We start from the raw sequence: 135,910 nt of genomic DNA on the forward strand, positions 1-135,910 counted from the left end.
CAATTCCTTCAATAGCTGTTGCTTAAGGGTTTTCACACTATGATCCTGATAGGTGACTTAACTCTGTATAAAATGTGTCTAACTCTGTTCATTTGGACTGCTCACATTGAGGGGAAGGAAGAGGTATATCCTTCTTTCAAGATTCAAATAATATTCATTGAGATTACAGGAAATTACCTGTGGCCTCGGAGAAGAAGGAAAAAATCCAGATTTTAGATTGCTTTTATAGTTCACTGTGCTTCCTCTAGGTGTGCAATGATGTAGCTCTGTCAATTTTCACACAGAAGGAATCCAGCTGAGAGCATGTTTTATTATAACTCCAGATGATGTTCAAGGGGATGAAAAACTCATTTTTCTCAGGTGGTCAGAGAACAATTCCCAGTAAACTGACATTCTTTCCTCTCTAGTCTGAATTCTGCAGAGGAATTCAAGTTGTTTATAAGCCATTTGAAATATGTTTTTAAAAAAAGATAGTCCTGGACTTTTTTATATTTTCAATTACTTTTCAATCTCTTAAGAACAGTCATTTAGGTCGGAGTAGTTAAACTGCTATAAAACAGCTGCTAAAGCAGTCTTCTATTGTAAATTAAATGCCAATTTTACCAAACATTCAGATTGTACGACTACATTGGAATAAACAAAAATCTGGATTTTAAAACACACTAAGGAGGGGAGGGGCTAGGCCTAAAGTAGTGATTCATGACCTTGTGATAGTTTGAGTCCATGGCAAAAATTTTAACAGACTTTGTTACTAGTAGGTCATGTCTGATACTCAAAAAGTACAGAAATAAGAGGAGGTGGTCCAAACTGGAGCTCCACACATCAGAGGGAAAGCCAAGTTTCTGCTCTTGCTGTCGGTCAGGGTGATACATCACAGGCATAGCTAGAGCTTCTGAAATGGCAGCTTCTTAAAACATTGTCATCAAAACAGTTCATTTTCTTCAGTTTAACCAAGGGAATTATTGCAGCAAAATGAGTTATGGTCAGCCCCACAATGATGGCACTGATGAACAGTAACAGCACGTAGCACTCATAGCAGTTTTCAACTTCAAAGCATTGTGAACATCACCCGTGGGAGATCCTGAGAAGGTGGAAGTCCTCACTGTGCCAGAGCCAGCAAGGTATGGTTGGTGCACTGATGTCAGATGGACATGGGATGGAGGCAGGGAGAGGAATCTGTAACCTCTCAACTCTGTAGGCATATGCTCAGGGGTGTAGATATACTCTGTCCAAGGTAGGGTGGGGTCTTGACCATGCAATTAAGGATAGACCAATTTCAGTTCCACCCATTAGCTGTGACAGCATACAAGCAGCACTGCCACAAGGCCCACTCTCCTTGAACCCTCTTCAGCCTTCCACTGCCAAATTTCTGTCTCGTGAGCTCCAAGACCTTGTAGCCTTCATAAATAAGCTGGTATAGGATTTGCTCTTGAGTGACTGAAAGCAAGAAAGTTTTGTATTGTTAATCTGCTTATAAATTACTTAAATTATCCTCCTTTCCATTTCCATAAAATAAAAATATCTGTAGGAATCACAATCTAATGCTTGGCTGGCATGAGCAGCACTGCCATGGTGTCACTGATGCAATCACCCGTCCCCAGAGCAGGAGGCAGAGCCCCGTGACCAAACTCCGGGACAGCTACAGCGAGGAGGTGTTACCCATGACAGGAGACGAGAAACTTGAGCTTCCTTAACATCCATTTCCCAAAGCAGGTAAGAGCTGCAACACCAGCATGTTACTGATTCTTCAAACCTCCCTTTCTATCTCATGCAGGTTATGTTTCCAACACATGAGCCATTCCCCAATTCTAGAAAGATTTTACTACCATTCCCTTGTTTGAAGCACTGTTGGAGAAGAAAGGAGGGAAGTAATTTTCTTGCTTCTGCTTTGCTTCCAGTAAAAAAGCAAAGCTGTTTGGAGCACAGGTGATGCAGATGCCCATTTCTCACTGCAATGGAAATCAGATGTTTGCTGCTGGCCTTGATGGAAATTAGTACCATAAAGGTGGCATTAGAGAGCAGAGGAGCTGCCCACAACCTGCTCTCCACCAGCCCCTACACATGCTTTACAGAGACAAGTCTTGTGAAAGCAGTCAGATATAATTTTGATTACATTTGGGTTGACTATGCTTGTAAGTGTGTATGCATGTGTACACAGGGAGGAGTTACATAAAGGCCAGAGCAGACTACAAATGGGAGCTGCTCTTTCCAAATTTTACACATTACTTGAGTAACAAAATATTAACTGCACCCAACTCAGTGAACTCCCTTCCCTCTTTGTTCATATTCACTCTAGTATATCCATCATTTTTGTTTCTCTGCTGATTTCCATTGTTGGGGCTTATTTTCTGTGACTTGAGAACCTGAAATTTCACTGTATATCTTTGTAATTCATTGAACTAACCTGCATTTATTTTAATTTAGTAAGGAAACATTTGGCTGGGTGTGATCAAATAAATACCGTGTCTAAACCAACACAAATATAGTTTGCACAAGGCTATAAACCTGTCTCAGAGCTCTAATGATACTGCAAGTCAATGAAGCTTCAGTGTTCTCATTAACGTGATTCCATCAGACCTCTATGTTGCATATTATTAATTTTTAACAATAGATTGAAATATAATTTATAGCACTGTGGGGCAACAAAGGCTGGGTCCTGATAGTAATCCAACCTTTTATGTTGATAATGGCTTTAACACTGACCTAATATTGAAAGGTGAACGTGTTCAGAGGGCATCAGACCTAATTATAAATAGGACAACAGGGAGAAAACACATCACCAATCTGCATCAGTTAAGACAAAACTTTCCTTGAGAGCAAAGGCCACAGATCTTGTCGGATGATTATAAAGAGTTTTGCTGCTAAATTTGACACAAAAAAGTAATCAAAAGCTTTGTTTTAAAGAAATACATTAACACACTTTTGTCACCTCTGGAAGTTTAATTTTTGTTACAAAAGGCCTAAAATACAGAATGGCTGATGTTAATTTGGGTACCTATAATTTAACTCAAATTGGAAATCAGAACAAGCATCTATTTATGAAGAAAAAGCAAGCCTTCAAAATCTCAGTGGAAATATGCTAAACAGATGACATTAGTAGCCTTGCATTGTTCCTCTCCATGGCTTGCTGATGCATGAGAGTGAACACAACCAGTTTGTGCTACGGGCAGCAGCTCCCAGTCCCTCGGCACCTCATGATCAGAGCTCCAGGCTGGAGGGACACAGCCATGAAACATGTCTAACCCAAGCAGGAGTCACTTCTCCTGAAAGGCAGCACAAAACTATCTCCTGGTTTAAAAGGAATTCTCATCATCAAAATATGCATTAGCATTGCTTATACAATTTCTATTTTCTAACTCAGTCTTTTGTGCCATATCTAGAAATACAGTACAGCCGTAATAACGTAATTAGTATTTTCACTAGCTAAATTACAGAGCTGGCTGCAGAATAAAGCACAGTAGCATCAATATTATCAGTTAACTATTATACAAAAATAACATAAATAATTTTAGTATCGTCACAAGATATATTAATTTCCTCTTTTTCTCTGATGCCTTTAAATTGTGTCAGATGAGGAAACACAAAATCCACTGACTCTTAGTTCAACTCCAATTCTAAAATCAGCATCTCCAAGACTTCCTAGGTAAATCTTTGTAGGTTCTTGAACAATATTTCTTTCTGAATATGGTATTAGTTATAAAGAACTTAAGTTCTGCTGCATCAATCTCTCATATGAATTTAATTTTCCCAGCACTTCTGTAAGTTAACAAAGAAGTAGAACAGATAGTTCACAGATGAAAATGATGAATCATAGGGATTTGTAATAATTATCCAAGACCATAAAAGCAGTCCTATGTCAGTGTGAGAAGTGGAACCACTGGCTTTGCAATCCAGTCCTACTCCACATTTCCTTCCCCACCCCCCCTCCTCCCCCACCCCCGGTCACAAAGAGAGATCTAAAATTCCAACAACCAAGATACTGGAAACCAAGCAGACATTAAGGAAGAAATTGAGGCAAGCATGCTTTCACAGATTTTTCACGTGGTGAGACAATTGTCTGCAACCCCTACATACCCAGAAATCAGAGGACTCCGATTTGTAACAAAGTTGAAAGCATCCCATGGCATTTTTCCATGCTTAAAACTCCCCTTCAGCCAGGCTAATTCACAACCCCTTAGACCAAATCAAGAACACTTGAAGATCTACTCACACTCCATCCACTTCCTAATTACAGTAACTTTAAGCTTTACTTCACAAAATGAGATTCATTTCCTCCACCAGTTCCATTCAACTCCTTCAACATTTTGTTCATTTGTTTGTTAAGATGCAGATCTCCAGCAGCTTGATCACTTCAGATGAGACAAAGCAATCCCTTGGTAAATCCCTCTGGACATGCAGAACATATTATATGCACAAGAGTTGAACTCCTTGAATTTCCCCTTTTCAGATCCTCTAGGTTTCCAGTCATTCAGACAAAGAAAGGAGCTTTTGTAGGCCAGTTAATCCATCCGCTGAATGAAATATGGTAAAAGTTCTGCACATCTACATGTTCTGTCAAGGCCCTGGTTTACATCTGTAGATGTAATAATAACTGTAGTAATGCAGACAAAAAAATCATGGCTCAGGCCCCCAGAGAAGATCTTTAGAGACTTCAGTTGAAAAGTCCCAATGCTGCAGTCAAAGGAACAGGCAAAATTATTTAAGGGCTTACATTTATTTCTGCCAAAGCACTGGCTTAATTTTCTTTGTGTGTCTTAATAAGCCATCTCTGTGAGAGGGACTCTTACTTGAAATGCCTGTATGTCCTAAGCTCCAAAGTAGGCACCACTGAGTGGTAAGCTGAGACAAACTTCTAAAGGCAGTGTAAGGGCCAAGCTGCAAAATGAGCCTGTTGTTCATCTTCTCCAGCACCACAGTCACCCACTCACACGAAAACAGCATTTGAATGAATTAAAATGCAAATCTACATTTTATTATATGAAATTGAGACAAATGATACACACTTGAAGCCTGCCAGAGTAGCTGGCATTAGCTAACACTAATATAGTTTTAGATGACAACTTAAACCAAATGAGAGGATGGAATAGAAACACTGAAGAAACACCTTGTAAAACACTACAGGAAAAAAGCAACTCTTGCCACAGTTACATTAGTAAAATACAAATTAGCAATAATTCTTCTGTAAAGGGCTAGATCTGTCTTGTGTAGACATATACCTCCAGGGAAGCCTCCAGCCACAAGGTGCAAGGCAGAGAAGCAGCCTTACAGCAAAGAACAACTGTGGGGGTCTCAAACTATGTGGGAGAGGACTTTGCACTGCCACAGCCTAATGGGATGTGGCATCATCCAGGAATCCTGCAACAAGAGGCCAAACAGCCACTGGCCCAGGCCAGAGCTGCCCAGAGGATGTAAAGATGTATTTATGCTAGGTCTGATTTAGATTGTGCTCTACACAATCAGATCGCTTTGAAGGTTTGCCTTGTGCAATCATTTCCTTTGTCAGGAATCAGAAAAAGACTGTGAAAAGACTGTGAACAAATTGTTTAGGCATTGAAATTTAACCCTGTGGAATCCTTACAGTGTAGCACAGTGTGACACAGCAGGAGCACATTTGTCAGGGGACTGAAGCCTCTTTGCTCTCTCTGCACAAAACATATACATTAGCATTGTGTGGGGTGGGGGTGCTCCCGAGCACACGAGGCAGCTATGGGGACACACAGCTCCATGCCTCTGCTGCCTCCCATCTGCACACAGCCCTGGCACCACTTCTGCTCTGTCGGGGAAAACAGAGGCTTCAGATCCTTCAAGACTGTCTTGAAGCCCTTCCATTGCATTTTGTTTCTGAGATTGTACAAGACTTGATTTTTAAATACCCATAATACACATGAGAAAATTACCAAGCATTACTCTTAACAGCAATCTTGTTAAGAGTCTCAGTTTTTCCACTAGCATTAATAGTGCCAGAATATCCTAGCATTAATGTCAGAATATAAACACTAAAACCAAAAAGGCATTTGGTAGAAGCTAGTCAGTTCCAAGGCTTTTCACTTGGCTGTGGGCTAAGGAAAGAACCCATCTGGTGTGGATTCTACACCAACATTCATGACACCAACAGTTTCTGTCTCACTCTCCATACAGTAAGGTACTGTGCATCCCCTGCTCCTCCTGAAAAGCAGAGTCTGAGAGCACCAAGTACCTCACAGCAGGAGGACAGCCCTCTGTAGAAATAAATTTTAACACAGGATAGCCCACCAATGTTCCTGTGAACTGTTGAAAAATACGCTGACAAGAATAAAAAATAACAATTTGGAATTTCACAAAGAAAAGCCACTCTAAATAATTTCCAACTGCAATCACTCTTTACTCCTGCTTTACGAGTTATAGATGAAACTGTCCTTCTTTTATAAACCCATTCAGTTATATGCTTAAGAAAGTAGGTAAGTTTCTCTCCAGTGGAGGTTTTCAAATATTGTCTTTCCTTGTGGCTGCCAGTATTTCGATATCCCATTCCAGAACCTCTGTTTAGTAGTCTTTGGGAAAGAAAAACAAAACAAAACAAAACAAAACAACCACCAAAAAAACCCCCCAACCAAACAAAGAAAACCCACCACCACCACAACACAAAACAAAAAAAAACAACCAACCCACCACCACCAAAAAACCACACCCCCCCAAACTGCTGCAAATGAGAAAAAAAAATGGTTAGAACAGAAAATGGTAAATGATAGTTATTTACTAGGGAAGACCAGAGGGTTGTTTGCTGTGTGATACACCAGAGGAGTAAGCAGAATATAAAAGTCTTTTCACTCTCCAAAGGAAGGTAAAAATTGTTTCAGGATGTTCTACAGATGGGAACGAGCTCATACCTCTACATCGATGTAATCTGCAGCTCCAAGACTTAAGTTCCAAATGTGTTTTAACTCAACTCTTCAGCTATTTCAGCTCTTGAAGGATAAATCCTGAACCACCTTAGTCCCATCAGTCCAATCAGTGCGACCTAAGTGTCCTCAGATTTCCTCTGAATGTGCTCAGAACTTTGCAAACAGTGTTCCTGCAGCCAAGCAAGTCTCCTCTCTTCTGAGCCACACAAATGTGCTGCTGACCCCTGCAGAACCAAAGCTCCCAGGGTCCTTCCCTTTGCATCCATGGAAGTTCTGAGTTCACTCTGTCCTTCTCAAGAAGAACAACAATGCACAGGTCAAACAACAGAGTGCTCCTTTCCTGCACAGCAAATCCTGCCTTAATTAGGAGGACTTTTGCACAAGATGCATTATCTGCCAGGCCAGGATCACCACACTATCACATCATGCAGAATTCAGCCCTTGTATCATCTTCAGATCTCATTATTTCTTTGTTTAGCTGCTACTAACATGTTTGGACATGCAAAATCACAACACTTTACTTCCTCAAAGGTAGCAGTAGGAGATGTCTCAGTGCAGAAAGAATTCCATTATTAGAAAAAGCACAGGGGCCAGCTTTTTTTCCCCTCATCAGGCTTGGGAAGCTTTAAACAATATGCAAAGGCAAAAGGGGACAATGGTAATAGTACTGAGAAGGCTAAAATTTGAATGAGATAACAAACCTTTCTTGTGGAAGGAAAAGGAAATGACTGATTCTAAAAAAGCTTCTGTGATAAATCATCACCCCTGCATGAGATTCCATTCATATATGTGGCAATGTCTGGTAGTAATGTTAAAGAAAAACAAAAAGGAACAAAAACTTAGCCACAAACAAGTTTATAAAGAACAAAATATAGCTTGCTAGAATTGCTTAGCTTTTTCAGTAATTCAAACAGAAGAAGGAGATTTGAGATCCAAGCAAGGCTTTCAACAGCTGTATTTGTATTAGAGTCATAAAGGCATAAATGTGAAATGCAGCTCTAATAAAACACTGCCGTTTATAAAACTGGTTGGTAATTTTCCACCCTTTCCAGAAGTATCTCAGAATATCCAGGGGTATAATACCTGAAAGAGAAACATTTTGTTTGTCTGTTAGACTACAAGGCATGTTCTGTGCAAAGCAATGAAACACTACGCATATTTCTACTGATCAAGAAAAAATTTTAGCATTAAACACTGGTCAAGGAATTCTACAGTTACTCCCAACAATGTTTTAACAACCTGCTTTTCAACTTACATTATCATTTATACTTGTAAGTCAGGTTTTTAAAAATATATTTAGCTACTTTTAGAGCAAGTAGGTAAGTGGATACATTTTAGATAAGTTCAGCTTCAGCTGCCATAAGCATTGTCTTTACTAAGAAATGTAGGTGTTGGCTTCTTTTGAAATTGTGGCCTTTAGTTAAAAAGCATGAGTTTACACAGAACTGTCAGCTGCAAATAGTCTGCTGCTGTTTGTCAGACATAGGCACACACCCTGAAACTCACATGAAGTCTACATTCATGAGAGGGACACTGGTTCTGGAACAAAAAAAAATATTGCAGTGACCTCTGTCTAAGGCTGCTCAAGGATGGACATTATCCAGTGGGTTTTCTTTAGAGTAAGATTCTATGGTGCCATTATTGTCCTGCTGTCATTCAACTGGTTTTCCTCAATGGACCAGCTACATGGATCCAATATGCAAGCATCAAAGCTGCATTTAGTTCTTGTTTTCCAGGTTGAGACCATCTGAAATTTAATACTGTATTATTCTAAAAACATACATCTCAGTATATTTCTAGTTTTGCAGACATGTGAATTGCCATCTCTGAGCACTGGAAGCTTTAACTATAAAGAGAGAGGAACACACCTCCATGTAATGTAGGCCTAAAATATACTCAAAAAAATCTCATTTTCCTTCCAGGAAAATCTATTTACCTTGTTAATTTTCATTTTCTGGATAATTTCTGCATAATTTAATTATTTTTAAACCTCGTATTACTTCTGTGATTGTAAAGCAAACTTTCCAATACATTACTGTATTCAGTCTGCAAACACCCTAAAATAACAGGTCTCCAGGACAAACCCAGAGCTGGATTCTATCACAGCTGCTGTGCCTCAGGCAGCACAACCAACATCAGGCAGTAGCACAGACAGGCAAGCAGGAGATGCTTGAAGGGGCCTTTTTCTTTATTACATCCCAGGCTAGATGGGTAACCTTTTTTCATTTACAGGGAGAACAAACAGCTATAACAAAGAAACATTATTAATACCCAGAAGAGCATAAACAAATTCCTCTTTCCCTCTCAAGTACTAGCTGCAAAATAAAATTTCTGAATGACTTTTCTTTTACTCATTTGACAGCCACTGGCTTTTCTTTGTGGGGACAAACAGGGCTTCATTTTGTGAGACTTAGTTTCCAGCTACTATTAGCTGAAGAACTCTGCTGCCATAATTAAAATTGATGATGCAGATTTTCAGAGCCTGTAGAGGGAGTACATGAGTACAACATCCTTCTGATGTTGTGTTGATGGAGTGAAGGACTGGTAAATGGATATCTAGAATCTAGGAGGGCATTTCTCTCATTATTACAATTTAGGATGGTGACATTTTGACTGTAAGCTATTTAATAGTGTTTCTGTATTCATTAAGGGCAAAGTTCAACTTGGTGCAGACAGCTGGTGTATGGTCCTTTTATATAACACTTAAGCCTCATGATGAGGCTCAGGGAGGAAGAGCAGCTGTGGGCAGACCAACTGTGCAGGAGAGCCTCCGGACCCTCTGTACATCAGAGGAAGTTTCAAAGGAACCTCTGAATACACCAGTTCAGACACACTATTATGAAAGTCAAGGATGCAACCAAAGATTCAGCAATAGCTGTATTTTGGAGCCTAAGTAAACCACAAATAAGTTACCAAAATAAATTTCCCACAGATATGCGTAAATATGAGTAGTTGTACTGAAGACTCAGAGTCCATCTGGGCAGTGCAGACTGACTTTTCGTCACACTTTCCTGCAAGAGCCTGATTATTTGGGCTTTGTTGACAAAGAAATTTGATTCCAGAGACAAAAAGAGAAGCGTTCTAATGTATGTGTCCAGAGGTTGTGTTATGCTGGGGCAATTAACCAAATGTTAAGCTTTGGTTTTATTAAAACCAAAATTCACATAGGAGTTAAATTACTATTTAAAATCCTTCCTTTGTCTTGTTCCTGTGAAAAACATCTAACAATGTTACGAGTAAGAATTCTTTAAATTTCATTTTCCCTACCTGACTATTTCCTCTGGATAGCAATTGTTAATAGTGTTGATATATTCCTGAAGAAGTGACCCAGGTTCTGCACTTATTTCTTGAACCTTTTTAAGCCCACCAGTTGTTACAAAGAGACGACGTGCTTTACTGTCATGTGGTAACACCTACGCACAGAATAGTACATAAAAAATTATTTTGAATTAATCTGTATGCCACTAGGCTCAAATATTGCTTATTTGTTTTTAATTCAGAGGACAGATAAAATGGAAAATCAAAGAAACATCTGCAATGACTACTGTATTACAGCACCCAGTTATATAGGGAAAAAACCCCCATAAGCCTTTTATGATTACAACATCATTAATCATGTACTTTAATACATAACATATATAAAATAATGAACTTAATATTTATCCTTACATAAATAATATTTCTTGAATTATTCCTACAAAGACAATAAGATTGTAGGGAATAAATAGATAATAAAAACAGAACACTAACATGGAATAACAACAGCATCTGTTCCACTTAAACCAAGTTATTCAGGTCTTTTATGTCAATTCCCACAGTTTAATTGTAGAGCTGAATTTTATATCATTATAATGATCTAGTATAGATTAGTGCATGAAAACAATACTGAGAATTGTTGCAAGTGAACAATACAGCCTTGAAGCATTACATGCTACTATTAAATTCCTAGATATTAAAATCCTTTAACACACTGTGTAGCCATGGAAGCCTTTTACAAACACACACACAAAGCAAAAACGTGAAGTTTCTGCAGCCAAAGGGGATGAGAAGCAGAAATGATCAGACAATAACATTCTGTGCTCCCTGAGTGATGCCAATACACAGCTCTGTCCAGAGGACGGCAGGGAGGGAGGAATGAAGAGAGGTGGGGGCTGGGCCAGGCGAGGGAGAATGACAGCATGTAGTCCATAGGCCCAAAGGGCTGCAATATTATTAAAAAAAAAAAAGAGAGAGAAAAAGACAGAAAGATAATGCAAGATGTCAGCTGCATCTACGGCAAAACCAGATGCGTTTAAAACCAACTCTGAGAGTTACAGATTATGAGGGCAAAAGCATTTTCCACACTGGTCAGACATTAAGCCATAAATTTGACTGTATTTCAGTGTAAAACAAGAGCCTCAAATGAGGAAGGGAATGCCTAAAAGGATGAAGAAAAAGAACAAGATTTCTTCCGTGCATACAGGCAAACAACCTTCATTTCTGTGGTTCCTCTAGGCTGTACAAAATCAACAGACAGGTAAAGAAAAAGCAGGAGAGCACAGAGACTCCTCTCTATTATATGCTCCACAGAAGTGTCAGGAACAACTGTGATTTTTTCGTTGTGGGAACTGAACAGACGTCTGTTTTCACATATCTCCCACAACAAGAACTGCCACGGAGGAACTAGCAAGGAGACAGGATATGGCCCTTTCCCTGCCTTCCTCCTCCACACTGTGACTTCCAGGCTGGATAAGACAGCCGAAAACTCTCTTGGATGGAATCCTAAAGAGAGAGAGCACCTCTGAGACACAGTCCCTTTCCCCCAGTCCAACCTGAGACAGCACAGAATTGCACAAACCCTGAAAATGCTAATGTTAAAATGCACAGTCCAGCACGAAAAACAAATAGCACCCCATTTTGAAGCACAGCTTGGAAATAACGCTTTTACTGTGCCATAAATAACAGAAGTAACAGACCACAGCTCTAAGAATAGGAAATTCCCAAGCTATGGCACAGGAGAGAAAAATGCTTTACTACAGAGAACCTAATTTTAAGAGTATACCTCAGAAGAGCAAATGCCAGACAAGAATAGTTTAATAACATACAGGCAAAAGAGAAAATCGAAACAAAAAAAAATATCAGCTGATATGAAGGGCACAAAACCATTTCAATAGCAAACAACATTCAAATATACACTGGATAACCAGTTGCTATGCACTTGATTCATTAATAGCGTCAATCACAACAGAGAAGCAAAAGGGACTGGATTCTGTGCAAATTTCCAGTCTTTGAACAGCCTTAGCAAGAAGACAGGACAAATAAAACTGTGGCAACATAATCAGGAATTTGCACTACCAACAGCAGTGCTTCTAGATCTTTCATAATGAGAACTGAGTATCTAGAGTGTTTTACTTGGCCATTTCCAGAAAGAACCAACAGAGCTTGGTATACCCTGCTAACAGGTTACACTGCAGAGTATTGCACAAAACATAGTCTATCATTGAACAGGATTCCCAGCACGAGCTGAACATGACAGACACTGCAAGTCTCCCAGTTGGTTAGCAATTACTTACAAATGTTAAATATTTTGAATAAATTGTATCACTTTTGCTGCTGCATTCAAATCAACAATGTAATTAACAACTAACTTTCAAAATTTTGAGAGGGATAAGAAAAGATTTGGAATTTTTACACTTATTTGAGACTGAAAATTAATCAGGATAAAAGGAATGAAGCCCTTATATTATGGTAAAATATCTGACTTAAGTCACTCCTGTACAGACAGCTTGTAGTTTATCTAAAACAGATGTGACTGGGATTTACGTGATACATTGGCTCAGCAAAAATATTTGCACGTGAGTTAATATTCCACTTAATCTCAAGAGGAAAGGAAGAAAAAAACACCTTGCTTATAAGAAACTGTTTTCCCAGTCTTAGAATGAATTATGGCAGATTCCAAATGAAACAGTATCCAGCTGCATCAGACAAAAAACCAGGATCCAAACTGCTTTTGAAGAGAATGCTTGAGGATCCCGAGAAAACAATGACACGTTTAGAGTGATTTCTTTGGAAAGATAGTTTCCTTGCTAAATGGCAAACAATTAGCAATTAACATATTACTCACGAAGCAAAGCCTTTTCTTACCTTGCTGAACTGCCCAATAATATGCTTCATAATACTGGGAGGAGCCTCATGAAGCAGTGGTTCAAGTGCTGGAAGATACGTGCATTTCTGAAGAATGTTCTTTAAGGCTTTCTTAGTCTATTGAAATGCAAAATAAACTTTCTCTAGTAAGATATAAGTGAGAACAACAAGAATTCATATATATCACTGAAGTCTGATAAAAAAATCAAATTGATCAGAATTTTCAATGAGCAATTTCTGAATACAGACCATGATATCTATCAGATCACTTAATGAAGAATCAATTTTCTACTTAGATTTATTAAACCTCAAAGTCTACAGTGCATCATATTATTATTATGTTATCTATGTTCAAAGTAATGGCAATTTTCCTTTGACTATAATGAAAGCTGGAGTAGACCCTTTAGGTAAATTGAAGTACTCTAATATAATAAGAAAGTTAAATCAAAACACATTTTAAAAGATTGTATTTTAGAGGTGGCTTACTAGGAGAGGCTGCTGGTCTGGGACAGCAAAGTGCAGTACTGTCCAGGCAGAGGAGAAAAGAGAGAATGAAACAATTGTGCATTGGTGCATATTTCTGAAAACAAACTCAGTGTTGACTGATACAAGCAGTAGTGACCTTCTTGAGCAAGACTAGCAAGATACAGCTAATTTGGCTTCAATATTTTTGGGACCACTGGAAATTACCATATCAAAGTTACTTTACAGATCTGGAATGTGGTATTTCAGTGGAATGAACGGAAGCATAGTGCAACATGGGAGATCATATCCTGAACTATTACACTCTTCTGTAGGTTCACTTACTGTTGCTCAGAAATACACTTCACTAAACTGCAACTCTACTAGCTCCCACACAAAGAAAGGCCCTAAACATGGGCAGTTGCATGTTTTAAGGGCAGAGCCTTGATTAGCTGTTACAGTTTTATTATAATAATAAAAATGTAGGCAAAATTATTACAAGGACTGTAATATTTTCTATAAGAGCTTATACTTGCAAAAAAAGAAGTGGATAATTAGAAATGAGTCACAAGAAATTACAGCATTTATGAGTCTATGCAACTCTGATCTAAACTGGGAAAAAAAAGAAGGGATTAGACTATGGTGTCTGTAGCATATGATTTGGTATACACCATATGCACGTGCATTAGGACCAGCCAGTCCCCTAATAAATGACACAGCCTTCAGACACTCTGCGCCCAGGAAAGCTGTGACTCAGTGAGCATCAATAAAAACACACATAATTCAGTAGTTTTTAAGCACTTAAACCTCTTAATTACAATTAAGATACCATACTGCAAATACTACAGGTCTACTTGCTTTCGTCTTAAGATCTTCTGAGCTCTGTGTGTCCACAAAGATATCGAGCAGTGTGGGCAGCACGTTTGCTACTGCAACATGACGTGCATGCTCAGCAGTATGTCTCCCAATCTGTCCCAAGGCCCAAGCAGCTGCTGCCTTAATATGATCTTCATGTTCTTCTATCAAGCAGGCACACAGTGGTGGTATTCCCTGTAGCATTAATCAAAAGCACAACCTTTACAAATGTAGACCAGGGAATGACAATGCGAAACAGACACAGATAGTTAGAAAATGTTTCTCTATTTACACTCTGTTTTTGAAAAAAAGCTATAAGAGAATGCATGCTAGCGGTGTCAATTTTTACGGTATCATGATTAGCAAGAATTCTTAATAAATCTTAATAAATGTAGTTAAAAAGAAACAGATTCAATGTTCTAAGTCAGAAAGCAGTTTGAACAAACAAGCAAATGTAAGGTATAAAAAGAATATGCAACATAATTCAGGCTGTACTGAGTAAAGGTGGCAGTTTTTCTCAGACTGAAAATAAAAGAATTTGAATGGTTATGATTCTGTGAAATCAGAAGGGCTCAATCACTGAGTCTTTCTATTTTACTATCCACAGCACTAAATTTCAACTTATCAACCTCTTCTTGAGTCCAGTAGTTCATCTTTGACTCATGCAATCACTTCTGGAAGGGTTTCAACTCTTGATTTGCAGACATTAAGAGATGAAGATCTCACATCCAGCTGTTACTGAAGTTGTTCTGGTTTGGGGTCTTTATACTTTTTCCACAGCTGCTTAGTAGCTGTTATTTTACGCCAAAACACTTCAACAGGAAACACTTCATGCTACTTTAGATAAGGCAAGGCAACCAAACCTCTATCCCTAAAACCTTTTTCTCCATCCCATGAATCCTTCTTTGCTCGTTTCTGCAGAGTTTTCTGCTTTGTTTCTGCTTTTGGGTTTTTTCCCCCAAGATATTTTTTCAAATACAGACAGTGGAACTCTATATATTACTACAAATATATAAACAAATAGATTAACTTCTCTTTTCCAATAATCCTTCATCTTCTACGCTTTCACACCACAAAGGACTAAATTGTGGGGGGGGGTTGCCACTGCATTACAACAGAAGACCACAATGAAGTGTTTGTCTAGTATGATCCCAAAAATCACTGTTCAGAATTTATCCTTTCCAGATTAGTGTACCATGGAATGGAACTATCACTTTACATCATAACATCATCTGTGTCTAACTGCATATAGTTATGCCACAGTACATTTCTTTCAAATGGTTCCAGTTTACCAAGCCCCATCCTCAGCACTATGTACTACTCCACAAGCTTAATTTCCCCTGAAGTAGGTTTGTTTTTGTTTTGTTCAATGGCTTTTGGGTTTATTTGGGTTTATTATTATTTCTTTTGTGGGTCATTCATTAACATATTTAATTTCATCAAAGTTTGCCCAGATTCCTACAACAGCTCTCACAGCAGTTCCATTCAGTTACGATAGGAATCATTATTATGCTTCAAAAATCTAACTTAGGGGTTTCCTCCAGAACTTAATCCTGGTTTCATCCCACTTAATGTCAAGCACTCAACAGCAGGAATATATTTTCTCTAGGCATCCCTGCAACTGGAGAGACAGACACATCCAGACACATCCAGAGAAGAAGGGCCTCCAGAGATGACAAAAAAGCGCATCTATTTCTTTAGATTTAAAATACAGAAGAGCATTTTTTTGATCACTCCTACTTTTCCTGCACACTAAATTATGTTGCAGCAACTTCCATTTTTCAACTTGCACTTCTACTGGAAGAAATTTCTGTTCCTTTGCTTATATTGTTTTGTTGCTCCACTCATACAAACATTTTAAATGACTGACATAGTGTGAAAATGGATCAAAAATGTTAGCAAAATTGTTTCCTTCCTTCTGTCATTAGCATTATTCACATCAGACTACTAAGCCAGGCCCTAATTTCACCTATTGCAAACATTGCAAATTCTCCCTCTTCTATATCATTGCCCAGCAGAATTTATTTAAACCTGAAAACGTATAACTTTACTCATTTGAAATGTTACTTGCACAACTGAATCAAACCACACTGCATTAGAAACTGAGGTCCTTTCAAGTCTGAAGATTGCTGTTGCAAGATACTCCAGCAATACTAGCAGAGTCATGTTAGTACAATGAAGAACACTCCATTAAAGATGTTGCTTCAAAGAAGCTTTTGATGTAGCCACAAATACACATTTTAAGAGGAAGCAGACTACAGAAATTCAGTGACTTATTTTCTGTACCCATGCAATTGCAACACAGAAAAATCATACACTGTAATACCAACTAATCCAGGATGTTTTGTAAAAGGTTCAACACCATAAAGACACCCTTTAATCGGGTTACCACATAATTTCAGTCACAGAAAGCAGCAATACTAGGAGAAAGTGCATTCATCCAGAGCAAGTACATAATCCTGTCACAAAATAAATTCTCTGCCTATGTTAATTTGTATCTGTACCAAAGAGTACTGCTGAAGAACTACAGGAAGACAACAAAGTGATAGCTAACCTTGGAGACAATCACTGCCATTGACAGGTCCTCTGAATGAGCCGCCACATAACCGAGTGTCATGATGCCAGGCAGTCTGACAGTCCCTCTGCTGCTGCAAATACAATCAACCACGGCAGCAACTCCACCTGAATTTACTATAAGCTGTGAAAGCTGAAAAGATAAACAGAAGAGATTAGATACTGTGAAGTATCAACAGGCATAAAGTACCCCATCAGAGAAGACTTCTAATGTCTTGCTCGTGTTTTACAAAATGAAGCTGGAATAAGAGTGATGTATCATACAGACTCCTGAGAACTAAGTGCAGCATCAAATTTTCAGGAATGAGGCTAATTTGCTACCGTGTTTTTGATTGACTTTACTACAAAGAAGTCAGGGTTCTGAATCCTTGATGCTGTATAGCATGGAATGACATAGTCTCAACTCTATCATCACACACCAGACAAATGTGCAAATGACAGCCTATCACGACTGATCTTGAAGATGCACCTAGTGAGCCAGATACTGTTTCATCCTAGTGCCCCCTCATTCACAAACTAACATCCTATGTTCTGTGCAGTGACAGAGGGAGACACCCATTCCTCCTCTCACCTGCATTCTAAATTACCTCTGTTACATAAAATCCTTTGTGGATCCTCAGGCTGAGGCACGAAGCCAAGCTGCAACTGTTCTGGATGTGCAAAAACGACTTAGGCTGCACCATTCAGCATGCTCTGAGGGAAGTGTCCAGGGAACACACTTGATGGGCAATGGAGTCTGCCTCAAAATGCCAAATTATATAGCCTTGCTTATAAATGATAATCAAGTTATGCAACATGGGTTTCTACCAAAAGCAAACTTCTCACATCACTTGGGAGACAACAGTAGAATATGTATGATTTCAATAATGTATAGAAATTAAAATTATTTATTATTTTCTTTCATGCTTTTAGGTGTATCCCATTCTCCCTACAGATTCCAAAGCGCAAGGAGTATGTTCTTAAAAGTCAAAATTAAATGAACAAAACTAAGTCACATGAACTCCCAATCCAATTGATTTCTATAAATATGAAATCCACCTTTGTCTTAGAGCCTTTAAGAGGGGATTGTTTTCTTCATGAAACAGCCAGATGAAATTTTCAGTTAGTACTTAGGAAAATCTGTTCATGTGATTGTGAATTACAGCCAGCGGCAATCAAGTCTTATGTCTGGACACAGCCACGTGCACCTGGATGTGCAGAGCTCCTGCCGTGTCCCTTAGCCCTACCTCTAAGTCCCTCTGCTGCTAACCTTCACGTGAATTTTACTGCATATGCAGAGAGAGAGCCGAGATTCAAAAGCCATGAGTCTCAAATGACACAGCCAAGTCGTCTAGAAATACCATTTACCAGCCTCTCTCCACTGCAAGATGTGTTGCTTGGATAGAGTTCCCAGAGCTGGACAGTCATCTCTGTCACTCTCAAGTCAGACATGGATTGTGACTTCCCATTGGGAGTCACCAAGATACTTCCTACTGCTTCTGTGGAGAGCTGCTAGCATGGCCAGTTCCTCTTGCATGGAGGATCTGGTGCCAGAAGCTCTTCTGACTTTACCTGCAATCCTGAGTTTGGTCTCTGGCTTCTGACCCTAGGGCTCCCTTTTGCTAATGATAATTTCTTTACCTTTTTGAGGAAATGAAGTTGCGTTGCCCATGAGGTACAGAGAGAAAGCAGGAAATGTGCCAAGACTGTAAACTTTTATCACCAGCCTAAAGACTGGCACACTGAAGAAACTGCACAACATTCATGTCTAAACACTTCCCAGCTGTAAAATTAGTATTATGATTCTGAAATTACTATGCTCAGCATTAGTGTGTTCCACAAATACATGGCTTATATTTCATTCCAAAGTCATATTTAGAGCCTTTTAATTATCTCTGTGGTCTGGCAGATTAACATGGTTATAATTATATGGTTTTCATATTTATTTTGTATTGACTTTGCCAAACATTCTCACCTTCCTATGCACAAAAACACTGTAAATGCTCAAACTCAAATTACAAACTCAAGTTACCATCAGGTTAATAATAAATAAGAGAATTTTTGACCTTTGCTGTCATTGGAAAAATAATTAAAATGTGATCCCAGAACCCCTGAAGATTTTTAAAAAGACACACACCATCTATTATTGTTAAAGGATGATCTTGCAATTTATTAGCTGCTATCATGACTTCTGTGAGGCTTTTCTCATAATATTTTTAATATCTAGGACTGACAGTACTGTCAGCCAAGAACTCCCTCTCTGTGCTGATATCTCATAGAATGAAGTACCTAGGTATACATTTTATGATTCCCAGTTTCCTAACCCAATTCATATTCAATACACATCTCATAATATCAGCAAGCATTTCCATATTTTCCAATGAACATGCCAAACAGCCATTTGCCCTCCCTTTCGAAAAGCAAATGACAGAATAATCCTGTATTTTATTTAAAGTGTAAAATCTAATGATATGACCTTGTATTTGCATTTTCAAGGTTTTACCTCAGGCGTATGCTTTGCTATCTCTCTAATTAAAGTTGCACCATTTTTCTTGACATATTCATCTGAGTCCTTCAGGCATGTGAGCACAACTGGGAAAATTTCTGCTTCAACCACCAACTCTGCAAGATCCACTGAATGCTTTGCTATTTGGCTTAGAGCTGACAGCACCTGACGCTAGTAAGTAAAAATTGTTATAAAATCAATAGTATACAAACATCCCACAACACACACACCCCCTGCACACAAAAATCTATTGCATCAAGGAAAACAAAGCAGGACAGGGAAAACAATTACAGCTATTTTACAATTCACTGAGTCAATTCACGCACAAATATAATGGCACAGAACATTCGCTGGTGCCTGAATAAAAGTTTCTCTTTTGTTTTTATCCCACTCAAGCTTGTATGTATTAAAAAAAGAAAATATATATATATGCACCACTTAAAACTGTAATTAAAAATTTAGCAAAATCTATAGAAGGTATTTTTATTTACATAAATTGGATCTGTCAGATCTTATATTAAGAAATTTTTGTAGAATTTTTATGTTGTCCTCTGTTTGATAGAGTAAGACAGAAAATTTATAATAAGAAACAATTTTTTTGTCAATTAAACTCTAGCGATTAAGCCTCTGACAACAGATAATTAAATTAAACATCTGACAAAAGATCTGATGCTATTCACATCAGATAGTATATTCTAAAATACAATAAGTTCATAATTAACTGGTTTATCACATAATCTTTAGTATGCAAAATCTTTTTTGTAACTGAGACGTGCAAATTTTATCTATTAAAAGTATCTGTTGCATTCTTCATATACTATATCTTTCAAAAAAACCCCCATACTACTCACTTTAAAGGTTAGTTCAGCTGTTCCTCACAGAGCTGCAGTTTATATCCAGTAGCTAAATTTGTAAATATGTGGAGAACTCTTTGTCACTAACTACAGTTACATTTTGTTAACCCACAAACCAAGAGCTTCTAAATGAACATGCACATCCGTGTCTTTGATTCAATCTCAAGTAACAACTGGTATAATGGAGATTTAAAAAAAAATTAAATGTACCTTCAGTTTAGCATCAGGGTTCGGGATCATCTGAGCTAAGTAAGCGATAGCTCCTGCATCCACTACTGTCTGTGCTAACTCTGGAGAATGCTTTGAAATATCACTGAGAGTTGAAGCAGCAATCCTTTTCACAGCAATTTCTGGCTCCTGGATACAGAGCACTAAAAGAGGAACAGCGCCTGCATCCACCACAGCTTGTGACAGTTCTGTAGGTCCAAGGAAAGTAATTAAGTGAGTATGGGTGACTGACCCTTGTGCAAGCCATTTTTCACCCTGACAGATACAGCAAAGGAAAAAGGGGAGGGTGTAGTTCACTGTCTCGACATCTGCATTTCAAATCAGCCCTCCTGGTTTCATAAACCGTGTGGACCAATCCACAACTGAAAAGAATGCAGGTCAATAGATGGACCCCCATTTACATGCACACATTTGAGGTAGATTAGGCTGAAATGGTTTGTTATTCTGTTTTCTTTTTCTTTTTTTAAAGTAAGCAGATGTCAGCTGTTTAAACCCTGGCTATTCTACACTGATCAATAGGAAAGCATTTTATGCATGGCTAACAACAACACAGAAAGCCAAAGTACCAAAATTTTATCAACCAGCTAATTAGAGAGCATTTTACCCTCTTTAAATGATAAGCAGATATTAGCATAGATCAAATGCCAAAAACAAAAATACAAAAAACATATCTAAAAGATTTATCTTACATAAAAGATTGCAAAAATGGAACTTGCTGATCAAAACTAGTCTTTGCCACCATACATGGGATGAGACAGAATTTATACCTTAATAACAAGAAAATGTTATCATACACAATTAGACAAATGAGAAATATCATGAGTGATACTGTGTGTCTGAGATTAGCACAATATCCTTAACTAACTGCACCTTAAAAAAAAAAAAAAATCTGAGCATGTGATTAGCTGACATGGACAAAAATTACACTATTAGAAATTCATTAGCTCTCTCTGTGTATGCAGCATTAATCACAGTCCTAAAATGAGAATTACTGGGTATCAGAAGCAAAATTTATATTATAACCAAGCTGTGCTATTTTAAAATAGTGTTGAAAAAGTGGTAAAAACCACAGGGGATTTAATAATCTATTAGGTTCTTCATTCAGTTTTGCTACACCTTATTATGCATATCCATTATTATCTTTAACATTTATCTTGACTTACAGTACCATGGCAACATATGGCTGTTGTATTTCAAGACTCTAACTTAGCTTTTGATTTATAGTCCATCCATAAAGAGATTTTCATACTAAGAAAAATACAGCATACTTCATTAAATATACATAGACTAATACAGTTTTTCATGAAATCTGTAAGTCATGTCATCATTACGTTAATATCCAAATAATGTTCCAGACCAGATTTGTTTTCAATTAGTGAGTTATAGCCACACACTGCAATACATGTGATAAGTCAAATATTTACTGTATGTTATTTTATGATACAATATTTTTAAAATATAAATATTACATTAAAAATTAAATCATGCAGCAATTTTTAAACTAATGCAATAGTCTGAAATTAGCTTAGTTGGCCAGAGCATAGTGCTAAAAATGGCAAAGTTGTGGGTTCAACCCCTGTACAGGCCATTTACTTAAAAGTTGAACTTGATGATCCTTGTGGGCCCCTTCCAATTCAGAACATTCTGTGAATCTCTAAAATTAACTCTACAAAGTTAGTTTTCCAGAGAAATAGTTGACTGAAAATGTAGTGCATGCATCCTCAAAATACACAAATCATAAGATTTCACAAAACTCAAATGCTGTATCTTCAGTTTAAAAAATCTGAAGTGAAATGCACCTAAAATATATGTCAAAACAAACCTGAAAAGGAGCTAATCAATGAAAGTGGTATAAGCTACACTCAGCTTTTCATGGAAAAAGCCATCCTCAGTTTCTCCAGATCATGTTTTGCTGCTGTACACTGACCAAGTGGATACATGGTGATCTACTGACCAACAGTCCAGATCAACCCCTCAGACTGCGCCTCAGAACTTCAGACCAACCAGCTCCACTGCCCACAGTCTGCTGGGAAATGCTAATATCAAGAATTTGATGTCAAGAGGGACACGGTGCTAGAAGAATGGGTTTCTTTGATGTCTTATGAGCTAGAATCATGAAGTTCAAGCAGGCAGAGAAAGAGCGATAGTTTCAGGTCACAGCTACACTCAGGCATGCAAAAGTAACTGTAAAAGTTATTTCAAAAGAGCAAACTAAATCTGATTCAATTTAGATCAGGTCTTGCTGTTAGAAGTGTGATATCATTTAAATACTGATGGTTACTGTTGGTCATGGGTAATTAAATGGTTTTTCTTCCAGTGGTGTTTATAAGGTTCATGGCTAATAACTTACCACATGGAGGGCTGGACATGTGTCAAGACAGACAAGTCGTAAATGGACTGTCAGAAAAACAGAAAAGCTGAGGCAGGGAAGAAAGGAAATACAGTATTTCCCATCCGGTTTTCCTGTAGATTCAGCCCAAAATTACAATTCTAAGTATTAATGATTCTATCATAAATTGTAATTCTTTTTTTTTTTTTTTCCTCAAGAAAAGGCTCAATTAATCTTCCTACTTGTAAAACATCTTTAATGAGGATTATACACCAAAGGATTCGGGAAACTCTGCCATCCAATTACAAACACAGAGGTGGGAAAAAATTTAGACTGAGAAGGAGTTAGAGGTGAAAACAAACTTGGCAATAAGAAATTTTTAAAACCAAATATTCAGTCAGAAAATATTAAAATAACTGAAACAAATTACAAAAATACTCTTCCAAATACTACACCCAGGCTGTATTATAAGGGCAAAGACGAGACTCATAGCTGCAGAGGAGAAAGACAGCAGAGAAAAGCCAATGTATGAACCTCATTTAGTTTCACAGAAGGTTATGAAAACCACAGGCTTGGAACTCACATTGAGGTACAACCTAAGGAACTTGTCCAAGTACATGATGATAAAGTTGAACTCCCTATGAGAGGTGAAGTAGGAAATTGAACTTCGTATGTTCAAAACAAGAGAACTATGGCTCAAAGTAACCATAATTTAATTGCTTTCACCCAGATCTACATAAGGAAGATTTTAGCAAGTGGAGATACTGCAGACAAGATTCAAATGGATGTGGAAGAAAGACTAATAAAGACAGATTTTGGAGTCTGAGATGCCACCAGTTCTAGTACAACTAGAAGTTGTACTAGAGTTGCACTGGTTTGTCTCAATACTGAAGTACTCATTAGGGATGAAGAAATTAATTCAAAGTAAGTTGAAGGCTCATCATGAGTTTATGTGGTTAGGAAAAGGGGAAAGCCAACAAAGTGGAGTCAAGATCCCATCTACATGCCCACTGAAAACAATGGGAAGTCTTACAGGATTATTCTAAACTAGTTTAAGGTGGTTTAAAAAACTACTGATATTAACACATTGGCAATAAATTTAAAAAAACAGATGAGGATAAAAAAAGATGAAGGTGGGAAAGTGAATGTCCAGGTTGTCCCCAGAGAAAGAAAACCAGCTCAATATTATATTGACAATATACAATATTATATCCCCATAGCAGAGCAGCAGCAAAACCCTTGGTTGGAAGGAAATGCAAGTTTCAGTTCAGACCCGGGGTTCTCAAACAGACCTTGCTGTGGTAGCAGGTGCATCCACAGGAAACAACAAATTTTGACCAAAACAACCACCAATACTGTATTTTTCTGAGGACTCTGTGATCACGTTATGGTCACACAGAAAGACTCTAATTCTCACAAGTGGCCCAAAGGCTGCACTTCAAAATCAGAGGTTTATGCAAGCCACTACAACCACAGTGTTAAAGATTCCACCGGAACCAATGGGAAAACCTTTCACCAGGAGGATGGAGGTTAGACTCAAATCACTGATGAGCTGAAGAACCAGTTCTTGTAGGTAATACTGGTTCAAGCATGAAGCTGGACTAGAGACCTCCCAAGGTCCCTTCTAAGCTGAGCTATGATCCACTGTATGACAGAATATAAGCAAAACTCTGCTCTTAGCAACACGCTTCAGTATAAACAGTGTTGTTTATTTTTGTTTTCCTACCAATTCCCAATATACTGAAGTGGGTATGAGGCAATTAATAAATTACACCTTTAATACAAAGAAAATGGAAAGCCAAATTATTTGCATACTTCAAAGAAAACAATTTTGCACTTTACTGAATATGGTATAAGTAAAATGTTACAAAATATTTTTCATGGACATGATGGTATTTATGGTATTTGAAACACTTTCCATTCTTTTTAAATGCAAATAGCAGAAATAACAAATGGCAAACTCACTGCACATTGATTTGTACACTTTGGAGTAAGATCAGAATCTGAAATTCGGCTCAAAGGGAAATAAAGAGCAGAACTGCAAGAACAGTTTCTAAATTTTGGAATGTGATGGGACAAGATTTCTAGCATCTTGAAACCTCATGAGACATTTATCTTGACCTAAAATCTCACAGGCCTTCTGGAGACATATGTTCACAGAACTGCATTTTAAAAGACTTTTTTATGAAGTTAGTATAGAACTTGTTAAGCAGAGTGTTTTCATCAGGGTGGGAAGCCTCAATTTCTCCAAATGGAAGTCTTTTCATGGGAACATACACTGCAGTCCTTAGTAGCTTTACTAGGTCATGGATGCAATTTCTGATTAAAAGCAGAGACCCTCACCACTGCAAACAGTTATCACCAAATTCTGGGAGTCTTTGACTGCACTCATGAAGACAGAGGTTCACATCCTGCCTAAAACAGATCAGGACTTTAGTCCCAGAGATATGCCCTAATTATTGAACTTTTTTTGCTGGGGCAAACAAATCTCCCTACCCCCCAATCTTTTCAGAAGAGAGAAAAAGTCTTGTCTTAATATTGTCCCAGTTCAGAACTGAAACAATTTTTGAAACTGAAAAACCTTTTGTGGCCAGGAGAAACCATTTCACACCCAGCTCTATTTTTAAACTTAAAGCTGCTTTATGTGTCCACAGAAAGTCAATAACAGAATATCATAACCACCAAGTTTTGCCAACAGGAGCATGCCAGTCTAATCCAGAGTTTCTTGAACAGTAACAGCTATTGATAAGAAAAAGTCTCAGTATCTCATTTTTTTGTCTCTGTATCCCATCTCCAACAATATCGTGTTGCAAAGGCATGCCTGTAGCAGTGTAAGGAACACATGATGCACAGAGTGATATTTTTTCAGTATAACTCCTCTATTTTCAATAACCCTTTTAGAGACATCCTGTGATTGTGTTATAGAGGAAGGTAAATCCCCTAAATTGGTTGTAGCTGGGTAAATTTTCCAGGGATCTTTTGGTGGGCTTTCGTTGGCATTTGGGTTTTCTTTTTTACTGATTACATCTAGTGATCTGCCTATGTCCTGATGCTTGCAGCTTGGTAGCACTCACAATTTCAACTCAATTTCTGAGGATGCTGTTCTTATTGTTGTTGTAAATTGACATAAGGTATGCACCCATTCACCATCAGCGAATACATTATTCATAACCATGGAATAAAAATTTGTACAAGGAATTTGATGTCTTCAATACCCCCACATCACCTCCATCTTTGCAGATAATGCTGTCCGAGTGAACTGGATCACCCTAAAGCTCAGCCAGCATTCATGCAGTGAATAGCATGAAGGGCAATTGAAGTGAGTCAATATTGATTTAGTGACATAACAAAACTGCAGAAATGTTTATGTTAAGAGTAACACGGACACACACACACACTACACACATTTATACAAATGAATGCTTTTGATCTTTGAATAAATATCTTTCAGATGGAAGGAACAATTATTTTCCACCAAGGGTGGAATTCAATCCTGATGACCAAACGATAAAAGATCATTACCAGAGAGGTGTCCCAAGAATTAATTTGTTCCCAGAAAATGCAGTCTGTTAGAAAGGTACTAACAACTTTGGAGACTGTCCCAGTAAGCTAACCCTCTAAGTGGGAATCCTTCTGCAGTCCAACATTCTGTATTGATTAAAAAACAAAGAAAATCACTTCCAAAATCAGTTTATGTACATTTTAGAGCCAAAACCAAACATAAAACCAGGAGTTAATATTATGATCCTAAAATTAGTTTAACTTTGACCAATACGAACACGAACCATTTCTCCCACCCCTTCCAGCTAGTAATTTCTTCTCTCAGTTCTTTCATTCACAGTCTAAACTTCTACTTGAACTATATAAATAGCTGGTAAAAGCACTATCAACCACGTGGATCAGCTTTTAAATAGGAACATGACACCACCAGTGAGTTATACAACTGCCTGTGAGACAGCAGTGAACTGCTCAATATTGGATTCCTAGGATCTATTCCTGACTCTCAGAGAGTAGTGTGGCCCACTGGCTAATGATAACATACTGCAATAAATTTGGCCTGCAAACACAAAGCTGAATGAAACTTGCTTCTCCCTAGGCTTCTCCATTTAACTATGGATATAAAAGAAGAACGAATGCCAAGCAGAAGAAATCTGGTTCTGCAAGAACGCCAACACAATAAATAAAGATTCAGAAATCTCTTCATGAACAGGAATAAAGCACTGTCCTTTTCTGGCCACGGGCCAAACACATCTCTTAAAGCACCTCTCACAACTGGGCACTGCTGGTGTCAGGTATGCCAGCTTCCCACAAAAAGGTACAGCATTGTTGGAATGGTACAGTAACACTGGGGTTCTGTCCCCAGTTTAAAATTTGTAACAGTGGAGAAGAAAAAGCACCTTGTTCTATTTACCAAAATAACACAATTTATTATTATTATCATTATTATTATTATTATTATTACTATCACATGACACTAAGGTAAAAGATAACACAAATCAAACTTGTTACCTGGACTGTGTCGGGCAATATACCCAAATGCCCAAGATGCACCTTCTTTAACTCCAGGGTCAAAATCTTCCAAGCAAATCACCAGCATTTCCAGTCCTCCACACTGGACGATTGCCTGAGCTAGTTGTGGAGAATGCTTAGCAATTGCTCTTAGCACAAATGCAGCTGTTTTCTTGTAGTAACGCTAGATAAATAAGAAACAAACAAACATTCACTAACATTAGAAGTTTAAAGCATAATATAGTACAGACATGCCTAAATTGGACTTTTTTTTTTTTAATAGAAGCAATATCCCATACAGATCCCAATCAGGACCACTACACATCACACAAACAATGAACCTACAGTCCTTTGGGACAGCTCATGACATAAAAACTACAGCAAGTGCATAACAAACAGAAAAAATTAAAGAGAGCTAAGAGGATATGAGAAAAAGATAGCAGTCTAGGTAGGTCTGTTTGTTTAAGGGAATAGTGAACAAAAAGAGCTGCAAAAAGAATAACTCTTAGCATATTTAACCAAATTACACAGGTTATGCAGGGCAAGCTCCTAAAATAATTCTACCCGTCTGTAACACTTGCCAGGTTTTACACTTTCTAAAATAGATATCCTCACAACATCTCTATGAGAAAACACTACTTACATTTGCAAACAGGAAACTGAGACAGAGAGAATTAGATCCAATAAAAGAGTCTAGGATCTGAATCCTGAAATGCCTAAATACTGCCTAAAACCCACAGTGAGGATACTGAAAACCCATCCCATCAACACCCAATACTGAATAATCCTCAATTTTGACCAAGCAGCCTGCAATTTTACTCCAGAAAAAGCTCACTTTGAACAGAACTAAGTACCTTGACCGTTTTGTCATAAGAGCAAGCAAAGTCTAAGCTCTTGTCTCAATTCTGCCCACCTCCCTCAGTGCTGGACCAAATAATGTTTTCATTATGTATATCTAATACATGACACTGCACACAGCACGGGGTTCCCATGTAAACTGCAGCAGTGATCTCTTCTAAAGGCACAGTCTTCCTTCAAAAAGTCACATTTCAGTCTCCTCCTGCAGTTTTATAACTGCCATTAGGATTTAGAAGCTGAAGATGATGAAGTTTCTTCTACTGCCTTACATTTTCAAAATCCAGAGCCCAGTTAAAGTACTCTGGCCAGAGAAAACCACGTTGTGAGAAAGAAAGTTCCTCTCTCTCATGAAGGGCAAGATCCATAAGGACACAACTCACCTGCTGCTATGTCTGTGTGCCTGGAGTATGGCCTCCAGCCCGGGCATTGACAGATGATCCCTATGGACAAGCTCTAGAGGGCTCTCTCTCCGTATACCAGCTGGCTTTGATCTCATCCCAAGATGCCTGATTCTCCCTGCTCTGCACAGGGAGCCCGGACACCATGCAGTGCTAGTCCTACTGTCAAGGTACCCACAATTTAAACAATGCAAAGCCCACATCCCTTCTGGATCAGGTCCAGAAAAACAAAGAACCACGTGAGCGCTTTTGTGCATCCTGTAAGATACCCAAACACCTTCAAAAGCCTGATCTAAAGCACTAAGATATGGCAACAAAACAGTATCTGCAATGGCCCCCCAGGAAATAAAACGTACCCAGGCCCACTCCCTGGCCCTAAAGGAAGGTGACACAGCATTACACATCTGTCTACCTAAACTCCTCTTTCCTCAAAGCACAATGGCCTCACCTATGCTACTGGAAACTGTTCCTGCCTTGTGATATCCCTTAAACAGTGTCCAAGCATTGTTGAGTAGTTTGATAGTTGGTATTACCTAAAACCACATCAAAGAGCATGCTACTGATTAACGAGCACAGTTATCTTTCAGTGCTCCAACACATGCCCTTACTTCCTTAGTTTACCAGTATTGATATAATTACTTTATGTCAAAAATCCAGTTTTCTAAGTTAAGGTCTACAAGCAAGTACATTAAACATAATTTACAAGCAAAGCATTAAACTTCATTTAGGGGGAACAGAAGTGAAGGGAAACAGTACAGACAAATGGTCAAATTCCTAGATAATGTAAGTTACTGAAAGTTTTGCTGAACTCGATGGAGCCATATTTGTTTACATAAGTCTATGTCTGTACAAATATGGGTATGTTGTTTCTGTTAATTAATTATGCTCCTGGCAAAGAAAAACACTTCTTTGTTTTCATTATTCAAAACACATTCTTTACAAACAAACTGTACTCACAGGCATAGCTGTAAAACTGAATTTTACTCAATTTAATTGATAAAACACTGATCTGGGATGCTACCCTGTGACTGTTCCCCATAAATCAGCAGAAATAGTATTCATTGTGTGCTCAAAGAATCTCATCCTTAAACACAGATGTTGATACACTAAAAGTGAGTGGAACGAAAAAGGGGTTTTTGCCTGTGGGAAGTGACAAACTGTCTGCTTGCTAAACTCTGCATGAACAGGATGAGTTTCCTTCACTTGCCCACAGTCACCAAGGCATAGCAAGCTTTCCATGACCTCACACAAGTCTTGCTCTTCTTCCCCTAATTACTCTATCTCAGGGTACTTGTGCTAATTTAGTGAGGGTTTCAACTTGTAGCAGGGGTTAGTTTCCAAACTACAGTGGGTAGAATTTTGTTTTGCATTTTCCCTTAAAAATAGAAATAAAATAACCAAAATGCTTATAACCTTATCTAATTAAAATATTTACGTTCTTTCCATACTATACCAGCATCTTGCCACCAAAATTTTCCTTTTTCTTTTCCAATGTTAATTGTATAGGCAATGATTCTATAGGCAAGAAACATATGCAATGAGTACATTTACATCTTTGTTTTCCTCAAAAGATTGAAAATGAAAATACATGGTTTTCCAAATTATATTTCCATTGAAAACTTACTTTTCTTAAATTAAAGCTGCAACATGAGTATGGTTGTGATATCAGTGCACTTAACCCTTCGGCTGTCAGTTTCCAGCTGTTAGGAACCTTACTTGAAAATATTTCTGTTAATCTAGGTTAGCATCATTCGAAAAATCAAAGTTGAAAGATACTTGAAGAAAAATGTGAGGAAGGGAGTGAAAGAGACCAACAGATTTATTTGCATTGCAATTGTGACTGTAGTTTTTTGGTTTTGAAAAATATGAAGATGAAAACCTTTCTGTATATTTTCCTGTGTCAGAGGTTTGTTACTTCTCATGCTGCAGATTTTCAAAGGCCTTTGTTTGGAGATACAAAGTATTTCAGTACAAAAGTTCAGGGGTTTTATATGTGTTTTATAGGTGTCTGGTATTACAGACAAAGCCTAGTCAATTATCACCACAGCTTCCATATTGTCTCCTTTTTGAAGAGAGACCTTTTACAAAGCATCACTCAACATTTTAAAAATGTTACAGTGCAATGAATGTATTTCCTATAGTGCACTAAAAGGTAATACAATATTTTAAAGTCAAGCTTATTTGAAGTCAGACTTAGGCACACAGTACACAGTGATCTCTCAGGGGTTCAAACATACATGCTGCTCTGACATCAATACCTTTAATGTCTGATTAGAATAACAGCAGATGCTGATACAGAAAGATTTCCCTTTCCCTGTACAATAGTTTAAAAAAATTATTTAAGAGAACAATCATGCCTTACATTCTCCTCAGGCAATGAACATATGAGCTGTGGAAGAATGCCTGCCTTCACAATTGCCTCTGCCAGCTCCACATCATAATCAGCAAGTCTCCCAAGAGCCAAGGCTGTGGTCTGTCGAATACTTGGGACAACATCCAGCAGAAGAGGTCTCAGCAAACACACTACACCTGAGTTGCAGCAAGAAGAAAAAAGCCAATTTGGTAAGCAGAGGTTTTTCTAAACATTTGCCTTTACTCATAAAAACCTATTCAATTACTCTTCCAGGTTATAAGAACATGTAGGAAATCCAGGTGTTCCACTGAAATGAAGTTGGCACTTGAATAGCACTGCTGATGTATAGCAATATTTCTGCCCACTTTTCATAGGTACAAAACAATTCTGAAATATGAAAAAAAAAAGTCACATGGAGAAAGGTGAATTTAAATATCTATAAAATACATATTAAAGTTTACACAAGAAAATTAGTTATATTCAAGCATACATAAAATGCATGTGTTACTGTGTGCATGGGAAACTCCATCTGGAAATCCTCGTGAGAAGATATTGGCGTGTCCCTCATTCATCATGCCAGCAGAACCTCTACCTTGAATTACACCAAATTACATTTCATCTGTTGTAGGTAATGACTGATTTGAAGACCAATATCCACAATACATTACATTCCAGATAGAAGAGTTGTAGATTTTCTTATCATGCTATTATTTATGATGTGTTTTCACTGATGAGTTCACAGTGTATCAGCTAAGCATAAAAAATGTGAAAGCAGCAGCAAGGGAAACTTTAAGAAACCAAAAAGACTGAATGACTGGATAACAAATGGCAAGGGAAATGGTGCTCAAGCAGGGAGCCCAACTCCAACCCCACATATGCAGTGATGGACCCCAAACAGGTTACTACCAATCAGGAGAAAAACCTTGATGATAGAACAGACAACTTGATAGAGATCCCATTTCTTGCTCAGTAGTAGAAAAGAAAATTTACCTGCAGAAGTATACAGAGTGCTCAGGGTTATTTGGAAAGGGGTAGAGGCTAAAGCAGGGGTCATCACTATCCTTCATTTAATACTCTCCACTAGAGCAGAATTGAAAAAGATTCAGTGAAAGGGAACAAGGATGATCAAAGATGACCAATCTGTATGTGGAAGCTCATCCTGTTAAACTAAGACAGTAGTAGGGATAGAAATGAGATCCAAATGGCTATATAAAAAATGTGATTTGTAAGGTCTGGGATGAGAAAATTTCTTATATTGTGATCCTTCAAATATGCTGTCCCTGTAGCAACCAGCTCCATGAATTAACATTTTGAAGCTTTATACCTTAGCCAGAAGCAGAGGTCTGAAAATAGAGAGGTGTTACAAACAACAAACACTGAGATCTGCAAGGATCTTCATATCAGCTCTCTCAGTCCTTTCCATTAATTTTTTTTTTTTTTTTACAAATATAAAGATTTAGTTGAGCAACAGTGAAAGAAAGCAAGACTTGCCTTCTCAAGGGCTCATGTGGTTATTAGCAATGAACAAAAACCTTTTGGTGTGACAGTGCCACAACAAGGGGATTGCTGCCTAATGGCGAGCAACAAACACCCAGGTGTTCAACAGGTACTGCATGACAAGGAAAAACTAAGGACCTCAAAGCAAGGAATAGGCCCAATGGATGGAGGCTATAACAAGTTATACCTGTAGCATACTTCTTGCCCTAAAAAGAAAAAAGAGTAAGCAGACCAGCAGTAAAATTCTCACCTTTATTTTACACCAAAACCAAATTGCTCCCAGCAAAAAGAAAATAGCCAAATCATCTATACATGGCTCTGAAGGGGTTGGGAAGGAGGACACAAAAAACTACCTACGAAGGCCATGCTGTCCACTAACAAATTTCTAGGAAGGTCAATACTCTATACAAAAGCTGCACTGTAATGAGAAGTACAGCCTCCCAGCATGTTCACAAGACAAAAATAACACAGGCTTCAGGGGGACACATATAAAAGCAGAAAAGTAAACTGAACCTATGGAAACAGGTCTGTAATATAGCTGAGGCCTGCTCACCCTCCTGTTAAAGCCACTGGGAACTGAAAGAGGCCTCCTGTGTACCAAATGACAAAAGATAGATCCTCCAGTGTTGTAAGACCAATGTGAATTCATTTAGCACTTTGCCGAAATCACTACTTCAGAATGTGGTCATCACACTGACAGCATCTCATGGACTCTCCATAGTGGGCATAGTGTCATTAGCAAGTTATACTTCATATCAAAAACCACTAAGTACTTTCTATGACAATTTAGAAGTAAAAACAAACATATGAGTTGGGGCCAATGCCATGTATCATCTGTTATCTTCTAGCCAGTCATCTGTACCCTCTGTGGGAGGGTATTTTCTTGTCCTTCCCTCTAACATCAGTTGCATTGTCAAACAGCTGCTGAAATTCCTAAGGGGACCTCACACTGTTCTTATGATCTACATTGAAGATGTTTCAGTGAAGCAGGAACAGTTAAAAGCAGTTCGCTTTTATTCATGGTACAGATATTACTTGACTTGAGATAGTATGAAAACAAGATGATTTAATAAATAGAAAAGCAAAAAAAGAAAGGGGGGGAAATAGTTTTGCTGATGTAAAAGAGTCTGTCAAAAGTGGTCGGAGGAGAGGGAAGGGAACACTTCAGCACACAGTGCCCTGACCCTAAGAAAGCCAAGAGCCTGATGGTTGGGACATTAAACCAGAATGTGTCAGACAGTTCAATTCTGATGATCTCAAATCCAGTGAGATTTAGAGAGACTAGAATCACTTTACCCAGGAGCTAGGTCCAGACCGCATGACACATTTCTGACCTTTATGACATACCTAGGCACCGCAAAAATGTAAACCCACATTTAATACTGTGTACATACATATATGCTTTGAGTTGTTCCAAATGTGAGACTTATATATTTTGTATTTTCAAGATTAGCTGATACAGCTTTCACTTTTGGAACAGCCTAAAAAGCCTTCAGTCTGAAAATGCTTCCAAGTAGCGTGCTTCCCCATGACCAATGCCTTTCATTTAATGAAAGTATAAGCCATGTAAAGTTTGGTGGTGACATTCAAGAATCAGCACAAAATGTTCTACTGTGAATTACTTTAGCTGGTACAACTTATAGTGAGGAGAAAGATGAAAAATGAAATGCGAGTTACTGTTTGAAGAAAGGACACAAAATGTTACAAAAGGGTTGGGAATAAAAACCAGGTTTAGAAATAATAGCAATTGTGCTGGTCCTCAAGGAGACTGTATTTTCTTAAAATGCTTGAATTGTAAGAAGAGACGGTGGACAAATAATTATAATGGAATGAGTTGGAGAACCAAGACAAAGCAAAAACAATTCCTGGTGCTATACAAGCTTTATATTCACCTCAAATTAACTGAGAATTGAGAAGTATATTTATGTTCTATGCCTAGACCATGCCTGTGCATAGAACATAATTAAAAGCTTTTACCTCTACTTTCCTTAAAACCACTTATTTGCTCTGTGTGAAGATGCTTTCCATCACCTCCAATTACTCTGCAAGATCAACTGCTTGAGGAGTTTTTACCATTGTCATCATTTTTGTACCTTCATTTTCGTATCTTCAGCAAACCTAGTATTTCTTTCTTTACAGCACTTAAAAAAAAAATTTAATTAATTCTGAGAGTGTGAAAACAGCTACACAGAGATTGTACAGTCTCCACTACAACACCTATAGGAAAGCCAAGATATCTAACTTTTTCTTCTGTGACATTTGAACATAGTGCTGTAAAGGAGAGATGTGCCTGACACAGGATGAGGCTTTCCTGCACTGGGCCAAACCCAGCTCTTTGTTCCAGAGACAGCTGTATTTGGTGACCTCCTCTATTTGATCTCTTCCTTTCATCTATCCTGTTTACAGCAGTCTACTCCTCCAAGGAGGTTCAAGCCAGGATTCCTATCAGCATTTTTAATTAAATTCAAATGCATTTAACATTATTTAGAGTAGTAAAATAGGCAAGAACCTTCCAACAACTTCCTTTTATCTTGACCATTCACTCAAGTGAACAGGGCCAGACAGATCATGGAGTAGCCGTGTCTTGCTGCTGAAAACTTTAGAACCCTTTGGTCTTCTTCTAAATAAGTCTGTTGTGACAGAACTAGGAAATTCATTAACTCTAATTCAAAAGCAACCACACAGAGAGTAAACTACAAAATAAGGCGTTTAGACTATTGGACTAGATTTATTTTGGAAGAGTTCCCACTAGCACTCAGAAACTGAGTAACAGAGAATTACTGCCAAATATTCTCTCTTGCATCACAGAACCTTGACTGACATTGAGCAAGGAATGATTCCCCTTTCTATCCTCAGTTTCCCACTCAAATTTGCTTCAAAGAATGACACACTTTAGAAGCTGAATCACTCTTAACACACTTCTCAAGTGGAGCTGTTACATACAGGCCTGATGCACTCTCTTTTAGCAAGCAAGTGCTGGCTGCTGCCTATCTGGAAAACAAACATAAAAAATCACTCGGAGAAGCAGCAGGTTCCAATTTTTTTTCATTCTGAGTTTCTGTAGCAAAGAAGCAGTTGCTGTTCTGGAGACAGCAATCTTTGCTTGGCCATTTCGATTTTTGGGGGAAAACAACCTGGAATTCATGCGAAGTTTTTTTACCCTCCTCCCATATCCATAAATTCCTTGTCAAACTTGACTAGTCACAAATCAGAGAAACAACACTACACTGGAAATTCTTTCCATTTCTGCATCTGAAGATGACTACTCCTACCTTATCTTCCTTCCTTAAAGGAAAAAGAATTTCTATTTTAAAATGTGAAAGAAAGTAATTTTACACTACTGTTGTCTCTGGACACACTCTTGTCTTGAAGATGTTGTCCTGCTAATTTATGCTTTGGACCAAGATAATGTCTTCTCATTTTTGTGCACTACCTGTTACATTTAGAACATTCAGAGAGCTAACGTTAGGACCCAAACATTCATCTTATCATCTTGATTTTTCAGAGCTCCTCATGTCAAATTCCGCTGACTTAACAACAAAATAAAATGGAAATTTATTTCTGCCTCACCCCAACACCCTATCGTCAACTACCCTTTCCTAGAAGCTGCATTGCAGTAGGTTTTAAATCTCCTCCTTAAAACAAATTTTCCAGAAGAGCAGTGAGAGAGAATTTTCACACTCACTCGTCTTGACACAGGCTCTCCCAGAGACAGCAGAGTATGCAAGTCTCAAGTATACACTCCTCAAGTGTGACTCGTCACGGTGAAGGACTCCTGTGCCCAGCACAACTGCCATCCTTCAGAGATCAAAGGGAACATAAATACAGTTTGGTAACAGAGACTCTGGCTGATCAAGTAATTCATACAGCAACTACCAGATGGTGTGGGATGTAATGCAGATTCAGTTTGACAGTATCACTGAAGATTCCTGAAGGATCGAGGAACAGTAAGTTTCTTCTCCTTCGATGCCAGACTCTGTTTCTGCATTAATGAAGCAGAACTAATCCTGTTACAAGAGGACAAATTTCTGAAAATACGCCTTACAGGGCTGTTAGTGGCCACCAAGCAATTGTGCACAGACGCCCCAAAACCAAGGTCGTCACAAGGAGCTGCTTCTTTTTAATGTCCACTTGTTGAGACTGAAATTCCTAAAAAATTATAGTTTTGATATCTTACTTGCAAATTTCCAGACAGGCCAGGACACTGAGAAGAGAAGGTATGGTGGAACAGTTGAGCTTTCACTTGACTGAGTTACAGAAAAAAGTCAAGCTTCAGCTGCATTTATTTTCTCCTTCTCTGTCATGTCTCTTGTACTTTCCTTAAGCAGCCTCCTTCTTCCTTTCATCAGGCATCACAATGTCATCAAGCCTTTGGAAAAGCCACTCTCCACACCTGATCTATGACAACTGCAAAGAAAACCTTTTTTTTTAATGCCATGTTGCATAATCCTCTCCCACTTCTCCTGCTACTAAAGCTCAGTAAAACTTTAACTCAGAATAAAAATATTTTTTAGAAAACACAAAACCAAACCAACAACAACCACAAAACAACCAACCAAAAAAACCCACTCCAAAGCTGTGTGCATCCTTTATAAAAGGTACATAAATTCCAGTGTTTAAACTGGCTACTTGGATGCACTGGAGTCTGTCCATCCATATCCACTTGCAAGATCCAAATGCTCTCAGGCTTTCTATTAAGCACAGTGCTATCAAATCATATTCTTTAATATTATATAAAATATGGAACCATATCATAAAATCCCTTCCAAGAGTCTGGTTCTGATTACACAGGGCCACGTGTCCAACTGTCACATTCAAAAATAATTCATTTAAAATACATACATCAGAAGGAAAAGTTGAGAAAAGCATGGACAAAAAGATTCAATGTAATTAGAGGAGGGAAATCAATTTGAACAGAGTTTGCCTAAAAATAAAGGCTCCTAAAACCAAACCAGAGATTCAGAAATATAATTTTTAAAACCTGTCACCAATGGAATAGGTCTGGGGCCAGGAAAGAACACTGATGACATCACCCTTTACCTACAGAAAAACCAGTCAATAGGGGAAAGTCAGCCGTGCCACAAGGGCTGCTGGCAGAGCCCTAGTCTGGTTCAGGTAAGCCCTACCCCCAGGCCTTAGCCTCTTGCCAACGTGGGTTGTGTGGAACTAGTGCAGGAGAAAAAGCACAGATGTAAAAGCAGAGGTAAAAGAGGGCTCAGGACTGGAGTATAAGGCTTGAGAAGCAGCTTGATACCAGGTACAATGGAAGGGAGACCTGGGCTCAGGGCTGTGGGCTGATGCAGTGGGAGGACAGTTGGAAGAGATCCACTGGGAGAGGATCTTCTTTTACAGTGACATTTTAGAACTTTCCTGGGACCGTGCAGACTGGCCAGCAAGGCAGAGGAACAGCAGTCGAAGTTATCTGCCCAAGATGATAAAAATACCCCAGCAGCAATGTGAAGGGAAGCCAGATGTGCAGGGCCCCAGCCAGGTGTGCAGCCCCACACAGATCTGTTTTTCCATGTTCCATACTCAGCTTTCCCCATGACTTCCGTAGCCATTATGCTTAAGAATGTGATTAGCCCCAAGAAAGGGGTTAAAAAGTTGATCTTGTAATAACTTTAAAGGCAAAGCAGCAAGACTAAACTGTTTCTCAATCACAATGATAGTCTTAAATAACTCACACACTAAAAGCCACATTCTCATCACCATATGTTCTAATGCAAGATAAATAAATAAAAACTAATCAAATAATCAATCAAAAACAAATAGGCAGAAGTAATTATTCTGATGCATGTAATAATCCTAAATTGTAAATGCCTCCAAAAAAAATCAAAACAAAATGAAATTTCCAAGGGGTTGTTTATTTACAGAGCACTGCACTTCACAAGGCAAAAACCCCAAAGAATTAGAATCTCAGTGACAACCACTATTATAAACACACTAGAAGCTCTTCAGGTTTTCACCTAGCTCTTCTAAAAGACAGACAGCTGCCTAAATCTCAGCACAAGAATGAGTGCGCAAGTTCATCTGCCATCACAACTGAAAATAGCCTGCTTCTGGGATTTAAAATTTTGGAAGGATGAGGGGGTGTGGAGCTGAATAACGCATTCCAGTACCAAACTTCAGGAGCAGTAGCTGCCAAATGAGTAGATTTATTTTTAAAGAGTATATTTAAAGTCGTTACTATCGAAGTAGCTTCTCCCATTAGTCAGCAGCCCTCAAGAAACAAGATTTGATAAAATGTCTGTAACTGTTTCACACGTATATTTACTAAATGGAAAAGGTTTAGGAGTCTTGGAGCAGACTTTTCTCCCCGTGTTTCAACTAATTAAATATTCAAATGACAAATTCTGCAATTATTCATGGTAGTATTTAATCATAAGGAACAACTTTATCGAAGCAAGTCAGAGAGTTGGAAAACACACAGGAATGAGTTCCAACAAAAGAACCTCTCTGATCATTCCTTGTACTTTTTTGCCACCAGAAAGCGGCTAAGTTCCCAGGCAGTAACCCTCTGGGACATTCTTGACCAGGAAAGAACCAGTGCCATGCAAATGTGGCCAGATTCCCTGGTTACAACATCTTTGAGATTTCTGCCCAGTGGGAAAAGCAGCTCCAGAACTTGATGAGATACAGAAGTTTCAGAAGACAGATGCCCTAAGGAAAGGTGGGCTTCCTGTTGGCCCTCTCTGACCTTCCTTTCAGCTTCCCAACAGTTTTCCTTACAGGTCATACATAGGAGTCTCCAAAATAATGGTACCTTAAGGTTTCTCAACAGTCAAGCCAGCATAAGGAATTTCTGCCTCTGATCCTTGCTCCCCTCCAGACTGCAGGCTCCGAATGTGCAACAATACCACTGCTTGTACCTGGTTTAGACCACAGAAGCAGGGCTTAGAGGGTAGCAAAGAATTACTTTTTCAACACTTCCATCTTTCATGCTGCTAGCATGGTGTCCAGAGACACCTCCATAAAGAATGAGGTCTCAAACTAGTATTTATTTTCCTTATAAGATGTTAAGTACTTATCAAAAGGACTTCTGAAATGGGATCAGATGCTTTATTCCTTGAGCACTCATCTTTCATTCTTATTCCAGGAATATAAACTGAGGTCATTAACACAAGAGTACATGACAGTACATTTTAAGGATTTCATTTTGTTCAAATTCAAATCACTGTAATCTTGCCTTCTGCTTTTGCTAGGAAGATACTAAACCCTGACAACTTTTGAGATCCAACCAAAGTACACTGCAATATGCCCCTGACTCCTATAGCTAATGTGAAATGACAGCAAGAAGACTATTCTCATCTTCTTTGAACAGCAATCTCCATAAGGGATGGCCAGAATTCTTATTCACCAGAATAAGAAACAAACCCCAAACCCTTTTAAATACAGATTTATACAGAGATACACATATAGACACACATGTTTCTTACATCATTGCTCCAGCACTCACTAGATTAAGACCATAAAAGGCACACCAGTTATATGCTAGACAGCAATGTCCCAAAATATTTGTTTTAAGAAAAGGACCAATTTTATTTGGTGGGAGGTTTTAAAGAAAAACCCTTACTCACATATAATTTAGGAGGAGGTTTTAAAGCTTGTATCTAGCACATCTAGAAAAGGCCAAAATGAACAGCCATCATTGCAATTATATAACTACAAGGTATTTTTAAAGATGCAGGTGGGAAAGGTGGTAAAATATTTGTGGGCCATACAAATAAATTGTAACAGCAATATTTGAGACATTCCCCTCTAGTCCAGCTAGACTAAAGTTTGTGGAAAAGCGCTCACGACCAGAAACAGCCAAGTAGGATAATCTACACAATGCACATTACCACCCAGAGCCTGCTTGCAAATTTAACTTTCAGACCAACACCAGCTGTGTGCAGATGAAAGTTTCAGGCCTCTGAACCTATTATTTGTTCAGCACAAGCAACAAATCAGTTCTGAAGTAAAGTTACCAACCAGATTACATAAAAATAGTTATTTTAAAAAGAAATACAATGCAATTAAAGTTAGCTTAGCACTTTGATTGCTTTCTTAAAATAGAAACTTCCTGCATTTTTAAAATGCTGAGCTGTGAGAAGCCTGCCTATCTGAGATCTCTCTCTGGGAGCTGCTAAAACCAGGACTGTAAAAGGACACAGAGGGACCTCTTCATACAGATAAGGCATAAATTATTCCTACAGCCAAGATGTCCCTTTGGCAAACAGAGATCACTTGTATAAACTACAGCAGTGCCATTAACTCACCAAAAGACGGAAAACAAAACAAAAAAAATCAAGAGCGGCAGCAAAGTAATACAAAAGGCCTGGTGTCAACATGTCACTCCAATAATGAAAGGAAATGTTTCCTTAGCAAGAATTTAAGTGTTAGATTTATTTGAATAAAACAATTTTAATAAACCCTTGTAAATACAGTAACAGAAAGTTGTAAATATTAACACCATTGGTTTTCTTGTCCATTTGCTTGTTAGACGTCACTGTATTTGAGAAAAGACTGATAGCTTTATTAGATCTGGGAAACAAGTACTAAAAACAAAATCTAGACACACCAAAACATAATCAAGTCATGAATACCACATGGCAAACCAACCACTGATCTATAGCACATTTTCAAACTGTCATTCAGGTAATCAATTACCAGGCACTTCTTTTTCCTCTTTTAAGCTCAGGAACTTTGGCCGAGCGGAGTGGGTCTGCCAGATGCCAGCAGCACAACAGCTGGTAGAAGTGCTCCCGCAGCTCCTCTTTCTAAAAATGTTCAATTTGGTTCACGACATCCCATGACAGCAATATAACAAAAGCAAATCCCTCCTAAACTGAGCCAATCTGCCGGCAGAAAGAAGAATTTAGGAACAACTTGTAAAGCCAGTATAAAAATTTGTTTATTCTGAAAGAAGAATTTCCTCAGCAAATTAGTGCTGAATTCATCGGGGATTCCAATTACTGTACTTTTCATAAAGCTATATCGGAACAGGGAGGAAGTAAGTTTTAAAAAGGATTACACTGAGAAATCTTTCTTGAGATAAGCCGGAGGTCTCAGCGGAGACACCCACCCGCACAGCCCGCAGCCGCCCAGCCGAGCGACTGTCCCGCCGCAACGAGGGGGACTCGGCGAGCAGGGTGGGGGCCAAACCCTACCGGAAAGATCTCCGGAAACTGAGCGGCCAACGGGGGAAAGAGAGAGATGGGAAAAAAAAAAAAAATAGGGAAAGGCCGCGACGGCCCCGCGCTGTCCCCGCCCCGGGGCGCGCAAAACCCCGCGGGCGCGCACAGCCCGGCCCCGCCGGCTCCCGCGTACCTGCGCTTCGGAGAGTGTCGATGCTCTGCGGGCGGGCGGCGAGGTCGGCCACCGCCTGCGCGAACTGCGACCGGGAGCGCTGGTACTGCTCGAACACTGCGGGCGGCAGCGCCGGGGCGCCGGGTCAGCGGGCGGGCGAGCGCCGCGCCAGCCCGGCTCCCCCGGCCCCGGCCCCGCTCCCCCGGCCCCGCTCCCCCGGCCCAGCCTACCTTGCAGGACCTGCCGCTGGCTCATGGCGGCGCCGGGCGGGCTCCGCGCCCGCGGGGGTTTCCGCGCTGTGGACGCGTCTCCCCGGCAACCGGGCGGAAGCCGAGCCGCGGGGGCGGGGCCTCGGCCGTGACGTCATCCCGCCCGCCCGCCGCGCTCGGTCCCGCTCCGCCCCCGGGGCTCCGCGCCCGGGCTGTGCCCGCGGGGACGGGACGGGACGGGACGGGACGGGAGGCGGCCCGGCTGGCGGCGGGTCGCACACGTGTGTCACATGCTCCCTGCCGGTACAGGTGTGGGTATCGGCACCTACAGAGGTTGGCGGGGCCGTGCGGACCGGCAGCTCCGCGGACGAGGGGACCGCCGCTGTGTCACGTCTGTAGCGCACACACAGCACGGCACCCGCGGGGGTGTATCAACACGACGTGACGTGAAAACGTGTACAGCGCCTGTCCGCACTCATCTCTCACCGACAGGCAGCTGCTGCTCTCGGGAGCGCCGGGGAAGGACGGGGACGGGCAGGGAACGCGCAGCGCCCGCGGGACGGTGCCGGGCTCAGCGCAGGGACGTGTCCGGGCCACAGCCGCGGGGCGCCGCCGAGCTCCACGCAGCGGAGGCTGCCGGGGAGATATCGGACGGCCGGGCCGCGGCCTGCCCGCCCCCGCTGGCACTTGGGAGCGGCGCTGCGGCCGCCCCGCCGGTGCTCGTCGGTGGGAAGCGCTGCTCCCCCGGAGGCGGCTCCCTTGTCCCGCTCTGTTGCTGCGCAACTTGCCAAGGGCTCGGTGGGCAGATAGGGAGAGCCTCGGCGCTCTGGCGAAATGCAGCGCATCTCCCGGCAGGTCCTCTGGGGTCCACCTGCCTGGCTCCCGCTTCCCTCCGCACCCAGGGAGCGGAGGGGGGGAAAAAATTAAAAAGAAAAATAGGGCGAGGCCGAAGCTGCTCGCCCCCCGCCGCGCCTTTATTCCTCGGGAAGTGGGTCCTTTGATTTTAGTTTTTTCTTTCCTCTCTCACCACCGACGCAATTCCTCCTCGGGGATCTCCGCTTTTGCCTTACGCCGCCACGACGGCCCACGCAGGGGGATTTTGCGCCTCACGGAGAATAAACTTTTCCCCCTCCCCCCACGGCCACGGAGCGCGACGGTGCGGGCAGCGCGGAGGCGCAGGGGCGAGCCCGTGGGGGCGTTCCGCCGGGAGCCACGGGGAAAGTGCGGCAGAAGAAGCGCCGTGCCCCGCTGGAAGGCAAGGCTTTTCTCTGACGATACTCAGCGCTGTTAATTATCTGCCCAAGCGCACCCATCGGCGCAGATGACGCGCAGCAGCAGCTCCCCGCCCCGCTCGGCCGCAGGTGGCCGCGAGTAGCATCCGCTCTCTCGGTGCAGGGCGGAGGAGCGCGGGAAGGGGCACGGCGGGGAAGGGTGGTCCGGCAGCAGCCCTCTGCCTCTGCCTGGCACAGACACAAATTATTCCTTGTGCCCCGCCATAATGGGGAGGGGGGGTAATTTTTTTTTTTTTTTTTTGTTTTTTTTTTTTTTTTTTTTTTTTTTTTTTTTTTTTTTTTTTTTTTTTTTTTTTTTTTTTTTTTTCCCCCCCCAGCAGCTACCATTCTGGTAGATAAGCTGCGCACTGCCTTCCACTTTTTCTCATCTTGGTGTCCGGCCATTAGGACTAATTACGAATAATTCCCTTCATAACTGGTTGGCAAAGACATGGTTGCATCTAAGAGTAAACACAACCTTGGAAGTCTGTATAAGAACTAATGCGAACGGTGGGACTGGAAAATTAAATCAGTGTTATCAGAGTTTGAAAAGAAATAGATTCTACATTTGCCCCAGTATCTTTTGAAGGCGATTCCCAAGACGCAGGATACTTGCGAATGAAGGTAATAGTTAGCTCTGCTATCGATCAGGCTGCTCCAAGTGAAATTGTCATCCACAACAGAAAACCAGAGTTAATAGTCAATAAAGAATGTCGCTTTCTGTAGCCACGCATTATTGCACAGTGGCTTCAAGTTTTCATAGGCTGGTAATCTGTCCTGCAAAGCTGTAAATGTACAAAATCAGACGAGTGACACTATATAAACATATTATCTGACAGGTAATATAAAGTTTTGTCTCATACCCTGAAGTTGGAAAGCTGAAGATATTTCAGCTGCCTTTTAGAAGTTTAGAAAAGTGTAAGAGAGACGTCTAAATTTTTAAAAACTCTTGTCTGTGTTTGCTCAGCTGAAAAGAGAGGGGCAAACACACACAATATCATTGTCTAAAATGAGCTATATGTTTCCAAGAGTATTTAGTGCAGAAAAAAAATCTCTTTCAGCAAACAAATTAAACAGGCGGTGTGCGATTCTTTAAAAATAAAGGAGACAAATAAAATCATGTTGGTGAGAAGATCGTTTGCCACAGAAAATATTTTGGGAAATTATCACCATGTGTACTTGAAAAGGGAACAGCTGTTAAACACATTTCTTTATACTTATTTCTGTTTTTAAGTTAAATAAAAAATAAACAAATGGTGATTAATTACTTCCAGAGGTTAAAAAAAAAAAGAAGCAGATGTGTCGATTACAGATAAATTGATTTATCTGTCTAATTAAGTCTAATGTTTGGATAAGGAACAACAAAACGCATCCTGAGTACCACCAAGACTTGCTGTTACACTTCGTTGCTTGATACTAAGTCTGTTCACATGGTTAATAATAATAATAATCAGGAATAAACACCATGCAAATGCAGTCTACGGAAATGTCACCAGTTCTCACAAAAGTACTGAAGACGGAAAATCATTTATGGAAATGACGTAGTTGCGAGACTTCATTGCCTACTGCTGGGGTGCTTGTTAGTAGGAAACCTGTGTCCTTAGGCGGGTGGTGTTAGTAATGACTGCGTTACCGGACACGTCAGCTTAAAAAGTAAACCGGAGACCAGGAGAATAGGCAACAGTTATCCAGATGAATAATGTGCCTTCGGTTTCTGGTGGGTGTTCTTTAATCTCGGACTTTGATTCACGCGAAAATACACCCGAAACGGGGCGGGGAAGCATAATTTCCCCCAACACGGGGAAGGGCGAAGTTGCTCCTGGGTTTTTTTGGGGGGTGAGGCGTGCCGAGGGTGTGGGTTTTCCCGGCTCTGTCTCGTCCCCGCGGGAGCGAGGTAACAGGTGACTCAGCTCCGGGAGCCGCCGGCTCCCCTCAGCAAGACCCCGCGACTGGAAGGGCACCGGCTGGCCGGTCCAGGACGGGGCTCTCTGCCCCTCGACGGCTCACGCCCCGCTGCTGGTTAAGCCGTGGATGCCCCACTACGGCTTAAAATTGCACGACGCCTATTAAAAGGTAAGGTCTTCCCGTGCCTCGGCGCGGCGGCTTCCCAGCGGTTCCGGAGGCAGCCGGGGTGAGGGTCACCGGGGCTGCAGCCAGACCGCCCCCGGCCGCCCCCCGCGCCCGTCGGCGGGACGCTGGGTCACCCCAGCTGCCTCTGGAGGGTCTGCTCCTCCTGCCACGCCTGACAAATTGTTCAAGGCGTTGGGGAGATATTCAGAGGGTTACAGAAAGTAGGGCTTTTAATCCCGTATTTGCACGACTCAGCTCATTTGGTGGGAAGAGTAACGCGCAAACTCTCCCACGGATCAGAGTTGGAAGAGCTGGGATTTTGAAAGTCAGGAGTTCGAACGTGGAAAGGTTAGTAGGAGTGAATGGGATGTAGGCAACTGAAGTGCTCTCTCGAAAAGAGTATACTGAGTGAAGAATCTCCAACTCCAAGTATAGCCTCTACTGAAATTAATTTGAAACTTTATTAGTTGTTTTTTTTTTTTTTTTAATAAGTTGGGCTGTGCCATTACCCGATTTTAGCAAAAACTCAGAGAGACCGTAGGAATGGAGAAGTCTCTCATTTTTCTCTTTGAGCTTTGGCTCGGGGCTGCAGGGACTCTCGCCATTCTGGGGTCCCCTCTCCGGATTTTCCGTGGCGAGTTTAGTTTGTAAGATCTTGCAATAGAGTAAATTATTTCTGTGAGGCGAAGACCCAAACGTCGAGGCACTTCAGACGCACTAGAAAGAGGACTTCTCCTTTTTCTTCACCCAAGAGGACGACGCTGGCATTTGAGCAGATATTTGTAACTGTAAACGTGTAAACGGTGCAGATTTGGCTAGTGGAGATTGGTGCATCACCATTACACTAGTAAAGGCTGAATAAAAATTTCAAGGGATAACTAAACCCCAAAAGGGCAAAACATGTCAGGTTGAGTTGCAGGATGAGACCAGGAAATATTAGCTGGTAGGGCTGAGCCCTTTTTACCACGTGCATATGGTTACACCTCTGGTTTCCTGCGGAACCGTCAGCGCCTGTGCAGTGCCATTAAAAAAATATGGTATTTTTTTGGGACGTTCCAAAACTGAAAGCCGGAGCTTAATTTATTCTGGGGACTTGAAAGGAACGAGGTCTTCCTTTGTGTCTGATGCTCCGGGGGAGGGTGTGTGTCGGCTTGGCTCTGAACGCTGCCCGCATCTACATATGTAAACCCAGCAGCGCTTCTCCCCCCCCGCGCCGGTCGGATTGCAGTTCTCAACAATGCTACCACACAATGCGAAATGCGCGGAGCCTGCGCGGCTGCGGCTGAAAGCCACTCTTCAGCTCTTGATGTGGAAGGACCAAATCCGCGCGGTGCCCCGCGGAGCCCGCGGCTCGCCCCGAGGCCGTCCCGTCCTCCCGCACCGTTATTGTCCTTGGCTGCTGCGGTTAGAGGGGTGGGGACAGGCAGCAGCCAGACGACCGTATCCCGGTTTGCAGAAGAAGGTGTAACGAGAGGCGCTGGCAGCAGCAAAGGCTGCAAATCGCTGTCGTGTGGTTGCTATTAGCAACAAATCAGCTGAACAGCCTGCAAACCCCGAGCACCTAGGGCGGAGGTGGCAGGGAGAGCGCCGGGGCTGGGAAGGCTGGGGTTGATGGGCGCTTTCCCGAGGAGACCTCCCGTGCCGCCCCGAGCTGCCTCCCTGCAGGACGGCCGAGGAGGGGCAGAGCAAGGGGAGATGCTGCCACCGCCGCGCACTGCGCTCCAGGAGAGGGGAAAGCCAACCCTCTTAAAAGAGACAAAATGGCAGCTCATGGCTTGTAGGCATCCTTCCCGGCACTGAGTCCCTGTGTCTCCTCCGCCAGTCCCCTCTGCTGCCAGCTCCTCCGTGCCCGGGGGCTCTCCCCGCCTGCCCGGCAGCAGAGCCCCAGCCCAAGGAGCAGCAGAGCGGTGTCCCCCCGGGGCTCCAGCCGTAGCCCTTCGCCCTTCGCAGCCAGCCTAGAAATCGCAGTGCCATCACTTCGGGTGGGACACGTCCCGACCGGATACATCGAAGCACCCGCTGGCCGGGCAGAGCTGCGGCTCCGCGCACCGCGCACCCCAGCTCGGCTTGCGCGCTGCTGGTGTCGGGAACCTACGAGGGATGTGCGCAGGCTCCGCACCCCGCGCAGTGAGAGCTGCCTCGCAGGGGCATCACTCACTCAGCATCCCTGCACTTCGGCCGTGCAACAGAGCCCTGGTAGCATAGCTTTTGGGGTATCTTGATATCAGTAGCTTGGGCTTTCTTCTGTTTTTTAGTTTGTTGTTTGTTTTGTTGGAGGGTTTTATTCCTCATTTCTCCTTCAAAGTTTTGAGATTGTGTATGTGGAGGTTTTTGGGGGTTCTTTGGTGGAATGTGGGTTTTTTCTGATTTTGTTAAGGGTTTTTTCCTGATTTTTGTGTTTGAGTTTTAGGGAAAAAAATTTTTGTTTGGTTTATTTAGTTTGTTTTTGTTTTGGGTTTGGAGAGGTTTTTTTGGCGGATGGGTTTTTTTTTCTGTAGACTCAGTCCACCTCGGAGGCCTCTATCAGCTGCACGATGTTATCTCACAGATCAGAAAGTGCCTCGTTGAGAAGGCAACTTTCGAGCATCCCCAGCACATGGAGAAGGAGGAGTAAGAAATGCCACCGCTGGCAGCAGTGCCTGGAAGCTCTGCGCTCAGCGGGGGCCCCAGGATGCGAGGCGGCTTCTCCTGGCCTCGGCCTTCTCCACCGGGGATGCGGCGGCCGAGAGGCATCGAGGACGCGGAGCCCGGCGGCGGGCGCTGAGGGGGAAGGGCTGCTGGCTGCCTCTGCTATTGGAAAGTGCCTCCCTGCCACCGAGGAGTTCTCACCCGGCCGATCTCGGAAAATGTACCCTCTCCACACCGCGGAGAGCGTCGGCGTTCGGAACGGGGAAGGCATCTGCCTGTCCCCGGCGATAGGAACATACAGCCCCTTTGTCTCTCTAGACGAGGTGCGATATTCAGCTGCGGGCCATGAAAATAGATACGCCAAATGGCTACCGCGACCTCCTCCTATCCCTCGGGGAGGTGCGCTCGTCCCGAGGCCCGGCGGTGCCCCGGGAAGGGCTGGTGCCGGCCGCCCTCAGCGGGAGGCCGTGTGCTTGCGGCAGGGCGGACGGAGATACAGGACGGCGGAGCTCCGCAGCTGGAAAACCCGGAATGCTCCCGTCCCGCTGAGCACACCCCCGAATGTCCGGGCCGGCTGGAGCACCCTAAAGGCCAGAGGGCGGGGGAAGGCAGACCGGAGGCAGGACGGTGCGGAGCCTACGGCGGCACCGCTATACCTCAGCGGAGGGCGGCCGCGGCCGGGGGTGCTGCCTGCCAGGCGTGCCCGCCGCCCCCCGCCGGACCCGGCACGGCCCGAGGGCCGCCAAAGGCGCGACGGCGCACCCGCCGCGGCCCCCGGCGGAGGCCCGCGGGACGGAGCTGGCGGGGCCCGCGGGCGAGGGCGCGGCGCGGAGCGGCCGGAGGGTCGCCCCGCGGGTCCCGCTCCGCGCAGCCCCGTTCGAATCTGGCGGCGCGGGGGAAGTTCCGCGGGCGCGAGAGGTGCGCAGGCGCAAGATGGCCTCTGCCCGGGCGCGGGGGGCGCGGAGCGGGGCGGCCCGCCCGTGGAGGGGCACCGGCGGGGGCCCGGCCGCGCCCGCGGCACCGGCGGCGCCGGGCGCCACGTTTCCACGCCGGCCCGAGAAGCCGCGTTCCCGCCGGCGCGGGCGAAGCGGAGAGAAACGCGGCAGAACCGCGGCTCCCGGCTGGGCTGGCGGGGCGGGCAGCGGCCCGCGGGCTCCTCGCAGCCCTGGGGCAGCGCCCGCCTCCGGCGCTGCCACTCGCGGCCTTTCCGTGACTGCCGCTGTCTTGCCCGTCGCGACCGCGGCTTTCGTGGCAGCGAGCGAGGATGAAAGTCTTCTCCTTGCCCAACCCCGGCAGGAAAACCTCCTGTGCCGTGGGTGTTACGTGTCCTTCGTGCTCTACCCGTTACTGACATTGATTTTTTTTTTCCCTTTAACCCACATCATCGCTGTTAAATAAATACAAATATTCCATCCCCAAAGACGGCGAGACCGAGAATTGCCTGGTCCACACCGGGCTTTACAAGTTTTTCTTTTCTCCTGGCGGGACTCTTCTGTTGGTCGCGAGGAAAGAGAGTGAAGGAGCCGGAGTTGGAAAAAATCCTCGCTGCCAGAATCCTTGCCATCCTTGAGTTAAAAGACGAATCAACCGTGGGTCGGAGCTCCCGGAACGGGGCAACGACGTTGAGCTGCGGAAAGCGGAGATCCGCAGCCCTTGGGAGGTGAGGGCAGGTTCTTCTCCGGGCGTCCTCCGGGTAGGAGACGGGCAGAAAAGATGAAAAATATACTGTTTATAGTAAAATAAAGGAAATCCGTTTCAAGTACCCAGAGTAGGAGCAAGAACGTTAAAAATTAACAGCGGAAACAGGAAACACTTATCTGAGTAAACACCGTCTCTGAATTTCACCGTTTTAAAATTGGGAGGGCGCGAGGTGCTCGGCGGGGCCGCCGCCACCCTCCTCCCGCTGCGGTGCCTGCGGCGGGGGCCGCCGCCGACCGCCCCGTTCCGGGGCCAGAAAGCGGAGCCCGGCCCGACGAGACAACCCGATCCTCGTCAGCCAGTTTGGTGGCAAAGATCGGAACTGCAGGAGTTCCTGCGTGGTGAGGGATGAACAGTCCAGAAGTGATGTTTGGAAGGCAGAACACTCTGCAGCCGGGGCTAAGGAACCGGCGGTTCGGGGCCGCGGCGAAGAAAAGGGGCGCAGGATTGGCGGAGGCGGAAGGAAGGAGAATTCACCTCGGTGCCGGCCGTGGGAAGACTTGCTTTGGCAGCGGTTTGAAAATCCCCAGGGAAACGAGCGACTCCTGGGGCAGCGGGGCGGCGGCAGAGGTGACGGCGGTGGCCCCGGCGGCCGCGGCCGGAGGACCGAAGGCATCGCCTCGTCGGGAAGGGCGCCCGCCGCTGCCGCCGCCTCCGCAGTCGCGTTTCTCTGCTCCCTATCATTCAAAAATCGGGGAGCGTCGTTGTCTCACGGCGTTTCCCGGAGCTCCCCTGGTGCTGTCCTGGTCCCCGGCGCCGCGGCGGTGCCACCCGCCGCTTCCCTCTCCTGCCCACGGGACGCTGCCGGCGTCGGAAATTTGCCGGCGGTAGCCGCCCGCCAGCGTCGGTTTTCTGGAAGTCATGGGCGCGGGTTGTGGAGAGAAATGGTCTGTGCTGGGGGACGACCATCTGGGCTCAGCAAGTTCGTCATGCCCCTCTTTTTCTCTCTGCATATTTCTGCATTCCGTCTCCCTTTTCTGTCCGTCTTGTCCAGAAGCGCATAGAGCTTTTCATGCTCCCTCTCTGTTGCTTTCCTTGGGGCTGGATCCCCATTCGTGCTGGACACAAAAGCGCTGCTTGGAGCTGCAGGCAATTGAACCAGGGCGGAAATTTTGGTCGGACGAAGACAGAAAAACATCCTTTTCCAGCCGGCACGGACCATTCCCGCCTCTGTCCTTGACCAGATTGCTTGTTGAACAAGCTCAGGAAAACGCAGCAGACTTCGCCTTTATCCCTCCATCTATATAAACGCAACGTCGGATAATGAAAAGACACCCCTTACACGCACCGAGCGGAGATTTCTTTCCTATCAGGGAGGACTTAGGTACATGTAAAAGGAAAACCCGTCACTATGTAAATACAAAGAAAAATATTGTGAAACCGGGAAGGCTGACATAGCAGCTTCACAAGTAGAACACTAAGATGCTATCTTTGATCGTCCTCCCAGTTGTGCTTAGCAGTATATACGCATCGCAGTGCCATCTGCGCAGGGCCAGCAGCAAAACAGGAGTTTCACATGGCAGCACAAACATCCTCGGCGGCTTTTGCACCTCGACAAGAGAGCTACTACAGCGTTTGTTCTTGTTCAGCCACGAGATGTCAAACTGGGAGATGACGAAAATACTCTAAAAGCCTAGTAAATCTCGAAAGGAAATATCCAGCTCCTGTTTCACTGCAGAGTGCTTCACGGGCACTCCACAAAGACAGAGAATAGCTCCGTATTGATGCTAGAAGTAGTGATTAACTGCTATTTCGAGTAAAATAAAGCACATTTTGATCCTCTGTGTGCTAACGTACAAGCTTCTGCAGCAGGTTCGGTGCTGGGTTTTGGGCGAAATAATTCAAGCAGTACAGTGTGATTCACTCATGTAGCTGAGGAAATCGTGCCAAGATAGACATTCAGTAGCACTGAGAGATACCTTTATATTAAAATGTATTTAGTTCTACTGAGGCTTTAAAAAGTAATCCAGGACAGCACAGGCAGAACATGGCACTCGCCATCACAAAAATCTAATCCTTCCCTTCTCGGGCAGTGCAGTTTAACAGGGACTAAGTTTGAACAGATAGGAGGTAAAACTTGTGGCCAACTTTGATGTGAGGATGCATCACTTGCTTATTTTCAAGAATAAATCAGGGTCAAATAAAGAACAGCGAATGTTTTCAAGACAGGCAACCAAAACAAATCACTACAATTTCTAGTTGAGTTTTTCCCCCCTTTGTTATTTTAGTATGCTATACTGTACTGTTCATTAAAATCTTTGGTATACACAGAAACACTTCCCATGAGAACAAGATGTTTGTCCTTTAACACCACATTATCAACAGAGGTAATTTGCTACTTTTCAATGAATTATCCCTTTTATTTGTTTATTTCTTTGATCAGCTATAAATGAAAGTTATTCGTGTATATAAAACTGAAGTTTTACTGTTGAAATTGAACTGTACATGTTTACTACAGGAAAAAATATCAACTCTTGTTTAACAAGACATATACATCAATAAGCAGTAATCTTGTGGATTTGCAATCACCTGGTCTATAAAAACAAGCAGGACAAGTAACAGCAATTTATATGCAAAAGTAATGATTTAATGACTATAAGCAAGACAAAGCAATAAGAATTGTGCTTCTTTTGCAGACTGGAGACAATGAAATGTTTAACTACAATTTTTCCGTACAAACATGAAACAATATCCATATAGAATAAACACCCTCACAAATGTATAACTGATGGGTGATGAACACACACAAAGTTCGACCAAAGCAAAGCACAAACTGAAGAGTGTTCTGGGCTGTTCATATTCTGTGGTGGAAAAGTTCCTCCTATTGAAAAAAATCCCACCCTTAGAAGCCTCTAATAAAATGCACCTACTTGCAGGCTGTTAAAGAGAAGGCATTCTCCACAATTTATTGGAAATATTAAAGTACCAGTTAAATTTTAATGAAGTTAGTACTGTACCATATACATATATATTAAAACAAATTTAGATAAAATGCCTTCATCCAGCCACTTGCTGGTTCCTTAAAATTTATATCAAATAGTTTATGGCTTCTATAATGATTCCATGTGCTTTTAAAAACACAGTCCCACCACACCAAATAATAAAAAGGTAATCAAACAGGTCTAAAACTTCCACGTCTCTTGATTTCTTTTTCTTTTCACTGTATCACTTCAACATTTGGTAAAAATATTCCACTTGGAAGAAAAAAAAAAAAAAAAGACAAAGCAAGTAAAATCCTTTTAAGATTGCCAATTGCCTCCAGGTAATCAGAGACTTGAATGTGCTTTCCCAATACTGTAGCTCTCACACACAACGTGTTTCTTGCAGTATGAGCAAAGCTCAAACAGGCGGCATCTGCAAGGGTCGAACCAGTTTAGAAATTTAACAACCATATCATGAGTGCATGAAACACAATATTTTCTTTATAGTATTTATAAATATATCATACAATACTGTTTCCTGTTATGTCATATACCAATATGGCATTGTACAATAAGCATAATGCCATCTGATTCTTACAAAAGCGAATCATTTAAACAAGTCAGTAAATAAAACGGTAATACCCGCTTTTAGGCATACAGATTGTAAAACTGAAGTTTACTTTTCTTTTGATCGGTTCTGCGCAGCAACAGAGAAGTAAAAGATGCAACATAAGAATCGAAATGGCTAATACGCAAAAATTGTTATTCACAGTGACATGGCTACATTTATGCATTTTTCTATGCATATTCTTTCAATTTTGTTGGATTTCAAGATGAAAAAGCACTTGCTTTCTACAGGTTCACAAAACAGTATAAGAACAATAACAATTGAAGAGAACGCAATGGAGGAGTTAGTCTGGATTAACAAACTACTTCCCAGGATTTGTATTGACTTCTGGAGACTCCTGGCTCCAGATGACGGGGACAGAAACAACTCCACATCATTCAGAACAGGTGAAGGTGTAACTTTTGTTTGCTTCCAGTCCTCTGAATACAATTTACATTTCAAACTTTCGTTTCCATTAACGTCCATCCTGAATGTCACCTGGTCCGCCTTTTATAGCCAAGTTCAGTGTTACTACAAAAGAAAGCAATTTGGATGATAGTCACATGGATTAGCATCTATAAAGCTGTAATGGCATGGAAAGATCTATATAAAGGAGGGGTGAGGGCGGTAGCCTGGTTGGCACATCAACCAGATGAAGTGGCTGAGGAGCCATTTATTGATGTTTTCCGAGCTCTGTTGGTAAAGGAGGACTGGTGGTTACTGCTGGGGCTGCTGCTGGTGCCATTCATGGTGCTGGAGATGTGGGGGAACTGCGGGTGAGGAGACTGGACTGGTGTGCTGGGGCTGGGCAAACAGGAGGAGGTGGAGGGGATGCCTCCTGCTGGGCTGCTCGCCTTGTCGCTCCCAGAGTCACTTTCCAGCTCCCCGCTGTTATTCAAGCCTTCCCTCTGGTGACTGATCTTCATCCTCTTGCAAGTAGGTCGGACCCGGTATTTCAAGGGCAGAGGCCCATTCTGCAAAGCAAAAGGGAGACCTCGGTAAGTGCCCTGCCCAGGCCATGACCTGCACCCTCCCGGGAGGCACGCTGGAAATACTCACCCGCCTCCAGGTATAGATGTAGGCAATATCCATTAGGGTGTAATAGTCCTTCAGAGGCTCCTCTTCATACATCACATCGATCTGTTCAAGATATGAACCCTTGCATTAAGGAGCATCCAGGCATTTCCCCTTAGCACATGACTGCTCTGAGGTAAAAACAGCCCCACTGTCACAGATACCACAAATACATCAAGGTGCAATTTCTTAATACTTCGGTATTTACAGCACTAAAAAAACTACAGCGTCTCTGAACTCTACAGACAGATATTTTTAAAACAAACCAAATAACATATGGCACACACCAGAAACACTTGGCTGTTACCACTTGCTGCAACTGGCTGTAATGAGAAAGTGAGTCCTACCAAAAGAAACCCCAAAAGACCCAAACAAACAAAAAGATCACTCTTTCCCCACAGGTACCTGGAAAGTGTTAGGTATATCCATCTTACTCCTCAGGAACTTCCTTAGATGCATCACTGTCATTGCTGCTGGGCAGCGCAAGTATCTTTTGTCATTCACCTAGTGGCATGGTAAAGAAAATCAGTCTACTGAGAATGAGCAATTACTCCCACCAATGTTGCATTCCAATGTTTCACGGTGAAAGAAGTGCACCTCACTAAATTATGAACTGCAATACAACAATGCCTGCTGTCTTAGAGGGCACATCAGAAATAAGCGGCAAATTACAGTTCTAGAGAAATAATTTAAAACTGTAACTAAATATATCTGTAAATAGTTGCATTATATTTAATATATTTTTAGGGGACATATGCAATTCATATTATTTTTAAATAAATTATTAAATATTTTTGCCAAACTTTGACAAAAAAATCAGATTCTGCTTTAAAAATAATACTGCAAGTATTTTTAATTTTAAAAAGTTGCCTGCTATATAGCTGTATGAAAATGTTTCACCTCATCTGTACCTAGCGCCATAATAGGAGCTGTGCCTCCTTTGTTCTAGACACACATACCTACATATTTTTCTCAGATATAGACCTACCCCAAAGTTTTGTGTGTGTGTGATGTGTTTCCACTGGAGTAAAACAAAGTTATTTACCTCTTCCTTTGATTTGTCTTTCTCTTTATTTCCTTTTCGCTCCAGTCTGTGAGAAGAAATTACACAATTACAACAAATAATAAATACAGGTGCTATCAAACAGGTAAACATAAAATTTTGCCATTCTGGAACTTGCCTATTCTGGTCAAAGAACTCAATGGATAAGCTTATTATCTCGTCGTCTGTTATAATTCTTTTGTCTTCATCAGCCACTTCTCCCCTATCTTCATTAGAGCCATTGGCAGCTGCACAGAAATTTCCACAATAATTTACATTTTGAAATTCAAATCAGGAAGAAATGCAATTCTCAGTAACAAGAAAAAAAAGTCTTCACAGTAAGATAATGAATGAGAGCTACCTGACTGTTAAAACAATAAACTTTTATTATGCTGACTTCACTTCTTAAAATTCTGTGACGGTAATACATCACTTGTAAGTTAAGAAGGAAACAGTAAAACATCTAGCTCAATGCTACACGTATTAAAGTTGCGAACGAGAAGCTTTTACCATCAGCCGACGGATGAGCAGCATAAAAATCCCTTCTTCTTTTCATTTCATCTAGATGGAAAAGCATATATGTTTCTTTTAGTAGTTACTCTGTAACTCACGGTATTGATACAGGATAGTGGCTCTGGTTTTGTTTTTCTGCTCTTAATAAAATACCTGATTTAACTACTTACTTTTGAAAAGGCCTGGAACTAGCTTGTATACAATATCTTGGAGAGTTTTATCTGACCTGAAAAAATAACAACCCCATAAAACAAAATTAAGCATGAATAAAATTAAGATGAAGCAGTATTTTAATCCAAAAGGCCGTTCCTGACTTATCAACTTTCACAGCCATGAGGCATCTTCTACAAAGTGGTAGGCCAGTCATAAAAAGTTAACTTACAAGACTCTGTAATCAAACTAACCCTGCTCTAAATACCACTCCGAACCAAAACTCATCCATGTTACCACAACTGAAAAAGAACTCCCTCCGACTGAAGAAAGGCCTTGAAAAACTACATGTCCTCCTTAGAAAGTAAAGAGACCAAAATGTAGAGCTGACAATAAAAACGTTTTTGAAAGGCAAGTGATATTTTAAAGGCTTTTGCCTCTTAGTTTGGAAAGTTGCAGCAGGAGTTTTCATGACTAAGAGCTGTGTTTGGAGTGATGCATGTCTTGGAGATACAGAAAGTAGAGGCAAGAACTGTCGGGGTGGTACAGGAGAATGAGGGAGAGACATCAATGACTGGTGCATGCTAAAATAGACCAACAAAAACTTTGTCTCACATATTGAGGCATCTTCAGTTTCAATCAGTGAGGAAACTCCAAAGAGAGCACATACACACGAGGTAGTTTGTAAACTGACAAGCCCCTTCAGATTTAAATTGCAGACGAAGAGATAACATTGACACCGACTACTGCTGGTCTCTCCATATAAAGCAAAATGAGAGATGCGGCAAGCACTTCGCAATTTTCTCCTACCTTATATTCAAAAGCGGTCGAGTTTTGTGAACTTGGACATCACAGATAGGACAATACTTGCTGGTCTCCAAGTAACGCACGATACAGGTCTTACAGACTGTAAGTCAAACACCACAGGCTTTTAGTGATGCTCCTAGGTGCCGCTCAGATATGCATAGATAAAGGTGCGATTTTTCTAAACTATGCAAGCTAGAGCAAATCGTCCATTGTCAGCAACACGCTGCTTAAGCTAAACAACTACCCAAATAAGCTGCAATTACCATGAAAAGGAGACGCTTATAGTACATATATTATTACTTTAACAAAGACCGTAGGGCCGTCCTCAGAAAATCCGCACCGCGGCTGGAACACCTACTTCCCCTCCCGTCGGGAAGGAGGAGGGTGTCGGTCCCGAGCCCCTCGGGGAGTTTGGGCTTGGGAGGAATTTTTTTTTTTTTTTTTCGTGTATGTTCCCGGGATGCCGGGAAAGGAGGGAAGCGGCTGGGGAAAAACGCGGAGCGCCCGGTCGTACTTACAGGAGTGGAGGCACTCTATGATGGTTGTTGCATCAATGAAGTACCCGCCGCAGAGCACGCACATGAGATGGGGGTTTAGCTCGGTTATTTTGATTCTGGTTGTTCGGTGCATTTTGGCGTGGCGAGGAGCGGCTCTGAAAGACATACACACACAGAGGACCGGTCAGCGGCGACGAGCGCGGCGGAGTCCCAGGTGCCGCGGTCCGGCGCATCCCCTTCCCCCGTGCATCGCATCGCATCCCCCGGCGCAGAGGAAGACCGGGCGCGGAAGACGAAGGCGGCGGCGGCGGCGGCGCGGGGCCGGGCGGCGGGCGAGGGCAGGTCCCGAGGCCGGCGGGGCGTCCCCGCACCGCACCGCCCCGGGCCGGCCTGGGCGCAGCCCCGCGGAGGAGCGGTCGTTCCGCGGCACCCACCGCGCCGTTCCCCGGCGGGCACGGGCTGCTCCCGCGGCGCGGCGGCACCGGCCGGCTCCGGCTGCGCGGGCGGCTCGGCGGCGATGCGGCGGGGAGCTCCGGGGGAGACACGGCGGGCACCGGGCTGCCGGCGAGCAGCACAAAGGGGAACCAGCGCCTCCCGGTGCGGCTGCCCTGGCATTTCCGGAGCGCGGGGAGGGGCGGCGGGGGGAGGGACGGAGGGGGGGGGGGACACACGCACCTCGGAGCGGGGCCGGGCACCGGGGCCGGCCCGCCGGGGGGGTCCGGGCGGCTGCCGCTGCGGCTCGGTGCCGATCCGGATCTGCTCCGCTCTCCGAGGGGGTTGCTATAGCAACTTACACTTACACTTGGCATCCTGCCACCGCTGGGAACACACGAGAGCCGGGCGGGGGGCGGCCGGGGGGGCGGGCCGGGCCGGGCCGGGCCAGGGGGTGGGACGCGGGGCCCGGGGGCTGGCGGAGGGGATGGAGGAGCCAAGGAGCCCGCGGGGGTCTGGGAGCCCCGGCTGCGAAGGGAGGGGAGGGGGAGGGCGGGAGCGGCCCGGGCGGGGTCGGGTGCCACAACCCGGAGGGTGCCCGGGCGCGGTGCGGGGCAGCCCGGGCGGCGGGGGCGGCCCCGGGCTTTGGGGTCTCAGCCTGGCGGAGGCGAGTGCCAGAGGCTCCTCCCGAGCCTCGGCCATTTCGGATCCTCTCAGGGGCCTCTCTCCACGTCGACTCGGTGCGAGGAGCTGGTCTGAGATAGCTCCTCTCCCCCTCCGCTCCCTCCCTCCGCCGAGCAGAACCGCGCCGCGCTCCCGGGGACCGAGCCCCCTGCACCGCCAGTGGGGTGCCGAGCTCCAGCTCCACCGCGCCGGCAATCCCCGCTCCCTCCTCCGCTTTCCTCACTTTTCTCCTTCCTACCTATCTCTCTTTCTCACCCCCAGCTCTTTTTCTTTCTCTTTCTTTCCTTCTCCCATCTTTTGACGCTTGTTTGAAAACCGTCCCGCGGACGAGGCAAGCGCGGTGCAAAGTTTTGCAAAAGGTGTAAAGAGATTTGCATCACCAGAGTAAGGTGCTTGGAAGGGAGAAAACAAGTCTCCGGATCCTTGACTAGCCCCCCTTTTCAGCAATAAAGCACACCAAGAAGGGGGGAAAAGCCCAAACCGACTTTAAACGGTACATTAGTGACAACATGCGAAGGACCATGTGACCAGATCATTCCTAAAGCTAAATCAACACCTTGTCAACACAATGCAGAGACAAGAGTGAAAAACAAATGTCATTTTCATAGTCTGAAGCCCATAAAACCCCATCGGATGCACTGGCATCAACGCTAGATGCATACACACAGTTTAAAATGAGAGGGAATAACCGATAAAGGGAAAAGCATACCCAGGGAAAAAAAACCCCTGTCAGCCACATCATTATAGAGTAAATTATTTTCTGTCAAACAGATCCTGAAAAATGCAATGGAACAACGTTACTCCAGTCCAAGCTATTAATTTCCCCAGGTCAGTACTCCCAAGCACACCAGCTCCTGATCTTGGTCCCCTCTCCTCCCGAGGCAGAGCTTACGAGCCACCTCTTACCGCAGCACCGTATGCTCAAGATGCGAGCAGCCACTCGCAAACTTCAATGCTGGGCAGCGGGGGGGGGGGAAAGAAAAAAAGAAAAAGAAAAAAAAAAAAAAAGAGTTAAAAAAAGAAAAAAAAAAAAAAAAAGAAAAGAAAAGAAAAGAGGCAGCACACTAAGCTTTCTAAAAGCTTTGAATGTCAGCCAAACTGACCAGGACAGGGGTACAATATTCGTCAGAAGTGTGCACAGCGCCAACGAGCGACCCCGACCAGGAAACTTCTCTTGTTGCTGCAGGAGAACCCTCGAGTGAACAGCAGATAAAACTCCCCAACATCAAACCATAGCCGGCCAGCACAAAGAAAAGCAAAGTTCCAGAAACACCAAGCCAGACCAGGTCCCCAAAGTTGTTCCCAGCACCATGCGGGAAAGCAAGACCCCCGCTGCATTGTACTGCGGTTTAAATGTCGCTTCCAGGGTCCCTGACCCTCCGCTTCTTCCTTTTAAACTGATACCGAGGTTTTGCTTTTCCCAGAAAAGGCAGAGACGGAGTTTCTGCATGCCTTTCTGAAGAACTCAGCACCCCGAAGCCGGCGGCTCTGGAGTCCCCTTAGGTACTCACACATGGACAGGCTGCTTTCACGGTTCTGTGTTTTATTTGTTCAAGTCACTACCTTATAATTCATAAATATCTAAACCAAAAAACCCCCCACAAAAACACCCAGAAGTGACCGAGGTCACACAAGTCGGCTGACCGAAAATTCCTTCCCAGCCCTGACAGACTGGGACAAACCTTTCAAGACATTAACGCGTTTATTTCACGCAGGCGTAGCCTCTTCCTAAATGGAGGGGGATTAAATTCAACCGTGAAACCTGTTTTGTCGAAGGAACCCCTAAATGCGCATTATTTATTGCCCAAAGTTAAAACATTCTCAACGTGCTAAGAGCTATCTTGAAAATCAGTGATCTTCCCTAGCGAGCTGAACTAGGCACCTAATGTCTCCCCAAAAGCCACCCGCACAGGCACACGCGTGTCTGTGCCTGCGGGGATGTAACATGAACGCAGCACATTTCACTACAGCAGCCTGAGTTTAATATCTTGGTACGAGGGAAACCCTTTCAGATGTTTTTTCTGCTCCTGCTGATCGCACGGTGAATGCCAACACTTCACAGAAATACAAACAGCCTCTTAGCCAGGACAATATATATTTACACACTGACACATGGAACAACTAAACGTAAAATATATGTGGATAATACCTGCTAGAAGCAAACACTGCCTGCCAACCGATTATACAGAGGCCTTAAACAAGTTATGTCAAAATGAAGAAAAACAGAAGTGCATTCTCCTGCTAAGAATCAGCAACATTATTAAAAATCCATAAAGGCAATAAGCTATCAACCCTTGCTCGACAGGTCTCTAACAGAAAATACATACAGAAAAAACAGAAGCATCGCTCGGATAGGTTTGTGTACTTTGTACCCAACTCCTCTCGGAAAACTCTCATAAGGAATAAAGCAGCCTTCATTCTACATCTTCACCCATTATCAGCCAGAGTCACTTGTACTATGGAGCCTGTTATTACTCTTTCGCTTAAGAATGGCCACATATGTTTTAAAGGAGAGGACAGTAGTTCTTTCAGAGGAGCCACACGAACTCAAGTATCTCTGCACTATCAAGTCACTGCAGCAAGAAAAGACCTGAATATTGGCATCAGAGTGCAAAAGGACCCCAGTCTCTTAAATCGCCTCCCTGGGACTAGGCGCAAGACACAATCTATCTACTTTTAAAAACACACTAAATCACAATTTTGTAATGTCTAAGCGATCAGGTAGGTCAAGACTTCGTGTCCCTGGCGAAGTGCAACACAAGTCTCAGTTCCCAGGACGGGCTGCATAGAGTCCCTAAAAGTAGTTTTACTGGACTGTGCTGAACGTCCCTGGTCTTAGGGACAGTCTCATAACAGAAGCTGCTCTCACCACTACAGACTATGAAAAAAAAAAAAAAAATCTTTTAGCGCCAAGCTTGCAAAGGGGCACACATGTCCAGGTTTTCTTCGACTTTTCTGGAGAGTGGAGGAGTAAATCAAAGTTTTCAGAGGCTGAAAAGTTACTGCCTCACTTTTATGGAAATGCAACTTTTTTTCCTGCTTATTTTCACCTGATTATTTGCAAATGTTTACAACAAACACACAGAAACATCCCGCTTTATATATTGCCAAGGCCATTCAATTATAAAAACATAATACCAACAACTTTCAAGTGCTGCCCATAAGCAGCACGAGGAGCCCACTCGTGACATCTTTAAGATCTGACAAAGGATTTCATGTAAATTTACCCTTCCCGGGCTCAGGGAAAAAAAAAACAAAAAACCCCACCACAAAAAAGCAACAACCAGAGAAAAGAAATTCACACACACCACCCCCCCTCCGCGTCCCGCAGACACATCACCTTTGCTCCAAAGGCTCCAGCAGACCGCTCGCCCCAGCTCCCCAAGACCGCATTAAAAGTGCTCTCCTGACCCCCCAAAAAAGTTATTTCTCAGCGTTGACCACCCCTTGCCTCTCACAGTAGGCACAAACCCCTAAAGTTCAGCATTTAGAGCAGAAATGTAAGAGGAGACATTGGAAACAACTGGGAACCGCCATCTTACAACCCATCCAATTTCACAGAAGTACTTGTCCAACTTAAGTTAATAACATTTTCTGCTGGGTGCCCCGGCGCCTAACAACCCCCCCAGGAGGATCGCTACCCCCCGCTGGCTCCGTCCCTATAAAATGGGTGCGTTATCTGACATTTTAACCCCCCCCAGACACATTTCTTTCGGGGAGGACTGAAATCACTTGACCCAGGCAGCTCCAGATTTCACGAACGTCCCTGTTTAATCAAAATCTGCCTTTAAACAAAGGGCGCTCGGCCCGGGCTGGCAGCAGGGTCGGGAAATATAAATATTCTCCTCGGGGGCCATGTGCACAGAAAGCTTTTAGGGGGCGTCTGGAGAAAGAAAGGAACTAAAATTTGCAAATGTGGGTGCGTAACGCGAGCGAGTGCACAGGCTGCTGCTGCTGCGTGTCTGTATGTGTGTGTGTGGCTAGAGCAGCCTGTCAGCGCTTTTCCCATACGGAGAGCTCGGGGGACACCTAGGCGCCCCTTTGCAGCCCCCAAACCGGCCGAAAACCGCCGCCGAGCCCCCTTCGCCCCCCGCCCTCGGTAAGGCGACACCTCGCTTCATACGTACCCGGAAAACGGAGCCGGTGGGTGATGATCGGAGCGGCCAAAAAAGACAATGAAAGTTAAAAGTCGTTCAGCAGAAAATGAATGTGAGCCAAGCGGCCATCTTGAAATGAACTGCAGACGCTGTCAATTGCAATAAGCTTATTGCCGCCGCCGCCGCTGCGCTCCGCTCATTTTAGTTACAGAACGCCCGGGTCTCCTCCGCTCCTCGCGGGCCCTTCTCGCTCGCTCCCTCGCTCTCTCGCTCCCTCCGAGTTGGCCGCCCGGGCGGCTCAGGCGCTGGGAGCGCACAGTCTCCCCGGTCCGGATGGGTCCTCTCTCCACCAGCCCATTGTCTCTCCCTCTGCCCCCCGCTCCGCCTCGCGGCCTCTCTCGCGTTCCTTCTTTTATTATTATTGTTATTATTACGAGTATTATTGTTGTTGTTATTTCATAGTTGGTGGCGGGGACCTGGGGAGGGAAGGAGGGCGGGCGGGCGGGCGGGCGGGAGGAGGGCGGAGGAGGGAAGAATGCAACGCTGAAGGCACACAGTGGAAACTGACACCGTCCCCAAAATGGCTCGGAGTTCGCCCGCCCCGCCAGCGTCACGTGGGGCGCCTCATTCCTTAAGGGCGGCCTGGGAATTAGCGGCGCTGCCGCCGGGGCCCGGCAGCCTCCCCGTGACCCAATCCCGCAACCCGGCCGCCTCCTCCCCCTCCGCCTCCCCCCTCCCTCCCTCGCCCGCTCCCTCCCCTCCCCCGCCCGCCACCCCCTCCCTTTCCCTCCCTCCCCTCCCCCCGGCCCTGCACGCGCTCGCCCGCGCGCCGCCGATGCCTCCTTTTCCTCCTTTTCCTCCTTTTCCTCACCGCCCGCCCCGACCCCCGGCCCCGCTCCGCGGCTCCCGCCCGCCGCGGCTCCAGCGCCTCCCGCGCTCCTTCTCCGCGCTCCCTCCGCCCGCGCCGCGCCTCTCCTCCAGCCGCTGCCGCCCCGCGGCCCCCGCCCTGCCCGGCGCTGCCGTCCCCATCCTCCCCGCAGCCCCACAGCCCCACAGCTCGCACGGCCGCCGGCCCCACACGCCGCCCGTCACCCTGCCCCCCCGGCCCGCGTCTCCCTCCGCGCACTTGTTGCGCGCTCCCGCCCCCGTCCCGCCGCGGAGGAACCCCCGGAGGATCCGCACCGGGGCCTCGCGCCTCCGCCACCGCGTGCGCGCTGCCGCGCGCCCCTCGCCCCGCCGCGCCCGCCCGGGGCCGCCGGGGCCGCCGCCGTCGAGGCGACGCGTCCCCTCGAGGGCAGCGCGGAAGCTTTTCCGCCCCGAGCGGCGGCGGGAGCGGGGACCCGCGGTGTCCCCACACCCCGCGGGCGGGACGAGCAGCCGCCGGAGCGGGAGGGAGGGAACCGGGAAAACCCTGGCGCTGCTCGCCTTCGGCGAGGGTAAGACGCCGCCCGCCGCTCGAGCGCGGAGGAGCGGAGAGGAACAAGCCCTGCTCTGCGGCCAGGGGCCGGCCGCCGCCGCCCATCTTCCGCGGGGCCGCTCTCCTTCGCCGGCAGGTGCGGACGGACCGCGCCTCGGAGCCCCTCCGCACCTGCCGGCGGCAGCGAGCGGCTCCACCGAGACCAGGGCGCCGGGCACGGCCCGAGGCGAGCGGGAGATGCCGGGAGCAGCCGCGCCGTCGAGCCGGAGCCGCCACCCGGCTCCGCTCCGTTCCGCGGACTCTGCCGGCTTTCCGTGAGGCGCCCCGGGTCCACAAGATTAAACCGAGTCCTCTCTTGCCCCCCGCGCCGGGGTCCAGCTTTTCCTCGTCGTAGAGATGTAAGGTCGGCTGGAAATGACAAAGCGCGGCGGGCGATTTAGCAAACGCGCCGTAGCCGCGGCACGGGAAGAAGGCGCTTTTGCCTCGCTGAGCTGATCTATCGTTCAGCATCTTACTTTGAGGTACAGCTAATTCATCCATAGAAATTGCACAACAGGCACGAATAAACTTTTATTAGATCAGAGAGAGAGAAAAAAAAAAAAGCAGTGGCAGTTGTAAAAATATACAAAATAAGATAGAAAGAATACTTGGATGACACGACAGTTCAGCAAACAGTTAAGTTAATAAAAAAAAAATTACACGAGCCAGGAATACCCAGTGCACGCATAAAAAAGTTGTTTTGCTTAATTCACATCCAAGGACTTTAAAAAAAACCCCAGTTTGCATCAAGAGATGAAAGACATTTGTCATTTAGGAGACACTTAGGAAGGAGAGTACTTCAGTAGGTTGACACCTTCCTTCAATCACATCTGAGTTGCTCGTTCTAGACTTTTTGCAGCATCTTTTAGCTTTCCCACTAAGTCCTAAGAGATGAAAGAGAGTCTTAGAATAAGCATATTTTTTAAAGGTCAGTTAGAAGAACGGAATATTTTTTTAAATAGAGATGCAAGTGAAACTAGCACCTTGTAGTACAAAGAAATGTTGCAACTGAGGAACAAGGCAAGCAAATAATTAAATAGCTCTGTATTTTACAATATAGTCAGGACACTGAGAACTGAAGGTAAACACTTTTTAAAATACATTTTCTCCTAAACCAGATCATTGCTATTAACACGTAGATTTTATTGATATTGCCACAATGGCTAATGCTGACATTTGCTTCAGGCTTTGAAGTACTACATGGATTTCTAAAACACTGAAGATATTTTGAGTGCAATTTTGTACTAGGACCATTCTCCAGCCAAAGCACATCAGATTTCACTATGCCAGCAAACCAACTAGAAACGCTCATTACTGACAAAAGGACAACTTTTGAGACACATTGAAAAAGAGGAGGTGTAAACCTCAAGTTTTAATATCTTGCTTTTCCTCTCCCACCAAGCCCTCTTCCCGATCCTCCACAGTTTGGTCACTTCCAAGCATTACAATACCTCTATTGTTCAGTTACACATTTAAATCGCTAAACAAAGATCAACGTTTGTTTCAGGACATTTCTTACATGTCATTAACACCACTGAAGAGCCTTCAGTTCCTTCTCTATTTTTAATCATGACACATTTAAATCACTGAACCAGCTTCTTTAATCACTCCTCTAAAGCACGGGAAATCAGAGTTTCAGAAAATGATGAGTTTCCTCCCACATCTACATATGGATTACAGTTATGAAATCAGACAAAATATTTATGCACGTATGTAAAACACTCCCCACGCAACTAAATTCAGTTACTTTGCAACTTTATTTGAAAAGACAATAAAAATACACTTGGATAACTTTTATGAAAAATTCTCTTACTCTCCCTGTACTGGATTTTTTTTAATTAATAGTGTATATGTTTTCACTTTGATTGGCAAGTTGTTAAAAACATGTACATCCACAATTAGGGCTAAGCATAGAAAGATGAAGGAAACAAGTACCTGTAATTGCTCCATGGTACAACTAAAACTAACATCTGAGTGTGATCCTGAATCACTGTTCTGAAGGGAAAAAAAAAAAAAAAAAAAAAAAAAAAAAAAAAAAAAAAAAAAAGCAACGTCTATTTTATTAAAAAAATATCATGAAATTGCATTTTTTCCTTTGAGGGTGCTGGGAGTACAGTACCTCTACGTTTAAAGTCACCAAGTAGGAAGGCTGGTAAGTTTTATGAAGTTGATTGTTCTAAATTAAAAACAAAGAACATATTAAAAAAGCCATGTCTCAGCATTAAAACAGACTAAAAAACCACCTTGATCTGTTAAAATTACCTTGATCTGATATTCCAAGCGCCAAGACACATCAGTTATATGGAGAGGAGATCTGCCTATGCTGAAAGACACAACAGTTACAAGTTCCCTATGCTAAAGGAAAAGGTCATTTTCTCAAGATGTCCATCAATAAAGAACTTTTTCATGATCCTGGTAATGCTTCTTGGGAAGCTCTAAAAGATTATTTTAGAGTAGAATTCCAAATGAAGAAAAGTTTCAACAGCTGTTTTCTAGAGTTTGTTAAAAATGCACTTTATTTTTTATTGGAACAATATGACTTACTTTAATCATGTAAAGCACGCAGAAGTGTTTTCTAGGACAGTTTCAAACTAACTATAAGTGAAACCATGTTTCTGCTGAGTGACTGACCTACCTTCCCAATAGGATTTCCAATGCATCCTTGTTTTTCTGGAGCAAGGGAAAAAAAAAAAAAAAAAGAGAAAAGAAAAGAAAAATTTGCTAGGTTCAATAAATTCCTATGAAAGGAGATAATATGTTAGAATTGGTTTAAAAACCTGATATTCGGTGCAAAATTGTTCTATCCTTTCTTTATCCAGTTTGCAGTCTTCTAGGCATGCGCTATGGGGAAGAAAGAATTTATTAGTTTTCTGTTGACATTAACTCAGCAGTACACTTTTAAGTAGCAACCGTTAGAAAAATGGTGTAGCTTCTGAGTACCTTATAGCAGATATGTCAGCTTTCTGTTTGCCTGCCTCCAGAATACACGTTGCAGCCGCAGCATGGCAATGTTTTAATACTGTAGGGTCAATTTCTTTCAGGTCTGGATCGTCTAAAATAAATGAATTACTGATGACACACTTATTTGCCAAACCCCAGCACAGTGCCAAAGGCTGCTGCTCGCCCTTTGAACGCTACCCTTCCCACAAGAAATTCAAAATGAAACACATTTGGTACTTCAGAGTGAAAGGACAGAGCGAGCAGCAAGGAGTGAGGAGGTGGAGGAGAAGGTGAAGGGCTGAAGCAGCGGCTGGGGCAAGCCCGTACCAGGCGGGGCTGTGCGGCGCTGAGCGCCCCGCCGCCGCTACAGCCCCTTCCTATTAAAAAAGAGAGAGAAAGAAGGAAAACCTCAGTTTCCTCCGCGAGCCCCGTCCGCGATCCTCGGCAGCCTCTCAATGGCGAGGAGCGGACCGGGGCCACGGGCCGGGAGGGTCACCGGGACCGCCCGCCGCCCCCGCCCGGCACCGGCGGCGCCCTCCGCCCGCGGAGCCATTAACACCGCAGAATTAATTGCACGGCCGCGCACCCTCGTGCCGGGGCTGCCGTAGGACGTGCCCACGCGTGAAGCCCCCCGCAGGGTCGCAGCAGAGCGGCGCGGGAACACCGCCCGCCCGGCCCCGCGGACACGAACGCGCGGGGGGACCCTTCCCGCCCCCTCTCCATCGGACAGCTCGGAGTTTTAAGGAAGCAGGCGCGCATTAGCGATGACACCCCGCGCAGCGGCACCCTGGAGCCGTCCGCGGGCGGGAGCCGCCTCGCGTGTGTGCGCGGGCGGCGTCCGCTCCAGCGCGGGCACGGCGGCGCACCCGCGGCGGCGGACGGAGCCCCGCGGCCCGCACAGCCCCCGCGCCGCGCCTTACCCAAGCCGGCCCGCGGGTGATCCAGCAGGCTGCGGAAGGCGGCGCGCAGGAGGGCGGCGAAGGGGCGGCGGGGGAAGCGGCGGGGGTCGCCCAGCAGCCGCCAGCCGCCCTCCGCGTACGGCGACAGCTCCATTGTGGGCGCCGTGACCTTCGACACGCGCCCACGTGACGCGCGCGCAGCTGATCGCGGGCGCGAGGCGGGGCCGCGGCGGGGCGGGCGGGGCGGGGCGGTGCCCCCGAGCCGTGCCCCGGTACCGAGCCGTGCCCCGGTACCGAGCCGTGCCCCCGAGCCGTGCCCCCGGAGCCGTGCCCCGGTACCGAGCCGTGCCCCCGAGCCGTGCCCCCGAGCCGTGCCCCGGTACCGAGCCGTGCCCCCGAGCCGTGCCCCCGGAGCCGTGCCCCCGGAGCCGTGCCCCGGTACCGAGCCGTGCCCCCGAGCCGTGCCCCCGGAGCCGTGCCCCGGTACCGAGCCGTGCCCCCGAGCCGTGCCCCCGGAGCCGTGCCCCGGTACCGAGCCGTGCCCCCGGAGCCGTGCCCCCGGTGCCGAGCCGTGCCCCCGGAGCCGTGCCCCCGGTGCCGGTGCCATGCCCCCGGAGCCGTGCCCCGGTACCGAGCCGTGCCCCCGGAGCCGTGCCCCCGGTACCGAGCCGTGCCCCCGAGTCGTGCCCCCGGAGCCGTGCCCCGGTACCGAGCCGTGCCCCCGGAGCCGTGCCCCCGGAGCCCCGGAGCCCTGCCCCCGGAGCCGTGCCCCCGGTACCGAGCCGTGCCCCGGTACCGAGCCGTGCCCCCGGAGCTGTGCCCCCGGTACCGGTGCCGTGCCCCCGGAGCCGTGCCCCGGTACCGAGCCGTGCCCCCGGAGCCGTGCCCCCGGTACCGAGCCCCCGGAGCCATGCCCTCGGAGCCGTGCCCCCGGTACCGAGCCGTGCCCCCGGTACCGAGCCGTGCCCCCGGAGCCGTGCACCCGCAGCCGTGCCCCCGGTGCCGTGCCCCCGGAGCCGTGCCCCTAGTGCCGGTGCGCGGCCGCGGAGCTCCCGCCGCCCCGCGCCTGCTGCCGGCCTCCGCCCCGCCCGGCACCGCCGCCGCTCTCCCCACGCGTGTCCCTGGGGCTCGGAGTGGGGGCTGATGCTGTTTTCGTGGGAGATGCGCCGCGAAGGCGTGTTTGGGGGCGTAATTAGCTCTTAATGAATCCTAAAAATGCTCGTGTCTCGTGAAATCCCTGAAGCGCTTGTACCTCAATAGATGTCTAACGTGCGCGTGTTACGGCCAAAAAAAGTGTTGCTGGCAAGCTCGTCCTCAGGAACAGAGCCTTATCCCTTCGTTAAAGGGAATCACAGAACCACTGAGGTTGGAAAAGGTGTTCAAAATCAGCAGCTCCAGCCCTCGACTGGATAGCACCATGCCCGCTCAACCATGCCACAGAGTGCCACAACCTCCTCAGGTTTTTTGACGTTTCAGAGATGGTGACTCCATCACCTCCCTGGAGAGACTGTTCCAATGCTTAACCACTCTTCCTTCAGTGAAGAATGCTATTTTGCTTCTGAAACGTCTATGTCTATACTCCCACCCTCTCCCCATGGTTATAGATTTGTGTATCAAACCACGTTTTTTACATATGATTATGGCCAGCTGAAATGTGAACTTACTACTAAACTAATTTATTTTTTCCTAAAGTAATTTTCTAACCAGGGTTACTGCTGCATTTTGGCAAAAAGCTTCGTACGTTTTGACATGCAAAAATAGTTACAGATAGACAAAGCAGCCTTTTGTGGTGATTTAGGAAAGGTGTACAACTGATGTCTGAAAACATTTCCATGGAAATCTAATAACTTCTTCACAAGATATTAACCTCTTATGTTAGCATTATTTTCTTTGAGTATTGAAACATTGCCATAATCCTCAAAAATACTAAAGTTTACATAAGTAACTTAAAAGTAAACAATGAAATATTGTGTCGTTATATCTTAGCTAAAGACCAAATTAGAACTGATGTAATAAAAAAAGGTAAAGGCCTTAGTGTGTTACATGAATCATTATGTATATGACCTTGGAGTTCATGTACAGAAAATATTTTAGATCTCATTTTTTTATATGTGTGTGTCTATTCTGAATGGTCAAGAACATTACTGTGTTACTTGGCATTCTTTATTGAGCAAACATTTCTGCTGAACATTTCTTAAAGTGAAATGCTATGACGAAAGCTACTCAGCCTAAAAAATATGAGTAAAAGCTAAAGGCCTTTGCCAGATTCATTATTTTAAAATAATGTCTATGCAATGTCAAAAAGAACAAAAAAAATTAATTTCTTCTGAACTCTCATAGTAATTGACTGGCAGCTGATTTAATCAAAAAGCTGTTTGGAATGTTTTATCCGTCACTCTCACTAATTGCAATCCGCCATCTAAAAGCTTGGTCCAGCTTTGGAGGCCAGTTCCAGCTTTGTCCTAGTCCAGCTGGTGAGATTAGACTTGATCACATCTCACCACAACACCTTTTATGTTTATTTAAATCATGTCACGTTTGAGATCATCCCTCAACTTCTTTCCTTTTTCTTTTTTTTTTTTTGTGATTTTAATATTTTTGTGACATTAATGAATTAATATTTTCTGCAAACCCAATCAGCGCATTCATCTCCTTCAGTATGGATGCAGGCCACCAAAAGATTCTGCCTCCAGTTTCCTGCCTCTTGTGGGTTGCCTGGCCACTGTGGTATGAAAACACACGTTTGTATACCCAGGTCTTAATTGTGCCCAAATGAAGGTAAGGAGGAGAATCATACCGGCTGCAGGAGCAGGCTCTCAGTTCTACCTCCGTGCACAGGATTAGGCCTCATGATACTGTGAGGAACGAACACGGAATGTTTTGGAATATGATCTGAAATACTTCCTCTGGCCTGATATATGAAAGTTAATACCACTGAATTGACAAACTCTGAGCTTCAGAGTCTGGCACACAAAGTCCTAGCCTCTTTTTTTTTTTTTTACCTTTTTCTTTATTTCTTTTGGGTTTTGGGTTGTTTTTGGGGTGGTGTTTTTGTGGGGTTTTTTTTTTGTTTGTTTGTTTTTTTGTTGGTTTTTTTTTTTGCCAGAAACAATAAAAGGGTGGTGATAGGCAGGTGGGCTGACAAAATAATGCTTTCTCTCTTTTTTTTTGTGTGATTATCAAATATATCCATGATACCTAAGAAAAGCCAGCATAAAATGGAGGAAAAGAAAAACCATAACATGGAGGAGAGGACAGAGTTCTGAGCTGTAGAATTACAAAGGTAAAGAGACCAGGGTTAATAAGAAAGGGTTGTCACCTAAAATATATTAAAATGCACAGATTGGCTATGATGGCACAATACAGAAATTTCTTCATCAGCGTCTCCTTATCATTTATAGCATATTGAAGTCTATAAATTAATATCTAGTTTTAAAGGCAAAACAACTCTTAAAGATTCATTGCAAGATTATGTAGTACATGCAACACTTATCCCAATTTCATCACAAAATGTATATTATCAAGTCCTCTACCCAGTCTCTCAGCTTGACTTTTGTTCTTTCTTTTTCCCTTCAAGAAGATCATGAGATGGATTCAGATGTAGATTGCTATGAGATTTTACTACTTGTTTAGAGCTTAAACACATTTTCAAGAGCTGTTCATTAAAATTTCCTAGAGAATTCTAACCTGTATATTGAATAAAGAAATTATGAAGGAAATGCATAAATACTTAAATATTAATTAATCAGGGAAACAGATTACCTCACCCCCTGCTAGACAGTAATTTTTACAGCTTGAGTTTTGTTACTGAAAACAAAATAGTTCAACTGTTCAAAATGAAGGAAAATCATTAGCATCTCCAGAGGACTAATTCATAAAATTTAAACATTAGCATAAATATTTCTGAAAAGTCTCAGATTAACATTTTTTTCATCTGTGTATTGATCTTCTTAGAGTTAAGAGACAGTAACATAAGATGATATTCTAATACCAGTTTTTTGCCAACTTATTACTGAATTCCAAGAGTTTCTGCTACACATTAATGGAATACCCCTTGAATTTTTAAGTCAGTATCAAGCCCTCTTTATTATAAGACATATTTTTCTGAATAAAATATTTTAAGCAGATCAAAACAGTAAAAATAAGTCAATATTTTCTACAAAATTTATTTCTTGCTGGATTAATATCGTTAGAGACAGCATAATAGCCATATGCCAGTAACTGACATGATCACAGAAATAAAGGAGTCTGCATATGCCAGAAAGTCCAGGGAAATTCTCTCATCACAGGCACAAAAGTGCAATATATTAAATAAAATGCTGCCTTGAATCAGGCAATTATGTGAATTATTTAATTGGTATGGTTATTGTAGGCAGTCCTCATATCTGTTGAACGTGCAGCACTTGTCATTAATAACTTGTCATTAACTTGATATTAAAAAGAAAATATTTGCTTTCAGAAATTTTTGGTATGTATTAATTTAAAGAAATGCATTGTTGGTCTAGACACAAGGACTATTCAATAAAACATGCTTTGTTTGCTTACAAATAGTTCTGATTAACAGTTAAGAAATTTAGCTTTTTATTTAAATATGTGAAAACACTTGATTAATTTCAGTAAGTTAAAACCTATGTTGAATACATTTTTTACCAGGTATTTAATATTTTTTGGTCTATTTAAGCTGAAAACCATTTTTTCTACTAGATAGTGTTTTTGGATTTAAATGAGATTAATTTATTAAAAAATAAGTAGGTCTTATCTATTTACCTTTTGATTAGCTTTATTCAACTTGCTTTTATCTTCCATTTGACAAAATCTAAAGTCTTTTGATTTTCCCTTCATACAGGAAAAAAGTCAGATATTCCTAGGCTGTAAAAAAAAATCTAGAGCTTTCACATTTTAATTTTACTTTTAAAACATAAATATTTTTACTTTTTAAAATAAAGTATATTTCAGTCCTTATTTAAATACTCAGGAATAGAGGCAACAAGAGAAGTACCACTGCTTAAAACATTATAGTTCCTATGATTTCTAACAATTCAGGAAAATCTTACATATTATAAAAGTTCCATTACCTCCTTATTTTATGAAAACACAAATCGAAACTCTAAAAAATTATTTAAATTTATATTTTACAATTTCTTGCCAAATTAAAAAAAAAAAAACCAACACAGGAATTATTTGCATACTTTATGTCTATAATCATGCAAAAAACTGAGTAATAAAAGAATGTAAAGATCTGTGGATGTGAGCTTTAAGGCATCAAGCCAGAGTCACTGTGATGTATTAGACAGTGCATCCTCCAGGACAGCACCTTTGCTGTTTTATGTGTTTTGACTTATTTTGAAGTACTTCTAATTAAATGAAATACTTCCTCTGTATTTACTGATTTTTTAAGTCGTTCTCTTTCCTTCTTTTTCTTTCACAGAGAAATAAAGCAACGTAGTTCATAATGTGTCTGCCCTTTCTTTGGATAAAACTGTGATGCCTTTGATTAAATTCATGGAGGTTTACGAATGAGGCCTACATAAAGCATTCTGCTTTTAATGTCAGACAGAGAAATACAAACATTCCTGCTGCTTTGCTGGAATTACTGTTGCAATTCCATGTCTAGTCCTGCGTCACAGATGAACAGTTTGTCATATTCACAAAAATACTAGGAACTGCTTTTTAGTTATTATATTGGTATTCCGTCTTTGTAAGCAGCACTTATTGGAAGCAGGTCTTAAATGGAAATTTTTGCTACTTTTCAAATGATCTGACATAATTTACAGATGCTTCGGAGTTGAGGCAGCTCTCAGATACAGATACCACACATTGTACCTGAAACCCTTTACATCTCGCTTTATTTTGTAGATTTATTGAGAAATATCTAATCTGTGTGTGATTTTTAACAGTGAGCCAAATACATTTAGAATTTGTTAATGTTTAAAGTAAGGCTTTTTACATGTTTATACACGTGATGGTAAGATTGTAGCCTTGCTGGTGGAAAACTGTAAGGAGGATATTATGTTCTATTGTCAAGAAACATTCGCAGTCTGTCACATTAGCGCTAGAGATGTGTGTAGAAGAGTAATTATTATAAGCTGACATCCAGGAAATGTAAGTAAAAATAGATAAACCTCAAAGGAAAATTCAGCTGTGTGGCTTAGGTACTGTTTTCCTCCAGATGTTTAATGTCACGACACTAAAATGTTATTTAGCATTGCACCTAATTTTGCTATGTAAAATAATTTTGTATTTATTTAACAAACAAATTTGTGACTTTCTTAGCCCTGCATTTAGTTTCTTATCAAATTAGATAAAAGCAGAAACACAGAGAGTGAGTTGTCATTAATCCAGTATGTAGAGGTATGTGACACAATGTTTTTAATTCTCTTTATACAGTTTCACAGTATCAAGCAGCAAAAGTATCTAATTCTGCTAATGTAACAAACAGTTTTTATAAAAAACTTGTTGAAGCAGATGTTGCAATATTACAGCAAGAACAAACACTACATGGCATTTTTTGCTAGAATTAGACCTGCTCTTTCCTGAAAATGTTTGTCATAAAGCAAGGCTTGCATGCCAGAATGATAGATGCCTTAAAAGAAGCTTTGATAAATAAAGTCCTGCAGACCTTGGCATTCACAGTTCCCTTTTGGCAACAGTGAGGAATGGCTGAGTAACAGTCAGGAAACTCACTTAAGAGGGTTTATTGCATCTAAATATATTAGGGCTAGATCTGCAGCTAGTGTGAATCAGCATATCTGCCTTCAAATTACTTGTATCACATTGTGTCAGCAGAGAATCTGGCCCATATCCATTATCTAGAGGGAATATCAACTACTACAAAGCATACTTATCTAACCAAAAGCAAACGTAGTGTACGTAGCTCATTGATGTTTCTTGTAACACTTATGTTAACCTTTATAGCATGATAAAAATCTGGCACAGTTATGTACAATTGCAAAGGATCTTGCTTTGATAATATCAACAATTATAAATTAGCACTTATTGCTTTTAATGCTGCTTCAAATTACATTGATAAAAGCTTAACTTGATATTGATGAGAGGACCAGTAATTTAGGATCTTGCTGTTGTTCTAATTAACTTTACTGGGATCTGAATGAGGCTTCTCCTCTGAAACAGATCTGCCTTTCCAAGTAGTATGATGTGGTTTGGGGTTTTCTCCTTTTTAATTTTTTTTTTTTTATTTTATATATATCTGTAGAGTATTTTTTGTCTTCTCCTGCTGCATATATTTCACATCTTGTTACAACCACATTTTACAGAACCACTAAGTTAAGAATCCTGGCTTTTACATATAAACAAATGCATTATTCAACTCAGTAAAATCAAGAGTGAATTCAGATACAGAGGCATCTGCAGAGCTCCGAGTTAAAAGTTCTAGCTGAAATGACAACCCTGCGAGACCCAGAGTAACATAACAAACCCTGATTCACTCTTCATTTGTTTGGCTCAATTAATGAAAATTTACTGGTTATCAGAATTTTGAGCATAAACACTGGGACTAAGAAGTATCTCAATTAGTGAATGTGATGCTGCAACCATTAAACCTGTTCAGCAGATGCTCCAGCAATAACTTCTGGGCAAATCAAAGCATTGAAGTACACGGAATTTTACACATGCTGAATTGTCTGCATCATTTATATAACATCAGTTTACTTCAGGCTGTGGAAATAGTTTTGCTATTAAAAATACAGTTGTGGTTTCTGCTCATTTGAAATAGCAAATGACATTATGATCACTCTGAGAAAACAAAGAGGAATGCTTTGGTGACTCTAAATTCATTATACTGGCAACACCACTGAAAACTACGAGTGTCCGTGTACTCTCTGTTTCATGCAAGATTTATTTGTTGTGAGAGAAAACCCTGATGGTTGGTTAGTGAATTAGGTCAATAAGCAGTAGGATAGTGATAGGGGAGATTCTATTGCTCTTGGGGATTTAGGCTTCCTAGCACGACATTTAAATCAATAGGAATCATCAGCTACCCTAATCTGCCCATACCAAATAGCACTGGGCCTAAGGTGGTGGAGAAAAATTGGAAGAGACCCTGGGAAATTGCTTTCTTTTCCTTGAAAAAAATTAATGAAATGTATTGTGTAGTTGCTTATAAAGATTTTTATCATCTTTTCTGTACCTGCAATTTTATTAAAAATACAATGTAATTTCTAAAGATAACACTAATTATAATAATAATTACTTGTTATTTATGCAGTCATAGAATTCAACTATTTTTGCAAATGCATCAGTAACCTGTCAAAATGTAGAGAAGAAAGCAGCACAAGGCGAGAAATTCCAATTACAGCATAAACAAAATGTTAAGATCCTGTCTTGCAGCTGCTGGTATTAGTTAATGCTGTGCTGATACAGTTAAAATGACCACAGAAAGACACAGTTAAAATTACACAGCTATGTACAACCAATATGAAGAAATTTAAGAAGCCTCTATTTCGTAGGTTAAATAACTCCTAACCAGTAATAATTCGAATTGCTGATGATACAAACTAGAGCTATATAAGTCTGTCAATGAGATCAATGATCAATCTGTGTTGTTTTCACATCCTATGTTTTCACTGAGTGCACAGGAATTTGAGGTGAATGTATATTGCTATAGCAGCACTTAGAAATCTGGGGAAAAATGTTTTTCTAAAGGCAAATTAATTTTTTTAAATTTCTTAGTAGCAATCAAATACGATTTAATTTTGGTCAATTTTCTATATAAAACACTGAATTACATTTGTTATACAGGTGATAACAATTTTAGATAACGTATTGCAAATGGTGCAACGCTGAAGAAACCTTTTTGTAACAGATAAGTAAACCCTTTCTTTGTTTATGTGGTTATATTTATTAAAAGGATCTTTGCAGACAAAAGGCTGTATTTTAGACCACCTTTCAAAATAAGCATGAGAAGCTCCCTTCAACTCCACTGCCTGCTCACCCAGGAACACGCTAACCTTAGAGAGCTACGTCAGCTTGCAGCAGATATTCGCTGACGGCGTCGCTCTGACTGTCAGCCAGGAAGCCTGCCTGCAGCACCTACATGGGATGTGTGTTTGTTCAGTCAAATGTTGTTGCCATTATACCATTTTTACAGCAATAAAGTTCCATTGAGGCCAATTAGGAACTACTAGAGTGGAGACTGAGCAACAAATTTCAAAATTTGATCCATCATTTCTTGGCTGTCAAACCCCGTGCCCATCTGCTCACATGGCAAGCAGCCCACTTGCAAGTGAGCTGGACCTTTCCTCTAAGAAATGAATGACAGGGAAGAACAGCTTAGTTGGTCTGCAACAATGCAAACAGTTTTTTGTCCTGCAGGAAGTGTGGTCCAGTATGTAGGAGAGCTGGACAGCGTTTGCCTTCTTTCACTTAATTACATTCTTGACGTGTACGTTGTTAGAAATGGTTAAGCAGCAGAGGAAAGAAAATCAGGGGTTTACTGGTACTGGTTGCTGCCAAAAAGACAGGTTGTATTGGAACAGGTGCTTTGAAAATCTGTGAAAGCCAGCTGAAAGGTGTCAAAATGTGCATAACATGAACCAACAGTTCACAGACATTTTGTGTGAATTTGGTGTTGTATCAGGAAAGTTTAGAAGGAACCCTCAGCAGAGATTATCTGCCTTAGGAACAGCCAGCCAGCTTAACAGGCAGACCCTTGTCTGCTCAATCACAGCGTGCATGATGCTCTCGTGCTGGAGGGAAGACAAAGGAAAGAAAAAAGATTTCCTTCTGTTACATGTGTATACTTCATTATCTTGGAATCATCAAATCAGGTAAAAAGATACAATGATCCCTTCCTAAAATATATTAAGCTGAGCATCTAGCCTAAAAATAAAAGTAGATCAGTTGAGACTCCATAAGCTGTATTTGGGTAAGTGGTTAACTGCAGTGTGTGTGCAGGTAAAAGAAAGCAGAATGCATGATCCTTTTTTATCATACCAGTCAAACTAATGCCTGTGAGCCACACTTGTCCCTTGACCTTGTTAAATGTGGCCCACGTGTTGGAGGGAGTACAAGAAACTTTTCTGACACATTCCCTTCCCACATGTTTTTCCTGCAGTGTGCTACTGTAGATAGTTCTAAAACACATGGGACTACAAGTGGGTTCCCCATGTGCATTTAAAACCTAACAGAGCTACAACAGTCAAAGCCACATGGGGATAGAAAAGGAGCATCAGGAAAAAGAAAGCTTTTCGACTATTTGTGCTCATGTTCTTCATGTGCTCAGAAAACACATGGGAGAGCGAGAGCAAGACAAAAAAGACAAGGGAGAGCAAGAGAAGAAAGGAAGAGGAAGAAAGAGGCAGACAGAAGCAAAGAAAAAGGAACAAAGCAAGATGGCATTAAAAAGGAAAAGGAGAAAAAACAAGTGAGAAAGGAGAAGGCATTGCAATGAAATGACAGGAACTGACAGGGAAAAAAATCATAGAGAAAATCATTTCACTGCATGAAAGGATTAAACTGAATAAGCTTGCCTGTGCTTTTCATTTCAGCTTTACAGTTCGTGTGCCTGTTTAGTTTTAACAAATGTAAGAAGAGGCATCTTGTGCACATTCCCCCATGTCATCCCTCCTTTCATTTTGTCTCCCAATGCTGCATCTTTGTTTCTGCTTCTGCTTTCTGTCTCATTCCGTCTCTTGCTTACCCCTCCCCTTTTTCTCTTCTCTGCCTCTCACAGGCAATGAATGAGATGTAGCATATCATTGTATTAGCAGGGCCAGGTTTTTCCTGAACTTGCCTTGAAAATGGAATGCCAGTGTACTGTTATTCTTTCAGCCTTTCCCCCGTGCCCCCCAAGACTCAGTGGAGACAGCCTGAAATCCTCAACAGAAACCTAAGTGAGCATATGAGTGAAATGTGACTTTTGCTCCATGTCAGTCATGAGATATGGTCATAGTCTTGATTTCGAGGAGCTTTACAAGAAGTCTGTGCTGAGAAAATTTTCACTTTCTTAGTGAAGTCAAAGTGGACCAAATAAACTATCTCCTGTTTTCCTCTCCCATTCTTGTGGACACACATCTGCATGTGCAGCCTCTCCTCTGGACTTCCTGAGGTGTACTACTCTGTGTGCTCCACTTACCCTGCAAGCTGTCATTGGGAAAGACAGTTTTGTGTGTCACATAGCAAATCTAAGTACTCTCACAGAAATATACAAATATTATGTTATCTAATATGATGCACTTGGTTTAATTTGAATTGGAATAAAATTAAATAGCTTTGGATCAATTTTTTATTATATTATCATTGGATAGCCTTTTGTGTCATCTCAGAATTTTTTCTTTGATTTGGGGATAAAGATGATGCTGAGATTTGGCATTGCATTTAGATTTATGATTTTTATCTTTAGAAACAAAGCAAGAGTCTTTATATGTATATACTCTGGTTTTGTCCCTGCTTTCTTTGGATCTTACCCTCTATTTTTATATTTCTCGTTGTTGACCCTTTTTAGCTATATGCCAGGATCTCAAGGTTTCCAAACTAAAGCCAGGAACTCAAGAGGATGAGCAGCTTTCAGGAAACGGTCAACAGCTCTCAGGGTGCAATTCTAAAGGTCATTTGTTATCACATCTGTTCCTGTCAAGGCGTCCTCTCTGAGGCAAAGCCCATCTGAGAGGCTGGAAACCCTGGGAGGTTCTATGGTAGGATTTTCTCTCTCATGCTGTATGATGAGACTGAAAAGAGTGCATTCATCTGTGGAGTTCTCCCAGTGTCAGGGAAAGCTGTCAGAAACCTTTTCCCCCTGCCCTGTTTCACTGTGACCTTCATTTCCCAGCCAGTGGCCTGAGTCCAAGTGCAACCCCCCCAGTTAATATTAGGATTTGTCTGATTTCCCCCCGTTCTCCGGAGGCTGAGTAAACTGGAGAGCACCATTTGGCAGAAAGTCCAAGATTTTTTGAATGTGGCTGTGACGGATGAGAGTCAGAGGAGAAGGGAAGAATGACTAGCCCAGAATGAATGCTGGGGATAGCTTTGCTAGTGTTGGAACTTCTCAGTGCTGAAAGCTGTTCACTCCATGGAAGTTGTGGAGCTGATTAGGCTGGGCAGGTCATGCTGCTGAGGCTTGGAGCTAGAGCCCTGCTTTGTACTTCCCACCATCCACTCACATCGCTGGGATCACTGTGCCACATCGTACTAGAAAAATTCCATAAGTATTTTGTATATAGAAGTGAGGACAAGCATGCATTTTATGGCAGTAATCTAATTATTTAAGATGAGATATTATGGTGATATTATAGTAGTCCAAAAAAAAAAAAAAAAAAAAAAAAGAGGCAGAATTTAGAATATTCTGGACTGGACTGCTATCTAGCCCAGTTTTTAAATAATATGTGAATATAGTAAATACCTGATTAACTTAAGAAGTATTCTTATATCAGGTAGATAATATATGTTTTAAAATGTATGCACATTCCAGAGTACTTGTTTGCTAACTCTGTTATTTACAGGAGACTGTATTAGATTAAATATTATCAGCCAAAGCATCTCCTAGCACAATCTCATAATGGCCTGTTGGGATCTATGTAGGTGTACTATTCATTGGCTAGACTGCTTTAAATAACTAAATTACTATATGTCTCTGTTCATATTTTGGAAAATAAATTGTTTCTGTTTTTTAAAGAAAGTGAAGGTGTAGTAGTTTAGAGCATAATCCATTTTTAAGCATAAATAAATTCAGACAGATTCTTTATACATTCTAAATTTTCAGTACATTTTTAATGTATATATTGCTCTATGAAGGTAAAAAGGTTAGGTAAAAGTGGTAGTTTGTGGAAGAGGCTTTTGTCTTTGTTTTAAATGAAGAGGTAAATCCAGAACTGTTCCACATTGTATCTTACATAGCAGACAGAGGGTAAAAAATGGTGTGTTCTGCATCTGTCACTATTCTGCATCTGTCATTCAAAGAAAATTCCCCTCTCCCTTTTTGGGAAAGTTGCCTAAGGATGATGGGATGTGACTGATAGCAATAATCCATATTTAGGCAAGTAGAAGATTTTGACAACATTATCTAGGGTGAGGGAATGCAGACAAAGTCAAAACATCTGTTATGGTAACTCTAACTTACTCTATTTCTAATTGTTGCTGTTTCATAGCTTACATTCCTACATCACCTTGCCGTAAAAGTATCTAGCTTTGAAATTCAGCTCTAACTTTAAATTATTTGCTTTATACTTTGTATAATAAAATTAATATTCTGAAACACAGCAGTTGATCTTCGTGTTGGGTTTGCCTGGACAGGTTTTTGTAGTGAGAGGGCTACGGGGGCATTTCTTTGAGAAGATGCCAGGAGCTTTCTCCATGTCCAACAGAGCAAATGCCAGCCAGCTCCAAGCCAGACTTGCCACTGGCCAGGGCCAAACCCATCAGTGGTGGTAGTTGAGCCTCTGGGATAACACACGTAAGAGGGGGAAGGAATCCAGTGCAACTTCACTTAAAGAGAGGAATGAGAATATGTGAGAGAAACAACTCTGCAGACACCAAGATCAGTGAAGAAAGAAGGTAGAGAAGGAGCTCCAGGTATGGGGCAGAGATTCCCTTGGAGTCTGTGGTGAAGGCTATGGTGGTCCAAGGTGGAGCAGAGATCCACCTTCAGCCCACAGAGAAGCCCACACCAGAGGAGATGAATGCCCAAAGGAGGCTGTGACCGTACCAGATGCCCACCCTGGAGCAGGCTCCTGGCAGCACCTGTGACCCTGTGAGAGAGAAATCCACACTGGAGCAGGTTTGGCGGCAAGACTTGTGAGCCCACAGGGATCCACACTGAAGCAGCCTGCTCCTGAAGGATTGTGCCTTGTGGAAGGGACCCATGCTCTAGATACTTGGAAGAACTGCATGGGTAAGACTCACATAGGAGAAATTGGTGAAGGACTGCCTCCCACAGGAGGGACCCCATGCTGGAGCAGGAAAAGAGTGTAGGGAGTTCTCCTGGGGAGAAAGGAGCAGCAAAGAAAACGTGATGAATAGGCCACAGCCTCCATTCTCTATGCCCCTGGGCTGGGGGGAGGAGATAGAGAAAATGGGGAGTGAAGTTGAACCTGGGAAGAAGGAGGGGGGTGAGGAGAAGATACTTTAAGATTTATTAAGGTTTTATTTTCTCATTACCCTACTCTAACTTGTTTGGTAATAAATTAAACTGATTTCCCCAAGTCAAGTCTGTTTTGCCCATGACAGTAACTGGTGAGTGGTCTCTCCGTGTCCTTATCTCAATCCATGAACCTTTTGTTGTGTTCTTCCTCCCCTGTCCAGCTGAGGAGGAGAGTGGGTGGGCACCTGGCATCCAGCCAGGGTCAACCCACTACAGTCTTTAGACACTAATTGTACAAGTAAGAGATCTACTTGATAGATTGGACAGTGTTTTGGATTTTTTCCCTGATTATGATAAAAATTTGATTTGCTTCAACATAGCTGTTAAATGGTTACAGAGAGATGGATTGTAGTGTTACGAAGAATTTCACATTTCACGGTTTTATGACAGAGATTCAGGATATAAACTGGTTTCATGACTATTCTTAACTGGAATATCTGAATATACATCCTTCCATCTCTACAATACTCAGTTTGCCACGGAAAATTTTGGCAGAATAGAAATTTCTTTGGTTTTCCAGCTCTTCTTATCACAAAATGTTGCTGTATTGCCAGGACTATAACAATGAGGACATGGTTGCATAAACCACAGGAGACAAATGCCCAGAAAAAAACCCACTATAATTAATGAAGGAAAGGTGCAGCATGTTATGAGCCTGATCCTGTTACATGATAGATCTCAGTCAGAAGATTTCATTCTGTAAATTTCAGAGAGGATTGGTCCCATGACATCTGCTGGGAAATGTGGATATTAATCCTGATTCTACCTCTTTTGCCAGTGACTCTACTAATCAGCAGCAAGACATGGTGCTGGTAACTTAGAGCTGCTGTGTAGCTTGAATATAGGAGTATCTGCAGTGTCTGTGCCTGGGCTGCCAAGTCCCATTGCACATCCTCTGTTCATTCACTGTGCCTGCTAGAATAACATGTTATGATACTGGACTTCCAAAGAATATATTAACTTCCTGACTCTCTATAGTAATACCATACAGCTGGTTCAAATAAACATTCCAAGCCAGTGCATTTTTCATCTTGAAAAAAAAAGCAATCCCAAAGAAGTTTTGTATTTATTCAATGCTTACTGTCATTGCCTTTGACACCGAGAGCAAAATTAATAGTTAAAAAAAAATGGAGTTACTCTCTAGGCCTTTGCATTGATTCTCTTTTGTTGTTCTTCATCTATTTTGTTGACCATTGCCGTCAAAAAGAGAGGAAAAACTGCTCATGGCATTAATTTTCTTGAGTTATTGCACTGTTCTGTCTCACTAAAACTTTATTGTGTTGAGGTTTTTTATACTTTGAATAAAATGTAACTATTTTTATCTGAACCAGAATCCATTTTAACAATTCGGATTGCTCTTGACTTTACCTACCTATTGTGAAGTTTCACTGACATTGATACTGAAACCAAGTAATGAATACATCTACATTAAACTTTTGCATACTATTAAAAATATGTTCATCTGTTTCTTTAATGATTCCACTGTCAGTTCCTCTATTAAGGGTTTTATCAAAAAAACTGTTAAAACATGACTGAGGACCATAGGCAAAGTTGTCATGTAAATAATGGATATTTTGGCTGGATAAGGACTGTAGGTTTGGTCATATTTGATGACACAGCTTTTGGAGGTTTTTTGTTGTAGATACACTGGCTTTTGGCTTCAGAAACAGCATACATGAATAAATAAAGAAAGATTTTGCTCCAAATATTGTTCATCCACAACATACTAATTCCCACCAGAGAAAATGAAATGTGTCACAACTTACAGATCTTCTATTTCTATTTCATACTGCCATTTATTAAGTAATTTCCTGAAGAAAATTCTTACATGAGCCAGGTTTCTGAGTTGGTTTCTTGTAATCTAAGCTGTAATTATGGAAAAATGTATGGATAGAATTATGGAAAATACTATGCATGTCCATCCTTTTCTGAGTTTTGTTTTACTTCTTTGGGCTAATTATGAAGAAAAAAAATCATATTCCAGTAAGTTGTGGAACAATCAGCGTTACTCAAATGCACGTGATACGTAGGCTGGAGGAGTTTTCAAAACCTGGATGTTAGTCTAGATCTCTCCTCCAAATGGCAAAGATGTAAATGAGAATGTGTCCCTGATTTTAACGGGAGCAGGAGTAGGTGTTAGTTTTTCATTGTTATGCAACACATGAAGAAGGCAATCGTGTATGCAAGACTTACAGTGATGTCAGATCTACATTTTTATATGGTTTGTTACAGTCTGAATAACTGGACTGTATGGATATAAATCTGTCTTTGATTAAGATAGATTATTCTGGTGTCCTGTTATAAGATTATTTTACATTAACAGAGTTATCATTGACAAGTACAGAATCATTCTGATTTATAGTACTTTCTGAAAAATGTACACATCTGTGAAAAATGCCAACTTACGTCTGGAATTAAGGGTTAGATGCATGCTCTTTTTATTCTGCCTTCACCTAAAGAGAAACTATTTGCCTGTTACTGGATCACATAGTCAACGTAAATTTGCTTTTCTCAGACATCTTTACAAAATTTACAGATAAGATTTTACGACTGGAAGCAAGGGAGTATTGTAAAACTGCAGTATTAGGCAAAGTACCTAAGAACATTCTGAACCCCCCAATGCTGTATTAAGGTCACACACGTTTTAAATTAGGACCCTCTGTTCTCACTCATAAATGTCTCAAACTTTCAACTTCCGATCCGAAACTTTTGGTGGTTGAATATTGTAACAGTAGCCACTGGAATTAGTAGATACTGACTCTTGTGCCATATGACAGGCTGTATGTAACTGTTCATGACACTGCCCAGTTTCATGGGGCTGAAGTGAAGGTTAGCCTGTCACCAGAGCTCCTGCAGGCTGGAACTTTGTAATGCAGGTAAAGGTGACTGGGTTTGGAGTTAGTCTATCAATATAAAATACACTTACATAAAGAATATTATTAGATTTAAATAAACCACTTCCCATTCACATGACATCAATCATATTCATAAGCATTAGGAAAGCAAAACATAGCTCAGTCTCACTGGCTTCAAATGCATGGTTGTTACCAGTGAATGCCTGAGCATTTCTCTTTTATGTTTTCAGTTCAGATTTTTAAAAATTATTTTTGGTATTGTTTGTTTGTTGTTTTTCTTTTGTTCTTACTATCTGCAAGACATGTTACATGACAAGCGCTGAACATCTATTTATGTGGAGCATTCGAGGAAATGGAGAGTTATAAATATGTATGTCTGAGGATAATGTGGAACTCTGACAAAGATACTCCTGCCTGTGTTTTTTGGAATTGACAATACAAAGCTGTGGTTTATTGAAATAATGATAAAAATAACATTCTGAAAATGTACTAGTTACCAAAATATTCAAAAATACAAAAACATTTTTAGTCCCAGGTAGAAAAGCTCCTCTTTGAAATATTTGCAGAAAAATATTCCTCTCCTTATTCATCTTCCTACCCCTCATGATCCATTTTCTGCAAAGCTCTTTAACTGTGAGAAAGGACAGAATTTCGTAACAGTTGATTGCTAGATTTACAATGCTGGCAACAAAGTCATTCTTAAAAAATGGGGTAGACTTCTCCCAGGAATTGATCTCTGCTTGGGCTGATGGATTATATGGGCCAGACTATGCCTGTGACTACTCCTTACCCAGTCACACTGCTGAAAATGCGTGTGAGATCCAGTCTGGTAAGAGAGAGCTTCTGGAAGCCCAGCACTCCAACCCTCTGGACAACATCTTCAGTGGAGCAAGAACAGGTCAGAGTCATGCTTATGCCTCTCCAGTGACACATATCAGCAAGAACAGCCTTCCTAAAGGTGCCAGAAGCCAACAATGTCCCTACATTGGTCTGATTATAGAAAGATTGACCCTTTTGCAATTACTCCTAACTTGTGTCGTTTGAAACGATCATCGTCAAGACGGCTGGTCAGCTCGTGGAAGGCTCATTGTTCAGCTGCATGCTTTGATTTTATTGATTAGATTTTATGAGGTTATCCATTGTCCCTTACATGGCACATTAGCCGAAATTGGCAGGATGTAAAACCGACATTTTGGAACTAATTTAGAATTTCTATATTATACTAATTTGGAATTTCTATATTATTTTAAATAATTTTCAGAAGATCTCTGCCAAAAGGCAAAAATAGGCTGAAATGGTTTGGTGAATTAAATTGGGTGGGATTTTTTTTGTTCCTGCTGACTACAATAAGATCATTGTGTCCCAGAGTCCTTATCATAGCACATAACTGATTTACAAAACCTTGCTTCTCTGGGCAGCTGGATGTCACTGCCATTGATACTGGTGGCAAAATCCCCTTTTTGTTGTCTTTGTCAGAATCAGGACTGGGCTTCCCAGTGCCTGCAGCATAGAAATTGAGTGGCTCCTCAGGGTTGCTGTGGGTGTAGAGTGGTTTCTTAATCTTCTTTGTCTTGAAGAGCTTCATCAAGGGCTGCTCCACAGCAGCAAAACAAACGCAGCTCAGACTGAGAAAAGCACACCAAAAATGTACAAATTCACTTCTGACATTTAAATCCCTTATAAAAGGTGGCAAGATTATCAATTCTGGCATGTCTCTTGGCTTGGTCATTGCCTTTGAAGTGACCCTGGCCTTAGATCAGGGGAACTTGCTTTGCATCACTCAGTGGTGGCCGGGTGAGACGGGTGGTGCCGGATGGAGAAGAATGGGAAGGAGCCCTGGTGCTGTGGTGTCCATGGGGGTGGCCCAGGTGAGCTCTGGGGCTGGCTGAAGGCCAAGCTCTCAGGATGGCCATCGTGGCCTGGTGGGTGGGTGCTGGTGGGCACTGCAGGCTGCCCAGGGTGCAGTCTGCCCGGGGGAGCCCCATGGGGGTGACCCTCAGGGTGTGTTCCCAGCAGCCCAGCAGCTCCATGCGCAGGGCTCAGCCACGCAGGCAGCTCATCTGTACCCTTCTTGTTAGCAGAGCACAGAAGTGTGAGGAGCCCAAACCCTTGGCCGTCTCTCCAGCTTAGTGGTTCTATTTGTTCTATTACACAAGAAGCCACCTAAGGCAAATCGTATAAAATTAAAAGAAAGGGCACGGTGATATATCCTCAAATTTCTTGACGGTAGGAAGTTATAAAATCCTCAGCCTTCCAGAATTCCTGTGGTTCGGTGCTTGGTCACAAGGGGAGTAAGTACAATAATCCCGCACAGAAATAAATGTGACTGAATCCTGTTTGCTTTCAAATAATTGCATTTATTTACATCAGTTTAACCTCCATTTAAAATGTCATGTATATCTCAGCTAGATTAATGCGTGTGAAAAAAATAGCCTCTGTGGGAAGTGTTTTGAGTAAGCAATTTGTTTTGCTTGTAATTAATGGATTCTTACCTAAAGTACAAGTTATAAATAAAAATAAACTAACAGTGAGTGGTAGTTTGCTGCTGTCATTCAAATAGTGGACAGTTGGGTAATTACAGACCATCAAAGAACTGCTGCACTGCTGATTATTATCTTTTAAGAATTTGCCAGCCTTTCATCGTTCAAAAGAAACTTGCATTGAAGTCTTTAAATATATGCTATTAATAAAATAAACCTATTAAGTGGTGTGATGGTTGGTATTTACAGCTCACACAGGGGAACAAGTCACCTTTCCTTTGTTGCTTTGTCTGATACAGAATACCGTATCGTGAAATTGGCAGCCAAATCTCATTTAGTCACGTGTATCTGTGTCGATACCAAGGGCTTCATTTGGCAAATGTGTAAGGAGCTTGGCTCACATGAGAAGCTTTGGAGCAGAGTTGGACTGTACGTCTGGGGAAAGTTACTCAAGTGTTTGTAAGGCCAGGTCCTGAAGACATCCGAAAATCCATGCGCATGGAACTCATGTGCAAACCTTTGAACTGAAACCAAAAATCATCAGTGAGGGAGATGTAGCCATAGTTGCATCTGCTCTAAACTGGAAATGCATATAACTTCTTCATATCACATTTTATACATACACTTATGCCATGTGTTGCTGAGATTTGTTGCTTAAAAATCCTTATGAGTAATAACTTAATATGTATTTACAGAATTTAATTTTCAAAACTAAGCTAGATGCTAGGCACAGAATTATTTTTCACAGTTGTGACTCTCCCCTTATATAACATCAAAATGATCAAACCATACATTTCCACGGCAATTTTAGTTAAAAGCTGGACCTAGGATGGAAATGATGTTATAGATATCCCCTTTCCTCATAGAGGTAAATCCATATTTAATACATCCAAGACTGCGATCCTTGTGTTAACTAGAAGTAACATTTGAAGCACATTATTGAAAAACGTGTTGACGCACAGAATGCTGCTGGAGACAGTGAACTTTGTGTGCTGGGGGAGGAGGGGACAGGCAGCACGGAGCTGGCTGTGATAGGTCTCCATCGCAAGTGCTGCAGAGCTCTCGGAGCATGTCAGCATCCAGCGCTGCTGTGCTCATCTGCCCATGAGCCCTGCACAGGCAGCAGACTCCTTGTCTCCAGCAAGGAGGCATCCCCCACCTAAGCTGATCTATACGGTGTGTCTGCCTGCTTATCTCGTGTTTATATCGGAATAAAAGAGTCACTCCTGCATCTTCCATTCAGAATACTTGAGGGTTCATCTTCCATTCAGTAATAGAATCAAGAGATTGAATTACTCATCTCAGTAACATTGCCAGGATGGGGATTGTAAACATCTGTAAACAGAACACTGAAATTATAAATAATATGAAACAAATGCTAAATATTGTACTCTTTGGTTGCTTTCATTGAGCCAGACTCTAATAATCATTAGGGCATGTAAAAAAATATCGAGATATATGGTTTATATGAAAGGTCAGTTGCAGTCCACTGTTATTTTTTAATTCATTGAATTGTTTTTAGCAGGCATCTCTCTGTGCAGTATAATCTCTTGCCCATTTTCAGCAAAACATACCTAAATTCATCATACATGAAAACAGAGCTGGAGGAAGAGGAAATGAACAATTTTCTAATTTATGCAATTTAAGAGAAATATGGGGGGATCTTTAATGACCATTAGCTGATGAAATACAAATTATCTGTACCTACCAAGCTGCAAAAGCCTGTTGAAGATGGCAGAAATGCTGCTTTTAAAGGCTTCTGCAGTCTTGTGAGATTAGTTTTGTTATAAATCTGCTTGTGTGTCACTGAAATGGAAACTGTGATTTGTAAAAGAGGATAAACACATTTTTAATCATTAATATCGTCATTCTTTTTGATGTGTTTTAGCTTGACGGTTTTGGCATAATATTTTTAGCATGTTGTAAAAAAATCCTGAGTTAAAAAATGAAAGATTTCAGAAAATAATCTGTTTTAAGGTTGCTTGAGGATTTAATTGAGAGTGATTTTAACATTACAATTTTGTTGATTATCTTAATTTTAAAAAGAAGACTGAAAATTTCCAGGTGCCCTGACAGACTCATGTACACCTGTGGGAGTTTTTTGAGTGGAGGGGCTGGGGTTTTGTTTGTTTTGGTATTTTTTTAATAAACTGAAAGAAAGGAAAATGGTTAAACCTCTGAGAATCTGGAAATGCCAATCACATGATTACATGAGGAAAGCAACTGTTGAAGTTCTCTTAGTGTTAGCAGAATTTTCTAAAGCTAGCTAATGTGGTAATGACAAGAGTAGGAAGGACTATAAGACTTAGAAATACTTTGTACACAATCAGATGTACTTTATATTTTGTATTTACACATAGGTAGTTATTTGTGGAAGCTGAACCAATGTCCAGGGTGTTACCAGAGAGTGTGGAAATACAGAACAAGCTGAGGGTCCTACAGCTGCAGCTTGGCTGTGTGGAAAACTGAAAAAGCTGGATCATGTTCTTTTGAAAAACTGTAACATGTTATAATGCTGGATTATTAGGAATCTCTTCAGTAGCAACTGGGATGTGTTGCAGTGGATGTGTATTAATATACCATTTTTTAATCAAGTAGAATTTAAAATAATTGCAGCAATGACTTGAAGACAGTAAATAATCTCAAAACAAACCTGTGGAAATTTAGAAAGGCTTTTATATAAGGAAAGAAAAGTGAGAAAGGAGAAGGAGAAAGGAATCGTTTTAGACCTTTCAGGTCTAAATCTCATCATTTCACCTTCCCAGGAACCCTCTTTCAGGCCTAGAGGGCTCCTGGGAAGGTGAAATGATGAGATTTAACGTGTTGTCTGATTATTCTTGGGCTTATTATTAGGGTCTTACATCACAGCCTCGAGAGGAAGTAGGAGGACTTCAGTGCTGTCAGAATGTGCTGCTGTGCACAGCCTGTATTTCCTTTTCCTGGGAGGGTTATGCTGTGTGTGAGGGACAGAGTTCTGCATAGCAGCAGAGATGTCTGAATGGAAGATCCCTTCCCCCAGGAGTGGCACATCTCGCTAAACGCTCCGGTCACTTGAGCCAGGGGCATTTTGACCAAAATGTATTAAACTTTGGAGATGTGACCTCTTCTGTTCTTTTCTTATTAAATAGAGCACATGATTCTGTATTTAGGAGCAATTTTTCATCTTATTCTCACTTAGTGAATTGCATGCATGTGGAAAAGGAGAGAGAATTAGCTTGTGTATGCTTCTGAAATAATTGTTGGTACAGCCTAATATTAATTATCATAACATCTTTCTGAGGTTGCTCATGACAAGGACAATGGCAAAAAAGGAAAGTGGTTCTTGCTCTGTCTTACCTTCTATGGACCACCTTAGCTATATTAAATGTCTAAACAACAATCTTTGCACACTGTTTTCATACTTTTAGACATCTATCATGCTTTTATTTTACCTTTCATTTCCTTGGCAGATGATGCTATAGGGAATTAAGATAAAGTGAAATCATCTGTCCAGTTTCTTTCCTATAGCCATATTGTATATTATGCTCTCAGACCCCACAGTGTTCTGCAGGAGATTATCCAAGAAATGATAAATCCTCAGTAGGAGCCATCAAAGCATCATTGCCAGTTTGTAGCCGCCAAGAAGACCCTCACATCTCTTTCACTGTCACTGCATTATTGATCAGCCTGTGAAATACTGAAGCTCTATTGATTGCAAATATTTAGGGATGAAAAGGGAAATATTGTCCTCGAAGGTATTTGCAGTCTTCTCTCCTCTGTTAGAGATCTTTCTTCCCTTGTATCTCTCTGTCTGTTTTCTTCCCTTTACGTACAGGAGGCTGGTGTGTTCATCCGAGGGCACCGGGGAGGTGGGCAAACAGCTGCCTCACCCTGCTGGGGCCAGCAGCCACCAGAAACCTGAAAGAGGAAAACGAAGGACACATAAAGACTGCTTGATTGCTTTTGCACACACAGGCAGTTTGACAGAAATTAGAGGAAGCAAAACCCATTTCCTGTTTGTCTATCTTTTCATTGATTTGTATTTAAAATGATCTTGGTGATCCAGGCTATGAGGTCTGAAGCAGTCTTGCATGAGATAGCACGTAACTGACTGATATTCTAGTCCCATCAGACAAGAGAGCTGCTGAAATCCCAGTGCATTCTCTCTACAGCCTCGTGGGTTCTCCTAATCCAGTTACAGGAACCAGCTACAAAACAAGACCTGAGAAAAACCTTACCTTGCTCCATCCATTTGGGTGAGAGCTGAAAAGGGACTTTGCAAAGGCAGAACAGTAAAATACACAACAAAACAGTTCTCTGCAAATTCAGCAAGTTAGTTCTTGCTGTCTCTTCTCCAGGCAGTGCCTGCTTAGGAGGGACATTGGCACATGCAGGTGGTTTCTGCCTGGTTAGTGTACAGTTAGTTCTCTGCCTGGTACTTTAGCTGAAATCATTAACATGTGTCTTGTGTGTTACCTGAATGAAAGGCGAGTTCATGGGTTATTACTGCCCATTTTTTCTCTTTGCTCCTGCACTTCCCTGTTTCGATTACAAATCCCCCTCCAGGCACAAAGCAAGCTGGACACCTACAGTGCAGCTAAAGAGTTATTTGCTCCCTAGGTGGACACTAATGAATGACTGCAGTGCTGCCCTGAGTGAGAGGGTCCCCACTATTAAAGTTTAATAGAAAGATCTGAGAAACTGGGGGCCAAGAAGAGGAGGAGGGGACAGGAGGTTGTGAGTAACTCTCCAAGTGCCTTCTCTCATCCTTTGCTCTAGTGGAGATTTTACCATCCTTTAGGACAGGAGCAAGAGGAGACACGTCAGTTCCCTCTGTGTTCTCCTTTTGCCTTCAGTCTCACTGCAAGCTATTGAAGCTGCAAAAATATGGTGGTTTCTTTCCACTGTAAAATCTCTGAAAACAACAGGAATACGGGGTGACTCAAAAATTATCTAATTCGGACTTACTTTAGTTTTTCTGATTTTTTATCCTTTCATTTCCTTCACACTCCATGTTGTCCTCTTTTGTCTCTCCCTAATCTGTCTCTTTTTTCTTTACTCTCCCTACTCTAATCTTCCTCTACCTCATACTTTCCAGGACTTGGGATTAGGGTAGGTATATTTAATTTGAGGTCTTAAAGGTGGTTGATTTAGTGGTTTTAAAAATTCCTCTTTAAATATTGCAGCACCCCTGAATTCCTGTTCATGGTAAATCATGATAAACTATCATAGAACAGTAGAAGTACATCATCCATTATTTCAACCAATATAAATAAATATAAATATAATATAAATAATAAATAATAATAAATAATAATAAATAAATATAATAAATATAAAACCAATATAAATATAAGTAAATATAAACCTCCTCGGTTTTTCTCTCTCCCACTGAATTGGAGGAGACTAATGTCTACTTTTAATTTTGCTTTTCGTTTTTGAGGCCCCATTATTGTGAAACTTGTCCATGTCTGAGACCATATAAAGGAAAGGGATTTGTTATAATGTATCTATAGAGAGGTATCCTTTAGTTTCTCTCTGCTGTTAATTGCTAAGGACATTCTGAGTATCTCTCACGAAGTATTTATAAGGAACAAGACAAACCTCTTGTATCCCATTCTTATAACAATTTCAAGAAGGAAGTGTTTTTAATGCAGGTTCAGAACAACAACAGGTTTGGTATCCTGAGGTCCTACAGAATGTTGCTCACATTGCAAAGGACAGCTAGAGATCCACAATGAAAGAAACTTCCTCGCACCAGAGATGTTTGAGAGGGTTAGAATCCTGCTGGAGATGATGATAACCATAGGAATTCAAGTTTGGTTTCAGGATGGGGTATCATAACCTCCTTCCCTTTTGGCAATACAGTTACAGGGTTAGAAACCTTTGTTGATATTTTGCTGGCTGAAAATAAATGTAACAGGAGAAACTAAAATATCTTGGTTTTTCCATGGTTCTTTGAACCCTCTGTGCTACCTGTCACACAGAGCTCTTCTAGAAGTCAATGCAAGAACAGTCTGAGCCTGCAAACACATCCTGAAAAGAGCACTGATACCAGAATTTGATTTTTAATTTACTCTTTGAAAAGTGGTGTTGCCAATACAACCTGTCAGCACAGGTTTCTTAAGCCTGCAGCCTGGCCAAACATGTTGGATTCCTGTTTGGAAATATCTGGACTGGATCCACAAAACTTACCTGTGTTTTCCTTTCTCACAGCCTTTCCTTCAGACATTCTGGCTGAATTATAGCACTTAGGCAGACGTAGACCTCACCTGAGAAAGAACTGGTATTTTCTGGTGAGACTATCAAGGAGATGTGTTTTCCTCAGCATTGCAAGGATTCAAAATTTGTGCTCTTCTCATTTCTTAACAAACTATGGGTTTGGGTCTACTCTAAAATTACCCCCATTTTTTCCCCCTGAAATGTAACCTGTTTAGGAAAGTACTTTTATACCATCTTATTTACTTGAAGGCAACACATGCTTTCATATTACTCTGAATACAGCTGCTTTCCTGAGCTGAGGACTATGCTGAGAACTTAAATGTGAATTCTGGACTTCAGAAAATGGTAAAACAGGTTGGTGCTTCTGAAAAGACTGGCTGGAAATTCCTGTGCTTTCATGTGTGTTACGTAGAGACAACATTAAAGTTCAGTTGCATAAGACTCCTTCTTATTTTTATAATATTCACTATTATTTTAAGAACTCTCAGGCATTCCTAGTATGTGCAGTTCAAAAAACCTGCAAGGATGGGAAAGTTCTCCCTTTCTCTGCCATGATAATAAGATATTGGGATAAATAAGTGCTATGTGGGAAACATCATTATTACTCTTTCCTTTTCTTATGCCAGAAAAATTCTCTTCTTTTCACTTTAGATTGTATATGGGATTTTTTGTTGGCTTTTTTTTGTTTGTTTTGGTTATGTTTGTGTGTTTGAATATAAACTATTGATCTGACTGCTACAGTGATTGCATTCTTTTCAGTAGTCACTCAGAACAGATAGATTGCAAGGAATGGCAAAATAAAATTCCCTTTGCAGTATGTCAGTTAAGATCTGAAGATCAATTCCAAGTGCAACCCTTCTATTTGATTGGGGGTTTGGTTTTGTTTTGTTTATTTTTGTCGTTGTTGCAAGATGTTGGGGTTTGGTAGCTTGTTTCCACAGTTGCAGACTGTACTTCGTATTACTAATAATAGCAATGGCTGTTCTAATTTTGCCACAAGTCACACTGAAACAACTTTTTGTCTTTCCTGAACTTAAGTGTGACTACCTGTGTTGTGATCCAGAACCAGGCAGCCTGTGCCATTTCCTTTTGGTAAACATGGAGGTTGGGAGTATGGTTGACTTGGTTTACCCAACAGTCTGCAGTTGGCAATAACCCAAGGTTTCTGGATTTTTCTCACCTTTTTCTCGTCTTTTGCATGATTAGTATCAGAAGAGAAGCCAGAGCTAAGCGAACCAGATAGCTCAGGAAAATACTATTGTTCAGTCTCGTTCTTTGCTTTTAGGGTAAGTTGATCAGATTTGGAGGGATGACCTTTCAGCTATGACACTTTTCTGAATTTAATAACAAACCAAAGAATAGAAGTGTTTAGTTGTTAAAATATAAGCTCTCTTTGTATCTGGAAAGCAGCAAAATTTGTATAAAAACAACTGAAAAAACCCATACAAATGCATTTTACTGGAAGAATAGAAGAAGTCTTACAAATCAAACAGAAGTCAAGAAAAAATTGTCAATACCTGCTTCTTTCAACTTTTTGAGTCCTTCTTTAGGAATAAGGTTTTCCATGGTTTGATGTTTGCAGCTCCATAAAGAAAAATCTTTTGTCATGGAAATATTAATCTCTGACCATAATAACTCTAATAGCAATGTTGAATTGCATTATCTGTCCATTTATCTTAATATCCCCGTTCTTGTAAGGATTAGAATCACATGTTTCTGAAGAAAACACAAAAAATCTTTGGATGGTAACGTAGATACTTCCGTTACAAAGTAAGGAATCAGAAATGCATTTGGGCAGAAACTGAGTAGGTGTTACACAATTTTTTTGCAACTATGAATTTTTGCCGTTTGGGCTGAGTTGTAACTTGTGAGCTGACAAACAGCTCACCAAAAATGACACAGGATAATAAATAAAGTAGGTGCATGTGCTTGTTGAGGAAAAATGTAGAAATTGTAGAAATAGAGTAGTTCTGCAATGTAAGTGGAAAGATTCTGTTGCTTCTGCTATATCCTGTTTAACTGATTTTAGGAATTGTTCTGGGTGAAAAACTAGATTTTTTTTCCTGAACAACAGATGAATAGATGGTGTGTTTATAAATCTTGTAAACAATACCAGTTTCTGCCTCTGTCCTGCAATAACTTTCTCTGACATTTAAGAACCAAAGACTATATCTGAAGAAGGTCACAGATGTCATAGCAATGAACATTTAAGTTCACAGATTTAAGAGTAAATAATAGTTCACATTATACAATATTATATTTTAATATATCAATATGTAATATACTGTTATACATTTATGCTTTTATAAAAATCTATACCACAACATGATTAATCATTAGAGAATGCAATAGTCGTATTTAAATTATATACACTAAATATTGGAAATAACTAAACACCTCCAGATACAATTCACAAGAAACAGCATTTCAAGGAACAGAGCTGTCCAGAAATATAGAACAAAACCCTGATAGGAAGAGTAATTATTCTGAAGTAAAAGCTCTTTCTGGTTTCTGAATGCCTTCAACAGTACTTGGCCTCTTCCTTTCTACTTAAGATACAGTCAGACACCTTCTCCCAAGAGCAGGTAGTGCATCTTTCCCATTTGCAGAGCAGTGATAGAAAATGCTGCCCTCTGGCACAATGCCTCACTGGTTGGTGCTTCCACAGTCAGCCAAGTCATCCAGATCTTTTGCTGATCTGCGGGTTTCAAGCTTGAAATACTCACAGTTGTGTATGTTCTTTTCATTTTCTTTTTTACCTTGTAAGACTTTAAATGACAGACTCTGAGATTCAGTGAGGAAGGCTGCTGAGAACAAAGGAGCCAAGTGACTGTGTAGCCTCACCTACAGCATTTTTCTCACTGTCCCAGTGAGTTGAGTAGGTAGCCTTGGATATCTAACACCAGGTCAGACAGCTCAGAGTTAGAGCTTGTGTTTAATACCAGCATAGCAAAGATCCTTTTAAGATCTGGCCTCTAGACACAGAGTTTGAAAACAGCCTACGTTCATTAAAATCCATGTAAATATCCATGTGCATAAGGTAAAACATTTCATGGCCCAAAATCCACACCAAATCTACAGGTCTGTGGGTTAGGCTTTTAGTCAGACTGAAATCTTGTTCATTCCACTAAATATCTGTTGGCTTGTGCATAAAATCACAGGACTGTTTTCTTGTCCTCCTACACAGGGCAGACAGAAGTGGTCCAGCCTGTGAATTGATTCTTCTGATCCCAAGAGTAGCAGATATCTCGGTAGGAAAACATGCAGCAGCAGGCATGGTGTCCCAAAAAGCAACCTCTAAAATAATTATTTCAATTACTCTTCAGGACTTCCCTTTCTTGTCTTTCTCTTCCAGGTTTTAAAATGTGTCAGTCAGTGAGGTACCAAAAATACACAATAAAAGAAAATTGAGTCATCCTGAGATAATGCTGGCATTTATGTTGGTCTTTTCAAAGTATAGGAAAAACTGGAAAGGTTAAACTGTGATCAGTAAATGATGAGTCTAAAGTTACTCACTGGGACAAGGAATGAACTCAAACAGTGTTGATGAGCAAGGTATTGTGCAGAATATGAGACTCTGGTTTCAGGAATGAGCTGGGACTCCTTGGTCGTGGCCGGGTGGATACCAGGAGATAACCAGCACGGAAAGCAGTCAGTGCCATGGTGTTGTGAGTGCCGTGTGCCTGCTCCACACCGAAGGCTCTTAATGGGCAAAAGAGCCAACAGGCAGAGCTTCAGCGAGACATAGGGACAACACGAAGCCAAGGATATTGTAAAGTTCAAAGAGATTCAAACAGTATCAGTTTGTGAAAGCAAAGGGGAAACAGTTGCTCAGGTTCAGATGTGAAACTCTGTACTAGCAGAGCTGTAGGTACACATTTACTGTGAGGTAATCTGGGAAGAAGATTTTGATAGACTAATAAATAGGAATGTTAGCTTGTCTTCACGTCTGTTTCCAGTACTTAGAACAGTAAATACACTTAAACTACACACACAGAGGACTGCTGCCTGCTTTAGACAGTCTAACTATTCCCTCTAGTCACTTAAAATTATCTTTTAAATATATTAATAGGACAAATTTGCCATGATATTTGGAAATTGTAGTTTGGTTTGCATATGTAACTCATTAGTTAGCAGCATCCAAGAAGAAGACGTTTTAAGTCTGATTCATGAATTTATTCCCTAAAATACAGAGCATTGCTGCGAACAATGATTTTGGGAATGAGTGTTTCCCATTGGGTAGGAGAAGAAAAGCCGCCGTTTTCGCTGTTTCCTCAGTGGTTTTTTGGCGTTTGGAGAGGCTCGCGGTTCAGGATCCGGGCTCGGTGGGTCCGCGGTGGCCGCCGCCGGTGGCCCGGGCAGGGGCGAGGAGGGGCGGGGTGCGGCAGGCGCGGTGCCGCAGCACTTGGGGAGCAGGGCGGCGCCGGGGCTTGCGGAGTCTCTGTGGCGCAATCGGTTAGCGCGTTCGGCTGTTAACCGAAAGGTTGGTGGTTCGAGCCCACCCAGGGACGGGTTCCCCTTTTGGGCTCGGCGCCGCCCCCGCCGCCGGCCGTCGTTTTGTGCGTGTGCGCCGGGGGAGGATGTGAGATTAGCGGCGGCGGCCCTGCAGGCGCCGCGTGTTGCCGGGCAGGGGGGCCCCCGGCGGGGAGCGCCGAGCGCCGGCCGCAGCTGCGGCGGGGCCCGCCCCGAGCCCTGAGCCCTGAGCCCCGGCTCCCGCGGGGCCACATGGCCGTGCCACGCCGCTCCCGGGCCAGGGCTGCGGGCACCCGGGACCTGCTCCTGCCCGCCTGCGGCGATGCGGGCGCTGTGAGCGGCCCCCGAACGCCGCTGCCTGCAGCGGCCGGCTCTGCCCTGGGGCTGGCAGGGACCCGAGTGCCCGGGAGTTTCTGCACCCCCTGCTCCCGAGGCGGGAGGTGCGAAGGAAAATACGTTCTTCGAGCTGCTCCGGGATAACGGGCGATGCTGCCGGGAGATTGGGATTTGCTCCGGGAGGAGCTCACGGCACTCGAGCGATGGCCAGCGGACTGCCCGGGCGGGAGCCGAGACTCGGGGACACACGCCGCTTGCCAGGAGGATTACCGTGCTCGCTGCCGAGTGCGACTGCGGCCGGCGCTGTTAAGGGCAGCCCGGCGGCCCCGTCTCTCCGCGGCGGACGGAGCCCGCACAGCCGGGTGAAGCGGGGGCACGGCAGCCCGGCGGCAGAGCGGCTGCGGGGGCCCGCCGCGTCCCGGGGCCCGGCGGGCAGCACCGGGACAGCGCCGTGCCCTGCGGGTCGCTCCCCGCCCGGGGCCGGACGTGTTCCAGGCCCGTTCCCTGCTGGCAGCGGCGCGGCCGCTCCGGGCTCGCCCTGCCCGCGCGAAGCCGCTTTGCATAAATGAATGTTAAAAGCAATTACTCTGGGAGCTTCGCCTAAACGTGTCAATTAGAAGTTGGCACCTTCGCCGTATCCGAGCCCGAGAGCCGATTCCAGCGAGGGCTCTGGTCGCGTGAAATCCGGCTGCCTTCCAGCCCGACCTCTGCCAGCTCTGAGAGGATATATTTACAGTTTAAAGAAAACAGGATCCGTATTAAAAATGCCCCTTCCCCAGCGAAGCTGTATTTCACAGATCTTTCTGTTCAACCCGCCTGGTTTGAATAAGGAATACAACCCTTTTAAAGGTCAGGCTGTGCCATTGATTTACCATCGATGACAAGATACGGCCCTCGCTAGCCAAGATAGCAGAGAAAAGACATGTATTTAGAAACACCGAAAAATCTTTTGAAAGTAGTAAACCCTAAATCGTTGATGTGACGGTATATTTTTCTTTTCCTATCACCCACATATTTTTCATTTCGGTAAAACATTTTGAAAAACTGACATCCCTGTGCTGAGCATCAGGGGAGGTGTAGCTCTCTGCAGGACGCCCCTATCACCACGCTTAACCCGTAAATATTTCCTGCTGATAGGGAGAATTTTATTTTAATACAAGTGGTTCAGGTAAATTCCCTCCTCGATATTTCCACGCTGTTTGCAGTGCAGGATGGAATCAGTCCGGTGGCACTGCATCCGCTGCAGCCAGCAAAGCCTCGCAGGGGATGAAATCTAAAAATCTGCATTTGCCAATACTTGGACCGTCGCGCCGGCAGGCAGGCATCAAGAGCTTACAGGAACCACCACCAACAAAAAATTGATCATGTCAGTGTGAAGCAGCAGTGTCTGGAAAACCAGTAACAATTTAGAAACTAAAATTAGCTGATGGTTCATGAGGAAGGACAGGCGTTTCTGCTCACATGAAGCAAGCTTTGCTCTCCTTAGCAAGCCACAGATGCGTTTTATAATCGTGGTTATTGCTAACCACGGGGTTTGCCAAGGCTCGTTCCAGTCGCTGTGCAAACGGGCACCGTCAAACCTGTTCAATAGGTGCGGGGTGTGAGCATCCGCACCGCGATCCTGCGACACGTGTGCGGGAGGAGGCTCGTCATGGGCTCGGTAATACAAAGCGACGTTTAGGCAGTGCTTGATAAACTCATTTTGTAGAAGTGCATGGGAAGTGCCTCATCCCATCTGCTCACTAACTAATTACAATTAAGGTTGTGGAGAACGGGAAACCTGATACATTTTTTGGACTAGACAGGGAATCGAAGCTTTCTTTGTATGAAGTAAAATTTTTTCAGAGGTCAGTGAAGCTTTCAGTTCTTAGCCGTGGAAAATGCTTCTCGTAGCTGTGTAATGTACCCAGACAAACCAGCCGGTTCTTGCCTTAATCCATTTATCTATATGCAGTCTAGGATAAACGCTGTTCTAAATGTAGTAGGGGACTGCACCGTCTGATGCTTTTAGAAAAAAGACTTGACGTGTTCAAAATGACCTCTTAACCAACACCGAGATAAATTCCAGAGTAAGTATTTCCAACCGATATTCCAAGCAATTTCTAAGGCAGCTGGGGAAGACCCGCCGTCGAGACGTTCGGGAGAACCCAGAACCAGCGGATCTCCGGTTGTATCAACCTGGCATCACCAGCGCCTGGATAAACCCCAGCAACCCGCAACGCGCCGCGGCTCTTTGTTCGCTCGGCGATGGGACGGGGACGCGGGGCCGGCGGCGGCCGGTGGCTCGGACTGGGGACAGAGAGGACAGCTCTGCCGCCGTCCCCCGCCTCGGGCAGCGCCCGGGAGCTCCGCACTCGGCGGAGGGGGAGCCGCCGCCGGCCGCCCGTGGCCCGGCACAGCGGGTTGGAGGACTGGGGGAGCCGGCGCTCCCCGCGGGTGCGGATCCCGGTCCCCTCCCCGCGGCGTCCGGCGGAGCCCTGGGGGATGGGGAGGACGCGGCCGTCCGCACCGCTGGAGCCCCCGGCCCGAGGCGACCCCCGCCGCAGCTCGGGACGCTCACAAACACGGGGACACCCGGGGACAAAAGAATACTCTTCCCTCGGCACGGGAAGCCCCAGGGGAGAGGTGGGCTGTGCGTGGGAGCCGGGGGGGGGGGAGGATCCGCGCCGCCCCCGCCCCTCGCCGGGGTTCCCGCTGCCTCCTGCCGGCGGGCGGGGCGGCGCGGAGCCGGGACCCCCCCGCCGCCCCCCGGTCCCCGCGGCCGCTCGGCACCGCCCGGGAGGGGCCGCGGGGCCCGCGCGGAAGTTCCAGGTGCGGGCCGCGGGCCCCGCCGCCCCCGCGGAGCCGCCGCGCTCCGGGCGCTGCCCCGGCCCTGCCTCCCGGAGGCGGCCAGCGGGGCCCGGGCCGGGGGCAGCGCGGCCGGGGGACTCCCGCTGCCGGGGCGCATCCTCGGGCCGGAGCGGCGCTGCGGGAGCGGCGTCCAGCCGGAGCGGCGGCCGGAGGGCTGCGCGCTGTCCGGGCCGGGAGCGAGGTCGTGCCGAAGCAACTCCCTTTGAACTTCGGCCAGTATTTAATGACTTGGGAGGCGGATAAGATGGGGAATAAAATATTCATGGTCTCAATAAAGACGGGGATCCGGAGTATTGGAAAGATGAAAAACTGTACAGCTCGCAGAAAGGGTGCAGAAAACAGCCATCTTGAATATTTTAATCTCTGGCAAGTGTTTCTTTGGAACAAAATGGATGTTGGAGGGAAACAGCATAGTTAACATTACTGTAGCCTTCCATTTCTAACACCATCCCTCTCGCAGAATTCAGCTGGCACGAAGCAGGGAGACTGGAAGGAACGCCACAGCCTTTCATCTACCTACAATGGCAATAAATAATCATAATCTGAGTACTGTGGTCTGGAAATTTAGTACCTCTCTAAGCGATGGTGCTTTTTTTACCCACGATTTATATCGATTTGTTTTCATCGACATAAGTCACATGTAATGCTGCAAAAACGCTCTCAGAGCTCATGCAACATAAAGAAACAATTGGTCTGTGTTCAGCCAGAACACATTGGTAAAGATTTTTTATTTTTTATGATACTGTACGTTGTTACCATCACCAAAATCAAAGGATGTATTCCTACCGATTACCCTGGAAATTGAATCAGGGCCTGGGTTCAGAGTTTGTTGTGTATTCATTATATGAACCAATTATTTTAAGGATTCATTGTTTGGCCATAAAAATCACTCTAGGCTGAAATTAGGCTTAAAAAGTCCCCAGGATTTTTTCCGCTTCTACAAAAATGGGTTACACCGCTGTCTTTATTTTTTCTTTCTTTTTTCCCCCCCACACCTCAAACTAATGGTGAAAACAAATACAACATGCTGATTTCAGATGCTTTTTGTTTTCACAGAAGTGCAAAATAGCTGTGCTTTATTATTATTATTTTTTTTTATTTCCCCTAAGAATTACAAGGCTGTTAATACTGTTAGGCCTTCACAAATTTTTAATTTTTTGTTGTTGGTTTTCTATTTGTTTGAGGGGTTTTTTTTCTTTTTTTTTCTTTTTTTTTTTCTTTTACAGAGGAACAACCGACTGAAGTGGGGGGGTGTGGTGAGAGCAGAGACAATAAGTCAGTGGTTCAGCTACACAGGCTCAGAAAGGCTCCTTCCTCGGGATTATTTATTTATTTCCTTTCTCGTTGCTATTTGCTCACTTTGGACCTACTGCTTCAAAGATAAGCACAGCAGAAAAAACACACTTTAAAAAAACCCCAATAAAACAAAGACAGGTAAAAAAAAATAATGCAGGGATGGCTGGAGAACACTGTCTGAAGATTAAAGAATAGGATTTGGGGACATAACTGCTTGATTTTATTAATTTATTGGTTTCTTTAAAGTCAGTTTGGGCAGAAGTTCTAATCCTGATTGTTAAGATAATGTTCCTGTTGAGAACTCTAGTGTTCTTATTAAAGTTTTTTAAATTTTCAAGGAAATTCTCCGATCCTGCACATGCAGTTCCTGATTATTTCAGCATCTTGGTACAGCTTGCTTTCTGTATCTGAACATTTTTGCTTTAATTTCTCAGTTCCATACACTCCCCCATGGACTGATACATAAAAATCTATTTAACACCTCTTTCCTTCACATCCTGAAGTTGGTACAGCATTTCTTGAGACTATTTGAATCAAAGGCACTGTGAAAACAAGTAGCTTCCTAGTTATCTTTTTATAATTGTGGCACACAGGAACTCCAAAGAATAGCATTTGTGAAAAGCAGAGTGAGCAAAATTACAAAAATGCAAATGACTAAAAGCTCCATCAAAGGCTAAAATAAAAACTTGTGCTTGTGAGGAAAAAATGCATAGATTAGGAACAATAACCTAGAAAAGCAGGCACTGACTTTTTAATGGGCAAATCTAGTTCTGAAAATGAAAGTGATACTCAGCTCAAAATTATAATATTATCTAAGAAACAGGAAGATTACAACCAGATTGAGTAATACTGGGGACTGCTGTAGGGCCCAGAGAGGAAAGCTGTGTCACATTTGCTGAAAGCTTAAGGAACTGCATTTAAATGTCATGGAAATCCGATTTATGTGTGAAAGGTATGTAGAGTTCCAGGGTGTGAAAAAGGACCAAGGGGATGTAACACAGTATTTTGTCCACAGATATGAAGGACAGAGAAATTTTGTGGAAATAAATAGAAGAAATAAATTTATTTCTAAATTATAAAGAGATAAAATATAAACACTTTAGAAATATTTTTATGATTACTCAAAATACATATTTTGCCCCAAAGAAATGCATTCATAAGAAGAGAAATGCCAGTATAATGTTTTTCCTGTAAAGAATATATGACTTTGATTCATGAAGTTCATTTGCCCTAATGTACTTAAAATATTGCTACATGAGATAGGCTTAGATTTTTTTTTTCCTGTTAAATATTATATTCCTTTGCCATCATCATTGCTTTGTTGGCAAAACCTGAGAGCTAGATTGCACCTTCATAGTTAAACAGACAGGGAAAGGTGTGGGAATACTTGTATCTACACCTTCCGGAAAAGCAAGGAGTATCTGGGAATTTCTAAATAACTGAGGCCAAGGGACTGATGGTTTTATATTTTATTCCGAATGGACAGGATATTCTGGTTATTCTATTTTCTTGTTGTGTCATTGGCATATCTAGCTCTGCAAGCAACTGTTAAGTGCTTGCTAAAGTAGTGCATATATTGATAAGGAATAATTGGTTTAACAAGCTGAGAGTTGTTTGTAAATATTCTGCTTAAAAGTTGGTGCTGCTAAATCCCTTGTACTATTTAAAAGATGATTGTAAAGCAGCAAAGTAAAATGGCAGGATTAGAGTGATAATTTTGGTCTCCTTTTCACTTCACAAATTCCCTGCAAACATCTCTGATTTTGTAAGACAGATGTGTTCCTTAGATCATGTCTCTAAATATTTCCATATTAAATATGGTTCAATTGAAAATAGACAATGATAAGTGGTTACTACTCAAAATTAAGATCTTGACTCTAATATGAGGACATACTTTATCTGATGTGTTTTTTTTTTCTTGGGTGACATAAATATTCTGCAACTCAAAAATTAGCCTTGCAGATGCTCTCCATAATTTGCTTAGCCTCAGCAGAGTGGAAGTGATAGAGAAAAGGTCTGTGCCATGACACACACTGTGCTCGGCGCTCCTGGGCCTCACGGGGTTTCCAGCCCTGAACTACTTCCAGAATAAATGGGAGATAAAATTTGTAATTAATGACGTGCAAAGTTTTCACTTCAGACAAATATTTGCAAGAATGTTTTATTCCTTTTCCCGTAATATTTAGGAATGGATTCTGGGTTTGACTGCGTCTAACTTAAAATGAAAAGAAAAAAAAAAAAAAAAAAAAAAAAAAAAAAAAAAAAAGGGAAGGACTTTTCCTCTTTCATTTTTTTTGGGCAGCACAGGTCTGGACAAACTGAAGGTGGAGTTTCCCCACAGCTGGTGGGGCCGTGACTGTCCTTGACTTCTCTTGTATGAATAGTTCACTCCCAGCTTGTAACTTGTTCTGTTGTATCATGTTGTCCAGATCTTGAAAAACAAAGATCTTCTGCGTGCTTAACCTAACAATTCCCCTTTTTTCAGTCTTAAGATCCAGCACTTGCTTTTACTGCTGTCACATACTTTTAAAATCCCAGATATGCTGGCTGGAAAGGTAATAATTAGGAGTTTGTTGTGGAAGGAAGATAAGATTATCTGCAGTAAAGATTTATTATTAGAAAATGAATAGCCTCATTTTCAAGATTTAAGAGACTTGTACAAATTACCGTTGCTGGACGGTTTCTTTAGTTTCCAGTTCATATTAGTACTGAAATAACAGTTTGGGGCCTATTACCCAGCTTTTGGAAAGTATTCTTGTGGTGGAAAAATTTGTAAAGGATTTGGAAATGAGGACTCATCTGGCTAGTAGATGTTCATAAAAATCTTAATGACTTCGGCAGCCTGAGGCTGTTGAGGCTGGGCTGGGCTTGGCTGGAAACTACGGGGCTTACTGGAGGATCTCCTCCCTACATGTGTGGTGGTGATAAGGGAAGAGCTGAAAAAAGGCTTTGAAATCTTTGAGTGTATCTGTGGCTGGACTGACACCACCTCTTTTAAAAATGATTCTGTGTTATAAATCACATTAGGAAAGATAGTAGCTCTAATGCATAGGACAGTTTGGAAACTTGTGCATAAAACTGTTCAGGTTTCCTACAAAGGCACTTTGCAGTTTTATACATGTCAATTTCTTGCTTTACTTTGCAGCTTTATGTCAACAGTATATTCCTCTGAATGGAAAGTGTTTTCAATTTAGTTTGTGTTGCTTTGGAGGGCTTTTTAAGCTAAAATCACAATGTATTTGACTTAAATGGTGACACTGTTATATATGGAAAAGCTGCTTTCCAACATTTCCAGAGGCTTTTACATACTTCAGTAATTTTACTGTTACTCAGACATCTGTGTGCTTTTAACACAAAAGCAATACTGTTGATCTTAGGCGTAACTTGACGTTGGTGTTAATATGCAAGGGAGAAATCTACTTTATGGTCAGTTTGGCAGCTGGCTTGAAAAGTGGAATGATACAAACCCGGTACTGGTTCATTAAAAAGAAAAACAACCCACCTTCCCATTCAGTTCTAGGCTGGTCTCTGTGTACTGAGCACATGGTACAGCTGGGCAATTGGTGCTATTGACGGCTGGGGGTTGTCTCTGAAATCCATGCTAAATTTTCACTGAACATATTTAAATCCATTTCTCTGTAAGAAAGTGTAGAGGATATTGTTCTCACAGGGCTGAATAGGATGGCCCTCAAGGTGAGGAATACTGTGGTGCTCCTGCTAAGAGAAAAAGGTGTCGTTTAGAAAAACTTGGCATATTGTCATTCTCCGCAGGAAAAATTCTCCTGTCGCTCAGCCATGGGGCTGCAGTACTCTGCAGCAGTCTGCTGCTCTGCCAACCTTTGGGGCATTCCTCTGGCAGCAAACTGAAATCCCAGCTGAGCAGCAGCACGAGGCTGTGAAGCTTCCTGGGAACTGCAAGGTGAGGTGCTGCAGCACGATGGCATCAATGAGGCCACCAAAGCAAGACATTCATTGTCACCCCATCTTCTAGGGTGTACAGGGCTGAGGAACACGTCACAAAACGATGCATTTCTCTTTAACTGGTTATGCATTAAATCTCTCTCTGACTTTGCTCAGATTCCTCTTGGCAAACAAGCAGATTTGCCTGTGACATCACTAACTTGCAGAGGAACAACAGACTTTTGCATCAGCACAGTCCACTTGTTACAGTGGTCACTGTCACCCCTAAGAGATTATTCCCCAAATTTGGTGTTTGGGACACTCTGCTGGTTTAGTTAGTGATTCAAACTGTTCTTCTCAGCCTTTCTGGAGTAGGGATTTAGGTGCTGTCTGCAGGAGGCAGCTGGGAATGTGGAAGGTGCTGTGGTCCTCACGGAGACCCCAGAGCATTTGCTGAAGCTCTAGCTCCACCAGACCAGGCAGTCACAGCTTTCAGAGGCAAAAGCTGTCCTACCCTGAGCCCTCAGTGCCCTTCATTGAGGAGTACAAAGAAGAAGGAAACAGACTTGTTTGCTTTTGTGGTGCTGGTGCAGTTGGCAATAGCTTCAGGATGTTCGCATGTGGGCATATAGAAACAAACCCTCCTCTCCTCTCTGTGATTCAGTCTCCTTCCTCTGCTCTGTGTTTAGAGTAGTTCTGCTGGTGTGGGTCAGCTGCTGTAAGCATCCATCCATCCATCCATCCATCCATCCATCCATCCATCCATCCATCCATCCATCCATCCCTCTATCCCTGCTGCTCCTGCAGCTGCCCACACCACTGGCTTAGCTCCTCTGGAGCAGCAGTTCCTGTCAGGCAACGACATGAGTGCTGTCTGCACAAGATGAATTTTCTCACTCGTGTTTTCCCTTCTTCTGTCTTCCTTTTCCCTTGGTCTTTCTGCTGGATTGTTTTCTTCCGAGAGCCCTCACTCCCTTTGGTCGCTTCCCCCTCTCCCCCTGCCCCCTTTTCATTAGTTTCTTTCATTTTTCTCAATTCTTGTATTCTCCCTTCACTTATTTTTCTCTCTATTATCTTTCCTGTCCTCCTCTGCATTCTTTCCATCCCAGCAGGGCTCGCGCATACAAATTGACCCCCTCCCAGCCGGTAATGTGATCGAAGCTCTTTGTGGCTCCTGCTATCTCTATGGTAACTATCAGGGGGGTCTCCAGGGTGGTGCTACACCCAAAGCATCGGCCCACGGACTGTTGTACTGGGGTTCTTACCAGCGTTGTGTGCTGACCACACGGGCCTGACTGCTCATTTACAACTACTTCTTATTAAAAAAAATAATAAATTGATACCGCGAAGGGCTTAAATGGGGAAAACAGACCGCACGCTTGAGCAGGAATTGTTGTGGGTTCTCGGGGGTTTGGAGTATGGTTTCTGGTTTCAGAGTTGTTTTACTTGGATCCGTTGTTTTCTAATCGTTGTGGAGTGGCACATTGGCTGTGTCATGGGCTCTGGAAACTCTGGTTTTGCTGCAAAAATGAGTGTCTGCATTGCGTGGGCAGCCAGGGGCGCTGCAGCGCTGGTGGCTGTATCCGCCAGTGCGGAAGGAGAAAACATTCACAAGCGCTTGGCATGTTATGAGCGTTGTGAGCTCTTGCTTTTCCCCACGCTAACCAGCTCACCGCATACCCCCGGCTTCTGGGATTTGTGCAAGCATGGAGCAACAACAGGATCTAATGGAAGGAATGTCTGAAAAACCTACGATGTGACATGACAGGAGAAATGAACGTGACTCTTTTAATGCTAAGATTTTCCTCAGATAGCCAGGGATGCCAGCGGAGAACCAGTGAGACAATGAAACCTAAGGCTTTATTAATTATCATTTTTGCAGTACATACAATATTAAAAATACAGTTCCTGTTATGACTGTATTCCAAATATTGTCCTGTTAAATTCTTCAAAACCACTGTGGTTTTTGTGCCGCCTCCAAATGAGTATATATTTGTGCCCAAAAAATTTATTCTATTTGTCATACCTGTTAATTCTGTAAATTGCATCAGCTTTATAGCTTTATAGCTTCATAGGCAGCAATATATAAAATCTACTACTTTTTTTAAGGTTTTCCTGGCTTTTTAAAATAAATAGTTTCATATCTTACATTGATCAATAAAAATTTCTGAAATTAAAGCAAAATGAAGTAGCTTTATTAAATCCCGACATTACAAATTGCTGCATCACGTAGGATGAGCAAAGTCAATCACTTAACTACACCTTACCAGCCTTTGGAAATTCATTACATGAAAATTCACTACAAACCCAACACTATCCTATTTGAAACTCTTCAACCCTCAAAGAATTATCCAGCAGTGTTGACTCTGAAAGCAGCGCCTTGCTCTAATCTTTGAAAGGAATAAACTTCAGAAGATCATTATTAGATTTTTCAACGGGCTTCATAATCCATTTTCATAACTTTATTAATTGTTTCGTTCACTTAACAGTGCATTGACGGAGAGTTTTACATCTACTTGTTTGTGTGTAAATCAACATCTATAAACTGCCTTTTTGGGTGAAATTCAGCCGGCGGTGACAGGGTTAACACTGTGGGCATTTAAGTGGTCATAATTAACAGTCCATTAAGATGAATGGAGTAAGTCTGCACTTAGCGATGCTGTTGTTTAATTCTGCCTGTTTACAGACTCAAAAGGACAACAGCAAGGGGCTTGAGATTGCCCAGGGTTTGCAGTAGGAAAGCTGGGAATCACATTTTAAAATAAATCATAACCAGATTAAAAAAAAAAAATCGTTTGGGATACACAATTCCTGGTTTGGGGGATTTCTGCTCTCCCAGTTCACTTTCTCGAGTAAGTGGGTTGATACTAACTACGATTTTGCTTTCCACTGAAGAAGTCCACCAAAACAAAGCCCTTACTATGCTTAATCCCCTCCCTGTTTCACAATTATTTATATAAGCAATGGATTTTGCAGCTGGTTATTGATAGAGATGCAGGAGGAACTCAGCTCTTCTAACCTGCTCATGTCCTTCTGGGTCTGTTGGGTAGCTGCTCTTCTGCAGTGTTTAACATTCGATATAAAGCCCCATTATTAATATTGTTAATCTCGAGCATTAAAAATATGGAATAGAACATCAACCCAACATGCCAGCCTAGAAAACCTCTATTGTAGAAAATCCCCCTGGTTTTATTCGCCTTCCATATCCCCAAGTTTTTACAAAAAGATTTTCCAACATTCTCTGGTGAAGTTGACAATTAGATTTGTTAAAAGGAAGCTAGATTTTTCATCTAACCTGTTAATTCCAAGATGTGAAGCTTTGAAAACTAAAAATCACAAGACCATTCTATACTGAGCCTTGCAATAGAATCCTGGGGGTTGCTAACTTAGCTGCTGAAGAATGCAGCTTTTGCTGCCAGTCTGGAGTCAGGGCTCTTGAGAGAGCTGGGACAGGCCCAGTCAGAGAATTCGCTATTTGAACAAGAATGCTTTTAGCCAAAAAGCAGTAGTGAAACTGCTAGAGAAGCCTGTCATTTCGAAGTAATATGCAATTCTTTTTATAAGGTCTCCATTTTATTGGTACAATTTTTTCCTTGTAAAGGATTGTGAGTGTAATTAATTATAGGCAATAAATTGTAAGTGCTTTTCATAGCTCCTGTATGTCTGGCTATATGACAGCACCCAGAAATGTGGTGGTTAAACGTACTGAAGAGCAATAGAGTAAGCAGTCATTTTTCTCTCGAATTTTTTTTGGGGTTTTTTTGGGTGTCAGGGAGTCTGGTAACAGTATGACAAAATTTTAAAATTGTTAACAATCTCATGAAATGTTTTAACTGCTAATGGCAACAAAAATTACTGATACACTTTTCCAGGCACGGTTTTGATCTTAAGGGCAGAAAGGCTGCTAAAAGATAACCTTAAATACAATTATGTATTGATGTTACCCATTCTTGTTAACAATAACATATTCGTGAATGAATACAGTTTTGCTTTGTCTACAGTTTGGATTTCTTGTGCTTTTAAGCGTAACTTTGAAATTTAAAATTACAGTGCTTAAAAAAATTAATTTTCCGGTTTTGATGACAACTCTCAATGTTAATTTTAGCAAGCATCTGTTTGGTTAAATTAAAATTAGGCCGTAGTACCTTAAACTGAAAGGAGAAAAGAGGAAAGAAGCAAGAAGAAAGAGGAAAGAAGAAAGAGGAAAGAAGAAAGAGGAAAGAGAAAAATGTACCTGAATGAGTCAGAGTGATTCCAGGCAATCCTTTGGAGAAAATCTCCTTTTATCGGGTTTTCTTGGAAAATCATGTTTCTAGAAATATAAATTGATTTGCTTTAAAAGAAATGATTTAAAATTAGTTTAGCAACCTGAATTCTGTGTATCTCTGATTGATAGAAATTGTTAATATTTCAAAAGCAATGAAACTGACAAAAATAGTCTGAATTAACAAGAAACAGTACTTTGTGCAGTATGCCCAATAAAACTCTTCATTATTTTTCAAAATTTAATAGGTTTTTAATTGATTAAAAATAGAATCCAAAATAGAGGAGAAGCACACATTTGAAGAATAGAAGCATTCTTATTTATTAAGCATTAATTAAAACAGGTTACAGTAATATATAATCCATTGTACACAGGAATCTTTGTCAGCAGTTTGAAGGCAATATGAATACTAAACAGAGACCCTTAAAAAAAAAGGCACAGTTTATCTCGTCTTTTACCTGATACTCAGTTCTTTGGTGGTTCTTGATCTGCGTTCGCCTTTAACTGCAATCACTGACAATTTCAGCAACAAGCTCTATGTGTTTTTTTCCTTCTGATTTGTACAGTAACTAGCCACAAACCCTTTGACTTCCCCAGAACTTAAACCATTAGTTTCCACGGATTAGGGGTAGACTGGTTGCAGGATGTTCAGTAAATGTTCTTCCCAAGAAGTAAAACCATACTGTTTCTTTGTTCCAGCTGTAAAGAGCATGCCGTGATAACAACAGCCTTTAAATGATGATGTCAAAATGTCAAAGAGGAAAGTGGCCATGTGTGAGGTCAGGAGTCTCACTGATGCAGAAAGCGACTGGAGAAAAAACTGGCATGAGCTCTGGTGAATTTTGGAATGGGTTCAAAAAGTGAATATTTATGAGAGTGGCACAACATGTTTATTCTGGATACAGAAGATAAAGAGTCCGCAGGTTTCCTTCTTCTTACTTTGTGGTTTTTGTTGTTGTGGGGTTTTATTTTGTTTGGGTCTTTTTGTTTGTTTTGGTTTTGGTTTTTTTGGGGGGTTTTTTGTTTGGGTTGGGTTTTTTTGGTTTTTTGGGTTTTTTTATTTTGTTAACTAAGGTTAGACAACCCTCTGTATGACTCTTACTTCTAGCCCTGCACACTTCCTCAAATGAGAGGAAGAAGGAGAATTTGTGACCTTAATCCTTACACAGAACTCCAATTTATTTAAACTAGAGTCTTGGATTTTGAGTCGTGGATCTTGGTTTATACCAAGATTGTGGTGATATTTTGGATTGATGGATTTTGTATATCCTGCACATTTTACATGAGCTGCTGTATACGTGGTCAGACTTCACACACACACAGAATATCCTGAATTGGGATGGACAATTCACAGGGATCCTCAAGTCCAAGTGTTAAGGGAATGGCCTGTGCTTACACAGATTGAAGGGACGGTATCTGACTCTACTTCTGGTCTGTTAGAGGCTGGTGCACGTTTGCCTAAAACACACAGGGTGTTCTTTGCAAAAGAAAGACAACTGTCTAAAAATCAAATGGTTGTGAGGATGTGCAACTGAAGAAAAAAAAGCACTCGAATGCAGCAGTGCTTTCAGAGAGTAGGGATTGTCTCCAACGTGGGTAATGACCGACAAGTGATCTCCGACCCAGCATCAGTATCATTGTTTTAAGGAATTGCACAGTGGGGTTTTTTAAAGAATTATAATAAAATCTATTATCAATTTGAAGGTACTAGACACCAGAAGGGTTTGGAGTTTTTACTGCCAGAAATGAAATTTCCAACAGTTCGCTTTACTCTCTGGTACATAGGAAAGCTTTTCTGAAAGTTTGCTTAAGGCATTGAGATAATTCCAAGGCACAAATGGGCTTTGCTTGTAGGAATAAATACATTGCTTGCTTTCAAAAGCAAGCAGATAATGAATCTGGGCTCATATGGTGGTTTTTCATTTTACTGGACATCAGTTCACACCTTCCAGGTTGATATAGGAAGGATTTAAGCTCTCATTTTAAGTAAATCAGTCATTATTTTCTGCAAAGGACAGCCTACAGCTCCCATAGCACCAGTTGCCTGTGTCTGGGACATACCAGCACCTTAAACACTTGGTTACCTCTGATTTTGTATGATGAATTCCTTTGTCCAGGGTTAGGGCCGAGTATAGGTGTCTACAGCTGCCAAGGATGTCTGTGATTCCAGTTGCTCTTCAAGGCACAGGGGTGTTTCTGTGACCTTATTCAATGAATATAGATCACTCATTTCTCAAAAAGAAAATAATTATAGCACACACTGGAAATGGAGGCAAGACATGGGGGTGTTTGTTAATATTTACAATTCACTGCAGATGTTTTTAAAAAGGTACTTTTTACCAAAGGTTAAAAATCTTTTAAATCTTTTAAAATCTTGTCTGTTCTATTCATTGAGCAAAGAGAGGAAGAAAATCAATAATTGGTCTCTGGTGAGCAGGACCTTAATTTTAACTGGTATTTCCTCATTTACATACCCAAGGTAAGAGTCATAAGATATTCTGCTTTGGAGCTAAAGAAAGGCACATTGCTGGGGAAACTGTTTGCCAGTTAAAAGAAGCCTGCCTTTAAACTCAAGCCAGACAGTCTTTCTTGCAACAACTTACTTCTTTTTCTTAGTAGAAATATTGATTTTAAAAGAAAAACATGAATAATGATTCGTTGTCTTGTCGAGAAAAAGTGATTTTTCGTCATGCAATTTTCCTACCTTTGTTCTGAGCAGAGGAGAGAGGAGAGCTTCAAAATTTGTGGCATATCTAGTTTGTGTAAGTCTGTAGACTGTGACCACATGTTAGAGAAAGACCTCTTAAAATACATGGCAACTGCAAAGGCTTTACCTACTCTGTGAGATTTACTGATGGAGTATTTGGATCTTTTCCTAAAACTCTTGCTATGGAAATTTTTGAGGAATTGATGCCCTACTATTTACTAGCTGTATGATTTGGCATGGGATTCTCTGCTGGCAGCACCGTGGGACTGGTCCCACCTTGAAATGCTGTGATCCATGTTAGGCCTGGATGTTTGAAAACAGTTTGTCTTTACTGGCAGATGCTGGAGGAAGATCAGAGCTGCAATTAACCTATTTACAGCAAAAGCTTGCACATGACTTAAAAAAAAACCCCAAAAAAAGAAAAAAACAAAACCCTAAACTTTAAACCAAAAAAGATTTAGAAGTTATAGAACAAATGACTAAATAGAGCAAATCTGGGTTTAATTAACTGTAAAATTGGTTGCAAATGTTTTCAAAAGCTTCTAGCATTATGGGCTGGGAAAGCTGCTATTTTGGAAGCTCTGGGCAAGTGGCACAGCTCTCCAGAGAGGGTGTGGGTGGTGGAAATGCCACGCTGGTGTGGGTGATGGAGCCAGGTCCCCCTAAGGAATGATGAAGCCTCTCCCAGGAGCAGCTGAGCCTGGGGCTGTGCCTGCTGCTTGCTCGAACAGAGTACAGCCTGACAGTGTGAGTGTGTTTCAGGCCCTATTGCTGTTGAGAAAACCCAAATCACTTGGAATTTCCTTGCTTGGAAACACTTCCTTGCACAGTTGCCTTGGGGCCCAAACCAGCCTTACAGAGCTTGGTGTGGACCATCACTGAACAAAGGGCAGCTGATCACCAGCGTATTGGGATTGTCCCAAAGGGTGAGTCCCTTCTCCCTTCCTGGGGATGGCACATGGAGGCACACGGAGGCCGTGAGAAACAGGGAAGGGTGAGACGTTTAAGGAAAGATTGTGCTGCCAAAAGTTGCAACTGCAAATGTTTGGCAAAACGTTTTTTTAAGAGGTTGGAACAAGGGGCTAATTATAAGAGTTGATAATTTTATTATTGTGACTGAAAGGGGTGACATAGCAGAGGAAAAAGTATTTCCAGAGGAGTCCATATTTCAGCTTGTATTTCTTTGTTGCAGAGAAGCATCCAAAACTCTCAGCCAAAGCTCAGCGCCTAAATAGCAGAGATTGGCATAGAATGAGTCAAAATACAGTGTTTTTTTGTTGATTCAGGTTGCAAATCTAAGTTCTGCTCCTTTCCAAAGGATCAGTGGCCATTATAAAAATTGCTTTTGTGTGTGCAAGAGGCCTTGCAAACTGAAGAGTTTCTTGGGGAATGATGGGAGTTGAATACAAAAAAAAAAAAAAAAATTGTATTTACTATCTGAGGAGCATTATTAAGAACTATTTAATTTCCAAAACAAATTCAGTCTTTACCTAGAAGAGAGTAAACCCTGAAAGAAACTCCAAAAAAATCTCCCCCTAAAAAATCAAACTTTGAAAAATGTCTTAATAATGAAGCTGAGCAAATAATTTAAAACATAATTTATTCATTGTATGTAAATAATGTAATAGGTCACAGAAGTAATATTTTTTCAAATTCTGTAACTAATGTGTCTTTATTTTAATTATTACCTGATGGATTAAAATTTTTGCTACTTGTCTGGAGTAGCTCTCGGTCAGAGTTGTAGTAGCAATAATAGGCTCTGCTCCAGTTCTGTGGTCCGATCAGCCTACAGCCTTATCTTGGGAGATTTTTACATGTGTGTATCTAAAATCTTCCTCACATATGGATGTTTGTACACTGCGTGGTTGTGAAAGCAGCTGTCACAGTTTATTTGCTGTTTTAGTCAGCAAGCTTTTGTTATCAGCTCTGACCTATGCTTTTCTTCCTTCACTTCCACCAGTGACATCTCACTGAGTTTCTGTGATCTTGACCCTGGCAGTGCTGAGATTGCTGAAGCTCTTTTACTTGTCCTTAGTCCGTGTTGGGAACTCACCTCTTGCAGTTATGATGGTCTTCAAGCAGATCCCAGTTTTGAGGACGACCCTGTATCCTCTTAAAATTACCAGTTTGTGCTGAACACTCCGGCTCAGTGTGCAGACTGGGGGACAGTGCTGCTCTCCAGGTTCTGCTGCTGCTCATGCCTCTGCCGTCTGTCCGTGGGGCAGGGATGAAACCCCAGCACACACAGCATGTGTGAACCTCACGGGTGTCACCATTTTTCACAGCCTTCTGGAGAGGTGGCAAAGTCATTTTGGGTTTATAAATGACAGCAGAGGTACAGAGCCACTGCAGTCCAAATCCTCAGAGGTATTTAAACAACTACTTTCTGTATATGTGCTGGTCCCCAGTAGATATCACCTTTGTGATGCATGTTCTGCAGAGCCTTCCTGCCAGCATGAGCTTCATTTTCTTTTCTTTGTGAGAGGAGGAAAGTGTTTGTTTCAGGGTGTAAGACTTCAATCTTAGAGGCTATGTGGGTGTTGTTAGGACCTGGTCATTTTACTGTTATGGAATAATGGGGAATTTTCCTTGTAAGGCCAGGAGTTGTGGTTCAGAAAACTTTCACTGGCCTAACAAAGTAGAAACATTTACAGGCCTCATCAGGAGTAAGTAATAACTTTAATGGAGCAGTTAATTAGTTCTGCTCCTTTCAGATGGGATCATTAGAATTTAATGAGAATTAATAATTTCATAAAGCATGGAAATATATTGCCCCAAGCAAAATATGGTAACACAAATTTCACAGATAGCTATTTTAAATGAATATGGTGACATTTTCTCATATTGTTGGATGATCTATAATATTTTTATGTAGTAACTCAAGATAAAATATTTGGATCACATTATAAAGTATGTTACTGTTTGAAGATACCAAGTCCCCATTGTTTGTGAATAAGAATATAAACCTAAATACAGGGATGTAAATGCAATTCTTTATCACTATTGGCTTTTTTCTTGAACATTTAAAGACAAAGATCACCTAGAAGCATCACTGAAGAGCAGCAGAATTCCTTTGCCATGTGCTGTAATCTTTTGTGTCAGATTTACTACACTACCCATCGATTAAAACAAGCACATTAATAATTTGAGAATAAGATGTCATAAAAGCAGGACAGAAAATATTCATAAAACATATATTTGGGGCTATTTTAGTTGGACATCATCTTGCAACAAAATAAGTAATGTAACGAACAACAAATAAGTATCCTATATAAGGGGATTTTTTTTTTTTTAGTTTAGCATTTTATGTAAATTATTATCTATAGTTTTTGTGCCTCAACTATTGTTTATGGCATAAAAGGAAGCCATTTCTCATTTCCAGATTCTGGGCTGATTTAAATTGGCCTGACTTCAACTAACACACATGGGGTTGTACAATGTCCATGAGTCAAGGATGGGGTCCAAAATCTTTAATGAAGACTTTGGAAGTCCCAGAAAAGAGGGAAGGAAATTCCTTCTGTATATGCTTTAATTGCTGATTTGTCTTTTTTACAGATTTTTTCCTTTGCTGCTTGAACATATGGATGACATACTTTATTATATTCATTGCAAATTGAATTGTTGATCAATTAACCCAAATTTGACGGATGTTATGAGCCATTCCTCTGAACATGGCCTGAACTTGCAGGCTAAACAAACACAGCATAAAATGGAGGCAGCCAAAAAAAAGTTGATTGTGTCCATCCCCCACCCCTCTGGTTTGATGTAACGTATGTATTTCTAGCGGGGTAAAATCAGCATAAAGATGGTGCCATGGGGCAGAGATGCAGACTTGCACAGTCTCTAATCTTATTCCTGAAAGAATTAAAACTTGGACTAAACGTGTCAGAGTGAGTAAGGGCCAAAGCAGAGCTCTCCTGCTACCGGGGCTAGGCTGCAGTACCCTATCATTAGAGCACTCTTTGTGGGGAGATCTGAATTCCTTGTGCTGTAGCAAAACCTAGCCAAAGCACAGACTGATCAAACTATTCAGCTTTTCATGATGGTCCAACCCATTCCATTTTTCAAAACTGCAGAGCAGTAATACGAAGCATTCTTTCTTGCTGGCTCTTTTGAGAAAAAAAATTAGCAAGAGAAAATGCTGGCCCAAACTTCAAATGCATAATACATCTCCCATCACAGATGTGAAAGAAAATTACCTACCAGATCTTTTTTCAGTAGGAGTTTCTATTTAAAGTGAAGCATGATCATTACAGTATTTCAACAGTTAGATGAAAAACTGCTGCAATATATACATACATATATACATATACATGTATACATGTGTATATATATATATATATATTTCTGCAAGAGATGAGTACTTGAAGTGAGCATTCCAAGTATTGGCCATCCAAATCTGCAACAAACTGCATTCTGTTTCTCTCAATTTTCCTTATTAACTATTTTAGATTTAAGACTAGGATGAATTTTTTTCTCAGCCTTTTTCATTCTCCAAGCACGATGTTTTCTGTTCCTAAAAGGATTGCTGTGTGCTGCAGCAGCAATGAGGCACTAGTGGCTGGAAATCGAGAGCTACTGTTTCTGCATTATAAAAAAGAGAACCTCCTCCAGAAAGCTGGCAAATACAAGAATACAGAGAGGGGACATGTGGGCACAACAGAGCAGGGAAGACATTGCAGTGGCACAGCTTGTTGGATGTGCAGGTGTGAAGGGTGAGATTTGCCCAGTGCTCAGTAATCACTGGGTGGGGAGTTGAACAGGCAGAGGAATTGGAGGCACCTTAAAAGCCCTGGGGTCTGATGGCTGCTGGTACCTGTGAGCAGCACTCAGAGACCCTGCCCACTGCTCCCACTGCTCCCGCTGCTCCCGCTGCTCCCGCTGCTCCCACTGCTCCCATTGCTCTCATTGCTCCCACTGCTCCCACTGCTCCCACTGCTCCCGCTGCTCCCACTGCTCCCACTGCTCTCATTGCTCCCACTGCCCCCACTGCCCCCACTGCCCCCACTGCTCCCACTGCTCCCATTGCTCCCACTGCTCTCATTGCTCCCACTGCTCCCACTGCCCCCACTGCCCCCACTGCCCCCACTGCCCCCACTGCTCCCACTGCTCCCACTGCTCCCATTGCCCCCACTGCTCCCACTGCTCCCACTGCTCCCACTGCTCCCACTGCTCCCACTGCTCCCACTGCTCCCACTGCTCTCATTGCTCCCACTGCTCCCACTGCTCCCACTGCTCCCACTGCTCCCACTGCTCCCGCTGCTCTCATTGCTCCCACTGCTCCCACTGCTCCCACTGCTCCCACTGCTCCCACTGCTCCCACTGCTCCCACTGCTCCCATTGCTCCCACTGCTCCCGCTGCTCCCGCTGCCCCCACTGCTCCCACTGCCCCCACTGCTCCCATTGCTCCCACTGCCCCCACTGCCCCCACTGCTCCCACTGCTCCCACTGCTCCCACTGCTCCCACTGCTCCCACTGCTCCCACTGCTCCCACTGCTCCCATTGCTCCCACTGCTCCCATTGCTCCCGCTGCTCCCGCTGCTCCCGCTGCCCCCACTGCTCCCACTGCCCCCACTGCTCCCATTGCTCCCATTGCTCCCATTGCTCCCACTGCCCCCACTGCCCCCACTGCTCCCACTGCTCCCACTGCTCCCACTGCTCCCACTGCTCCCACTGCTCCCATTGCTCCCACTGCTCCCATTGCTCCCACTGCTCCCACTGCTCCCACTGCTCCCACTGCTCCCATTGCTCCCATTGCTCCCATTGCTCCCACTACTCCCACTGCTCTCATTGCTCCCACTGCTCCCATTGCTCCCACTACTCCCACTGCTCTCATTGCTCCCACTGCTCCCATTGCTCCCACTGCTCTCATTGCTCCCACTGCTCCCATTGCTCCCACTGCTCCCACTGCTTCCTCTCCTAGGCTGGATCATATGCTGGAGGTAGCCCAGGTTTGGCAGCAATGACCTTTTTCCATTCCTGTTCTGCAAGAATTTTCCCTTACTGTCCCTAAGCAAGTGGGAAGGTAAGGGAAGGAGGAGACATCATGTCTGGTACCTGTTACTCCTGAGTTCCATCTCTACCTGCTTTGGAGGCATTGGTGCTGTGAAATGACCGTGCATTCCATGGGAGAGGGCGAGCAGTGGGAAACTCCCCATGCTTGCTTGCAGGTAGCCAGCAGCCTTACACTGCTCCTCCTGACTGGCCCTGCTAGAGACATTTCCTTTTGAAGTCTTACACCTGTCTCCATCTTCACAGGGCTCAGGGCCATGGGAACAACTGCTTTTCACTCACATAATGGGTTTTTCCTCAAAATAGCTAGTAAAGAAAATGGATGGCAGTAACAGCTTCCCTAACCCAGATCTTTGGTGATGTTTGAATGTTGGTTTAGGCATTAATTAGAGAGCAATGAGCATCATCAGTTCTACATTCGATCATATACCATATGATCTAAAAACTAGCTACCTGATCCTCTCAGATTATTAGTTTCTTATTGCTGTATTTTATTAAATATTGATGCCATAGTTTTGTTTTCAGCATTTACAAATCCTTCTAGTCAATTAACAGTAAAATGAAAAGGTCTCGGCTTGGTGAGAGCTATTGCAATTATATTTACTATGCAGTCTATTACCATATGCTGAATGTGTTTGTACTTTTGTATTGCACCTACAAACTCCATAAAAGAACATAAAACCTGCAAATGCAATATTCTGAAATTGGGAAATATGATGTTTTCCTGTGCTAATTTAAAACTCTTTAGGGAAATCAGACCTGCAGAGTAGCTGTCTGCAATGCATGAGGAGAGGCAGTCACCTCCAAATGGGATTTAAACCAACTCATGGTCTGTAAGCCTCCTACACTAATTGGGAGTGCAGGAGACAGGACTCCATCTGAAATCTGACCTCTCTCCAGAAGTGAAGCACCTGCCTGTGGTCAAGAAGCAGCTTCCTCTGTGTGTGCAGGACCTGCAGCCTACAGCCAGCACCTTGCTGCTCTGTGCTCCTTTCCCAGGGGACAGAGGCCTCGCGAGAGAGGGAAAGGCATGTTCCTGAGGGAAACTCCCCTACTGCAGTGAGGTTTCTATTTACTTCAGCGAGAGCAAAACACCCTGGCTGCCACAGGGATGCTCGTGCATTGTAAGTACGATTGTAACTGGATAAATGTAGAAATGTTGCAGGGGGTAGGTGACGGACTTGAGGGCTCCCTGCCTTAGGCACCACCTGCACAGCCAGGTATGGACACGTACTCTTGGCCACTTTCTGTGGCTCAGTGGATCTTCACTTCTTTGCTGAACTTCAGCTCTACTTCAAAATGAAGGGGTTAAGTGCACTCCCGACAGATTTGCCCTGTCGATGGGATCTAGGAGTGTTTGAACTCCCTCCAGTCTCTGAAGAAGCAGTCTAAGTGTGCTGTTCCTCTGCAAGTCCTCAGTCAGGAAACGATTTTATAGAAGGGATTACTGCTGCTAACTGCAGGGGCATCATAAAACCAGTGATCCCTGCTCCACCTCTGGAAAGGATACAGGTACTACAGCCCCAAGGGAAGAGAGGAGCTGCCATGAGCAGTGAGAGAGAACTGCCCATGTTCTCAGTGCACTTCTCAAGCAGAGGGCTAAGGACTAATAGCTCTTTAATGAAAGTTGAAATTGTTTAATGCATTTCAAGAAAGGCTGGGAGGGCAAGCAGGAATCTCACAAACACAGCCCTGGTTTGACTTTGTCTGCTGTCCCATTGTTCAGAGGATCTTCAAATGTGCATATCCTGGAGATTTTGCATGGTTCTCATGCTGGGTCTGAGTCTGAGCTCCGGGGCTACTGTCCATGTGAGCAAAGAAAAACTTCACAGTGAACAAAACTCCTGCTGCTTCAACCCGTGGAGCTACAGTGACAGCCTTCCCCTTGCAATGCCTTGAGTGCAAGGCCTTTGCCTGGTTCTGTGGCTAGAAACTATTGAACCTGACTAAAGTTTGTGGGACTGGGAGCCATGCCAATACGAGAGGATTCAGGCAGCACTTGAAAGTGCTGTTTTCACAAGCACATAAATCCCACTTAGCAGTATTTTTTTCAAACTGCTTCTTTATGTGATGTTCTCTATGTGATGGTATAGGAGCCAAGGCTAAAATTTATTCTTCAATGTGTTTCAACCTCAACTTCTGTCTAGGTTCTTTAGCTGGTGTGAATTCATGTAGCTCCTTTGGCTTTAGAGATGTGATGATTTACACCAGCTGAAGAGAGGTTCCCTCTTTCTAATGTAATTTCCTTGGGTTTTTTTCACGTGGTATTTTCCCGTCATTTCATTTTTCATTCTTTTCCAAGAATCTTAAATGTTTCACTGTAAACATTAAAAATCCACTTGTGTCTTTGGCATCAAATATAACAATCAAACTTGTTTTTACATCTCTCAGTGGTACAATATAGAGGCATTGCCAAAAGCTATCCACTATCATTACAAACATGGGAATGGAAGACATATATAAACATAGAAGTGTAACCCCTTTCTCGAATAAGAGTTTATAATAGCAACAGTGAACTTGACCCAGTGCATTTCCTGTAGGGATAAGGTGACCTGCAGGGGTTAATGGCCCGTGGCTTTGCCTTGGGCTATCATCTCACCCAGCCAGTGATTAATCCTGGAGAAATGCCCTTTGCTCCCATCATTATCCCTTAAATGGAACCTTTAGAATTCAAAATGATTTTGGAATGAAATTTACCACTGCCCTGCACTCCATTCATTGCAAGGAACTTTACTGTAACTGCATGTCACACTTGCATAAATAACCTTCAGAGGAAAAAAAAAGAAAAAGAAAAAAAAAAAAAAAAAAAAAAAAAGAAAGATGAAAGGACTGGCCCAGATAAAGGAATAAAGCTCCAGTGCAGGCTATGACTGCTGGTAATATTCCAACAGCAGTGTGATTCTATAACAGGAGGCTAAAGCTGCTGCACCAAGTGGAGGTAAAAGAGTCCCAAAGTATTTGATGTTTATAAGAATTTTCCTGTGTGAGCATTAACTGTAGCATATTTTCAGGCAGCAATGTGTTATGCTTTTGTTTTGTTTACTTAGCTGCTTCCCAGACCTATTCTTGACAAACTAGGTTTTCTTAGTAAACTTAGGATGTCAAGGTCCCTGCGCTGGGAACACATGGTCTGGAGAGCTGCTGAAGGAACTGGTTATTCCTATGGACAAGCAAAGTGCAAAAGAGACTGTGAGTTTTAAAGTATTGTTCTGCTCCAAAGCCAGAAAGCTTCAGTCCATCTGCTGACCTCTCTTGCAGGTGTCTTATGCTTGCAAATTATATCTGCTAGATAAACAGCTCAGTACAGCATATTGCTTAGATTTTATTCCTGAGAATGGGGTAAAATCTGCGGCAGTAAAGCAATCAGTGACCTCAATCATGTCTATACTCCCCTCTTAATCCATCTGATGTAGGCTTCATGCCTGGCTATATTAATGTGAACAGGCCTAGTACACAAGGCTGTAGAAACAATTAAATCTACTTACTGTTTTTTATCTCCTTATAGACACAAGTTTCCTCATACACTGCTTTCATCAAGGAGTGTTTCAGACAGGAAGATATTCATCATCAATGCTGGACAGCCAATTTAGCATAACTCTACCATTAATACATTGGTGATGAAAGTCTGCAATGCTGTTCTTGCAGTCTCCTATGTCATACGTACAGATCACACACACCAGTGGGAAACATATTCCTGATGTATTTGGAGTCATTTTGCATATAGACCCATGTCACCTGTTGCATGAAGTGACTCTGGCAGTAGTGGTCACCCAGTGTATGGCTGCATTTTGATCCTTGTAAAGGCCATTTTTCATTCATTAGTATCTTGCATATTATTTTTAAACTTTATTGTGGATGAACCTCAAGCAAGACAATCTATACTTACTGCAAAGTTGAAATATTCTCCAGCTGGCTCAGGGTTAACAGAGCTCAGGATGGTCTCCGATAAGCTTCTCATTCTTCCTCTGATGTGTGGAGCAGGGCTATCCCACTCCTGGGCCTGCCTCCTGGATACTGTCCCTGTGTGGTGTCAGAGGCTGCTGACTGCACTACAGAGCAACTCATAAGCAGAGATGTCTGTGGTTGTCTCTGTTGCTCTTTCAAAGAGTGAACCCAAATCAAGATTTTGATGGAAACTGGCCTTGCACACTGTACCAGCATTCCCTGTAGGTGGTGTCAGGAGTGGTTTCTGACAAGTACAGGTGATGATGTGGCCCTTCTCTGAACAATTACCTTGCCTGCTGAGCAAAGAGCCTGTGCTGGCTTTGCCTGGTCTCTGGCCATGAACAAGAACTTTGTGGATCAGTGGCTGAAGGTACAGTCACAGGTATAAGGTCATCATTGGAGGAACATACACACTGAACAGTTCTAGCACTTGAAGCCTAGACTTTCATATTCTTAGGGTTTAGTGTTTAAAATATTCTCCAGCTCCTCTATTCTTGCAGTAGCCAGCAAAAGCCATGTTGTTGTGCCATGGCTTTCTGTGCCTGCTGGGCCCCCTGGCACTGCCCAGAGAGAAGCTCAGTTCCCAGGTCTGGGACCAGGACTTTCAGGTTCTTTGCTGTCTAAGCTCCTGCTCTGCACTGCGCCAGTCAGATCTAACATAAAGGCAAAAAATACAAATGTGAATCTTCAGTATGTTGGCTTTCTTTCTTGATAACAATCTTATCAACCTCTCTTGGATCTCACTCTGCATTCATGATGTCTCAACTAAATTCTGAAGTCACTGGAGGATGTGTCATGTTATGGAAAGATGCTAGATCTCTTGGGATACTGTTGGAAAGCTGTATTAACCAGAGGATACAAACACAGACACTGGACCTACCTCTACCTGACCAAATACCTCATGTTTTAAAATATTTCCCCCATGCTTTATTTAAATTTTCTTCATATTCCAAAATCAAGCTAAGCCTCTGACTACATTTTGGTAAGCTGCCTATTAAGTGGGCACTAATTATAAATAAAGATTTAACATTAAACATTTAAAGTAACATGGGAAAGAAAGAGAAAGTGAGGACTAGATTTGTTTGTTTGTTTGTTTGTTTTGGGTTTTTTTCCCCCCCCATAATGTTGGAAAAAGGCATTAAATGTTTTGGGGATATTTGATTTTTTAAAATGAGATTTATCTTCTTATTTTTCATCAAGACTGTAAACTTTATAAAACAATATTTTGTAATTATCAATACTTAAATCAATGCTTATAAGATATTTTTGAGACATCTTTGTTTCTTTGTTAAGAGAAAGCTGCTGATCAGCATCAAAGGTTCCTAATACATTTTTTACCAACACCAGGTATCAGGATAGATGCCACATATGAATATATGTATAAGTGAATTGAAAGAGGGGTGCATGTCTTCACTTTTGGGAGTGTCTTTAGTTCTGGAGATTAGAAGAATAAAAGCTTAGAGTTAAATTTTTTAAGTGTCCCAGCTGTCAGGAAAAAGGAATTTTGTCTGAAAATGAGAGTTCTGATTCTAGTTTACTGAGAAGGAGAAACAGTAATAAATTGTATCATGTTTACAAGCACCTGTACAAAGTGTTGCCATATGTAAAACCTCAGGGCATGTGAGGCCATACCACAGCTGGGGACACCAATCCTTTCTTCTGTTTTGTTGGAGGGAGGAAGGGTCTTGTCCCTGTCTTGGAACTGGGAGAGGCAGTCTGCAATGGGACCAGCATTAGCACCATCTCTATGACATGGGATTATCTAAATCAGATTTATGTCATGTTTTTTTACTTAAAGACAATGAAATTCCTTGTTGGTTTTGTGTCTTTTTTTTTTTTCCCTGCAATACTACCAGCTATGAGAAAACATTTAAAACCACCATATGCCTGAAAATAATTCATTATGAATTCTGTTAAATTCTCCCAACTGTTTTCATTTTAATAGTCTTAGAGCTATGTTTCATTGCGTGTTTGGAGGGAATCAGGCACCACAGAACCTGAAGCCTGAAAGAGCCCTCTACATTTTATTAGGGTATAAATAATGGTAATAATTTGATGGAGCTCCTTGAATAACACAGCAACAGAATGGGGTATGGTTTACAGCATCATAGCTTGCTTTGTCTGTAGAGCTTGTGCTGCAGACTGCTTTTCTACAGATTGGCTCCTGCCAATGAGAAAGTCATAAAGACCCACCTTAATCACTGGCTATGTCTAAACCAAATTTAATCCCTATACAGGGCTCCATGTACTTTTTAGGATGCAATTTGAAGAATTTAAAGGGGTGGAAAATATGTTTTTATTGAGGCGTAGTTGAGGCTGCCATGTGATAATTTAGGGGCTGGGACAGACAGCTGGTCCCAAACATGTTAATCTGAAAGGGAGCAAACAACAACCCTGTGAAGGGTTCCACACCATCGCTCTGCTCAGACACTGGACAGTCCAGGACTTGTCTAAAATTCTTTTTGTTTCATAAAATAATTTTCATCTATTTAAAAAAAGGGAAGGGGACAGGGAGAAACAACAAAATTTCTTAAAACTAGAAACCAGAAACTTTTATAAATGGCAATTATTTTTTAATGAAAGCGTTGTTATTAATCAGCTCCACGGGTTGGATTGTATGGCACATGGATGGCTGTGGACTTCAAGAGCAGTTCCTCTGTCTCCTCCTGCCTCTGCTCACAAGGAATTCAAACACAAAATATCACTCAGGGAAAATAAAACTGAAAACTGCATTGGTTGACTAGTATTTTGCTCTTTCACTTCCTACATTGTATTTGACCATCATGACCTTTAGCTAGGGGGTTGTATTAGGAGATGCGCTGCCTTTGCTGGCACAATCAAACAGGCTGATTTCTAAACCACCTGTAGATGGATTTCCCACTGCCGATGTAATGTCTCCATGCTCATTCCCTGGCACAGAGGTCCCTAATCTCAATGGAAAGGGACAGGGACACGCAGTGAAGCTGCGCAGCAGAGATCACTTCAGTGTAACCCCATGGCTAGTGACCAAGTGTATTCCCCAGACAATGTTTTCAAGAGGAGAAGGGCAAATGGCCTTCTGGAGTAATCCTTGTTTGCAGACATTTGAGTGCAGCTGTCAAGGAAGGGCAGCAGAGCCAGTATTGTTTCACAGAGACTTGTGGCATCATGGCTGTGTTGCAGCCATTTATCATCAGCCTCTGTCATTCCCAAACTGGGGCCTCTCACATGATAACGCAGAGTGCCACTGCTCCTTTGCCGACTTGGTCCCTGGTTAATCAGTTTGTTCAGGTTTTGAATGCTGTATTCAAGCATATTTTTAACAATGAAAAGCTTTCTGTGCTAAAAGAAAGGTCCTACGTATTTGAGTCACATTCTTTTCTCTCCAATCATTTCAGGTTTTGTGTCACTTGATTTGTACTAGCCGTGGCTCATTATGAAAAGTATTTGTCAGTGTGGGCACTAAGGCACGCACAGCCCTACATGTGAAATTTAATTATGGGCTTGGGAATTTCCTGTCCATTCCCTTGAAATATTGTTGGTTAAAACTTGATAGAGTGAAGGTTTTGCAAATTGAAAGAGAGAACCATGAAGGAAGACAGACAGAGGAATAGACAGAGGGGTCCAGAGATGTCTGATGTCTGGGGATTGAAGAAGAAAGCCAGGTTCCCTCAGGAGCAGTGAATGACCCTGGAGCCATTGGAAGAGAGAAAAAAGAAGACACTCGGAAGGCACTGAGGGATACAGGATGGAGCCTGATAACAAACACTGAGGGATGGATCAAGAGGGAAAAAAGGGCTTGGAGGGGAGAAAGAAAGAAGGTTAGGGCTGGAGGGAGTCTTCTGTGCAGAGGACCTTTAAATCGGAGATTGTGAACACAGGATGCACATGCTGATATTACAAGGTACTCAGAAAAGCTATGGGATAAAATTGGCATAATTTTTATTTCATAGATTTACTCCATCTCTCCTATCTCACTAGAAAGATTTGAAGTGCTGAGCCCTGGTCTCTAGTGCACAGCTGAGCAGGACAGAAGGACTTGGCCTCCTGCAAATGAAGCCATTTGCTGGGAACCCTCCTGCTCATGCAGTGATGCTGTTTGTGTCTTTGCTTGAGAGGAGTTTTATACAAGATGAAGAAAGCTTTCTTTACAGGTGAGTGGCATCTTCATTGTTACTCATGTCTTTCTGGAGGCAGGGACTGTATTAATCATTTCCTAACTATTCAGAGCCTCTAACTACAGAATCCAATCATGCTGCAGAACTTTGCTTCATCTTTTGAAATCTCATTTAAGTAAAAGAAACCCCTGTAGTTTGTAGTCCTTTCTGCTCAGCTGGGCTCATTGTACCATGACCACTGTTTCTGTCCTAACACCCTGTAACCTCCCCTTGCTCCCAGGGAGAACAGCTCTAACCCTCAGCTCCAGGGGCAGAGCAGCAGCCACAAACAGGGCACATGAGCATTGTCACACACAAGGACATGGGGCAGAGATGGGGTTTTTGGAGAGAAGGAGATGGTAGCATAGGTAGCTTGTTCCTGTTACAGCATCACAGACAGATACAGCATTGTAACAGAGGCTCACAAAGGCATTGAGGCTCCTTTAATTATTACTTTCTTTCTCCCTAACCTAAATCCATCCCTGGTAGAACTTCCAGAAGGAGTTGAGGAGCTCTGCTAGCTGCAACCTGACAGATAACAGTGGTATCTTAATCAGCAGAGCCCGAGGCACCGCCACAAACTTCCCAGGTGTTTTTGTCTGCTTACCATTGTGATGCCTGTCACAGTTGCTCACTGGCTGCTTTTCACTGATGAACGTTCAACAGATCTCAACCAAGCTTCATGACAGTGCTGTTGTCACTCGTGGTGCAGCTACAGAGAGCTGGATGTTGCCTCCATGCTCTTGGGAGGGGAACCGTCAAAACACCAGCAGACAGCAGAGTTGCTGTGTTGTCTCCCTGAGCCGGTAGATGGGATGAAAAGAGGGAGCTTTCATTTCAGCAGAATGATAAAATCTGAAACTTAATTGTGACAGCTGCATTTGCATTAACTATTTCAGTACCTGAGCATTTTAGCAACATGTTAGAAACACGAGCCTGTCCGTTCTCTCTGTCATGGTAATGACTTCCAGTTCAAAAGTTAACTTTCAGCTTCCACCCTAACTTCTGATGCTGTTTTCAGTTGCCAGCATATATTGGCATGTTGGAAACTGAATATGCAGACAGTACATTTAATTTAATTTTGAGAAAATACAAGTCTTTCCTGTCTTGATTATAGCGCTTATTTTCCTGGTTAGGACGACAGAAATTCTTGTTCCCTTGGCTTAAACTATGGAGAAGGTCTGCTAAGTCAGTGTCATCTCTTTCTGAGGGCATTTCCTGGAGCACATCTCTTTGTACACGATTGCATGACCAGAGTTACAGCTGAGGAGCTTTTCAGTATCACTTCCCTGGTCATGATAATTGGATTACTACATCCACTGTGAATTACTCCATAAAGAGTACAAATAACTGATGTTCATTTGGATGTGGGGTCAATTTTGCACCTTTAGAATTTGAGATGTAGCTGAGTTCCAGCTAAAACACAAACTTAAGACATGTTACTCAAAATAAGAGATAACTTCCTTCAGAGTTGATGATTTTCCCTTTGAACAATTACTGTGCTTTAAATTTTATCTACAATCAAATTTAAGAACTTTCCATAAATCTCAGCCTTATTTTTTGAGAAAGTAGAATGTGAAGTATTTGCAATAGGAGTTGTTAATATATAGCTGAAGAATGGAAACAAATTCATACAAAAATATGAAGCTAGATGTATACTTGAAAGCTAACAGTCTCATTTGCAACTTATTTTAACTTCACACTATCACCATAGTCTCCATTATTTGGCGCTGGAGTCATATAGTCTACTGATGTGCAGATAATGTCACAGTCCCAGAGTAATAGCTTTCTGTTTGGAGGGTATTGAAAGAACAATTGTTAGGAAATGAAAACTTCAGAAAAGCCTGAGCCCCGAGATATAATAATGCAGATACCTTATTTACCCACATCTCGTTAGAATCCAGAATGCAAGGGTACATTTCATATTGATAGCAAGTTATGAAACCATCACTACCAACTTAGTTACAGTCTAACAATTCTCACACTTTTAAGAAGAGTGAGAAGGGCACCCACAAGACAGAGAAACAGGACATCAGTACTAAGTAGAGCAAAGGAGGAAAAAGCAGTTCACTGTAGACTACTGTAGTTAGTAGAATAGGGATGGGATCAAAGGAGAGAGAAAAGAGACTGGGAACTTATTATTTTAAGTGATAAAATACTTGAACATTATTTGCCCAAGGATAATGCTCGGGTAAAATATATAACTATCAGTGAGATTCTGTCAGATTTACAAGCATCAGATCAAGCTGACTCACTTGCTATCAGCTGTAACTATGTAAAATATGCTGCTCCAACTAAATTGGCAAAAGAAAATAAAAAAAGAATGGTTTGCACATAAAGAGCTAAATTTTATGTTGATTCACCATATGTCCCTTGCCACCTCAGAGAAATAAAGATCTGAAGAGCATAAATATGCAAAGAATGTTGGCCAGGTTTTGCATTTTTAGTATTTTCTAATTCTTCCCTAAGTGCAACACTCTTGCATCAGGTCTGACTGCTGTCACCCGCATTGGTTGTAGACTTCTACCACTGACAGATAGTAAAATACAGGTAATTTATGGGTCCCTTTTTATTGGAGCATGGGATTTACAGCAAAACACAAGTCAGCTTGTTGATATTCATCCAGTTGGAAGACTGTTTCCAGGGAACATGCTTAACACACAAACTTTTGGAGTAGGGACTGTCTTTTGTTCTGTGTTTGTGCCAGGTGGTCTTGGTCTCTAAACAGGGGTTCTGGTTGCACTAATAATAAATAATCTCTAAAGATTATAGTAATTCTTGAATTGGAGGTGACAAAGAGGTGTAGAAAGCAAGCCAGTCATTTATCAAAATCCAGCCTAGGCTGGCTTAGCCTTTTCAGTGCCATGAGCCAAATGTCAGCTTTGGGGCACCTCTGTAAGCCGATCTCTGGAGCTCCATCAGAGCAGGGTTCTCCTCCAACACAGGTGGGCTGACACTTTACAGAGTAAGTGTTTGGGCATGTGGAGGTGCTTGGGGAGGTAAAATGCCAGCTGACACAGTCCTGTCAGCCAGCTCTGGCTCATGGACTGCTGCTTTGATCTGGCCTTTTCATCGCACTCAGGAGAACTGCTTGATTTTTTTTCAAACATGTTGATAAATTTATCATTTTCTCCTGTATTTGCATAACTCATGTAATCGCTGTGGAGTGACTTGACAGTTCTCTGTATGTATTCCATAATCTGTGCTTGGGAGTTGTGTCATCTTGATTAGGTGTGATCGTGTAGGGTTTTGCAATGAAGGTTTTGTTCCTGGTCCTTGGCTGAAGGAGAAAAGAGATGCTTAGGGCAAAACTGTGGATGCCAGAAGCACCAACTTTCTGCCCACCCTATCATGGCAAACACCACATTTTCAGGTAGAATCTTCTAAAATTAATTACCAGCAGATGAGCATTCACTATAATCAGGCAGTGGGATATCAATTACAAGTCAGTATGAATTAAATAGGGGTCAGTAATATTCTGTAGGTAATAACTTATTAGAGAAACACACAAATATGTAGCACTCGACTGTTTGTTTGGTCTTGTGTAAGAATAAGACAATGACTGAGGTACAGTCTGTACATTAGCACACAATAGACATGCAATAGGGTCAAGTGATACAAGTATACATATAAATTACATGGTGTTGCAAAAATTGTATTTCTGTTTCTCTTTGAATTAACTATTTAAAAGAAAAGGTCCAGGAATTTGCAAAGAAATTCACTTGTATAGTGTGTAAGTTGTGTACAGTTTGGAAATGTAGTAGCAAACAGAAATACAGGCCCCATTATAATTACAAGGTGATGAAGGGCTAAAATCAGAGAGAGAATAAGACCCTTGTAAAGAAGTGGACTTAATTCATGATACATTCTAAGGTGTGTGGGGAAAACTGAGAATTAGCCTGATTGACGAGCAGAAGCTGAACCACATGCAAGGTTCAAAGACAGAAAAACTGAGCTACCTCAATTCAGAATCTATGGAAAAACCTACTAGCAATACCTTTACCTGCTCGTGGAAGCATCACACTAATTTGTGCCATCCCACTCCACCTCTTAAACCATACATTTAGGTTAAAAGTTGCTGCGTTCACTCTCAAAAGCCTGTATGCTGCTCGTTTTCTTTTTCTTTGGAGTTCCAACCAGCATGAGACATCAGGGAAGTGCCTGTCCAAGGTCATGGTGTCTGTGCCTCAAGAAGGGCGCAAGGCTGTGAATTTCACAGCCATCAGAGATAAAAACATGACTTACCTCCCCAGGCAGCTGTTTAGGGGCTTACTCTCATCTCATGAGAATGTGAAGAAATGTAGCCACTCCCAACCCTGAAATCAGCTCAGCTGGTCAGAGCCTGGTGCTAATAATGTTGTGGGTTTGACCCAGGCATGGGCCAGTCATTTAAGAGTTGGACCTGATGATCCTTGTGGGTGCCTTCCAAAGTAGAATATTCAGTGATTCTGTTTATCACTAAAGCAAGGAAACTGAAAAGCTGTTTGACCCTTGCTTGTGGTCAAAGGGAGCAATCAAGAAGACATTTTATACGACATTTAGTAAGACAAGACCTAGGATAAAAGGCTATTCATGTACTTGACCTGAATGGTTAACCAAAATCAGCTTCGTAAGAGGTGTTTTTTGTTTTTGGTTTGTTTTTTTTTTTGTTTTTTTGTTTTTTTTTTAATAAGAAATTGCTGGTGGAAGAGTGTGTTTCTTTGGTGCTGTTATGATTATTTTCAAAGACCGTGCACAGACAGTCCTGATCCATGAGCACAGCAGAAATGTGACAGCAAGGAGCGGTATTCTTTTCTGTAGCTCCAAGTCCTTTACCAGTTCTTTCTATTCACTGTAAAAGGGGAGTTCCTTTAACATAAAAGTCACTTTTACACAGTCACTAAGTCTGCCATACTGTTCATTTTCCTGCTGCATATGTTTGACATCTGTAAGAAATATTGTTGTACATGGTTTGAATATACAGCCCACCACTCAAGCAATGCAGAAAATCTGGAGGAGATGGCAGAAGCTCAAGACATCTGAACAGAACTTTTACTGTTAGAGAGGTATGTGGGTTTTCAACCAAAATGATCTTAATTAGGTATAAAGCAAAAAAGATAAAGTATTTCTGTCTTAAATGTTTAATGGTGGGTTCATTCACTGTGTTTCAGAGAGGACACTGCGGGGCTGAACAGCAAATTTTTCACCAAGGCAATTGCAATCTCTCAAATGTTGCAGTCTGGGAAGAATTCTGATTTCTTCCTGTGTTCTGATACTTCAACAACAGGAAATCATCAATTCTAATTTTCAATTTGTCAGTAACTCTTCTACTTTAAAGCAAATTAATTGCCCTCTTTATTTTTCTAATATGCATCAGAAATTTGTATCTATTAATTTGTATTGATCTCTTAGTTAGGCAAATTATTTATAAATACATTATATTCTTTACTTGAAAAAAAAAAGGCTTTATTTTTTTTTTTTCATAATAAGAGAAAGAAAATATAAAACAACTTAAAAAATATAGAGACAATATAAGACCCGACAGGACTACCACACAGCTCTGCTGACATCAAATCCCTGAGCAGGATTCTCTCCTGGCCTCAGAGAAGATTACAGCTGTGGTATTAAAGGCCAGTTCCCAAGGGCCTTTCCTCTCACATAAATTAACTGGAAAGCAGTGGCAGAGGGGTGAGGCCTGAGGTGGGCATTGACACTGCTGGGAGTTTTGATCTGCTTCCATCTGGATGGATTAGTTAAAGAACTGCCACAGGATTTAAATTTAAGGAGGTAGTTGTGGTAAAGTACAGGATCATCTCAAGATGTCTTTATTTCAGTATTTTGTGAGGGAACTGAGGATCCGGAAGAACAATAGCTGAAGTACAGAGAAGTTGCACTGGCAGCTCACTCGTCACTGGCATGGTGCCTGGGTCCTGGCTGGCAGTCCAGCCCCAGGGCAGAGACACCCTGAGGGGTCTTTGGGCAAGAAACCCCAGCACAAGCTGAATAGGACCCCAGAGCAGAGCCCAGTTCTCACAGCCCAGCTCCATCTCCCCAGGGCTTGGATCAGCCCAGCCATCCTGTGCTGGGCCTCAGTTACAGCCACCCACCATCCCTGTCCTGCCCTCAGCATCTCACTGCTGTGAGCACCAGCTGGAGCATCACATCACTTCTGGGGTTTTCCCTTTCTCTCTTCTCCAGAGCTTGTCTCTGGGAGCTGTGTTGGTTGCCCAGAAAGTGGGAATCTGGAGAGAAGAAGAAATGTTAAGTCTCTGTCACTGTCTGTAATTTTTTCATGGGATAAATGTTCTATGTAAACAAACCCACGATATTTCATTATCATGACAGATATGGTCCCTAAAGATTGTCTGGTCAGAGAAACTATAAAATAAAAATTATAATTTGCTCTCCTAAGTTGCTCAGGACCCAAAATTGTCCTCTTGTATTGCAAGGTGTGTATTCCCTGTTGTAAGGATTTTGTGGAGATGAGATGTTAAGCCATGTCCCACCTTCTGCTTTTTTCCTGTTTAAGGAGACATCTGGCAGAGTTCTGCCTTCTCTGCCAATCCAGAAGAGTGTCAGCAATGCTTTGAAAATGTTGTGACTACCAGGGGCCATACAAAAGTGTATTGACTGATAAGCCTACATTTGTTCCTGCCAAAACATAGCACAGTGCCACAGATTAGGAATGGTAGTCCCCAGTTTAGTGTTCCCACTAAAAAGAAAACCACAGCTGCTCCTTCCCCACACTGGTGAGAGAGCCAAAAGGCACAGGTAATGGGTTAAGAACAATTTGTTGGAAACACTGAGATAAGCAATGAGATAAGAAAGACACAGTGACAGCAACAATATTACTAACAAAAGGTTACAAAAAGAGAGGGGGATTTACATGCAAAATGCTCGTCCCACGACAACAATGAACAATAGCAGACAGGTTTTCCACCCTCGATGTGCCCCTAATCTTGGAAGCAGGAGTCCCTTTCACTCCAGGCGAAGATGTCAGTGGTAGAGGATCACAACCCAGACACCATCACACAGCTCCAGGCTCCTGCCCCTCACAGCTACTGCAAAAATTTACTGTGTCCTGGGCAAAACCAGGGCACGTGGGTACAACCAGAGAAAGCAAAGACAGAAAGCAAAGACAGGACAGTTGGCAGGTACCTGACCTTGGTCCTTGGGCTCAGCACACCCAAGCTGAGCGCAGCTGCGGTGGCTGAGCGCTGTGGATGGAGGCGGGATGACTGTACTAAGCAGGGATGGGTGGGACCACTGTTATAAGCCCTGCCAATGGCTTTTTTCCACTCTTCTGCTCCAGCCCTGCCCATCCCAGTTCTCTCCTGTGGCACGGGGAAGAGGAAGAACAGACAGTTTGCAGAAAAGCGTAGATGTTGCATATTCTTTAGCTCCCATGCCTGACCTCTCATTTTTTCACAAGGCGCCTGCTGTTACAGGTGGAAAGGATTGATTGCTTTGGGAAAAGTCTTCTAGATAGCTAACAAAGAAGGCTCTTAATTACCAAGAGGTGGTTCTGCAGGGGGTACTTCACAGGTTGTAGGTGAGAACTGTCTTTTCTTAAGCAATTTGTAGTTCCATTAATTACAAAACTGTAATCTAACAGGATCCTGTGGAGCGTCAGTCAGAGATGGAGGAGGAGAAGTCCTCCCCAAACCATGAGGGGTGGCTCTGATTAGTGCATGAGCCCGTGGCAGGGCCTGTGGAGTTTGACCTGGAAGGTGAGCAAGACAGCGAGGTGAGTTTGACTTGCAAGTCATCTCTTCTTTAGCACACAGAAGAAAAGAGTAAAGAGGGGACGAGAAGAGGAGGAAAAAAAGGTGAAGGTGGTAAGGAAGTACTGATCAGGTCAACATCTGTGCTCCTGCAGTCGACTGAGCTCTCTGGCACCAGTTTACCAGAGTCCATTACATCTTTTGCTTAATTTTAGAAGTAGTTTCTAGTAATTTATCATGTATTTGACAGAGCAGAAAGTAGCTATGGTGCTAGAAAAACTCTGGAAAGAGTAAGTAAATTAAAATGACACAGCTGTTCCAGGCTTTCCCAGCCTCCCAAGAAGACAGCTCAGACTGCAGCACGACACACACCACATTTCATTGGCGTAGGGCCACTGTTTGTGTCACAGCCAGACAGCTTGCAATAGAGTTTGGCCCAAATGTGAAAAGCCTTCTTATTTGAATTTGAGAAATATGGAGTCATATTCCGATATGAAAGCTTTTTAATTAATAAAGGTTTAGGATAGAAAATTCAGTACAGCTGTTACTGCTGAATCCAGACAGGGCTTCAAAGGTGGACTTTCAGCAGGGGGGTGCTTCCAGCATCCCTCATCCTTCGAGGGTGATGAGCACCCTCCAGCCCTGCCAGCTTCCCTGAGAGCAAGTGTGCAGTCTCTCCTAGCACTAACCTCATGTGACAGCTTGAACATACAGCTGAGGAGGGAAGATGTCTGCCGATGACCCAGGACTGTCCTACAGCTGTTCAAAAAGTGTCGTTCAGCCAGATGAAATCTGGAGCAACTCTCTTTCCCACCAGTAGAGTTACTGTGTAAAGCCACTATAGGAAAAATCAGAATAAAGCCCAGTGTGGAGAAGTTTTTCTCCACATTGGGCTTTACACTAGAAAGGGAAAAGAGGTCACAAATCTTACTCCAGTTGTGCTTCAGATGTGTTAGTTTTATTCTGGACCT

General features: G+C 42.6%; 3 protein-coding genes and 1 non-coding gene across 4 annotated transcripts; 1 reads left to right on the forward strand and 3 right to left on the reverse strand.

The window, feature by feature from the left end:
- Positions 1-6,731: 6,731 nt before the first annotated feature.
- Positions 6,732-41,949, reverse strand: SPAG6 (sperm associated antigen 6). The gene is made up of 11 exons (XM_066316284.1): positions 41,925-41,949; positions 41,716-41,811; positions 30,919-31,085; positions 27,301-27,484; positions 20,445-20,650; positions 19,378-19,551; positions 16,876-17,028; positions 14,325-14,516; positions 13,005-13,121; positions 10,149-10,294; positions 6,732-7,964 (listed from the first exon to the last, which is right to left on the reverse strand). The coding sequence occupies exons 1-11, from the start codon at positions 41,947-41,949 to the stop codon at positions 7,898-7,900; spliced, it is 1,527 nt and encodes a 508-aa protein (XP_066172381.1). The 3' UTR covers positions 6,732-7,897.
- Positions 41,950-52,095: 10,146 nt separating this feature from the next.
- BMI1 (BMI1 proto-oncogene, polycomb ring finger) lies at positions 52,096-63,006 on the reverse strand. Its single transcript, XM_066316296.1, has 10 exons — positions 62,425-63,006; positions 57,203-57,336; positions 56,688-56,784; positions 55,898-55,953; positions 55,725-55,775; positions 55,354-55,462; positions 55,218-55,263; positions 54,578-54,676; positions 54,158-54,238; positions 52,096-54,072 (listed from the first exon to the last, which is right to left on the reverse strand). Exons 2-10 carry the CDS (start codon positions 57,312-57,314, stop codon positions 53,743-53,745), a joined length of 981 nt encoding a protein of 326 aa, XP_066172393.1. The 5' UTR covers positions 57,315-57,336; positions 62,425-63,006; the 3' UTR covers positions 52,096-53,742.
- A 1,362-nt stretch (positions 63,007-64,368) lies between these two features.
- Positions 64,369-67,867, reverse strand: COMMD3 (COMM domain containing 3). The gene is made up of 8 exons (XM_066316308.1): positions 67,711-67,867; positions 66,791-66,902; positions 66,628-66,691; positions 66,486-66,520; positions 66,113-66,173; positions 65,970-66,026; positions 65,786-65,845; positions 64,369-64,734 (listed from the first exon to the last, which is right to left on the reverse strand). The coding sequence occupies exons 1-8, from the start codon at positions 67,841-67,843 to the stop codon at positions 64,675-64,677; spliced, it is 582 nt and encodes a 193-aa protein (XP_066172405.1). The 5' UTR covers positions 67,844-67,867; the 3' UTR covers positions 64,369-64,674.
- Positions 67,868-97,754: 29,887 nt separating this feature from the next.
- On the forward strand, positions 97,755-97,828 carry TRNAN-GUU (transfer RNA asparagine (anticodon GUU)). Its single transcript has one exon. It is a non-coding gene; the product is annotated as a tRNA-Asn (tRNA).
- Positions 97,829-135,910: the final 38,082 nt, after the last annotated feature.

This window comes from Sylvia atricapilla, chromosome 1 (assembly GCF_009819655.1).
Source record: "Sylvia atricapilla isolate bSylAtr1 chromosome 1, bSylAtr1.pri, whole genome shotgun sequence".
Classification (NCBI taxonomy): domain Eukaryota; kingdom Metazoa; phylum Chordata; class Aves; order Passeriformes; family Sylviidae; genus Sylvia; species Sylvia atricapilla.

What these genes read in the sequence shown, in the direction of transcription:
- SPAG6 (XM_066316284.1), bottom strand. Translation starts at nt 41,949, where the DNA reads ATGAGCCAGCGGCAGGTCCTGCAAG. An exon ending in CCAGCGGCAGGTCCTGCAAG is followed by an intron (nt 41,812 to 41,924) that starts GTAGGCTGGGCC and finishes TGCCGCCCGCAG; the next exon opens with TGTTCGAGCAGTACCAGCGC. An exon ending in GTTCATTGCCTGAGGAGAAT is followed by an intron (nt 27,485 to 30,918) that starts GTAAGGCATGAT and finishes TTATTTATCTAG; the next exon opens with CGTTACTACAAGAAAACAGC.
- COMMD3 (XM_066316308.1), bottom strand. Translation starts at nt 67,843, where the DNA reads ATGGAGCTGTCGCCGTACGCGGAGGGCGGCTGGCGGCTGCTGGGCGAC. An exon ending in TTGGAAATCCTATTGGGAAG is followed by an intron (nt 66,174 to 66,485) that starts GTAGGTCAGTCA and finishes TGTGTCTTTCAG; the next exon opens with CATAGGCAGATCTCCTCTCC. An exon ending in GTACCATGGAGCAATTACAG is followed by an intron (nt 64,735 to 65,785) that starts GTACTTGTTTCC and finishes TTCATCTCTTAG; the next exon opens with GACTTAGTGGGAAAGCTAAA.
- BMI1 (XM_066316296.1), bottom strand. Translation starts at nt 57,314, where the DNA reads ATGCACCGAACAACCAGAATCAAAATAACCGAGCTAAACCCCCATCTC. An exon ending in CATAGAGTGCCTCCACTCCT is followed by an intron (nt 56,785 to 57,202) that starts GTAAGTACGACC and finishes TTTGACTTACAG; the next exon opens with TCTGTAAGACCTGTATCGTG. An exon ending in ATATACCTAACACTTTCCAG is followed by an intron (nt 54,239 to 54,577) that starts GTACCTGTGGGG and finishes TATCTTGAACAG; the next exon opens with ATCGATGTGATGTATGAAGA.